This window comes from Staurois parvus, unplaced genomic scaffold, assembly GCF_062004578.1.
Source record: "Staurois parvus isolate SC_StPar_1 unplaced genomic scaffold, SC_StPar_1.0 ptg001912l, whole genome shotgun sequence".
NCBI lineage: Eukaryota > Metazoa > Chordata > Amphibia > Anura > Ranidae > Staurois > Staurois parvus.
In genome coordinates, this window is record NW_028319708.1 from 29,667 (window position 1) to 173,845 (window position 144,179).

General features: G+C 42.6%; 3 protein-coding genes across 12 annotated transcripts in view; 2 read left to right on the forward strand and 1 right to left on the reverse strand.

Moving 5' to 3' along the window:
- Positions 1-22,510: 22,510 nt before the first annotated feature.
- On the forward strand, positions 22,511-79,911 carry UNC45A (unc-45 myosin chaperone A). Its single transcript, XM_089664396.1, has 20 exons — positions 22,511-22,889; positions 29,861-30,019; positions 32,153-32,189; positions 32,618-32,793; positions 36,959-37,051; positions 38,544-38,711; positions 38,876-39,044; positions 39,125-39,295; positions 43,550-43,721; positions 51,734-52,034; positions 52,141-52,235; positions 52,529-52,670; positions 54,620-54,760; positions 54,881-55,008; positions 57,735-57,801; positions 58,978-59,091; positions 63,686-63,801; positions 63,919-64,036; positions 66,867-67,022; positions 72,638-79,911. The coding sequence occupies exons 1-20, from the start codon at positions 22,866-22,868 to the stop codon at positions 72,902-72,904; spliced, it is 2,814 nt and encodes a 937-aa protein (XP_089520522.1). The 5' UTR covers positions 22,511-22,865; the 3' UTR covers positions 72,905-79,911.
- A 12,243-nt stretch (positions 79,912-92,154) lies between these two features.
- On the forward strand, positions 92,155-124,203 carry RCCD1 (RCC1 domain containing 1). Of its 3 annotated transcripts, XM_089664407.1 has the most exons (9): positions 92,155-92,398; positions 95,771-95,989; positions 97,998-98,151; positions 100,191-100,312; positions 102,512-102,583; positions 102,660-102,824; positions 105,189-105,218; positions 110,880-110,936; positions 112,106-112,266. In XM_089664407.1, the coding sequence occupies exons 1-8, from the start codon at positions 92,236-92,238 to the stop codon at positions 110,933-110,935; spliced, it is 981 nt and encodes a 326-aa protein (XP_089520533.1). In that variant the 5' UTR covers positions 92,155-92,235; the 3' UTR covers position 110,936; positions 112,106-112,266. The 3 variants fall into 3 exon arrangements, with proteins under 3 accessions (XP_089520533.1, XP_089520534.1, XP_089520532.1); XM_089664408.1 differs by lacking the exons at positions 110,880-110,936; positions 112,106-112,266 and adding an exon at positions 123,931-124,203; XM_089664406.1 differs by lacking the exon at positions 110,880-110,936.
- PRC1 (protein regulator of cytokinesis 1) overlaps positions 117,985-144,179 on the reverse strand; it is a 53,316-nt gene continuing 27,121 nt past the window's right edge. Inside the window, exons 4-15 of one of the 8 annotated variants that reach the window (XM_089664404.1) lie at positions 143,929-144,159; positions 140,663-140,833; positions 140,335-140,484; positions 137,493-137,640; positions 137,276-137,412; positions 136,999-137,094; positions 134,830-134,976; positions 134,518-134,631; positions 130,438-130,545; positions 128,462-128,570; positions 124,046-124,086; positions 117,985-121,169 (exon numbers count right to left, since the gene is read on the reverse strand). In XM_089664404.1, coding sequence (XP_089520530.1) covers positions 124,067-124,086; positions 128,462-128,570; positions 130,438-130,545; positions 134,518-134,631; positions 134,830-134,976; positions 136,999-137,094; positions 137,276-137,412; positions 137,493-137,640; positions 140,335-140,484; positions 140,663-140,833; positions 143,929-144,159 — 1,431 coding nt within the window. In that variant the 3' untranslated portion in view covers positions 117,985-121,169; positions 124,046-124,066. Of the gene's footprint in view, positions 121,170-123,598; positions 124,087-128,384; positions 128,571-130,437; positions 130,546-134,517; positions 134,632-134,829; positions 134,977-136,998; positions 137,095-137,275; positions 137,413-137,492; positions 137,641-140,334; positions 140,485-140,662; positions 140,834-143,928; positions 144,160-144,179 lie in introns of those variants that run through there. The other 7 variants (XM_089664398.1, XM_089664403.1, XM_089664400.1 and 4 more) reach the window with 7 other exon arrangements.

Consider the following 144,179-nt stretch of genomic DNA (forward strand, 5'->3'; position numbering starts at 1 on the left):
ACTGGGGATATCAGTGACGGTCAGTTCCCCCCAGTGTCAGAATGCCCGCCGCAGTCCCGCTATAAGTCGTTGACCGGATATAAATGGAGAAACAGAAAAAGGGCGCACAGACCTAGTGCATTATCGTTTAAAATAATTTATTAAAGAAACAAAAATAGGTATCATACTCACAATGGACATAATAACACAGGCATGTCAAACTGAACAAGACGTATGATCCAAACAACATCTGAGTCCATATGATGGAACCCTGGATGACCAATTGGCTAACGCGTTTCGAGGACACAACCTCTTCCTCAGAGCCAACCAAGCCAAGAGGTTGGCTCTGAGGAAGAGGTTGTGTCCTCGAAACGCGTTAGCGAGTTGGTCATCCAGGGTTCCATCATATGGACTCAGATGTTGTTTGGATCATACGTCTTGTTCAGTTTGACATGCCTGTGTTATTATGTCCATTGTGAGTATGATACCTATTTTTGTTTCTTTAATAAATTATTTTAAACGATAATGCACTAGGTCGGTGCGCCCTTTTTCTGTTTCTCCATTTGTATCCAGTGTATTCGGACCACCCTGGTCTGTAGAGGGCAGCAAGCAGTGCATATTCCAGAAAATTCCAGAACATTCCTATTGGGTCTACTGAGTCCTTTTGTCAGGGATCCCCTCGATCCCCGCCGCGTTGGTCCCGGCGCATGTGCAGTATGCCGCCCGGCGCAGGGACTCGAGCACTGGTTCCGGGCCGGCCGCGGCGTTCGAGTTCGCGCATGCGCAGTAGAAGCCGTGGCCGCCCGCTGGGCACCAATGGCAGCGCAGGGCGGGATATTTAAACGACCCTGAGCTGTCATTCAGTGCCTTCTGGTCTTTCCTGCATCCTGAATCCTGTGAACCTGTACCCTGTAAGTTATTGACCCGGATTGTACCTGACCTTGCTGTTTCTCCTATTCTGACCCTTGCTTTGCCTGACCTCTCTCCTGAATACCCCCTATTGGATTTGACCTGCTGTTGCTGACCTGGCGTGTGACCCGACCATTCTATGCCCGCTGCCTTGTACCTTGCCGCCCTCTCTGTTACCGACCCGGCCCGTCTGACCTTGCTCATCCATCCATCCATCCCGTGCAGCGGGGTCTTCTGACCTCCTCACATCAGACTCTTCCCCGTGGGAGCCCCTTGCGCATACTGCTACCACTGACGGGCGCACCCAGTAGCCACGACCTGGTCTCAGGAAGCTCCAAGTCCATCCCCACCATCAGGGGCTCTGGTGAACAAGCACCCTGGGACTTAGACTCCGTGCGCTGGGGACGCCTATTCAGTGGAGTGCTAGTAGTACCGCCGGGCGGTCCCTTACAGTACCAGAAGGCCATGACTGAGTCTAGAGGAGGTCCATCTCCGCTGGAGGAGATCTGCAGGCACCTGTCCAATTTGACTCAGACCGTATCGGCCCTGCAGGATAGATGTCAGCGGATTGAAACTCAATTCCAGGCCTGCACTATATCCGCTCCCGCCCCACAGGCCGCGGTCACCACATCTCCAGCTGTAGCAGCCCCTGTGCTGGTGTCTGGGGCATCCGCACCACTCCCGGCGGCCGACCCCCGAGTACCCTTACCGGAACGTTTTCACGGGGACCGCACACGTTTTAGATCATTCCGCGAGTCCTGCCTCCTCTATTTTGAGCTACAACCCCGAACCTTCGTGACTGAATCCGTGAAGGTGGGGTTCGTCATCTCCCTCCTGCAGAGTGAACCCCAAGACTGGGCCCATCGATTACGGGGAAAAAACGACCCTCACCTCAGTTCGGTTGACAGTTTTTTTGATGCTATGGCCATCCTGTATGATGACCCACAGCGGGCAGCTTCTGCTGAAGCTACTCTGTACACGCTCCGGCAAGGCCGCCGAGCGGCGGAGGAGTACGCAGCTGATTTTAGGCGATGGATGGGGGATACTCGCTGGAACGAGTTCGCACTCCTGCATCAGTTCCGTATTGGCCTATCAGATGGCCTGAAAGACGAGCTCGCCCGGGTGGAGGTACCTGAGACTTTAGAGGACTTAATAGCACTGACCATCAAAATTGACCGTAGACTGCGGGAACGCAGGTTTGAGAGGTCCGGCCAGGGTCATGGAAATCCCTGGGGATCATTTCAGGGTCCCAGTCAAACACCTAGGCCAGTCGTCCAAAACCGGCCACCTGGAGACAACCCCGAACCCATGCAGCTCGGCCTGGCACGGCCTAAACTATCCCCAGAGGAACATCTGCGCAGACGATCCCAGAACCTGTGCCTCTATTGTGGCGAAGCTGGTCATATGGCGCGTTCCTGCCCGCAGAAACTGAGTAAGTGCACCTCTTCTTCCTTATCCATTGGCAATGTTGGTCCATCCCAATACTTAGTGGTACCCCTTTCCTTTCAGCTTCCAGAAAGGACCGTGGAAGTATCGGCCATAATTGACTCTGGGGCATGCAGCTGCTTCGTGGATATTAATTTTGCTCACCAGCAGGGTATTCCCCTTCAATTGAAACAGAAGGGGTTCAATATTTATTTGGCCGACGGTTCCCGAATAAAATCGGGAGTAGTGAACCAGGAAACCCCCTCCATCACCACTGTTATTGCCGGCCAGCACCAGGAATTCCTCCGCCTGGATGCTATAGCTTCACCCCTCTTCCCAGTCATTCTGGGGCTCCCATGGTTACGGGCCCATAACCCCCAGATTGACTGGGCGACCGGAGTAATCACGTTCCCTTCCCCATACTGTCGGATATACTGCCGCACTTCGGGCCCGGGGGCCCCCCAAATCCTCCTGTGCTCTGAGGGGGAAGCGGAACTAAAACAAGTAATCCCCGCGGTCTACCATGGGTTTTTAGACGTGTTCAGCAAACGGAAAGCTGATACTCTACCCCCCCACCGCCCTTATGACTGCCCCATTGACCTGTTACCCGGCTCAGAAATTCCTTTTGGGCGAATCTTCCCCCTTTCAGAGCCCGAATTGGGGGCCCTAAAGGAATATATCGAGGACAGCCTCCAGAAGGGGTTCATCCGTCACTCCACCTCACCGGCAGGGGCGGGAATCTTCTTTGTTGAAAAGAAGGACAAAACCTTAAGGCCATGTATCGATTACAGGGAATTGAACAGGGTCACGATAAAAAACCGTTCCCCACTACCATTAGTACCTGAGCTGTTCCAAAGCTTAAAGTCAGCAGTGGTTTTTACCAAGCTGGATCTGAGGGGGGCGTACAACTTGATTCGCATAAGGGAGGGGGACGAGTGGAAGACGGCCTTCCGCACCCGCTTCGGTCATTTTGAATATCTGGTCATGCCGTTCGGGTTGTGCAATGCTCCGGCCACTTTTCAACACTTTGTAAACAATATTTTTAGGGACTTTCTGGACGTCTTCGTGATCGTTTATTTAGACGACATTCTGATTTTCTCCCCGTCTTTGGGGGAACACAGAATACATGTAGCAAAAGTATTGGGGCGGTTGCGGCAGCATGGGTTGTACGCCAAGGCAGAAAAATGTTGTTTTGAACAATCCAGCATTGCCTTCTTGGGCCTGATTATCTCCACCGCGGGGGTCGCGATGGATCCCCAGAAGGTCGCTGCAATACTGGATTGGCCTGAACCCACAGATAGGAAAGGCGTCCAACGATTCATCGGCTTTGCAAATTTTTCCCGGAAGTTCATCAAGAACTTCTCGGGTCTGGTCTCCCCCATTACTCAGCTAACCAAGCTGGGAACCCGATTCAGATGGACACCAGAAGCGCAGGGAGCTTTCGAAGTCTTAAAGAAGCTGTTCACTTCGGCACCCATTTTGGGTCACCCAGACGCCGCTCTGCCCTATATCGTGGAGGTAGATGCATCGGAGAATGCGGTAGGCTCCATCCTCTCCCAACGAAAAGGCACCAAGGAACTGCTCCACCCTGTAGCGTTCTTCTCACGGAAGCTGACCCCAGCGGAGAAGAACTATGATATCGGTGATCGAGAGCTACTAGCGATCAAAACGGCGTTAGAGGAATGGAGGTACCTGCTGGAAGGTGCGGTGCACCCCATCTTAATATTTACTGACCACAAGAACCTAGAGTATCTGAGAACCGCCAAGCGTCTACGCCCGCGACAGGCGAGATGGGCACTATTCTTTTCGAGATTCAACTTCCATATTACGTACCGGCCGGGATCAAAGAACACTAAGCCGGATGCGTTATCACGGATGTACGAAGACGCCAAGGAGACCCCAGTACCTGACACCATCCTGTCCTCGGGTAACTTCTTGGTCCTTCAGTCGGATCTTCGTTCCAGGCTAATGGAGGCATCCACAAACTTCTCTACCCCAGGCGGAGGGCCGCTCCGGAACAAGGGGGGACTCCTATGGAGGGATGACCGAATTGTGGTGCCGGAAGAAACCCGAACCCTGGTCTTGGGGCATTGCCACGACCACCCAATGGCGGGGCACTTTGGCCCAGAAAAGACCCTGGAACTTCTCCGACGCTCATTCTGGTGGCCAGACATGGCTAAGGATTGTAAAGGCTATGTCAGGTCCTGTGTCACCTGCTAGAAGAACAAGCCAGCAAGAAACAAGGTTTGGGGTCTGCTGCGACCCTTACCTATTCCTGAACGGCCTTGGCAAAAGATCTCACTAGACTTTATAGTCGAGCTTCCGCCATCCCGAGACCACACGGCAATCCTGGTAGTCGTGGACCGCTTGTCCAAGATGGCCCACTTCATCCCGTTGAAGAAAACCCCCTCGGCGGCCGAGACCGCGCAAGTCTTCATTCGTGAGGTAGTCAGGTTGCATGGGGTCCCTGAAGACATTGTCTCGGACCGAGGGGTCCAGTTCACGTCCAGATTCTGGAGGGCACTGTGCAAAGCCCTGGACATCAAATTATCTCTCTCCTCTGCGTTCCACCCTCAAACTAACGGTCAAACCGAAAGGACCAATCAGACCTTGGAGCAATACTTAAGATGCTATACCTCGTTTACTCAAGATGACTGGCTGCCACTTCTTCCTTTAGCGGAATTTGCGTATAACAACGCCCGCCACTCAGCAACAGGGCAGTCCCCGTTCTTTGCCAACTATGGCTTTCACCCAGTCTTCCTCCCGGATTTGGTGTCGGAATGCCCAGTACCAGCAACACAAGATGTGGTAACGTTCTTCGCTGCGAACAATAAGAAGCTTCAAGTGGCCATCAGTCGGGCCCAGGAAGACTACAGGAAAGCATTCAACAGGAAACGGAGAGGAGATCTGGTATTGCGGCCTGGGGAGAAGGTTTGGCTGGCGACGTCCAATCTAAAGATGCTTTGCCCGTCAAAGAAATTGGGACCCAAATTTATAGGCCCCTTCTGCATTAAACGGATGGTTAACGAAGTAGCCTACGAACTCGCCCTCCCTGACACGCTCAAGATCCACCCGGTCTTTCATGTGTCCCTTCTGAAGCCTGTGGTCCCAGATGCCTTCCCTGACCGGGAATCTAGACCCCCGGAAGCGGTAACGGTCGAAGGAAAAGAAGAGTTCGAGGTTGAAACAATCCTGAAGTGTCGAAGGAGGGGAGGCCAGACCCAATTCCTTATCAAATGGAAGGGCTATGGTCCTGAGGACAATTCTTGGGAACCAGCCCATAATGTCCATGCACCCAGACTTGTCCGGAGGTTCTTTCGCGATCACCCGTGGTGGAGAGATCGGGTGGGCATCCGGAGGTTCCCCGTAGGGGGGGGGCAATGTCAGGGATCCCCTCGATCCCCGCCGCGTTGGTCCCGGCGCAGGCGCAGTATGCCGCCCGGCGCAGGGACTCGAGCACTGGTTCCGGGCCGGCCGCGGCGTTCGAGTTCGCGCATGCGCAGTAGAAGCCGCGGCCGCCCGCTGGGCACCAATGGCAGCGCAGGGCGGGATATTTAAACGACCCTGAGCTGTCATTCAGTGCCTTCTGGTCTTTCCTGCATCCTGAATCCTGTGAACCTGTACCCTGTAAGTTATTGACCCGGATTGTACCTGACCTTGCTGTTTCTCCTATTCTGACCCTTGCTTTGCCTGACCTCTCTCCTGAATACCCCCTATTGGATTTGACCTGCTGTTGCTGACCTGGCGTGTGACCCGACCATTCTATGCCCGCTGCCTTGTACCTTGCCGCTCTCTCTGTTACCGACCCGGCCCGTCTGACCTTGCTCATCCATCCATCCATCCCGTGCAGCGGGGTCTTCTGACCTCCTCACATCAGACTCTTCCCCGTGGGAGCCCCTTGCGCATACTGCTACCACTGACGGGCGCACCCAGTAGCCACGACCTGGTCTCAGGAAGCTCCAAGTCCATCCCCACCATCAGGGGCTCTGGTGAACAAGCACCCTGGGACTTAGACTCCGTGCGCTGGGGACGCCTATTCAGTGGAGTGCTAGTAGTACCGCCGGGCGGTCCCTTACACCTTTCCTAGTGCAGGAGTAAAGTGTTTATAAGTCGTTGACCGCAATTGGGTTTGGGGCTGACTTTCACGTAAACCAATTAATATACACATATTGGGATTTTTTTAGCACAGACATGTAGCAGAATATATTTTGGCCTAAATTTATGAGGAAATTCGATTTTTTTAAATTTTTTTGCTCGACATGTTTAATAGTAAAAAGTAAAAAATATTTTTTTTCTCAAAATTGACACTTTTTTTGTTTATAGCGCAAAAGATTAAAACCGCAGAGGTGATCAAATACCACCGAAAGAAAGCTCCATTTGTGGGGAAAAAAGGACATAAATTTCATTTGGGTGCAGTGTTGCATGACTGCACAATTGTCAGTTAAAGTAACGCAGCGCCATATCACAAAATGGCCTGGTCTAAAACACACACATTCGTTATTTGTAACCTGATTTTTGCTGGCGGCATTTTAGAAAGGTACAAAATACCATTTAGGCCTCATGCACACAGGACATTTTTACAGCTGCTCCTAGGGATGTCTGACATTTTTTTTTCTTTTTTTTCTGCCTCTAAACTCCCCTGCATGTTATCCTATATGTCTGTGCACACATAAGATATCAGCAACGTTTTGTGGCAGGAGAGTTTAGTGGCAGAAAAAAATCCCCACTGCCAGGGCGTCCTGGAGCAGCGGCATTTTAGCTGGAAAATGCTTGACATGCTTAAACACGTCAAAATATTTAGACCTTGAGAGTTCATTTATTTCAATGACCAGAATAAATTATTTATTCTGGCCAACTAAATTAATTAACGCCCAAACACTGGACGCAGATAAACGCAGGTAAACACCTGTAAACGTTGTACACACTTTTGCAAGATTCAAGCTTTTTTTTTTTGTGCCAAAATGCTTCTGGCTTCTAGGGGAGTGTGCATGAGGCCTTGACCCTTGTGCCTTAGACTCCATTCACACTTAGGTGTTTCAAATCGCAGGCGGAATCTCCGCGATTGTGCCCGCGATTAGAAAACGCGCTGTAAAAATGTGAAAAAACATTTGCGTGTTCAGATGCCATTCATTTCAATGGCACCTGAAATGGTATGGCACGTTCTCCATGCGTTAAATCGTGCAAACACAATGATGGGACACACAATGCCCAAAAACGGTCCTGGAACCTCTTTTGGGCATCATGCATAACCGTGATTTTGTTTGCGCGAACGTGGCAAAAACACCTCTCGTTTTCAGATGCCATTGAAATTAGTAGCATTTGAACATGCGAATGCTCATTTTCACATTTTCTCGGCATGTTTTCAAATCACGGGCAGAATTGCCGCAATTCCGCCCGCGATTTGAAACACCTACGTTTGAATGGAGAAGAACTTTACACTGGCCAGGATGGGAAAAGTGTACAATGTATCAGTGTGAAAATGTTCTCCTCTGAGCTCAGGAATGAAAATAAATTGTAACATTTCATTAGAGGGAGATGGTTTTGTGAAAGAAAGAACACTAGAATGTTTTCATAGTTTCACAATATTGCTGTGTGCCTTCTGGTACAGTGTTAGCCCCAGTTCACACCAATGTGATTTGTCATGTGATTTGCACTCTATTTGTGCCTATGGAACTGTTCAAATTGGGACTCCAACTTAAACTGATTTTGGCAATTTCATGTGCAACTTGCATTGACATTTGTACATGAAGTCACACAGATGTCAGCAAGCTGCACATGAAATCGCACTGACCGGCAGCTTTGAAATGATGCTACTTCAGCTGAAGTAGCACCATTTCAAAGCTGCATTCATTGTGAACCAGGGCTTAAGGCCGGTTCACACTGATGCAGGAAACCGCATGTGATATGGACATGAATCACACTGCATTCCTGTTCAAATCACATGCGATTCTTTCACAGTGCGATTTGTGCCTTTCATTTTGTACGCACCCATGGGAAAGGTGCAGGATCCTTTATTTTCCACACTGGAATCGAACTGCATGGATGTTCACACCCATGCGATCCGATTCAGCAAATCACACTGCATTTTGTGAACCATTTTTGGTGTGTCGTTAACTTTGTTAACGACGTTGACACCCGCAGCAATTCACATAGAGTGCGATTGTGATGCAATGCAGGAAAAACACAGTAATTGCTGCGAATCCTGCACTGCATCAGTGTGAACCGGCGCTACCCTGCAAAAAATTTTAAAAAATTGCAAAAAAAAAAACAGCAAAATGTAAGCACTTAAATATTGCAAAATAAATATTTAACGTATTTGTAAATAACGCATGTTTTTTAGTGAATTGACTACTTTTGAGATAAATACTGCACAAGTTATTTTAACTTAAAAATTAATCCGGTATTTATCTCTTAGTGAATTGACCCCCAATGTTCTGTTTACCTACCAAAAGTGTATTAAAACTTCCATCCAACCTTCAAGTTATAAAAAAGTGTATAAATCAATACATGGACTCACAGCTCTGTCTACTTACATTTCTGTGGCAAAGCAAATCCTGGCAAAGCCATGGTGGTCTTCCACCCCCACCATCACCCAGGTGAAGCGTAAGATGTCATGGATCTTGATCCACAAGAAAATGCCTGCAATTCTAACGGATGCAGTACATAAATGTATCGGATTTTGGACCTCATGGATAGGAATCCATGGGGTCACCTAAAGACTTTGATCAATCCCTATTTACCTTTTGAAGTAGATCATCCCTACGCCTGGCCCTTACGGTCCTCCCTGCTGGCAAGATTCACTCCCTGACCCCCTCCCTACTCCTTACCCCTACCAATGCCTGCCCAACCTACACTTTGCTTTTTTCTCTTCTTTTCCTATCATGACTATCCTTTTAAAAAATGCTTTCTATAGAATACGCCTCTGGACATATATAGGGTGCTATCCCAGGAAAAATGGAAAGAAGCAGCTATTTTCTCTCTGGAAACCCAAAGCAATACAACTGGATATAAGGAATTAAACAGTGCTTACTAACACCTTGGTAATATACTCTCCTCAATGTGTCAAACCTATATCAAATGATAAAAGAAAAGTGCTAAAGTGCAAAAACAAAGTGCTAAATACAAACAAATAGTTAAAAAGTGTCATATGCATCAAAAGACTCACATATTCTAATTAATATTCAAAATCACAGTGCACCCCCCATCGTAAAACATATCACATTAATATATAATAATTTGAGCAAAAAATATATAATAATTTGAGCAAAAAAAAATATATATATATAAATATATATATACACACACACACATATATATATATATATATATATATATATATCTTAATTATATATAAACAGTTTGTGATGAAAACTCCATCAATTCATATATTTGATTCTTGTGTGTTCTAAAGTGTTCACCACCACACCGTGCTAATCCACCACCAGATGTATTACGTAGATTCACCAGAGCTCCAGGCAGGTAAAATCCTAAACCGGCTACAGCGCATTGGCTCTGGGAGCAACGATCTGCAGAGATGTCAGTATAATTCCTATGACCCTTTGGCTGAGCGTTCCTCATTCATATACATGAAACCATATGGAAGGAAAGAAAGAGGTAACTCCATAGCGTGAAATCATTTTAAAACGCTGTATTCCATTAAAAACCATGCATCACACTCACATTTCTAAGTGTCGTTGCCGACACTAGTATAACCAGCATAAGCAAAGAATGGGCAGTCTCCGGTCACTCCGATTACAGAAAGCGCACCTGTAGTACATGATGATGTCACCTCCAAAAGCCCCATCCTACGTGTTTCGTCATCCGTTGTCCTCCAGGGGTGGAAGGACGTGCATCACCAACCACGCTTAATGACTATCCCTTTGACCTGTTTCTCATTACACTGCCAACTAGAACCCCCCTCAATATGGCCCCTGTTCTGTGGTTATGCACTAAGTAACCCATCGCCGAGGCAATAAGAGTTGACCAAGGTTTTACATTCCACCACATTACCATTCCCTTACACAGGCTCCTCTTTCTTGACTACTAAAGAAAGCCTTTGTTTGTAAAACTCATCCACTGCTAGGTAAAGCTACGTACTTATTTTCTTCCACTACTTACACAATTGAGTTGTATAGAGTATAGGGAAGTTTACGGTTGCATGCAGGGGCGGACTGACCATTTGGAAACTCGGGCACTGCCCGAGGGCCCGGCGTCAGTAGGGGGCCCCATGAGATGCCCCTGGTACCTTTTTCATCGGCTTTTTGGAGTTTGGCCAAAGACACAGGGGCCCCGTGATCCCCTATTGCCGGGGGCCCCATGAGTTGTCAGTCCGCCTCTGGTTACATGTCTTCAATTCTTGGCAATGTATGATTGTTAATAACATACTTGCATTGAATATTATTTTAGTGTCACTTTACAGTGTTACTAAACCCGCAACAGTAAAATCAGTCTGTATATGGCAGTAAAGCATGCTTGTTATACTCACTGAGGAACCTAAGGTGTTAATCCTCCACATTGTGTAAAAAGCTTGTTTGATCCTGTCTTCTCTTCTTCTTCTTCTACTGTCCCCAATCCATCTGCTGATAGAATATAGCCTTGGGGGCAAGCTGCACATGCTCAGTCTGCTAGAGAGTTTTTTTTTTTTCTTGGGAGAGTGCATATGATCAGGACAGAACCAATCAGCACTGTCCAGACAGAGGGTTAGTGGTCCTGCAGCCTCATAGGACAATCAGGGAAGTATGAAACCTCCTCCTACAAGCTTTAACCAGTGCTCAGCCAGACACTGATAGAAGTCACAAGACTGCTCTAACTGCTGATGAGAAAAGGTATTTAGTAGTTTATATTTACTAAAATAATTGCATTTACATGTTCTGTATACTGTGGGAGACCAAATATAGTGAATGCAGGGTTCTGGGTTTAGTAACACTTTAATTGATTGTTATGTCCCAGGAGTACAAGAAAAGGTCATATTACTGACCTATCACTCCCACTACAGCTGGCTCTGGTGCTCTCTTCCTCTCCCTATAGCTCCAGTCTCTGGGAGTTCTCTCGGTGTCATCACATTCAAAGAAGGGCTATTAACCCTGTGTTGTACGTGGAAGAAGCAGGAGTGCGACCACGGCTGGGAGCACCTTAAAGTTAAAGCTGCAAGACATTGGTTGCACTGCTCAAGGAAATCTGCTGGAGCGCTGACCAAGACAAGTATTGCCCCTAGAATACAATAACAAGCATGTCATCCTTGTATGAGGAGTGGGGAGACCCAATGCAAAAGTATTTTCTTTGTTGTGCCTGTTAGGCTTTAAACCATTCCATGGCAGCATCTGCTCTCTACAAAATGTATTTCACCTCTCGCACTGTTGAGTGTTTTCAGACTGTCGGAGCAGCAAAATTCATTCTAAAATCTTCATGGAGTGTGTTCTTGTTCCTAACAGATTTGCTGAAAGATAAATAGCTGCATTTGATCTGCAGGAAAAAGCAATGAACAGTGGAATTTATCAGGGATACTGGAAGTAGAGCATTGATCTGCACAATAGGATTCTGCAAAACTCTGATGGCTTGAAAAACACCTTTACACATATATATAACTTTTACTTCTTATTAAAAAACACAGAATCCATGATTAAAGTATTGATCCAGCAGCAAGGTCCCATATATTATTACAGATCAAACATCATAAATGTAACCAATTGTTAGAGTTCATTAGGCTGGGTCTGAAGCACATCATTCCTGCAGTCTCTGTATGGCAATCTATGAGACTTTGTAAAGCCATTTACAATTGTGACCATGCTAACTGATCTACTGCATAGCTGTGTTGTCAAAGTGTATCTAATCCCAAATACATTGCAGCTTCCCAGTGTATTCATTGTATCTACAGAGGAAGCCACGGTTGTCACCCTAGGATAGCCTTCCTCAACCACTTTTCAATGGAACCCTAGGGCAGGGTTTTTCAACCGGTCATGCTGTTCGGCTTCCCCTGGGGTGCGAGGAGCCCGGGCCTCATTTTGCCCTAGATCTACATCATGAGTTGTCATGATCGGGCTGACCAGAGGTCCAAAGATGTCGTAGGGAGGTATGCACAATGTCAGGGCTGTGGATAAAGGGGTACCACCAGTCCTTCTGTACAGAGCCCAGGCCAGCAGGGGGGCCCAGGCAGTTGGCTGAATCAGATGTGGGCAGGGAGGGTGATTGCCACGACCGGGGTCAGGGGATTACTGGAACAGATCTCCTGTTTGGCTTTTTCTGCAGCAACTGAAATCTGGCTTTCAGATGTTGCAGAGAGAGCCATACAGGGGATTGGTTCCAGTAATTGCCCCCCTGCTGCACCCATAACCCTCCCTGTGCATCATACATTTCCCCTTGCTGCCCAGGTCCCCATGTGTGCCCTCACAGTGCTGCTGGCTTCCCTCCTTTCCAACTGCAGCTGCACATGGTTTCTAACAGCAGCCCTGCATTTCCCCCTGCTGCCCAGGTCCCCATGTGTGCCCCACAGTGCTGCTGGCTTCCCTCTTCTCCTTTCCAACTGCAGCTGCAAGCACACAATAGGATCCTACAGGATAGAGAGTGGGGGAAGAGTCTGGTAAATATGTCACATTTACTAGTCCCTTCCTTTCCTGAATGAACACAATGAGCGATCAATACCAATCACTTACTTTGTTCATTCATAATTGAAGCATAGAAATAGTCTTTTTTTTTGGGGGGGCTGCTCAGGTTGGCTGTACGGGGCCCCGTGGTTTCTAACAGCAGCCTTGCACACCGTCATTCATTGTTATGGTTTTAGCAGCCGGATCACCCACTCCATGGCAACTCATGGCACTGATCCAGGAAAGGTGGTATGCAGGGCTGCCCCCAGCATTTAGGAGAGGACGGGAGTCTGGCTCCCCCATATCCACTTGCCACCGTCATCTTCACTGCTGGAGCCAACAGGTAGAGCTCTGATATGAAGAGGGGATTGTGTGATTGAAGGGATCTGTGATTGCGGCTCATGGATTTGGGGGGCTTTGTGATGGGGGGCTCTGATGTGATAAGGGATTCTGACGAATAGGAGGACTCTCATGTTATTTGGGCACTCCGACTTGATGGGGGGGGGGGGCTCTGATGTGATAGGGGGAATCCAGTGTGAAGGGGGAACTCTGATGTGATGGGGAAACGTTTGTTGTGACAAGGAGATCTCTGGTGTGAAGGGGATTTGATGTGAAGGCAATTTCACCAAGGCAGTTGTGTACATCTTACCAGGCTTAGGACAGCTGAAGAAATGCTGCCCAGGGGTTCCTCCAGAGAATTGCTAGGGGTTCCTTGAGCAATGAGCAATTTTAGATATGTAACCACTGAAAGCAATTATCTTTTTAGGGAACATTCTTCACACTGAGCACCAATAAAACAATAAAAGGGTGACATTCACTGGTAAAACATGACAGATTTCTACATCCATGCTATACAGCATGAATGGGTGAATCCCCCAGCTGTGCTATTGTATTGTGATAGCCGGGACTGGCAGATGTCAGAATACCCAAAAATCAGCTGCATCTGATTGGATGCATCCACTTCTGCCCACAATTTTCCTTAGATTTTTGATCTGCATGATGTTGGGTGGGAGGGACCAACAAGACCACCCACAAAGTGAATTCCTGATGAATTTGTTGAAATTCTCAGTGTATGGCCAGCTTAAGAAGCATTCTTACCATTGAGCTGTAGATATAGTCATTATTGGCAGGGGTTCCCTGAGACCTCAAAGTTCCTTGTCTGTATAGGAGGGCCGTGCCGAAAATAATGCAAAAGTGAGTATAACCTTTTTGTTAATGTAATGCTACCCCCAAAGGATAATTAATTAATAATACAGTGCAGCGCTAAATAAACCAACCTCATAACATAAATACTATATAAATACAATGCAACAATGTGCTCCAATAAAAGTGATTATTTATATATTTGTTTGAGGGGTTTATTTATAGAACATATTACACATATTGATTGTTATATAAGGCATAGGTTCTGAAAAGCCATCAGCACCTCAGGTCACACTGGATTTGAACACTTTTATTGGAGTACATTGTTGCACTGTATATACAATTGCAAGAAAAAGTATGTGAACCCCTTGGGATTACGTGGAGTTTTGCATGAATTGGGCATAAAATGTGCTCTGAACGTCATCTAAGTCACAACAATAGAAGAACACAGTCTGCTGAACATAATACTACACAAACATTAGATGTTGCCATGGTTTAATTGCACATAACATGTAAACATTCACAGTGCAGGGAGGAAAAAGTATGTGAACCTTTGGACTTAATAACTGGTTGACCCTCTTTTGGCAGCAATAACCTCAACCAAACGTTTCCTGTAGTTGCAGATCAGACCTGCACAATGATCTGGAGTCATTTTGGACCACTCCTCTTCACAAAACTGTTTCAGTGTAGCAATATTCTTGGGATGTCTGGTGTGAATCGCTCTCTTAAGGTCATGCCACAGCATTTCAATCGGGTTGAGGTCAGGACTCTGACTGGGCCACTCCAGAAGGCGTATTCTGTGCTGTTGCAGCCATTGTTTTGTTGAATTACTTGTATGCTTTGGGTCATTGTCCTGTTGCATCACCCATCCTCTGCAGAGCTTCAGTTGGCGGACAGATGGTCGTATGTTTTCCTGCAAAATGTCTTGATAAACTCTGGAATTCATTTTCCCATCAATGACAACAATCCATCCAGGCACTGAGGCAGCAAAGCAGCCCCAAACCATGATGCTCCCTCCGCCATGTTTTACAGTGGGGATGAGGTTTTGATGTTGGTGTGCTGTGCCTTTTTTTCTCCACACATAGTGTTGTGTGTTCTTCCCAAACCACTCAATCTTGGTTTCATCTGTCCACAGTATATTTTGCCAGTAGTGCTGTGGAACATCCAGGTGCTCTTTTGCAAACTTCAAACGTGCTGCAATATTCTTTTTGGACAGCAATGGCTTCCTCCGTGGTGTCCTCCCATGTACTCCATTCTTGTTTAATGTTTTCCTTATTGTAGATATGTCAACAAAAATGTTAGCATGTGCCAGAGATTTCTGTAGGTCTTTAGCTGACACTCTGGGATTCTTCTTACCTCATGCAGCATTCTGCGCTGTGCTCTTGCAGTCATTTTTACAGGACGACCACACCTAGGGAGAGTAGCAACAGTGCTAAACTTTCTCCATTTGTAGACAGTCTGTCTTACCGTGGACACATGAACATCAAGGCTTTTGGAGATACTTTTGTAACCCTTTCCAGCTTCATGCAAGTCAACAATTCTTGATCGTAGGTCTTCTGAGAGCTCTTTTCTGCGAGGCATGGTTCACATCAGACAGTGCTTCTTGAAACCAGTAAACCCAAAACAGGTGTGTGTTTTTTAAGGGCAGGACAGCTGTCAGCAACACATCCGATATCATCACATTGATTGGAGTCAAGGTTGGCTCACTCCTGGCTCCAATTAACTCTGGGAGAAGTCATTAAGCTAGGGCCTCACATACTTTTTCCTCCCTGCACTGTGAATGTTTACATGTTATGTGCAATTAAACCATGGCAACATCTAATGTTTGTGTAGTATTATGTTCAGCAGACTGTGTTCTTCGATTGTTATGACTTAGATGACGTTCAGAGCACATTGTATGCCCAGTTCATGCAAAACTCCACGTAATCCCAAGGGGTTCACATACTTTTTCTTGCAACTGTATATAGTATTTATGTTATGAGGTTGGTTTATTTAGCGCTGCACTATATTATTAATTAGTTATTTCACTGATTGAGGTTCAGTTTTGAGTGTGAGCCGCTTTTATAATATATATATCTTAGCTATACTCCATATAAGCGCAGGAGGATTTTATATATATATTTTTATTGTGCTTAGTCCTACCCCCAAAGGAGCCGCTTATTATTTGGGTTCTCTGTTCTGTGCCTCGACTCCAAGAACAACCTCAGCCCCTCTGACACCTGGTTGAATGAAAGTTACTGCAAGCACTTATAGAAACACAAGTATGGATGCCTGTAACTTGACTGTGAATTAGTATCAGGAAATAGACTCAAGACCGTTTAGTGGTAGGTTAACTATTGGTCCAGGTAGAATAAATGGTGGTTTGAGCAGAAATGAACACATAGATGGAAGGTTCAGACACAGTCCGCTAGGCAGTGTAATCACTATGCTTAGGTAGCGTAGAAGAGAGTTCTGTACCACTGGACTGGAATTAACTCATGAATCAGATAAGTCAGCAATAAACAGTTCATGGAAACAATAACTGCAATGTAAATAGTAATAATACTATAACTATATCTAGAGTGCACTCTAGGAGAATGGCTAAGATATGGTGGAAGGTCCTCTGAGATGCATCTCTTAGCATAACCAATAGGTGAAGGTCTCTGTGTAGCAGCTGCAAAAGGTCCTAAGTCTTCAGCCAACTATCGTTGGGGCCCAGTGGTACTGTTGGTACACAGGAGAATAGTCATGGTCAAGCCTGCAGGCAGAAACAAGTTTACTAGATGGCTGAATGGTCTGTTCCTAAGGCCCCTTTCACACGGGCGTTCCATTTTTTTTCATCAGTTCAGTCACGTATTTTCCATGAAAAAATGGATCAGTTCTCATCAGTTTACATCCGTTTTCATCAGTTTACATCTGTTTTTCATCCATTTTTACCAGTTTACATCCTTTCATCAGTTTTTCATCCATTTACATCCATTTTTCATCCGTTTACATCCATTTATGTCTGTTTACATCCGTTTTGTCCGTTTACATATGTTTTTCATCTGTTCCATTTTTTTTAACGGAAGAAAAATAGGTTTTTCTTCTGTTCAAAAAAAAACAGATGTTAACAGATGCGGACATTAACGGATGTAAACAAATGATTATCTGTTTACATCCGCTAGTCTATACAAATACATGGATGCCTGTTTTTTCATCCTTAAATGGACAAATGAAAAAAGGACATACGGAAAGGGGCCTAAATAGAAATCCTGTAGAAGAAGAAGAGATCCTGTAGTAGAAGAAGAAGAAGAAGAAAAGATCCTGTAGAAGAAGAAGAAATCCTGTAGAAGAGGAAGAGGAAGAAGAGATCCTGTAGAAGAAGAAGAAGAAGAAGAGATCCTGTAGAAGAAGAAGAAGAAGAGATCCTGTAGAAGAAGAAGAAGAAGAGATCCTGTAGAAGAGGAGTTACTCTACCAATCTGTGATATCTGAATGACCTATGCAAGTTAAAAAAACATTCTGCCCACTTTTGAATTACTTTTAGTACAGACCTCATGTTAAACTTTAGTTGAGGGGTTTATGTATTCAAGGTTTGCTCTATCTTAAACCTTGTACCCGACTCCTGAGTATATATTGTATACTGCCCAATGTGTTCCATGTTCTGGACCACCACATTCCATTCTATGCTTTGGTACAGACACCCCTCACTTATATGCAGCCACCAAATCAACCTTCTTATATGCAGCCACCTGGACCTCTGTGCCACAGCCCCAACTTCTGTATGCAGCCACCTGGACCACTGTGCCACAGCCCCAACTTCTGTATGCAACCTCCTGGACCACTGTGCCACAGCCCCAACTTCTGTATGCAGCAACCTGGACCACTGTTCCACAGCCCCAACTTCTGAAGACGACTATAATATGTCATGCTGCTAGCAATGGGCATGGGTGACAGGGAAGAAAGGATAACACAGGTGCAGAAAGAAAGACTGCATGTTAAAATGTACTCTCTGCAGCATGATTCCAACATGTCACAAGCCTACCGTTTTGTAGGAGGGGGCCATCGGGAGTGGAATACTGTCCGACTCCCAGGGGCCACCTAGCATCAGATTGCCCAGGTACTGGATCATGGAAGAACAGTGCTCAAGATTGTAGGACTCTCCGACAGGATCCAGGAAACGTAGCCGTTATGCCATACCCAATATGCTGTGTTTGCATGCTCTCAGCCACAATACATAAGCTGCGCTGTACATTGCATATCCTGGACAGCCAAACTCTATACACTGCACTATACATTGCATACCTTGGACAGCCAGTGTATGTTGCGCTGAACATTGCAATTCCTGGACAGCCACACTCTATATGCTGTGCTCTATGCTGCATACCCTGGACAGCCACACTCTATATGCCGTGCTGTATGTTGCATACCCTGGACAGCCACACTCTATATGCCGTGCTGTATGTTGCATACCCTGGACAGCCACACTCTATATGCCGTGCTCTATGTTGCATAACCTGGACAGCCACACTCTATATCCATGCTCTATGTTGCATAGCCTGGATGGCCACACTCTATATGCCGTGCTGTATGTTGCATACCCTGGACAGCCACACTCTATATGCCGTGGTCTATGTTGCATACCCTGGACAGCCACACTCTATATCCGTGGTCTATGTTGCATAGCCTGGACGGCCACACTCTATATGCCGTGCTGTATGTTGCATACCCTGGAAAGCCACACTCTATATGCCGTGCTCTATGCTGCACACGCTGGACAGCCACACTCTATATACCATGCTGTATGCTGCATACCCTGGACAGCCACACTCTATATGCCGTGCTCTATGCTGCATACGCTGGACAGCCACACTCTATATGCCGTGCTCTATGCTGCATACGCTGGACAGCCACACTCTATATGCCGTGCTCTATGTTGCATACCCCGGACAGCCACACTCTATATGCCGTGCTCTATGCTGCATACGCTGGACAGCCACACTCTATATGCCGTGCGCTATGCTGCATACCCTGGATGGCCACACTCTAAATGCCGTGCTCTATGTTGCATACCCTGGACAGCCACACTCTATATGCTGTGCTCTATGCTGTATACCCTGGACAGCCACACTCTATATGCTGTGCTCTATGCTGTATACCCTGGACGGCCACACTCTATATGCTGTGCTCTATGCTGTATACCCTGGACAGCCACACTCTATATGCTGTGCTCTATGCTGTATACCCTGGACAGCCACACTCTATATGCTGTGCTCTATGCTGTATACCCTGGACGGCCACACTCTATATGCTGTGCTCTATGCTGTATACCCTGGACAGCCACACTCTATATGCTGTGCTCTATGCTGCATACCGTGGACAGCCACACTCTATATGCTGTGTTCTATGCTGTATACCGTGGACAGCCACACTCTATATCAGCCTTTCTCAACCTTTTTAACATGGAGGAACCCTTGAAATAACTGTTTGGGTTCAGTGAACTCTTACTAATAAATATTTAATTTACAGCTCACAGTACATTAGTGTGATGATCAGTGTGAAGAATGTTTCTTACATTTGCTGACATTGGGAAGAATTCCCCCCTCTGTACAGATAACTAACAATATCATTGGTGCCAGTGGTTGCTCATCTGAGAGGCAGGAATTTGTTATTGATCAAGGAACATTTTGCAAACTCTGGAGGAACCCTAGTTGAGAAACCCAACCCTATACATTCTGCTGTATGTTGCATACCTTTGACAGCCCACTCTATATGTTGTGCTGTATGTTGCATACCCTGGACAGCCCACTCTATATGTTGTTCTGTATGTTGCATACCCTGGACAACCCGTGTTCTATGCTGTGCTGTACATTGAATACCCTGGACAGCCCACTCTATATGCTATGCTGTATGTTGCATACCCTGGACAACCTGCTTTCTATGCTGTGCTGTATGTTGTATACCCTGGACAGCCCACTCTATATGCTATGCTGTATGTTGCAAACCCTGGACAGCCCGCTTTCTATGCTGTGCTGTACATTGCATACCCTGGATGGCCACACTAGCTGTAACTCCCCTTGTGGTGGTATTAGACTTGATTTATTTTAGATCAACTTCATTCAAACTCAGCTGAAAGACAGGGGCAATAAAACGTAAATCACTCTGCAAGACTGAGATACATTGTTCATGTATACATTTGTATTGTGATCGGCCAGATTATGAGATTACATAGTGGAAGCAGAGACATAATTGATCATTTATGATCTTCCCTGTGTGTGGCATATATCGATGGAATAGTTTGTTGATAAAATATTGATTATTGCTATTGGAAGAGGTCTATTAGAAAAAAATGATCTGTTATCAGAACCACTATTAGGAAGATTCACACACCTTTATCACCAAAAGTGAAAAAAAGACCTTCATTTGTAGTGTGAACCAGGACAAGAAAAGGGGGGAAATTGTCCAATGGTGACATGAGTTCTGGGGATTCCTTCACTTTAGAGGGATTTCCTCTCACTTCCTGGTTTGGCTATGGGACAGGAAGTGATGGGAAATCACTCCAATGGGACACACATCTGCAAGGGAATCTGCTACGTGTGTGGGGATATGCTGCAGGTCTCTAATACCTGGCAGAGATCGGCAGCACATCTACGCATGTTTACAGATGGCGGTGTGTGAGAGGCAAATGTTGGCCTTGTGTACATGGACAGTGAGAGGATGAAAACAGGCTTGGTGTTTCCCCCACCCGAGGAGCCACACACAGCTTGCCATACAAGTGACTGTGCACGGCTGTACTCATGTAAGCACCAATGCTCCCGGGCGTTTACCCACGCATGTGCGTATGCTGCAAAATGTCAGCATGCCGAAAATACATCATATACGCAACTGCAGATAGACAACGAAGCATCACACTAAGGCTCCATGTACACTGCAGCTGATAAATTCACGTTTAGGATCTGTTCAGCATTTTTTTCAGCAGCCCCTGAACTCTCCCTAATGTTTTCCTATGTGTCCATGTACACATCTTCGTTTACAGTTTTTTACAGGCATATGAGTTTACAATCATTTTTTTGAACGCAGAAAACTTGTGTTCAGCAGTCAATTTTAACAGCATTTCAAATGCAAAACGCTTCTAAACACGGCAAATCACGTTTATAAGCATTTGATTTGAAGATGTTTTTTAACTCTTCCAGTTCCCGATGCAGTCCAGAACCTTTTTTCATCATGAAAAATGCATGCAAAGAGTTTTCAAGGTACTCAAATGGACAAAACACTGAACACAGGATGCTCCTACCAAGCTTGTCACACATTGTAATGACCAATTCACACCTCAAACCTCTCCCACACTTGGACACAAAAGATATGTTAATGACCATTCACACCTAAATTCCTCATGAAGACCCCCTGCTAGGTGACCTTAATGACTCCCTCCACCAGACACCTTCCCACCCTTAGAAACAAAAGAAATGTTAATGAACAACTCACAGCTAAGCTAATCTCAACACATACTGCTGTCTCTGCTTCTACTCTCTGTATTTCTCTGAAACAGTCTGAAAGAGTTAATAAATTACCACTTTTCAGTGCATTCTGGGCATTTGGGAGGTTCTCCTGTGCTTATCATTAAAAAATGTTTCTAAACGCAAACGCACATAAACACGTTATGCAAACACGGATAAACAGATATTTTTTAACTTACATTTTCCAGTAGTCAGTTTCCATTGTTCAGAAGTGTCCTGTGTACATGGGGCCTTACAACAGTACAGCTGAACACAGCCATTCATTTTTGTAGCATGCCTCATGCGGCACCTGCAGCTCCCCAGGTACAGGAAATCGCATTCTGTCCATGTGCACGTGGACTCGCTGTGCGTTTTTATCAGCTAGGTTTGGGTGAGGTTCCTGTTTAGGGGGCTCATTCACATATGTGTATTTTATGCACAGAACGCAGGTGCCCATTGGTGGAACTAGCAGAAGATTCAGTGTAAAATATGCACCTGAAATACTCGTGTTGAGACGTGTTTCCATGCGACGACATCTAATATCTGCAGATATGTACTGTCCAGGATGCAGCAGCGTATTATTACTTTATACACCGCTAGGCGCAGCGCACATTTTTGCTGTCAGGCACAGCTGTGTGTATGGCCCTATTGATTCCGTTTAGATGTGTACAAAACTATATGCGTCTACAAGCGTGTTTCACATGGGCGCACTACAGCATACACCCGTGTGAAGGCTGTATTCACCCGCCTGGCGGTCTGTGCATCCTCCATGCAGGTAGTCCCATACATGTTGATTGGGACGCAGCGGATGCACGGACACGGTTGCTCCTCCTAGTTTGACACCCATGCGGACATGGGTGCATGGTCCCAAATGCAGACGGTGTGCATATGGGGTTGTGCAGATGCAAGAGTGTCAAATGGGTGTCCATGCATCCGCTGCATCCCAATCAACATGCATGGGACTGTCTGCATGGGGGATGAACAAGCCCTCACACAGGCATATGCTGTAGTATGGCGCCCATGTGAATGAGGCCATAATAGAATATTCAGTGGCTGGCTGGCTGCCTTGTGTGTGAAATCTGACTGGAATCGTCATTTGTGTGGCTTACATCGATCTAATCTGCGATTACTGTGCTACAAAAGTCATTGCACTTAAGTGCCATCGTCCTGTCAATGTTCAGGATTGCTGAGCCCTCTCTGCATCACACAGCTGACACACACTGCCATATTAGGTATAGGCTGAGCCTTCTCTGCATCATCAGTGGGCGGAGCCAGCCGAGGAATGCCGCGAGCACAGCCGGCTACACTGCACTGCAAGGCGGAGGCGGCAGCTGGGAAACTCCGCGGCTTGGTTTGAGGCCTTCCTCGTGGAAATGGGAGACACCGGCGCCGAGAAGGTCAGCATTAAACCGTGGTTGGGTTATGGGGATGGGTATTGTGTTGTGTCAGGAGGGCCTGAGTATGATATGTTTTATCCTGTGCTGTTTCAATGGAGGTGTAGGACATGCTGAAGCCAGGAGGCCTGAATGAATGAAATGGGGTCACGTGTCCCCATATCTGGGGTAACACAGAGCTCCTTTCTGAAGGACGAAGCGTGACAACAGTCTGTGCCCAGACACAAAACCTATCTTGGATAGAGGTGGGGAGGTAGAACTGTTTTTATTGCAGTCTGTGTCCCCATTGGTTGAAATTCTCACTTCCTGTCCCAGTTACTGTAGGGCACAGGTGTCAAACTGGCGGCCCTCCAGTTGTTGCCAAACTACAAGTCCCATGAGACATTGCAAGATTGACAGTTACAAGAATGACTCCCAAAGACATGATGGGACTTGTAGTTTCGCAACAGCTGGAGGGCCACCAGTTTGACACCCTTGCTGTAGGGGGACAGCAGAACAGGAAGTGAAGGTACATCTCCCCATTGGACAATCAATGATCACACATATGCATTGCTGGGTAGCTGATGTCTATATGCTGAGAGCGAGCTCACTGCATTCTTCCAGCACAAAGGTGGTTCAAAGACTGGTAGTTGGTAGGTCTCTGATCATGTGATCACATGATTGCTGATCCTTTCCTGACCCCTGGGCGTTGAGTTGTTTAAAGGGTGCCAGGGTGCGCTGTAAGGGATTACATTGTATGTAAACTCTGACAGTTTGTTTACACCTGTGTCACTTTGTGAAGAGTGATCCGCAGTAGTTTCCTTTTTACAGTGGTGCAGGCATGGCTGATGGGTGTTCTGGAAGTGATATCGCTGAATGCCCTTTTTTCAGCCACTTGGTATGTTTTGAATGTGGAAAACTGTGCCTGCCACAACCATCAAGCCGAGTGTTTGGCTCGCCATGTGGGGAAGTCCTATTCACTTGTATGGTCATGTTTTGGTGGTGATGTAATGGCAACTTTGGGAAATTTGTCAAATTCAGGTACCCGCTCCCCCTCCCTCCCTCCCTCCCTCCCTCCCCAAAGGTCCACAGTCTCTGGTCATCCCCTGCACTGTCCGCAGTCTCTGGTCATCCCCTGCACTGTGTCCGCAGTCTCTGGTCATCCCCTGCACTGTGTCCGCAGTCTCTGGTCATCCCCTGCACTGTGTCCGCAGTCTCTGGTCATCCCCTGCACTGTGTCCGCAGTCTCTGGTCATCCCCTGCACTGTGTCCGCAGTCTCTGGTCATCCCCTGCACTGTGTCCGCAGTCTCTGGTCATCCCCTGCACTGTGTCCGCAGTCTCTGGTCATCCCCTGCACTGTGTCCGCAGTCTCTGGTCATCCCCTGCACTGTGTCCGCAGTCTCTGGTCATCCCCTGCACTGTGTCCGCAGTCTCTGGTCATCCCCTGCACTGTGTCTGCAGTCAATTGGTTCAGAATATATTTTTTTTCTTGTTTTTCACCTCTAAAACCTAGGTGCGTCTTATGGTCAGGTGCGTCTTATGGAGCGAAAAATACGGTAGTTAAAATACCCCATTATTATCACTGTCCCAACCCTTTCGATCTGTGCAAGGAGCTGAGTCTCCACCTCCTCATTAACACTGGGAGGCCTATCACAAACTCCAATGATTACCTTTGTAGTACGCACCCCCATGTGCAGTTCCACCCATAATGCTTCAGCCTCATCACACTCTCCATCAACTAGGTCCTCTTTCACACTCTCTCTGAGATCACTTCTCACATAGAGACTGAAACCACCACCTTCCCTTTTTATCCTGTCTCTCCGAAAGAGAACCTAGCCAGGAATATTAATGGCCCAGTCATGTGAAGAATGAAGCCAAGATTCAGCAATACCAATTAAATCATAGTTCTGTTCATGCACCAAAGCTTCCAACTTGTCTATTTTGCTTGGCGGATTTCTGGCATTGGTGAACAAACACTTTAATTCATTGATACCTTTTGCACACGTATTCTGCATATTTTTTATTTTTGTACAAATGGTACCAATTCCAATAGTTGTTTGTAACATGGGAACCTTCGTATCTGCCATAGCCCTCCCCCCCCCCCATCTTTCCCCATTCTATCCTTCCATCCACCAATAAGGACTGACCCCTGTCTGATCTGTCTGCCCCATTATAATTTAATTCCCCCCCCCCCCCCGCTATCCTAGTTTATACAATTAACTTTTAATATTCAAAGCAACCTCCCCCATCCACTCATGTTTCAATGCTTTAGTTTGCTGATAATCACTTTAAAAAAATGTCCCCTCACATTTCTAGCCGTGGCCACCTTGGGTATGGGCCGATGATTCATATAGCATTCACTTCCTTGAATCCATCTTCCCTTAGCTTAGGCATGCAGGGAAGAGGGTGTGCCTAGCTGGGAAGCTCCTCCTCCCCTCCAACAGTTGAAAGAAATAAAAAAATGCCCATGCAGACTCATGGGATGTATGACATCATTAGGCCAGTAACCATGAAATGACTGGAGAAATGTAAAAGAAAAAAAAGGTTTAAAACCAGTAAATATAATATACCTTCCTATCTACTGTATTTATTAAGGCTAGCAGCACATGGATTAGAAATAGTTAATGGTGATTGAGAGAGTGAAGTTCCCTCTAAGCTTCCCTTCCTCTACTTCCTTATTTCTGGCCTAGGTGTGAATGAGGTCCCTGGTACTGCTTGCAGACTCCTGAAAAGTGATACGTAATATAACCCAAAAGTCTTCAGGTAACCGCAAGAGCACTGGGGGTGCATGTGTTGAATTGGCTGCACTCTAGCCAGGGAATCCCTTTGCTTACATATTATCATGGTATCGGCAATGTGTACAAGTAGAGCGCCGGGTGTGCACGCAAAAAAGGCAACATGGAGGAAGCGGCTAGAAACAAAGGAAGACGACCTTAAGGCTCATTCACACAGGCGGGTGAGGGAGCCGGTAAAAGCAGGTGGTTGACCCATTTTATGGCCCCACCCCCTGTCCCCAATCCTTGCCCATCTAAACAAGGAAATGCAGCCTCTCAGGTCTGTACACCTGCAGATATTGGACAGCATGTTGTATTCAGTGAACAGTGCTGCTGCCAACATGACCTATTCCAGTGAATTGGGATCTGCGAGTGCAGTGGGTTAGCATTTTCAGGTACCGTTGACGAAGAGTCAAAATATTGCCTTCTCACCTCCTGTCAAATACCCTCTGAAAAGCGATCCGCTGAAAATGTTGATCTGCCCATGTAAAGGAGCCCTCAGCGACAGGTTTGGATCGGTCTGCAGACAAAAAAAAAGTTTTTCCAGTCTGAAGAAAGAAGCAGCAGGAAGAATGTTTTTGGTACCCAAATTAAAAAAAAAAAAAGAAAAAATATTTGTAATAGTGTTGCACCGAAATGAAAATTCTGGTGTTGAAACCAATACCGAAAATTCAGAATGCACGTGGCCGAAAACCGAAATGTCTGCGTATGTAGGGGTGGGGAGGCTCAATTTTTTTTGTATTTTTTTAACTTTAATGTGTATATTTATTTAATTTTTTACTTATGATTTTATTGCTATCACATAGGGGACCAATAGTCCCCATTCTGATAGTATATGAGTGACAGGTTCTCTTTGTAGGGGGGAGGGGGTGGGGGGGCATTCTGTGCATGGAGGGGGCAGGAGATGAGCAGTGTACGCAGCGAGGGAGCAGTGTACGCAGCGAGGGAGCAGGGTCTACAGGGAGGAAGCAGGGTCTACAGGGAGGGAGCAGGGTATATGTCACGATCATGGCGTCAGACCCCAGACCTTCTCACCAAACTCGTGACCGAAGGACTGGCCAATCAGAAATCGTGATGTGACGTGCGTAACAATGCCACACCCAGCTGCACCCTGCACAGCGATTTTCCAGCTAATGGACTATAATCTGTGCCTGCAGCCTGAATGCACTTGTAACTGGGTCAGGTTAATGACGCAATTAACCATTCACTGTCACCACGTCCTTTTTTGTACAGTGAAAGAGGGAACTCGGCTTCAGCTATGACACTATAATGGTCGATATAATCGCCTGTATTAAACGGTCATAATACAGGTCTATTATACAGAGGGTTAAACAAACAGTAGCGTCTCTTTAAAGGCAGGGATTCGTAAATTGCAATTAAAAGCTATAGAAACAGTTCAACACTTTCAGAAAGGAAGATTTATTACTAAAAGGTCAAACAGGGTGCAATAAAAATATTTACAGAAAAAATATGTAACTAAGATATATATATATATATATACACACACACAAAGAACCATAGCACAGCAAAGAGATATCAGAGAGAAAGGGAAGAGTTAAAGTACTTGCCCAAAGTCCTGGGTCAGCAGATCCAAGTTGCAGAGCAGAAGTGGGATTTGATCTCCATATGTTACGATGGAAAGATAGATGTCTTCAACTTACTTCTTTAGGACTGCTAGCCTGTTTTTTTAAAGTCCCCCAGCAGGGGGGTGGCTCTGAGTAACTGACCAATACTCTGTTTAGGGAGGGATTGGCAGGTGGAACCCAAAATTAGAACCAGCATCTTTCATAATTCATATTCTGGCCTATAACTTCCCACCTGCACAAGCGACAATCTCTCCATGGGTATTTTATTATGCAGATAAGTCTAAGGATCATGTAGATATGAATTATGAAATTGTACGTTACACGGTGTACGAGTTCTATGTTTTGGCTCCCCTGATGATCTGAGGTGGATGAGTAACCCATCAAAATGTTCGTCTGCGCATTGGCCATCTGGCGAGGTGCCCGGTTTTTATGTAAGTCTTCCATATTTCAAGATATGAAACATAGGTGAAAAACTGATTTTACCAGAAGTTATCTGATCCTGCCACCTACGCTGAGCTAGGTTATATGAGGTTACAATTCTTTCAATTCCTGGGAGAGCTGCCTTATCTCCTTACAAGGTGTGAAATGTTACAGCTTCTGGGACAGTGAGTCTCCAATTCTCTTAGGACAGCTGAGTTATCCTGGCCTAGGTGAGAGAGGCTACACTTCCACAGACTGCTAGGCACCAAACTAGGTGCCTTGGCCTGTCAGTGACCATAACCAGCCACATCTGTCACTGTGCCTCTCAGGAAGGGAGGGGGAAGGAATGAGGGGAGAAAATGGATACCCTTAGCAAGATGGAGTCTGAAACCAAAATGGTTGAACCGCGTCCATCTCGGATGCACGCGTTTGCGACAGTATACACTCGGGGTCCCTCACTGGCTGCCCTTACGTCAATGCCAGTTTTTAAAAGTAATTACATGCTTTTTTTTTTTCCCTTCACTATAGCTTCAAGAATGAGCTGTCATTCTCCCCTCTGCTAAAGGAAGCTAAGGGGCGGGGTCACTGGGTAATGTCACTGGGTGACCCCGCCCCTTAGCGGTGAAGAGAATGACAGCTCCTTCTCGGAGCTATAGTGAAGGGAAAAAAGCTGGTAATTGCATTTAAAAACAATGTCGGTTTTTAAATGTAATTACTGGCTTTTTTTTTTCCCTTCACTATAGCTCCAAGAATGAGCTGTCATTCTCTCCTCCACTAAGGGGTGGGGTCACCCAGTGACATTACCCAGTGACCCCGCCCCTTAGTTTCCTTTAGTGGAGGAGAGAATGACAGCTCATTCTTGGAGCTATAGCAAAGGAAAAAAAAAAGCCAGTAATTACATTTAAAAACCAACATTGTTTTTAAATGCAATTACCATCTTTTTTTTCTTCACTATAGCTCCGAGGAGCTGTCATTCTCTCCACTGCTAAGGGAAACCAAGAGGCGGGGTCACCCAGTGACATTACACAGTGACCCCGTCCCTTGGTTTCTTTTAGCAGAGGGGAGAATGACAACTTATTCTTGAAGCTATAGTGAAGGGAAAAGAAAAAATAAAAGCATGTAATTACATTTAAAAACCAGCAGTGACATGTAGCCGTAGCTCACTGTATACACTGCTCCTCTCCTGCCTTTCTCCACTGCCCCCCCCCCCCCCCCCATATGCAGTACACATAGCCCCCTATTGGCAGCTGTATTGCCCTCATTGTAGAAATATCCTGTGATCACCTTCTCCTCCTAATCCCTTTTACTGGATCAGAAAGTAAGAGGAAATCTCCCAAAAGGTTACAGACTGCAATAAAAACCTGCCAGAGGTAGTATCCCCATGGGAAACCTCGTTTCAGTTTACGAATTTATCACAATACGAAAAGTCTCGCAGAACGAATTAGATTTGTAAACCGAGGTACGCCTGTACTTGGTTTCGCAAACCTGGAACAAGTATACAAATTGGGACAGTCAGAAGCCTTTATTGTCATGCTTGTGGCTGAAATGATAAATGCCATGGTTTTAGTACGACAGACAGACAACTACAGTAGCAAGAGCAGAGATCAGCAATGATTGCCTGTATGTTTAATGCATGACAGTTGCCATTACAGATTTTACCTGCAAGAAAAGCTACAGTGTTTTTACTAGAGCATTTATCACATCCACACACCTTTTACTATGTATTTCAGCAGTAAGCTCCATGGTTAAGAGAGGAACTCATCTATTTGGATGTGACAGAACTGCCGTTCTCAACTGCTCTTGAAAACTGGACTGATGCCTTGCTGACAGCTGCCTTCTGACAGCTGCCGTCTGACTTCACTTTCAGAGTCTGAGTGTTCTGAATGTATTTTATATGGCCAACGGTGTCTCAAGTTTGGTGATTTTTATGTGGAGGATGATTCTCCTGTTCACCTTTTTCAGCAATAATTTGAATTATTTAAATAAACCTGTCACTTACCTGGGCTACTCAAACTAATGAGGTTTTTTCTTTATGCAATTAGCCCCAGTGTGAAGATAATTAAAGCAGAGCATGCTCTTCCACATTACAGTATTCTGTCTATACATCATGTGAGGTTTAGTACCTTGGCCAGCACGATGTGTATTACTGCACATCACAATTTTGTTTTAATGCCGTAAAATACATAACATGTTTATTTTTTTTTCCTTTTGCAGATGAATTCAGAAAATCTAAGAGAGGATGGTAACAAGCACTTTAAATCTGGGGACTATGAAGCAGCAATATTGTGCTATACAAAAGCAATCAAAATATCTACCGACACGCAGGATAAAGCAGTAGTACACCGGAACCGAGCTGCCTGCTACCTGAAATTGGTGAGAAATCGGGGGATTTTTATTACATCCTTTTATTCATATACTTTTTCTCCATACATTTTTTTTTTTTTTTTTTTTTACCTGTTTATGCCAAACTTGCACATTTATGCGGTGACACAGAAGTGGGTCTTCTTCCAAGGTGTTACATATATGCGCTTAGAGTTTATGCTGGAAGCATACTCTATAAGGATTTATCATTTCTTTTTATTTGGGCACTGTATTCACCACCATCAACAGTAACAATGTCTGTTAATCAGCAGAGAAGAGGGGCAGGGTTGGTGTGACACTGCTGCAAAAAGAGTGGCTCTCCACCTCCACACTCAATTGCAGTGCCTTTCAATCAGCAGAGAGGAGGGACAGGGCTGGTGTTACGCTCCTGCAGTAGGTGAAGCCCTTCACCTGCCTCCACAGAGACAATGCTGAGCAAGAGGAGGTCACTGTGGGCAGAGGGCCTGGCTAAAAACTGACTACAGGGGATATAGGTATGCTGTGTAGAGGTACTCAGTGATCCTAGGGATGCAAACTGACCACACTAGCTTTTATGTGCTTCCATGCTTGGTGTGGTCAGATCAAAACAGGGGCCGAAGGGAACTGGTAGGAACACCGGGTTTTAGCCGCAACATACAAAATATAAATGTTACAGGCTACATTTACTAAGAGTATTTAAGTAACCAAACATATATGTCCGTACCTAATTTTTGGGGTAACTTTAATTTGAACCTGTGCTTTGGCCTTGCAGATCAGTTGACTATTATTATTCACCTCCCCTTTGCTCCCCTCTGCACCACTTAGCCATCGAAGAGAAATACCCACCACCTCCAGTGTGGAGACAATGCTGCTGCCTAGTGATTTGCTGCTCAGGCACCCAGTTGCTCCCAGGGAGAGATCCCTTATCTCTGTGTAAACTCTAAGGGCTATGTTCACACTTGACCTATTTCTAACTCTTGCCAAACGCCCCTATAGCATTTGACAGGCGTTTGGGAAGTGTTTGTAAAGCTCCTCAAACGCTCCCCAAATGTCCTCTGTGCGTTTCTATGAAGGAGGTTTAATGGTATTAACGCTCAGCAACTGCCTTGCAAATGCCTGCCAGGCGTTTGAGGAGCATCACGATAGACTTGAATGGGAGGCTTCAACTCCTCCTGACTCCATATGAGGCGTCAGTTTTGCTGCGACACAGCTAACGCTTCAGTGTGAAAGCACTGCGTGCTGTCATGTGTTGATTTTTCATAGGCATTTGAGAAGCATTAAAAACACTTCCCAAACGCCTGTCTGACGCCTGCTGACAAAGCTAATGTAAGCGTAGCCGAAGTCATAACTTTGCACTTACTTGGGGCTTCCTGTTTTCCCTTTTGGTGGCTGAATAGAACAGTGAGAAAGCAAAAGGAAGGTGAGTATGTGTAGTTGGGAAAGTTGGCAGTTAAATATCAGCTTGTGGATTATGCCATACGTGGAAAGCACAAAAAATATATTTAATTTTACTTCATCACAAACACACATACCTAGGTATTCCTGTCTCTTCATTTTGTATTCTGCCTCTTTAGTCTACACCCCAAGCCATTGGATCAAAACATCCTTTCAGGGGCTAATTGGTAAACCTTCCTGTTGAATTTGCAGTACTGATTGTCACCCATTAGATATGTGAATCCATCGTGAGTTACAATGTGATGTCCTAAAGTATGTTTTAGCAGGCTCCCTGTCTCAGCCGTTCCTTAGAGTAGCCACCTCCCTTGCTATAGTACCATTGTCAAAGCTGAACTATAGAAAGTCCACCTAAGGCTGACCATATGCTAATAGATTTTTTCAGCCAGCAGGCTCAACCAGTATAACAGATTCCTCCATGCGCACTATACATCACAGATGGACGATTCACCCTGTTGGACTACTTTATTGCAGCTGGAGCGACTGTCAGAATAACCGAACAGCGGTTTCATCTGTTTGAATGCAGCCACTGTTTGGCTGATAATTTTTTTAAGGTATATAGTCGAAGGATGTCAGGCAGGAGGGGGATCACAGGGCCACCCACGGTGCAAATTGTCAGTTGATTTATCAGGAATCAGACAAAATTCACACAGTGAATGGGCAGTTTGAGATGAAAAAAAGTTATTTATTTAAAATGTTGTTATCTTTTTGCAGGAAAACTACACAAAAGCAGAAGAGGATGCATCAAAAGGTAAGTGGGTTTCTGCTCACTTAATCTGAATTATCGGTGAAAGCTTGTGATCAATATATGTGAGGTGTGAGTTGGAGCATACCTTTAAGTCTCTAGTATGGGATGGCCAGTGCCAGATTACCATTACAAGATCCCGTGAGCAACCAAACTTTGGTGGCCTGCTAGGAAGAATTAAACAGAACTTTTTACAGCCAAAAACTGCCTCTTTGTCTCTATTGTCTATGGGCACAGATTTACAGTTCCTACTCATAAATCTGGCCCTGGACATGGCCGCTAAATATGCTGTTTTTTTGTTTCCTTTCTATTCTTCTATTATTTTTATTGTGATAAATGTGTCCAGATTTTTCATTACCTGTCATAGGTGCTCCTGTGCTGTAGAAACAGATCACATAGAGAGATAACATTCTTTTATGACTGTTTTTTCTCAGCTATAGAGGTGGATGGCGGTGATGTGAAAGCTCTGTTCAGGCGTAGTCAGGCTTTGGAGAAACTGGGACGAATAGACCAGGCGATACTTGATCTTCGCAGGTGTTTGACGTTGGAACCTAAAAATAAAGTGTTTCAGGAGGCTGTAAGAAATCTGGGAGTCCGGGCACAAGAAAAGGTATGTTCATTCATTCAGTGTATGTGAAATCTGTGTAAACAAGAACTTAAAGTACAGGTATGCAGCAAACCATTAACCAAGGTTAAAGCGGAGTTCCAACCGTTTTTGTGTTTATTAAAAGTCAGCAGCTACAAAAACATAGCTGCTGACTTTTAATAAACACACTTACCTGTCCCAGGGTCCAGCGATGTACTTGTCCGCGCAGTCCCTTCTCTCCTTTTGTCTTGGTTGCTGTGGGTTATGGCTTTACAAGATTAGCTCTTAAAGCAGTCCTAAACTCAAAATAGTGTAGATTTGCTGTCTTGTAAGAAACATCTAGAAATTTTAATTGTGATCTCAAGTAGTACACTGAAAAATGTTACCTTTTTGTTTTGCGTTCTTCCTGAAAATAGCAATGTACATCCTGATATACTGTATGACTGGGCCTAGACACTACGGGGTTTAATTACTAAAGCTGGAGAGTGCAAAATCAGACTCCCTTCTGCATAGAAACCAATCAGCTTCCAGGTTTCATTGCCAAAGCTTCATTGAGCAAGCTGAGGTTAGAAGCTGATTGGTTTCTATGCAGAAGGGAGTCTGATTTTGGACTCTCCAGCTTTAGTAAAGAAACCCCTACATGTCTGCAGCGTCAGATCATCTATTGCACTGCAGCCTGTGATTCTTAGGCTGATCATACACGTGTAGATTTTCGGACGAGAATATCCGTTTCAAGAATCATAGTTTGATTTTCTAATCGTTTTTGGGGTCAAATCGATGTTTGTTTTCAACAGCCGTGAAGGAAAAATTTGAAGGGGAAGGAAGGAAAACTTTTCTTGATCAAATGAATTTTCAGGCAGTGTATGTGGTTATCGTTCACAAATTACATTAATTTTAAAATCGAATGTCAAAAGCAAAAGACATTTTGGAACGACATTCGTCCATTTATCTGTAATGACTTTTGGGACTGTTTATTAAAAAATGTATATTATCCCAAATTTGGGAATCCCAGCTGACTGTTAGGGGTTAACATTCTAGCGTAAATTTCAAGTGACCTTCCAAAAAGTTATCACACAATGAGTGGAAGAAACTGGTCTAAGAGACAATGAGATTCAAACACCACTATTTGGATGTCTGCAGGTGAGCATATACCTGGACCCAAAGTGACAGGTGAGCATATACCTGGACCCAAAGTGACAGCTGAGCATATACCTGGACCCAAAGTGACAATGGGGAGAGGAAATCCTCATTGTCTTATCTCTCACAAAACCTTGGGAAGTGTGTGATTACCAAACAAACTTCTTGAGATGTCACAATAGCTATTGAATACTAAGGTTTAACTTCAGTCCAGTCTGTTTACCCTAATTACCCAACAATGGATGAGGTCCTCCATTACATTTCTTTGAACTGTGCATTCAGCACAAGGTGAAAGCTGGGTCATTGAAAATATAAAAGTTTGGTATATACCAACGGAGACATTATCAAAAAGCATATTACCAACACCTTTTTATCAAGGGAAATCTATTCGATAAGGTTGGGTATTGCATCCCACTCAACTGAAATTTGAAGTGATGAAAAATAGAAGATGATTTATAAATTGGGTAATGTCTATATTTCCAAAAGAAATCAGCCGTTCCAATACATTTTATGTATCAGAAATATGAGAAACCAAATGTATCCACATCTTTCTATGGTCCTTATCCAAGAGTTAGTAGTGAAATCAAATATACTTGAATAGGACATATATTTGGTACATTAAGACATATTGTTTCTATCAAAGGATGAATCATCATTAAGACCACCAATTCATCTCTAATACCTGACTGTCCCCAGTGGATAAGTCAGGAACATCTCTAGGTACGCAAATTGTTCAACCGTCCAGTCAACAAGTCTGTTGGGCGGTCCATCGGACAAAGGACTGAATTACTCCACAACTCTTCTAAAATCTACAATCCATCACCTTCCAAGCTTCCAATCTTCTGATCTGCTAAAACTTCTGCAACAGCTTCTAAGACTGCTATAACTTCTAAACTATCTCTTATCTACCCTGTTGCTACTATATACTGCACTATACCTCACTTGCCACCTGCGGCCATTTTGTTGAGAACTTCCAGCTGCCATTTTGAAGGAAAAGATTTCCACCAGAGACGCTGAGGCTCAGTTGCCCAAAAAAGACTTCTTTTTCCAACTGCATCCCAATGGGGAGGCCTCAAAATCAAGATTCTGGGAGTGGTGAGACTGTGCTAGAATATTGTAACTTTCTTTGACATTTCAAATTTTCTAAAGACTGATAACATCTTATTGTGTGGTTATGAATGTATTAAGGTCCTCTGAATTATCATTCCCATAACTGTTTGAATATTGTATTGAGGTTATATATTACATACTAACTAATTTGTAGTGTTGTGTGGTGCAAATCAGAGATACTTTCTTATTTCTCTATGGCCATGAGAAATAATATCTGAAGCACTATAAAGTTGTGACTAACCTCTCAATTTCATATCTCCTTTAAATTGAAATCACATATTGTTGATAATATAGAAATTAGCATATTATATTTTTGATTGTGTGTACAAGTATATTCATCACCAGTATTTTGCGTTTGTATTAATATATATATAAATTTTGTACATAAATAAATTTATTTATCGAAAAGGCAAATTTTGTGTATATGGTACGAAATCATATTAGTGAAAGAACTCAAGGTAAATTATTAAGTGGTGATCAAATTATTAAGGTGTCCAAATTATTGGTTCATTAAATATTTGCCGTATTTTAACGGCTGGAGGGACTGCAATATTTTGTTTAAGGGAGAGGACACCGCCCTACGTATTTAGAATAAATTATTACATAAACCACCACACATTGAACGTGCAAAGAATTTTTGTGCGACTTTTCTTACAAGTATTCCCGGCCGAAAATCTACACGTATATGGCCAGCTTTAGTCTCATAAGATTAGAAATAAGCTTTGGCGATGCCATTATGTCTTGGCCATTGCTCTATGGGCTTGGTGGAAAGGAAGCTGTACCCGAGAACCTGCAGCGCATGCCACTGCCTATTTTTTCTTCATTCAGTTTGTGGATTTGTCCTTTTTGCACCTATTTAGTTATTACTTGAATATTCTCACATCAGTCATCAGATCACTTTTCATTGGGGGGGGAAGGGTTCAGCTCTGCCATGAGGAAGCAAAGCCTGCTCCCCTTTCAAGATGCCAGCCTCCTTACAAAGAGATATTCTAGAAGGCATGGTAAGTCAGTAATAGGGAAAAGATCAGCTGCAGGGGGTCTACCCGCAAAATTCTTTACCTTCCACCTCTGCTTGCCTTTTTTGGGCACACCTTGTGAAAAATACACATAAAATGGTAAAAAGAACGAACAAATATAGAAAAGATTATAAGGTGATTTTTTTTTTTTTTTTTTTTTTGTGTAAAAAAAAAAAAAAAAAAAAAAAAGCATTCTTTCCAAATCAGCCAATGTGATTGTCTGGATTTTTTTTCTCATTTTGTCTCTCATAGTTGAGGTCTACCTATGATGCCAATTACAGGCCTCTCTCATCTTCTTAAGTGGGAGAACTTGCACAATTGGTGGCTGACTAAATACTTTTTTGCCCCACTGTACATATATCAATTTTAATGTAATTTAACTGGCACATCACATTTCGTTCTAATATTGAAGTGATTTAAAGTGATATTAAAAGCTCTTGTTATTTGTTTTTTTAATAACAAACATGTTATACTTACCTGCTCTGTGAAATGGTTTTGCACATAGCAGCTCCAACCCTCCTCTTCTTGTGCCCCCACCAGCTCTCCTGGCCCCTCGCGCTTGCCGAGTGCCCCCAGAGCAAGCTACTTCTCAAGCGGCCTCTGTGTGTCCGTAACACACACAGAGTGTGGTTCAACCCTGCACCCTCCGTTTCCTCCTCACTGGCTGTGATTGACAGCAACTGGAGAGACCCAAGAGAGCCACTGCTTTCATGCACATCGCTGGATCGAGATGGGGCTCAGGTAAGTATAAGGGGGGGGGGGGGAATGCTGCAAACAGGCTTTTTCACCTTAATGTATAGAATACATGAAGGTAAAAAACCTTCAGCCTTTACAACCACATTAACCATTCTTTGTTGGTTTAAGTAATACATGGCTTGGTGATTTTTATTCCTGCACTTCATATAACAGTATTTTTCCTCGGACAGGTGCAGCTCATGTCCTCCACAGATTCCCGAGTGGACCAAATGTTTCGCATCTTGCTTGACCCTGATGAGAAAGATGTTGAAAAGCAACAGAAGGTACTTGCTAATTGGCACAGACGTGTGTTGCTGGGCTAAAGTCAAAGTTGCTAAATATCAGACTCCTCGCTGAGCTGCTGGATTTTACTTCATCAATTTATAATGCTCTGATCCTCTTGGGCCCAAAGCAATTTTTGAGACAAAATCCTTAAATCGGACAGGATCACAGGCATGAATAGCTCTCATATGACCCAAGCCTATAGCAGCTTTGGAACTTTCGACTTTTTTTTGTGTCCTTAGAACCTTACTGTTATTGCTCAGTACAGAAAGAATTGCACTAGAATAATGACATCTACAGGGTAACTTTTTTTTTTTTTTCCCCTAGTTCTGTCAGTCCAGTAGCTTCTTACTGCTTTTATAGGACACATTCAAAACTGTATTAACTACATTGTCTCCTGTACCTTCCCACCCTTTCCGCAAGCCTGTTAGAATGTTTATGATGACACAACCAATGTAACAGTGGGATTATTGGAAGAGGGATGCCTGTTTGAGGAACAGAGCAAGCGAAATCTAGCATGGCTTCAAAATCATAGATTTTAAAGGAACTCTTGCTGCAGGAAATAGGGTGTCAGTGCTGACAAGTGAAGTAAGATCTTTTGCTCTTTTATGTACTTGTCAGATCTATATTTTTGGTATAATTGACTCAGGAGGTATTGGATCAGCATGACAGTCAACTAGCATTTTTATAGAAAATAAAATTGGCTATGGCACTTGACAGCACTGCATTTTGTAGAACGTTTTCTGATCTCCAATACTAAAATATTATACAATATCCACATGTTGGGTTACACTTTAAATTCATTTCAGTTTGCACTTTGGTTGGATAAAAATATATAAATGGTCTGACAGTTTAGACCAGGGGTGGGCAAACTTTTTGACTTGAGGGCCGCAATGGGTTCATATATTGGACCCGAGGGCCGGACCAAGAGTAGATGAATGATGTGTTTGTGTCATCCATCGTAAGTATCGTAATATTCCCCCATAGTAAGCATAGTAATTCATCCCCCATAGTAATTAATCCCCCCTATAGTAATTCATCCCCCCTATAGTAATTCTTTCCCCATATTAATTCATCCCCCATATTAATTCATCCCTCATATAGTATTTCATCCCCCACAGTACTATTCCCCCCCAAGTAGTAAGCCAAGTCCCCGCTGTGTCAATTCACTTACCTTTGCTCCGCGCATTCCTCTCGCCGTGTTCCCGCGCCGTTCCGGTCTTCAGGGCGAACTGTGAGAGGAGCCTAGCTCCCCTCCCCTGACGTTCGTCACGCTGCCCGCCTACACACATCCTGACAGCCACATCCGCGGGCCGGTTTAAAAGGTCCGCTGGGCCGTATACGGCCCGCGGGCCGTAGTTTGCCCATTGCTGGTTTAGACAGACTGGAGTATTGTAGGAGCCATAAAGGTTGCCATAGACTTACAATGAGAAAAAAGAGATCTACTAAAAACACCAAGTTAAATTTGAATACTTCATCTACTTTTGTTTGCAGGCAGCACAGAATTTGGTGGTGTTGGCTCGAGAAGATGCTGGAGCAGAGAAGATTTTCCAGAGTGATGGGGTCTGTCTCCTCGTAAGACTATTGGACACTAAGAAAGCAGACATGATGTTGGCTGCTCTGAGGACCTTGGTTGGTCTCTGCGCTGGTCATCAGCCTCGAGTAAGTTTACACTCCCATTGGGGTTATTTTTTCAGTTCTTTGATACTAATATAAGTTAAACAGCACTGTAAGTTTAAAAATTGCCATGGTTTGATGGGGATGAAGCTCTAGAGATAAAATTGAAAATCGCCATCTGTTATACATTTGTTCATGTATTTCTGTAGACAGTGGCTATCCTTACTGCAGTGGGCATGGAGAAGTTTTGTGCAGTGATGGCAGTGGATGATGAGTCCATCTCTCTTGCTGCATGCACTGTCCTGAATAACATGTTCGATACACTGAAAGAAGATATGAAAAAGGATATCCGAGCAAAGGAAGGAGCAATCATTCTAGGTAAACTCTGTGCAGTGCAACAATACAAATAAAGAGGTAATCTTATACAAATTTTACATCTGTGATTTTTGTCTTTGAAGATCCTTCTAAGGAGCTGAAGTCAATGATTCATTACTTACTTGAGATGCTAACTCAGTCAAGTGTGTCTTCACATGGCAGAGAGAATTCTCTTAATCTTCTCATAAAAGTTGTACCACGAAAGTCATTGCGTGATGCCAACAATGGGATGACCTTGTGGGTCATTGATCAAGGTAAGCGAATGACTGGCCTATAGAAGGTCCATTATTTAAGTGCTACTAAACCCAGTGTTACTAGACCCTGTATTCACTACATTTGGTCTCCCACAGTACACAGAACATGAAAATGCAATTGTTTCAGTAAATACAAACTGCTTAATACCTTTTGTCATCAGCAGTGTATAGCAGTCTTGTGACTTCTATCAGTGTCTGGCCAAACACTGGTTAGAGCTTGTAGGAGGAGTTTTCATTCTCCTCTGACTGTCCTATGAAGCTGCATGATCTCTGACCCTCTGTTTAGACAGTGCTGATTTAATCTTGTGTCGATCACATGCACCCTCCCACAAAAAACGAAACCTTCTCTAGCAATACACACCACGCTGAGCATGTGCAGAGTGCCTCCTAGGTCTCTGTACTATCAGCAGATGGATTTGGGACAGTAGAAGAAGGGGAGGATCAGAGAAGACAGGATCAAACAGCCTTTTTAAACAATGCACAGGATTAACCCTTTAGGTTCCACAGTGAGTATAACAAGCATTCTTACTGCATATACAGACTGATTTGACTCTTGTGGATTTAGTAACAATTTTAAGTGCATCTCTTTCTTTTTTTCATGACACTCATAATTCTTATAGCTAACACCATCGACAAATGCTTTCATCCTTTCCTTTGTTGCATTTATTCATTTCATAGTTATATGGTACCTGGATCATATGTGTTTACAATAGTGCAAGATATAGCCTTTGTTACAGCACACACATATTCTCAGTGGCAGCTTTTTGTAAATAGTTTATTACCTTTTATTATTACAGTTTTTCTTTTACTTTTTGGGAAGAATTCTTAAATAATATTTGATGATGATGATTAGTGCATTGACATTAAACACCATGAGGAATGGAGATCACCGAATAAACTTTTATGTTTTAGATATCTTTTAGTTCTCAAAATGTTCGTTTTTTCCTGAAGAAACACTTGTGAGATTTGTGGACCTTGTGCACATTCTCAGTTAACGTGATTGCCGAGTGTGATATCTCTAAAGAGAGACTGGATAGAGCCCATAGAAGAGGATACATCTGATCTATGAAATGTTTCTTTTTGAGAATAACGTTTGGTTACAGCTACCAGCCTAATGAGCTGGGCAATTTTCCAAAGTGCTTAAAGTGTTACTAAAGACAAAACGTTTTGTTTTTTTTTTTTTTCATTTTTAAGTAGAGTGAGGTTAGGCTAGAAACTGTCAGTTTTGTTGTTTTTTTTTTTTTTTGCCATCTGTGTCCCTTTGGAAGATTTCCCTTCACTTCTTGCCCCATAGCCAAAACAGGAATGAGAGGAAATCCCTCCAAAGTGAGGGAATCCCAGTGTGTCACCAGAACTAGTGTCCCCAATCAAAGATTTCCCCTCTATTAAGCTGACCATAAACTGTGTGCACAATTATTAGGAAAGTGAGTATTTTGACCAAATCATCATTTTGATGCATATTGTCCAACTCCAAGCTGTATAAAGTTGAATGCTTATTAGATTTAAGCACATCAGGTGATGTGTATTTGTGTAATGAGGTAGGCTGTGGCCTAAAGAGATCACCACCCTATATCAGTGTGTGCATAATTATTAGGCAGCTTCTTTTCCTCAGGCAAAATGGGCCAAAAAAAAAGATTTAACTGACTCCGAAAAGTCAAAAATTGTAAAAAGTCTTTCAGAGGGATGCAGCACTCTTGCAATTGCAACCATAAGATATTGGGGCGTGATCACAGAACCATGAAACGTTTTGTTGCAAATGGTCAACAAGGTCCCAAGAAACCTGTTGAGAAAACGCAAATTAACTGCCAAAGATTTGAGAAGACTCAAACCTGAAGCTACCAGGAACCCATTATCCTCCAGTGCTGTCATATTCCAGAACTGCAGCCTACCTGAAGTTTCCAGAAGTTCAAGGCGTTTAGTGCTCAGAGACATGACTAAGTTAAGGAAGGCTGAAACCCGACCACCACTGAACAAGACATATAAGTTGAAACATCAATACTAGATCAAGAAATATCTGAAGACAGATTTTTCAAAGGTTTTATGGATTGATGAGATAAGAGTGACTCTTGATGGACCAGATGGATGGGCCCCGTGTCTCTGTCAGTAACAGGCACAGAGCTCCACTTTGATGCCAGCGAGGTGGAGGTGGGGTAATTGTATGGGTTGGAATTATTAAAGATGAGCTAGTTGGACCTTTTGGGTTGAAGATGGATTCAAAATCAACTCCCAAACTTACTGCCAGTTTTTTAGAAGACATTTTCTTCAAGCAGTGAATAAAGGAAAAAGTCTGCATCTTTCATGAACACCATTATATTTATGCAGGACAATGCTACATCACATGCGTCAAAGTATTCCACTGCTTGGCTAGCCAGTAAAGGCCTTACAGATGAAAGAAAAATGACATACCCCCCTTCCTCATCTTACCTAAACCCTGTTGAAAACCTGTGAGCCCTCCTTAAACAGGAGATATATGGTAAAGGAAAAAGTACACCTCTCTGAACAGTGTCTGGGAGGCTGTGGTTGCTGCTGCACAAAAAGTTGTTCTTCAACAGATCAAGAAACTAACAGACTCCATGAATAGAAGGCTTATGACTGTTATTGAAAAGAAGGGTGGCTATATTGGTCACTGTTTTTCTTTTTTTTTTTTTTTTTTTTGTGTCTTTTTTTGTCTTTTTTTTTTTTTTTTTTTTTTTTTTCCAGAAAGGTTTATTTATAAATTTTGAGTTGCTTGTTTAATATTTTCACTTTAACAGATGAAAACAAACAAGTGAGCTGGAATAATTTTTAGTTTTTGATTTAGTTGCATAATAATTCTGCACACTAATAGTTGCCCAATACTTGTGCACACACAGATATTCTCCTAAGAAAGCCAAAGCCTCAGTTTTACTTAAATATTCAGGTTTGAGGTTTATTAACATTTTGGATTGACTGAAAGCACTGTAGTTGTTCAATCATGAAAGAAATCCTCAAAAATACAACTTGCCTAATAATTGTGCACACAGTGTAGATGGATCGAAATTTGGCCAGTTCAGCAGAAACCAGATGAATTTCGATCCATTTATGGACAGGCTGATTGTATTGAAATCGATCAGTACAACCAGCCTGGATTTTTTGGTACATTGTATTCTGCTGGTGGGGATGGCTGCCCATGCTCCCCACTGGCAGAACACAATAGCGTTGTGAAGGGGATTCCACCATTAACACTGACTGTGTTGATGGGGGAATCGAACAACTTTCTTTCTTTTAACCCGTAGTTGAAGGAAAGAAAATTGTATAATGTCTGGCCTGCCTTGGTGCCATAGTGCCACACCCAAATGCCTATACCATTCGCCTAATCCCTTTCCATTCTATCCAAAGCTAAAAAAAAAAAGGTTTGCCTTTTAGTTGCACTAAAATGTAAACGTGTGCTTTTCCCATATGGGACATACTGATAACTATCTCTGCTCCCTGGCTGCTCCTTCTAGCTACTGGGTGTGAAGAAAATACTTGGACCTTCCAGGTGTGGAGGAACATGTGGCTCACTCTGTTACAATTACTATGCAACAACCCCGTCATATGGGGACAGTCCATAGCCCTGTGTAAGATGGTAAAGTAAACCTGTTGCTTTGCTGTGCTAGGGTAAAGCACAGATTCACTTTAGGTGAACATTGTCTACTTCATTGGTCATTATGAAACGGATAATGTTTTGTCCAGATTTGTCTCTGAACGTGATTTGGTATGATAGAAAAGACTAAAAACCCAGGGGATGGAGATGAGAGATGGTGCTGGCATTCAAGAAGCAGCGTTAGCAGGTGTAGATGAATCTTATAGCTGCCACAGTATAGGTGTGTGATTCATTTAGCCCACAAAGCCTCCTGAATTATGAGCAGCCTAATTATATGCAGCACTAAGACATCATAAAGGTCAGTGTGATGCTACAAAACATACTAATGATTTGTTAAAGTTTCCTGAAGGGTATTTAAAGAAAAAAAAAAGTGAGCTGTATGTGAACTAACACTGCAACGTACATAGGGCTGGCATAACGGGCAAAAAGAACTAGAATATCTGTGCTACATGAGATTGCCATGGATTGGATGCAACCTAGGGGACTAGTGCTGCTTTTCCTGAATTAGATTTGAAAGATTTACGGCTAAAACAATGCTTTATAATTTAAGTGTGCTAACTTTGATGTAGCAAGTTAATACCCCTTTGTTGCATTGCTGCTGGATATATTCCATCTACGTTTTCTTTTTTTTTTTTTTTTTTTTTTTTTAGGTTTGAAGAAAATCCTTGAAATAGGAGGCTCCCTAGTGGAGATCCCAGGCAGCCTGCCAGTTACAGAGACCACCAAGATGAGCGCCTCTGTGCTTCTAAATAAGCTCTTTGATGATCTCAAGTGTGACGCAGAACGAGAGAATTTCTACAAGCTTTGTGAAGATTATGTTCGGTAAGAAGACTTTAAAGGGGACCTTTCATCTTTCAACAATGAAGATCTGTTTAGAAGCAGATCTAAAACTGGGTATAATGTGTTTTTTTTTCTCCTATTATTTATCTGTTGCACTATCCCTAAAGCAAGCAGTAACCCAGTCTTGTGACATACGAATTAGTTGTGGGTATAAAACTTGCATCTGTTTGTGAGTGTTTTACTAATTCAGTGGGTGTGGATGGTGTTTCCCTTTTCTGTAAATTAAAGCAGAATTCTAGTCAAAAACACAAATTTTAACATGTTGCAGGTTACCAATTGTTAAATATGGTGGCTGCATTATTTCTCTCTTTTTAGGTTTTTCCCCTTTTATTTTCATTTGTGATCTGGCAATTAACACAATCCTTTCCTAGGGTGTCTCCATTCTACTGGAGCAGAAACAGAGAGACCTCTGGACAGCAGCAATGGGGAGAAGGTGGTGTTGGGTGTACTAGCAAAATTGGCTTGAAATTAAAGCTGGACTCCAGCTAACACTGGACTGCAGTTAAAGTTTTTTGTTTTTGTTTTTTTCTTTTTAAGAAGGCTGTTGTCCTTGCCTTAGGACTCTTGGCACCAAAATCAGATACAAACAAATGATAACACAAAACAGTCCATAAAACCTTTATCCTCTGCTTTATGAAATCCTAACCCCAAAAGGTCCTTAAAGTTAGACTGTGGAGTAGTGTAATGTACACCATTAGGTGTCTGCATGCCTTTTTGATTTTTTTACAGGGCACTTCAACAGCCTCAAGCCTTGGGGTGTTCTATTTGCAACTACAGCCTGCATGGTTTCCCTGTATCCTTACCTTTCCCAGCGCCCATGCCTCCTGTTGGCTAGCAATATGATGGATGGTCTCACTGGGCATTGGGAAAGGGCCATGCACTTTGCTTTCTGATGCACCTGTTTGCAAAGACAAGTTTGGACTCAGAATTAAATCTACAGCTAGGAAACCTTTTAATATCCTATAGTAATACTAATTTTGGGTAACTTTAACGTCCCTGACATTAACTGGATCTCTCAAACAGCGTTTACAAGTAGTAGCAGAAAGTAAAGCACTGAATGGGGTGTCTGTTAAAATGTTAGTAGGAAGCTCAGTTCACAGAGGTCATATTCTAGACCTAGTACTGACAGACGGGGATTGACTGATCTTGAGGCTGGAGAAAACATGGGTTCTAATAAGGTGTACTAGCTAGGACTTGAGTGGTTCAGTGGATATGCAGCTGGCTGGCTAAAGGATAGATACCAGAGTGTGGTTGTAAATGGGGTTCACTCGGATCAGAGACCAGTCACTAGTAGAGTGCCCCAAGACTATGTACTAGGTTCTGTACTATTTAATCTTTTTGTAAGTGATAGAACTAAAGGTTTGGTGGTAAGGTATTTTGTTTTACTGATGACACAAAGATGTGCAATATGGTTGCTATTCCTGGAGATTTCTGTAACATGAAACATGATTTGCCATTACTTGAAGATTAGTTAAAGCAGCTGAAACTGCAGTTCAGTGTTTCTGAATGCAAAATAATCTAGTCTTATCCAGGGAAAAATAATCTCTTGATGTTGTACTGCATTGAAGGTAGAGTGATGGACAGAACTACAGATGAAAAATATTTGGGGGTACTTAATGCTGATGATTGTAAAATGCGCAAACCGTGTGTGAATGCAGTGGGAAAAGCAAATCGAATTCTAGGTTCCATCAGTGGATGGAGGAAAGAGGTTCCGGTGCCCCTATATAGATCTTTAGTTAATCCCCATTTAGAATACTCTGTCCTGTTCTGGAGACCTCACTTAGAAAAAGATCATAAGATTAGAATGAGTTCAGAGACGGGCAACAAAAATGGTGAAAGGTCTGAGGAATAAAACATCTCATGAGAGACTTCAGGAACTTAACTACTTGCTCTCCAGAGGATTTACCCCCCTTCTTCACCAGGACATTTTTAGCGTTCTGGCGCAGCGGTACTTTAACTGACAGTTGCGCGGTCATGCAATGCTGCACCCAAATTAAATTTACATCCTTTTTTTCCCACGAATAGAGCTTTATTTGATCGCCTGTGCGGTTTTTATTTTTTTGCGCTATAAAAATAAAAAGACTGACAATTTTGAGGAAAAAAACAAACAATATTTTTGACTTTTTGCTATTAAACATGCCCAGTAAAAAAATTTTAAAAATCAAATTTCGTCAGTTTAGGCCAAAATGTATTCTGCTACATGTCTTTGCTACAAAAAATCCCAATACTTGTAAATTAATTGGTTTATGTGAAAGTTATAGCGTTTACAAATGGCAGTGTATATGCTGGGCTTTTATTTTTAATTTTACTAGTAATGGTGGCGATCCACGACTTATTGCAGGACTGCGGCGGGCATTCTGACACGTGGGGAACGGACTTTGTGTAATATGACATCCCCAGTGACACCAATACAGTGATCGGTGCTAATAAAAAAGCACGAACACTGTACTAATGGCACTGGGCAGGAAGGGGTTAACATGTGGGGCAATCAAAGGGTTAGCTGTGTGTGTCTGTGCTTCGCTGTAAGCGCACTGCTTTGTATGGCTGTGCTATGCAAAGCCATGCATAGCAGTGTGCAGGAGCTGACAGGGGAGAGAACTGTACTGTTTACTTACAGTCCTCTCCCGCCTTCGGTAATGCTCCTCGATCACCGGGTGCCGGCGAGTAATCACCGGCCTGGACCCAGTGATTGACAGCCGAGGTCGCGAATAGCCGGAAATGCAAAATTGCATATACGGTATATATATGTGATTTTTGCGCATCCGTGTCGCCCTGTAGCAGTATTACTGCTGTAGGGCGGACGGGAAGCAGTTAAAAGAAGTGCAGGAAAAAAAAGAAAAACAAACATACACACTCACCTAGATGGCTACAGCATCGATCTGATGCTGCAGCTGTCTCTAAGTTCTAGACCCAGACCTGAGCAATCAGAAACCGCTGACCTTTCATTTCTCAGGTCTGCTTTGAGCACAGAGTGGTGACTGTCCGTTATCGTTCTGTGCTCTGCCCCTCCAGTACTCCCTGCAGTGCTGGGCTATGGAGGGGGCAGGTGAGACTGGCTCAGTGGTTCACTGAGAGGCTGAGCCATCTGTCAGTCAGGCATCTGGATGCATAGCCTGGACTGGCTCTGTGAGGTCAGCTGACAGCGGGGTTTAACCCGTTGTTTGTTGAATCTGGGTCACAGGAGTACAGAACTAAGTGCACTCTTGTGACACAGGAGAAGTATGACCAACAGAGCTTTGACCATACTTCTGCTTTTTAAAATGGAGGAAAGAAGGGAATTTTTAAATACATTAGGGGGTGAATAAGGTTCAGGAGGGCTGTATTTTCAGTATGGCTAAGATCAAAAACATGGGGACATGACTTCAGACTAGCAGGAAAGTTCAAACCTTATCATAGAAAGTATTGCTTTACTGTGAAAGAGTAGTTAATGCTTGGAATACAGAGAGATAATGCAGTCAATAGTAAGTGGATTTAAAGTGTGTGTGTGTTTGTTCAAATAAATTAAAGGTACACTTTGAAAACACATCAGATCTCAATGGCGAAAAAATAATGCTGGATATCTATACTGATATGGACGGGGTAATGTGTTAGGAATGTAAGGATGTCCCATCGTTTGATGGAAATGAAAATTATCAACCTACAGAGGACTGAATTCAAAGACATCCCGAAACTCAAAGTGAAAAAGATTCTACAGCAGGCTAGTCCATTTTGCTGAAATTTAATTGCAGCAACTCAAAATGGTACTCATTAGTTTGTATGGCCCCCATGTACTTGTATGCATGTCTGACAACATCAGGGCATGCTCCTAATGAGGCAAAGGATGGTGTCCTGGGGTATTTCCTCCCAGATCTGGACCATCACTGAGCTCCTGGACAGTCTGAGGTGCAACATGGTGGCGTCGGATAGACCAAAACATGATATCCCAGAGGTGTTCTATTGTAGTTAGGTCAGGGAAACAAGGGGGCCATGCAATGGTATCAATTCCTTCATCCTCCAGGAACTGCCTGCATACTCTCGCCACATGAGGCTGGGCATTGTCGTGCACCAGGAGGAAACCAGGACCCAATGCACCGGCGTAGGATCTGACAATGGGTCCAAGGATTTCATCCCGATACCTAATGGCAGTCAGGGTACCATTGTCTAGCCTGTAGAGGTCTGTGCGTCCCTCCATGGATATGCCTCTCCAGACCATCACTGACCCACCACCAAAACAGTCTTGCTGAATGATGTTACAGCAGCATAACGTTCTCCACGGCTTCTCTAGACACTTTCACGTCTGTCACATGTGCTCAGGATGAACCTGCTTTCATCTGTGAAAAGCACAGGGCGCCAGTGGCGTACCTGCCAATTCTGGTGTTCAATGGCAAATGCCAATCGACCTCTATGGTTCTGGGCGTGAGCACAGGGCCCACTAGAGGATGTTGTGCCCTCAGGCCACTCTCATGAAGTTTGTTTCTGATTGTTTGGTCAGAGACATTAACACCAGTGGCCTGCTGGAAGTCATTCTGTAGGGATCTGGCAGTGCTCATCCTGTTCCTCCTTGCACAAAGGAGCAGATACCGGTCCTGCTGATGGGTTAAGGATCTTCTACGGCCCTGTCCAGCTCTCCTAGAGTAACTGCCTGTCTCCTGGAATCTCCTTCATGCTCGTGCTGGGACACATAGCAAACCTTCAGGCACATCTTGATGTGCCATCCTGGAGGATTTTGACTGCCTGTGCAACCTCTGTAGGGTCCAGGTATCGCCTCATGCTACCAGTAGTGACTCTGACCCTAGCCAAATGCAAAACGAGTGAAAAACGTTACGGAAAAGAGTAGGGAAAAAATGTCAGTGGCCTCCACCTGTAAAATCATTCCTGTTTTGGGAGTCGTCTCATTGTTGCCCATCTAGTGCACCTGTTAATTTCATTAAAACCAAAGCAGCTGAAACTGATTTACAACCCCCTCTGCTACTTAAAGTGGAGCTCCACCCAAAAGGGGAAGTTCTGCTTTAAGTCTTTGTCCCCCTCTCCCCATTAAGGATTGGCACCTTTGGGGAAGGGGTACCCGAATTTGACAGGTACCTGCTCCCACTTCCGCTAAGGCGATCGGAAGCGGGGAATTCCCCCCCCCCTTCCATAAATGAGTACACCCCTTTTGAAAAGTAAGATTTGAATCAATATCTCCATGAACTCAAGAACAATTTCCAAAATTTTGACAAAATTGAGTTTTATAGAACATTTGTTTAACTCATTACATGAAAGTAAGATTAATAATATAACTTGGATTACAGAATCTTCAGATTTACTCAAATTAGTTGATGCAAAAATGAATACACCCCACAACAAAAACTACTACATCTAGTATTTTTGTGTGACCTCCGTGATTTGTAATGAAAGCACTAAGTTTTCTAGGCATGGAATGAACAAGTTGGCGACATATTGCAACATCAATCTTTTTCCATTCTTTAAGAACGACCTCTTTTAGAGTATGGATGCTGGATGGAGTGTGATGCTCAACTTGTCTCTTCAGAATTCCCCTTAGGAGTTCGATTGGGTTCAGATCAGGAGACATACTTGGCCACTGAATCACTTTCACCCTGTTCTTCTTCAGAAATGCAACTGTGGCCTTAGATGTGTGATTTGGATCATGGGCGGTGGTAGCATCTTCTCTTTCAATACAGAGCAGTACATGTGTGAATTCATGATACCATCAATGAAATGCAGCTCCCCAACACCAGCAGCACTCGTGCAGCCCCACATAAGGACACTGCCACCACCATGTTTCACTTTAGGCACCATGCATTTTTCTTTGTACTCCTCCCTTTTACTACGCCATACAGTTTTGAAGCCATCAGTTCCAAAAACATTTCAGAGTACAGAATCCCAGTAGTCTTCTTCTTTTTCAGCATGAGCCATGGAAAATTCTAGGCGGGCTTTTTGAAAATTGGGCTTTAGGAGAGGCTCCCTTGCCTTTGCGCTTCCTTCATGGACGACACCCATGCATGCCTTTCCTCTGCAGTGTATGCTGTATTGTGTCATGGATAACAAGCACCCCAGTTTGGCTTTCTACTGCTTTAGCCACCCGAAGTGAACTTGCATGGCGGTTTTCTTCAACCCTTCTCATCAGAAGACGCTCCTGTCGAGGTGTTAACGTCCGGGGATGGCCTGGACATCTCTGTGAGATGGTTGCAGTTCCATCTTTGTTACATGTTTGTATCACTTTTGCTACAGTATTCTGACAAGTGAAGTTTTGTTGATCTTCTTGTAGCCTTCACCTTTCTTGTGTAAAGAAATGATTTTCTTTATCAGGCCTTTTGACATTTCTCTTCCATGTGGTGCCATTGCTGACAGCATGAAATGGGAGGGGTTTTCTTTGTTAAGTAACGTCCTTTTATAATCTATTGTCTGCTGGACACCTGTTTAATAAATTAAACTCACATTGAGTTGAATTCTAGTTAATTAGAATGTTGTTGTCTAAAATTTAGCTTTGCTCCTAAGACTTTAATTGTATGGTGTATTCATTTTTGCAACATGAATTTGTCAGGAATAATACTTTTTTTGTGTGCAAATGAACAAATCTTGTTCGTAATCAATGGCCCACATTTGTGGGAGTATTTTGTAGCCTAGTGTCCCATAGAAAATGTTGACTCTGAAACGAAAGTAAGGGTTTTCCTGACAAATCTGTTGGGGTGTACTCATGTATGCTGAGAACTGTGTATGTGTGTGTGTGTATGTATGTATGTATGTATGTATGTATGTATGTATGTGTGTATATATACACATACACAGATAGATGGATATCACACACATTGGCAATATTGCCAGTCATTGGATTCAGTTGTTCCAATCACCTACATGGCCACAGGTGTATACAATCAAGCACCTAGGCATGCAGACTGCTGCTACAAACATTTTGTAAACGAATGGGTGGCTCTCAGGAGCTCAGTGGATTCAAGCGTGGTACTGTGATAGGTTGCCATCTCTGCAGGAAGTCCATCCGTGAATTGTCCTTTCTATTAAATATTCCGCGGTCATCTGTTAGCGGTATTATAATAAAGTGGAAGCAACTGGGAACAACAGCAACTCTGCCACGAAGTGGTAGGCCACGTAAAATGACAGAGCGGGGTCAGTGCATGCTGAAGCGCACAGTGCGCAGAAGTCACCAACTGTCTGCAGAGTCAGTACCTAAACACCTTCAAACTTCGTGTGGCCTTCAGATTAGCACAACAACAGTGTGTAGAGAGCTTCATGGAATGGGTTTCCATGGCCGAGCAGCTGCATCCAAGCCTTACATCTCCAACTGCAATGCAAAGCATCGGATGCAGTGGTGTAAAGCATGCCGCCACTGGACTCTAGAGCAATGGAGACGTGCTCTCTTGAGTGATGAATCACCTTCTCTGTCTGGCAATCTGACGGACGTATCTGGATTTGGCAGTTGTCAGAAGAACGTTACTTGCCTGACTGCATTGTGCCAAGTGTAAAGTCAGCATACCAAGACATTTTGGCCAATTTCATGCTCCCAACTTTGTGGGAACAGTTTGGGGATGGCCCCTTCCTATTCCAACATGACTGCGCACCAGTACACAAAGCAAGGTCCATAAAGACATGGATGAGCGAGTTTGGGGTGGTGGAACTTGACTGGCCTGTACAGAGTCCTGACCTCAACCTGATAGAACACCTTTGGGATGAATTAGAGCGGAGACTGTGAGCCAGGCCTTCTCGTCCGACATCAGTGCCTGACCTCACAAATGTGCTTCTGGAAGAATGGTCAAACCTTCCCATAGACACCCTCCTAAACCTTGTGGACGGCCTTCCCAGAAGAGTTGAAGCTGTTATAGCTGTAAAGGGCGGGCCAACACAATATTGAACCCTACGGACTAAGACTGGGATGCCATTAAAGTTTATGTGCGTGTATATATATGTATGTATAAACATACACACAGTATATATTATCATATCATTTTTTTTCCTTCTTGTTTGCAGCTTTGTTTACTTTCTTAATTTCTCATTTGCAGGAGTTGGTTTGAAGGTCACGGTATGGATGGGAAACTGCGTGCTATACAAACTGTCTCCTGCTTGTTGCAGGGCCCATCTGAGGCTGGGAATCGGACTCTTGAACTAACAGGCATAATGGAGAGTATCATAGCTCTGTGCGCTTCGGAGCGGGAGATTGATCAGCAGGTGGCGGTGGAGGCGTTGATCCATGCAGCTGGGAAAGCTAAGCGAGCCACCTTCATCACTGCTAATGGGGTGACCTTGCTCAAAGACATATACAAGAAAAATGAAAATGATGCCATCCGTATAAGAGCCTTGGTGGTATGCTGCTGTCCTATGTGTAATTGTATTACAGATACATTTAATAATCTCTTTCTTCTTATTTCTTCGATGTCTAGTCATCAAATCTCTGTCTATAATTGTGCAGGGTTTGTGTAAGCTGGGATCAGCAGGTGGTACAGACTTCAGCATGAAACAGTTTGCAGAAGGATCTACACTCAAGCTAGCTAAACAATGTCGCAAGTAAGTTCTTCAACGTGTCCAGTGGAATATGAATACCTTGACCTGAGATATGTATCATAAAGTTAAATGTTACATTGGGGTTTATTTACTAAAGCTGGAGAGTCCAAAATCAGACTCCCTTCTGCATAGAAACCAATCAGCTTCCAGGTTTCATTGCCAAAGCTTCATTGAACAAGCTGAGATTAGAAGCTGATTGGTTTCTATGCAGAAGGGAGTCTGATTTTGGACTCTCCAGCTTTAGTAAATAAACCCCATTATGTCACGTCAGAGACCATCTGCTTTTTGCTTTGTAGGTGGTTGTGCAATGAGAGTATTCAGGCAAGCACTCGTCGCTGGGCTGTGGAAGGCTTGGCCTATCTAACATTTGATGCTGATGTTAAAGAGGAATTTGTAGAAGATAAAGACGCGTTACAGGCAATGTTCAATTTAGCAAAGGTACAATATTTCAATAACGTTCAATAGGTACTTTGTAATTCTGGCAGTTGTAGTTCTACAGCAAGTACAAGGGGATAGTGTACATACAGTGGAACTGAAGGCCAATGGGTATAAAAGCAATGGGAGTGCCAGCGCTTATGAAATGCGCAGATATCGAAGTTCCAAATAGAGCTGTGTCACTTTAGTGATCCTGTGGCTGGGGGCAACAAACCAGTGGAACCATCTCTAAAGAGAGAACACACACACGCTCCCATGGCATTGCTCTTTCATTGGCTCAGCCAACAAGGTGTTGCATGCCAGCGAGGGAGAATCAATAGAACAAAATTTCAGCAGCATTTTGGCTAGTGAGGGAGCGATGCTGCGGGGGGCAGATGATTCTGCTGCTGGAGAGTGGCAGCCAGTGTGTATGACTGTCTATATACTGTGAAGTACTGGACTTATCTCGAGAGAACAATGGAATTTTCTTGGTAAACAAACGTCAAAATGATCAATTTATCCCACAGTAGAAGGCTGGCCAGAGATGATTTGTTTTGTTTCGCTCAGCCAGAGACCTGATTGAAAAAAATGAATGGAAAGGTCCCCTCATTCTCTCCTAGCTTTCAGGAACAGGCGGCTGTCCACCGTGGCAGAGTCCCTTTCCCTGCCTTTTTGCTAATTCCCTTGTTCCTTTCTAGTTTGCTCTTTGGGTTCTATTTTTCATCTTCCCCCTCTCTCATGGGGGCCACCTTTTCCTCACTGCAAATCCCTGACCACCAGGCCCCTTTTATATGATAAATGATTGCCAGCTAGTATATCGGAATTGTTTATCTACCTTTATTGTATACGACCTTTGGTTGACCCCACTAGGACATGGCTGCAAGTTACCCTGTATCCCATGTTTGACTCTCTCTATTGATCAGGTCATCCCCTTGTTCTATATACCTTTTTTGAGTTGAATATTTACTATTGTTTCTGGATAATTTTAACAACCCCTATGTGGCTGTGTTTTGTTTTTCATTTGGCTGTAACACATTCCAGCTGGTACTGTATTTGCCTATCTAGGTTTGTGCCATGCTGTTTTTCTTCAATAAATTCTTTGGTAAAAGATAAAAACAAACACATTTTCCCATCCACACAAGCTAGGTGGATGGAGGAATCCTTCCCACTGTGCTATTGTATTCTGAAATGGGGATTCCTCTGCTGTCAGTATACACTGATCAGTTCTGTAATGGCCATGGATAGATCAAATGTGGCTAGTTCAGCAAGGACCAGTGAAATTTAGACCTATCTATGACCAGCGTAAGACTGGCAGTGTCAGTACAGTTCAAAGAGTGCCCCTGGACTTTTACCTGTCTTGCCAGTTAACTGTAACTGGTCTGTCTGATCAAAGATCCTCTCGTGCCCTAAAAGTGTTTCATTTAATACTTTAAATTTCAAGCCACCAGAGTGCAAGGTAGGTCAGGTGGTCCAATGGCTACTTGTATGGCCAGCATTAGACTAGCCATGAGCATGAAATGGCAGCTGAAATACAGTAGCTGACTATGGAAAGCTCTTTCAATAAACACACACAGTTGTTTTCGATGATTGTGCTTGTTTATGCAGTCAGCAGACACCTCTTGTGCCAGGGGAAACGATAGTGTTCATCTGTGAAAACCCATTACAGGCAAGTCATTCCCTCTTCCCAGCCAAGCCAAGCATTCCCATCTAGATTACTGCACACATATTAAAATGAAAGGTGGAACACATTAATAGGAAGCTAGATAACAGTACAGAGAGGACACAAAGAATACTCTTTGGTGGACTGCTTCATGCTACTGTTTATTGTATTTATATTTATGTTTCTTATATGAAAACATGCAGTCATATATATGTTTGATATGTCCCGCAATGTTTAAGAATGCTAGTTGCTGTTTGAATAGTAATAATAGTGACTTTGTTTATAAACAAGTTGCTACTTTTATTCTTTCTAGTCACAAGACAAGACTGTCCTCTTTGCAGTTGCATCCACCCTAGTAAACTGTACAAACAGCTATGATCGTGAAGAAATCGACCCACAGATGTTAGAACTGGCAAAGTATGCCAAGCAGCATGTTCCTGAAGAGCACCCAAAGGTGAGAGGTCATCTGGTCGTTATTGAAGATACTGCAATTGCATATTGTGACAGTGACTTTGCATTTTTTTTTTCTGTGCATTCAGTCATATTTATGGTTCTATGGTGTCATTGCCTGTAGGATAAGAAAGAATTTGTTGAGTCACGTGTGCAGAAGCTACTGACGGCAGGAGTGGTATCTGCTTTGGGATGCATGGTGAAAAATGAGAGTCCAGCACTAACCGATTCCTCAAGAGAACTGATATCAAGGTAATTCTACCCCTTTCTTTTACAAGGTTTTTAGTAAAAATTTCTTTTTTAAATCCGATTTTATTTTCAAAGTTTTTTTGTCACTTTATAACACAGAAACAATGGAACACGCAGGTAGGCAGGTACAAAAAAAAAAAAAAAGGAAAAAAAATTTTGCAGCAAGACATAGGAAATATCAGGAGTGATTAAGGGTATCAGATACATAGCTCATCAGCAGGGGTGGGAATTGTAAATGTCTAGCAAATAGCACCAGGATGATTACTATATAAAATTGCAAGTAGGGCACATCTACCAAGTTACTCAGCTAGACCTGATGGCATAAAACGTACACCTAGCATTACAAAGGAGATGTGTATGTGTTTTTCAAACATTATAATTTTATTCATGTCAGATATGCAGTTTAGTGGGTGGGGTGGCAGATAGCCATTCAGAGGCTATTTACTTCCGTGCAATGAAGAGAGACCTTATAATCGCTATAGACAAGTTGGGATCATGCACATTAGGCTCAACATACCCCAGAATACAAAGTTCAGGTGTCAGGGTGATACCATACAGATCATTCAGTGTGGAGATTACTCCCTGCCAGTATCGCGTAAGCTTGGGCACTTCCAGAGTAGATGTAGTAAAGAACTGTGTGGATGTGCATGTCTGGCACAGGGTTTTTCCATACGGCCAATGTTGTATAGGAACTCTGATGTGCAGTAGACCAGGTGACAGATAAAGAGCTGGGTCACTCTGTGTCCCAGAGAGAGCGAGACCAGTTGACCATTTTACAGAACTTCTTCCCAGAGATCATCCGAGAGACCATCCAGATCTTCCTAACACCTATGCTTGCAAGAGGGCAGAAATTTAGAAATATTCCACGTGGAAAGATGAACAGACACATGGCAGCGTGATGTCAGCACATGGGCTACACCCAACACATTTAGTGTGCATGTACGTCCTCAGTACGGATCATTTTAAAGTGGTTGTAAACCTCTGATGTGGATAATGAACAAAGCATATCCCTTTATAGTGTGTACTTGTCACAGTTAAGAGCACTAGGTGTCATTTGTGTCTGCTGCCTCTTTCCTCTGTTATCTGCAGGAGTCACTTCAGACAAGTTTTTTCTGACACTAAGGATTAAAAAGGTGACAAATATATAACATTGCACCAGGGGCGGACTGACAACTCATGGGGCCCCAGGGCAATAGGGGATCATGGGGCCTCTGTGTCCTTGCCCAAACTCAAAAAAGCCTATGAAAAAGGTACCAGGGGCATCTCATGGGGCCCCCTACTGACCCCGGACCCTCGGGCAGTGCCCGAGTTTCCAAATGGTCAGTCCGCCCCTGCATTGCACCTACCTTAGAGGCTCCAAATTTCTGCATCCCAAAAACACACACAAGTACAAAAAACATTTGCTGCTGGGATTTTATGGAGATCAAGACGCAAACTATATGTATAAAATATAAAAATCAGTTCCTTTATTACAAACAAACAGTTAAAACAGAAATAATATTTGTAATATCTATATCTTGTTCTGGCACATTTTGAGTGTATGTAATCACATATTTCTTTATGCTAATGTATAAACAATTGTAACTCAACACCGAAGAATAGAAAATATCATAATCTTAACATGTCCCGTGAAACTTGGCTCACTTAATCAGAAGCTTGAAATTAGAAGGTAATGGGGTGGGGGGGAGGTTGATAAGTAACCAAAATAATGATTCATAAAGAAAACTCTATAAATCCCAACATCAAAAAGACCCATAACTATCAAAAAGACCCACAACTGCCGTGTCTATCCTAGGGGCTGTGGAAGCAGGGGAGCTGGCCTGTCCACAAACCTAGAGAAGCAAATATGGAACTAAGAAGGCTGGAACTGGGGCACAGGCTTGAGTGACTCCTATAAGTGAACAAATTATTATTATTATACAGTATTTATGAAGCGCCAACAGTTCGCTCAGCGCTGTACATTACAAAGGGGGACAGAACATGTGACAGAACAATAACAATACAATGTGATACACGAGGGGTTCGAGGGCAAATACAAATACACATAAGCTCCTCTAAGTTACTTAAGTAAAGAGCTGGTGAGACTACAGAATTAAAAAGAGTGAAATGATAGAGAAACGGGACGGAATAAAAGGTGACAGGGGAGGGACCTCCAATACACAGCCTTTGATTGACAGCCTCAGCTCTGCTCTTGTGTACTGTGTGAAGGGTGTGTCTCTCCCTGAGCTCTGCAGAGTGCAACTTCAGCTTTCCACCCCCTACATTTCAGAATTGAGAGATCCTGTGTAAATTCTGGGCTTTGAATGGATGCACAGGAAAGATGGTGGCAGATAAGCAGGTATAACTCATGTAGGCAGATTTTATTTAATCTCTGTGTATCACTTGAGTCCAGTCATTTCACTGGGTATATGTAAGGGTTCATACCACTTTTAGTTTTCATACTTGTGTGCATCCTATGATGCTTTTAATTTTTTCATCAGTGTGTGTGTGTTTGGGTTTACTTTTTTTTCTTCGTATAACTTTGTTATCACAAGGGGGCTAACAAGCCTCCCCCCCATGTGATTGCCGTGGCAGGTGACCAGTCCATTTTCTAGAGACATCAGGAGTCTATTAGGCCTTGTTTTAATCAACTGAATGCCAGGACGTTTATATACATACCGTGTTTATCACCTTTTTTTCATCTATATATTGACATTTCCAAAAGTTTCCAATTTTGTTCTTTTCTCTAGAGTCTTTTTGGCTTTGGTTGAAAAACCCGAAGAACGGGGAAACGTTGTAGCTCAAGGAGGAGGAAAGGTAATGAGTTTTCTGTTTTTAGATTGCAATAAAGCTTTGGTTAATTATGTTTGGTAACTTTTCTCATTCAAACTGAAGTAGAGCTATGAATGCTTACATCTTCTGCATCAGTCTGAGGCATAAAGTGATTGAAAAGTTGAATATTTTTTTTTTTAAATAACAAACATGCTTGGCATGTGAGAAGTAAAAATAAATATATAAATAACAAACATGTTATACTTATCTGGTCTGTGCAGTGGAACTGCACAAATCGGCCCCAATCCTCATCTTCTTGTGTCCCTCTCCTGGCTATTTCTCTGATCAGTGTGCCACCATAGGAAGCTGATAGGTTTGAGCCCACAGATATGCCCCATAACAAAGTCGTGCTGTCTGCATCCATAGACACAGTCAGTGCGGCTTGGCCCAGCCCCCTGCTCTCTCCTTACAAGATTTGACTGGCAGCAGCAGGAGCTGCCAGCTTCCGCTGCTTCAGCAAAGCCAGTGAGAGTGGGGAGAGTCGCTACAGACAGATTCAGTGCTGAATCAAATGGGAACTCCGGTAACTATAAGGGGGGGGGGGGGGGTAAGGGTGCAATATTACTACCTAAACATTTTTTACTTTTAATGCAGAGAAAGTGTTAAGGTAATAATTGTTTAGGCTTTGGAACCACTTTAAGGACCTTGATGCAATTGAGTATTAAACTGTAGGCTGCAGATGGCGGCATAGACTGGTACTGCCAGGATGTAAGATGATAGTAGAGGGATGATCGGGCTCAATACACTTGTGAAAGGTGCAGATAACTGTCATGCATTTACTGATAAATGGCTCTGTGTCCCTTGGAGGACATCACCTGTGTATAATGCAATGTATTTGGCACAAGGGTTTTATAGGTTGTACTGCACCAGACACAGCATGGTAAAATGTCTTTTAATTGTTTCAGCAGAATGCATTGTATATGGTATATCTGGCATCCTCTTGTTTTTCTCCGGTTGCTGGTCTTCAGCCGTCTTAATTGGCAGGCACGCGATGACGTCACTTCTGCACATACATGGGAGTCATTCATTCTGGTGTACTGGTTTCAGGCTGCAAATGTAAACTGAGTTGTGCATGCCTGCCTGTTCGTAAAATGTTTTTCTTTTTAACGCTTTAATAACTACATAATGAGCGCATTCATGTACATGTCTCTTTTGCTATAGGCTTTAATACCATTGGCATTAGAAGGAACTGAGGGGGGGAAAACCAAAGCAGCACAAGCACTAGCGAAGATAACGATTACATCAAACCCTGAAATTGCCTTTCCGGGTGAAAGGGTAAGATCCTAGAATCTGGAAGACTAATTACTGTATGGATTCATTAACACAAATGAGTATAGACATTTTTACACAGCTTTTTGTGCACAATGTATTTGGTTTTCTGTTTACAAGGAATAACATTTGCCCAGAATTTTAGATTTAAAAGTTCACCTTTTTAAAAAAAATAATAAATGCACATTTTTTTTGCAGGTAAAAAAAATATGCATTCACTATTTTTTGTTTTAGGAGCCTGGAAAGCATTGCACCAATGATCAGCAACTTTGCAGGTGCCATGCAGGTCTCCTGCAGACTTTCAGTGTAATCTGTCTGCTCGTATCTTGTGCGGGCAGGCAGTTTTACAATAACAGGAAGAATCCATGTACGCTCAACAGCACTGTGGTAGTTCGTTCAGAACTACAAGCTGTCTGGACTTGTAGTTTCCCATCTACAGAACTCTGTTTAAAATTATTACAGCTAGCCATGGGAGAAGATCCCCTGCTAGATGTCACAACGGAGGATTGGGGGGTGCGGGGGGCCGGTCCCACAGTAATATGTTATATGTTACACCCTGAATATGTAAGGTTACGAGAGATGAACGTATCCTTTAACAGATTTTTGAACATTACATTTTTTGTGTATGATGGTATTGTTGCTTTGTCTGGTATTAATCACTGATAAATATAATTGCTGTCTATGTAATTGTAACAACACAAAAGGATTTCCAAATATTAGTTTTCTTTAGAAAGCAGCCACAGCCTGAGCAGACAGTTTCTATGTGGAAGCAATGGTCTTTTTAGACAGAAGTCAAAGCTAGAGCTGTCCAGTCATCTGGGAGCATGCGCTTTGCTGATTGGAGAGCTCTAGCTCTGACAGGGAAGGCATGTCGGATCTCTGTAGAGAAACCACTGCTTCTACACACAGTGCAAGGATCCTTCTCTGCAGTCTTTTCTACAGTAAACGAACTTAAATGAACTTCAACAAAAGACTTTGCATGTCTTTTTGTTTAGATGCACTTGGAATGTATTTGGCTGCTTTAAATGAAAAGTTCTTTTGGACGTTAATTTAAAGTGTATCTCTGGAGAAATTAAAAACAAACATGCAGCTCATGTCTGCAGTATATGCACATTCCCACATATGTTATTCCTTTAAAAAAAATTGCTGTAAGTGAAGAAAAATACCTGTTTGATCCCAACAGAAATCTAGTGATTGGAATACTTTGTTTGCTGTATGGAAATCTTGAAAAGTGCTCTAAGCCCTTTTTGACTACAGAACTCTGCTGTGTTCTTGATAGATGGTCTAATTTCATATGATCCATTCTTCTCCATGGTCAAGTCACAACTACCCTCCAGTGTTGGGGTTGGTGACATAACACTCACACACAATTTTTGCAGAGCTTTCCCTTCCCTCATAACAGTATGAATATAAAAATAATTTGAAGGAAGCGCCTCTTTTAAAAGTCAGTCCACTGAAAAATGGTATTTCAAAACTGTACTGGGAAATCTGGAGGTTACCATTGCTGGCTTCCTTCTGTAAATGCTGTACGGCTGCATGCATGGCTGTGGACGGTGTGCCATCCATTGAGAAAGCAGTACCCTTTATAGTGACATTATCGCAGCTCAGCCATTCAAATGGCTAGAGTCCGCAAACCTGGAAGGAAGGCTGATTGAAGATAGAAACCCTGTCACTGGAGGGCTTCATTTTAGGGTAAGTCTGTAATAATGTGCTAGTATGTGATGTATACCAGCACATTATGACATTATCCTGCAGGGGCCCAAGGTTTTTGTTTTTTTTTGTTTGTTTGCTATCTCTTTAATTTGCAAGCAATCATTCAGCAATCTCGACCTAACACTTCCCCAGTACAGATTGTCTTTACAGCCCCAGGCATGTGCATCTATCATGGCTACTGGATGGGCTGTACGGACTCACCTACTCAGCTGAGTATACATTATGCAGAGACAGGTGCATGGACCTGGATTGTCAAACTCTTCTGTTCGGGTGAGAATGTACAGCCAGTGTGCACCCATTCACTGTCTATGGGCAGCCTGCATGCAAAGGTAGTAAAAAAGTAAACAAACAGCTCTTTCGATGCATGAGGCTAAGCACCTGTGTGAATGAGCACTTCATGAGGGAGTTGTGTTCATTCAATACAATGTCTCCACTTTATAGAAGCTTAGTTACAATTACATCAGCCAAATTAAGTTGGTATTACACTCAAAACCAAAAATGTAATATGTTGCAGTTTACCAATAACATGTGGCGGCTGCATTAGTTTTATTTTTTAGGCTTTTTTCCCCTCTGTTTTGACCTGATGAACTGGCCAGTAACACACCTGTATTATATTGCTTCCACTCTGGATAAGCAACAGACACCTTTGGACCGCAGAATTGTCAGTCTGGGGGAAGGGTAGATGTACTAGAAGATTTAGGCTCGGCTCAGACTAGCCGACTCCAAAGTAGAACAATTTTCAGTTCAGCTTTGGAGTCCAACTTTGTTACGACTTTGAAGTGACTTTGACACAACTTTTATACTCCCTGACACTGAAGCCATATCAAAGTCGGATCAAAGTAGTGCAAGAACCTTCTCTGAAGTCACAGCAACTTCAGTAGGGTCAATTAGAATGTCTGTCATAGATACCTGGCGTTGCACATGTCCTGTGACTTTGGGTCTCACAAGTCGCATTCTAAGGAGTGAGAATCAAGCCATACACACACTAACAAATTGAAGCCATACTCCAGCTAATCCTTTTTAAATAGTTACAGCAAACAGTTTTTCCTTTGTTATAGAGGTTTTAAATAAATAAAAGCGGACTATTGTAAGCACTCATGTCAGTGGTAAATGGTTTGTCTCAATCTTCTAACTGCTGCATCTGCAGGACAGCTTGTCTAAAAAAAACAAAAACTTATACAGCCACCACATCTAAAAATTGGTAAGCTGCAATATAATAAATGTTTGAAATAAAATATAAATGGTGCAGCGCTACTAATATACAGCCAGCACTAAAAATACATGCAAATAAATAAGTCCAAACTGCATGGGTGAATGACCCCCTAAGTAGATATATAACATAAAATGACAAATATCAATCACTGATGTCAAGGTGCCAAAGTGCCACGCACTTAATAGGTGACTAAAGGGTGATGAATCAGTCGACTTTAAGCACACAGGTGAGAAAACTCTTCTTACACGTGGATGTGTCATGCGTGCCAAACAAATCCCAAAATGGTCTGAGTGCCCCCTCACCTCCTTGCAATGACCTCAAGGGCCAACCAGCGTTTTCTACTAGTATTCAGACAATCTCCTGCAGATCCCCTCAATATAACCGGAATGACAGTAGCTTTATCCAGACCTCTTCCTGCACTCCACCGCTCCGGCAACACCTCTAGGGTCCACTCAGAGACACAAGGGAAACAAGCTCCATAGTGCAATATTGTCAATTTTATTTAAATGAAAATTAAAATACCCACTCACATGTTAGCAGGTAACAGCAAACATCTTCAGTTGTCCTCATAACGTGGCTTCATGGAGTCCCAATATGGCGCGGGCGCCGGAAATGACGTCACCGCGTCCCGGAAATGACGATGGACGTACCAACGCGTTACGTCACGAATATCACGTGACTTCATCAGGGACCCTGATCAGGGTCCCAGGGTCCCTGATGAAGTCACGTGATATTCGTGACGTAACGCGTTGGTACGTCCATCGTCATTTCCGGGACGCGGTGATGTCATTTCCGGCGCCCGCGCCATATTGGGACTCCATGAAGCCACATGTTATGAGGACAACTGAGGATGTTTGCTGTTACCTGCTAACATGTGAGTGGGTATTTTAATTTTCATTTAAATAAAATTGACAATATTGCACTATGGAGCTTGTTTCCCTTGTGTCTCTGAGTGGACCCTAGAGGTGTTGCCGGAGCGGTGGAGTGCAGGAAGAGGTCTGGATAAAGCTACTGTCATTCCGGTTATATTGAGGGGATCTGCAGGAGATTGTCTGAATACTAGTAGAAAACGCTGGTTGGCCCTTGAGGTCATTGCAAGGAAGTGAGGGGGCACTCAGACCATTTTGGGATTTGTTTGGCACGCATGACACATCCACGTGTAAGAAGAGTTTTCTCACCTGTGTGCTTAAAGTGGACTGATTCATCACCCTTTAGTCACCTATTAAGTGCGTGGCACTTTGGCACCTTGACATCAGTGATTGATATTTGTCATTTTATGTTATATATCTACTTAGGGGGTCATTCACCCATGCAGTTTGGACTTATTTATTTGCATGTATTTTTAGTGCTGGCTGTATATTAGTAGCGCTGCACCATTTATATTTTATTTTGGATTAAGGTATTTATTGGTACTTAGTAGGTGCTAGCAGCTTTGTTAGGACCATCTAAGCGCAGGGGCTTTTCTCACTATAATAAATGTTTGATTTGGGTTTAATACTGTTTTAAAAAGAAACAAACTGAATCTAAAAGGAGTGAAGGCATGATGCCTAAAAGGTTGCATATTATTAAACTGAAAGTTTTTTTTGTTTGTATAGAATGGAACAGGTTCTCCAGTGACCAACCAAGCATTGAACCACCTGTAATTTGCAATGTTCTATTTCTCTGCCCTCACAGATATATGAGGTTGTCCGGCCATTGGTCAGCCTTCTTCACCTGAACAGAACTGGCCTGCAGAACTTTGAGGCCCTAATGGCATTAACAAACCTAGCAGGAATCAGTGAAAGGTTGAGGTGAGTCAATTTATCAAACCTCAGTTTGGTTCTAATATTAGATTGTCAAATGGCAGATGAAGCAATACATTTATAGATACGGCACATTTCCTAAACACCCTATATTGTGCTCTGCAGAGGTAAAATCATAAAGGAGAAGGCAGTGCCCATGATTGAAGGTTATATGTTTGAAGAGCATGAACTGATACGAGCAGCTGCAACTGAATGTATGTGCAACATGGCCATGAGCGAAGAGGTGAGGCTGAAATCACTTTCTGCTGAGCAATGAGACAAAGAAAGAACACAATTGTAATCTCTACTAATTATCCTGCAAATGATTAGTATTCGTTTTTTTGTTTCTCGCTGCCAACTGTAAATTTTCAACCTAATCATTATGGAAGGCTTGTTTTTAAAGCTATACACATTTATTTGGCAGCCTAATGTTTATTCAGTATTTGGTTTATTACAGGGTGGATTTGATTTAAATCAAACTGATTTAAATCACGATTTAAATCACTAGTCAGGCTTGATTTAAATCCTAGTTTTCTACATAAAGACTAATTCTTGCTGGTATAACTTTAATATACAAGTAGATGAAGATTTTTAGAATAACAACTTTTCATATTAGTTTTTTTATCCCCAGTTTAATAGGTTAATCATTCATATTTGGACAACTTTTCTGTTGTACTTAGGAAGGAGAAAAATAATCATTCCCTTAATAATAACAATTTAAATAGATTTATTCAACTGAAACAATAACATTCCAGCATATGTGATTTGCTTAAACATCCATGTTTGTTAACTAATTCGGCTAAACAAAATATATATATTTTAAGAAACTTAGACTGTCAGCCCCTCCCTCCTCGCACTGTCAGCCCCTCCCTCCTCGCACTGTCAGCCCCTTCCTCCTCACACTTAGTTTCACTTTCTTCTTGTGCAGATCTATTCCACTCCAAACAATCAGAAAAATATTGTTTCTATTCTATTCACTGAACTTCTTGAAACTTAGCACTGAAGGGGTTGATTCTGTATTCATAGGTTTGTAGAAGTTAGGATGAAGGTCTTTTTCTTAACTCTGTTCATGTTATAACATTTTTGCTGTGAAGAAGAGGCATGTGATCTCCGCTGAGTCAAATTCAGTTTTGAGAACTGCAAAAGTAAACCAAACATCTGTGATAATATCTTGTAGGCAGAGAAACTGCCCAATAATCTTACAAAAACCTCTGGAAGAGCATGACATTGTGAATGGATTCATGGAATTTATTTATCAATAAAATAAACATATACAGCCTTATTCTACATAATTAAAAAACTAATCTTTATTTCATGATGGAATAACCTTTGGATGGTAATATATTTTCCTCAAAAAGCATTTTATTTAAAAAAAAATCCGATTTAAATCAAAAAAATCTGATTTTTTTCTTTTTTAATTTTTAAAAAAAAATCATTGATTTTTATCCACCCTGGTTTATTATGTATATATCTACATCTATCTCATATGAGATACTACAGAGGTGTGTTCACACAGCATGTTCACACCTAATGTCTTCATTCTGTTTCACTACCTCAAAATACACAAGTCACAAATTCTGCTAAAATTGCGTATGGGGTATAGTAGAAGTTTAACTGAGAATATTAGCAGCCTTAAATGAGAATTCCAGCTTAAACTTAACTAGCCTTAAAGTCCCCATCCTAACATCTATGCTGACTAACCTGTTTAAAAAAAAAAAAGCATATAATTACAGCCTGCAGTGGCTGCCATGGAGAGGAGAGAACACTCGACAACGGCTCATAAAGCCTGGAGCAGTGACATCACCCATAGGCTCCTATGGCCCATCTGTTGTCTGCGCTGTCTCCTCTCCCCTGCAACCACCGCTGGCTGACACAGGGGAGCTGGATCATGTGACCAGACCGGAGTGGGCTGTAAATAGGTAAGTATATACATCTTTGTTTTTTCTTTTCTTTTTCTTTTTACACAGGTTAGTGAGCGTGTTAGGAGGGGTGAGGGGACATATTCAAGGCTAGTTAGGTTTAAGCTGGAATTGTTTTATGCCCTCTCTATCCCCATACACAATTTTAGCACTTTGTAAAATACATAATTTGTGACTTGTGTATTGATGTAGTGAAACAGAATGAAGGCATTCAATGTTAACATATGGACACACCCTTGTAGCATCTCATGTGAGATATAGAGATATACATACTGGATACATTTGAGAACATGCTTTTTTCTCATTTTGAAATAAACCAGCCTCAATGTTCATACTGAATAAATATTAGGCTAGCAACTAAATGCACAGAGTATAGCTGTAAAATGATCCATAATGATCCAGTTGACAAATTACAGCTGACAGAGACAAAAAATGAATACTGTTCATTTCCAGGAGAAAAACATGTTCTCATATAGCATATGGCTATGAACTGGATGCCATGTTTCCTTTAGTACTGGTTACTTATTGTTAAGGATTATTTGTGAATTTTAAAAGAGAAGTGTGAGAATGAAACAAAACAAACACATACTGTATAATCGCCTAGATGGCTGCAGCATGGATTCGAGCTACAGCTGTTCCCTAGTACACCGAGAACTGAGCAATCAAAGACTGCTTTACGCTCAGTTCTCAGGTTTGCTCTGAGAACAGAGCGGTGACTGTCAGTCTCCACTCTGTGCTCTTCCCCTCCAGCACTTACTGAAGAGCCGGACTGTGAAGGGGCAGGAGCAGCTGGCTTAGACTTTAAGCTGCGCACTGAAAGGCTGAGCAAGCTGCTAGTCAGGCATTTGGGTGGATCTTGACATTATTGTTGGGATCCCTGCAGAGTCTGGACTTGCTCTGTGACATCAGCTGACAGTGAGCTTTAGCCCGCTGTTGACTGAGTCTGGGTCACAGAAGTGCAGTTCTAAGTGTACTCCTGTGACTCAAAGGAGAAGTAGGGCCAAAGCAGCTTTAATTTTTCAGTCACAGCTGATGGGGCTTGCTGTGGGGGACTGTTAGCAGTCAGTTTTTGAGTTTGGAGAAGACAGACATACCATGTACTGATGAGATTGTTATTCGACCAGGCCTGGAGTAAGGTTGCTTTTCTTACTGTAGGTGCAAGACCTGTTCATGGCAGAGGAAACCGATCGCCTGAAACTAATTGTTTTATACAGTGGAGAGGATGACCCACGTCTACGTCGCGGAGCTGCTGGGACTGTTGCCATGCTGACCTCCTTACAGCCCAAGATTTGTCAAAAGATTCCACAAGTGGTAAGAGATTCTATTGCATTTCTATTTTAGAAAAGCGAACTGCTGTGTTTGTATTTTAACAAATTATTGCAGGTTCTAATACTAACACGGTGCAGAGTTCGGAGATATCACAACAAAATGATTTTCATGCAGAAAGTAAATCTACAATTTAAATCTAATGGTGTTTTGTTAATAATCTTGTTTAAAGTGACAGTATCACAGATATCAACAGCAACACTCTTCTGTGGAGCCACATTAATGGATACTATTGTCACTGTAGGAGCATTTTTTTTATAGAATGGCTGTGATGCAGTTAATAGGAAGAGCTAATCTTGGTTAGTCACTACTTTTGCAGGTCCATAAGATTTTGTTGTACAATTGTGCTTTTCTCATATGCTTGAACCAAAGTAGTTACAGTGCTGTGAAAAAGTATTTGCCCCCCCCCCCATTTTTTATTTTCTTTCATATTTGTCACACTTATTGTAATTAAACTCAAAACTGTAAAATCAGTCTGTATATGCAGTAAAGCATGCTTGTTGTACTCACTGTGAAACCTAAGGGGTTAATCCTTTGCATTGTGTAAAAAATCCGTTTGTTCCTGATTGCTCTGTTCTTCCCCTGGTTTAAGTGACCACCTCTTATCTCCTGATAAGACAGACTGAAAAGTAGACCTTTTGCACATGCTCAGTTTGATGTATATTGCTAGAGAGGTTTTTTTTTTTTTTGTTTTTTTATTTATTGGAAGAGTGCATGTGATCAGTACAGGGCCAATCAGCAGTGTTCAGAAAGAGGTCAGGGGTTTTGCATCCTCCTAGAGCAGAAAGAAAACTCCTACAAGTTAGTGTTCGGCTGGACACTGATAGAATTCACAACTGTAACTGCTGATGAGAAAAGGTATTTAGCAGTTTATATTTACTAAAATAATTGCATTTCCATGTGTGTACTGTGGGAGACAAGATAGCGTGAATGTATGGTCCTGGGTTTAGCAACACTTTAATTGACTTTAAATGTTCATCAACCAACAAATTTTAATATTACACAAAGATAAGCCAAGTAAATACAAAATGCAGTTTTAAGATGACAATTTCATTTGTTAAGGGTAAAAAGCTGCCCAAACCTGCCTGGCTGTATGTGAAAAAGTAATTGCACCCTAAACCTAATAACTGGTTGTGCCATCTTTGGTGGTGGCAAGTGTCTGTGATAACTGGGAATGAGTCTCTTACATTGCTATGGAGGAATTTTGGCCCACTCTTCTTTGCAGAATTGTTTTAATTCAGCCACATCGGAGGGTTTTTGAGCATGAACAGCTTGTTTTAAGGTCATGCCAAAGCATCTCAATCAGATTTAAGTCCGGACTTTGACTAGTCCATTCCAATACCTTAATTTTTTTTTGTCTTTCAGAGGTTGACTTGCTGGTGTGTTTCAGATAATTGTCCTGCTACATAACCCAATTGTATTTGAGCTTGAGGTCATGAGTTGATGGCCGGACATTCTCCTTTAGGGTTTTCTGGTAGAGCACAGAATTCGTGTTTCCATTTATTATGGGATCCAGGTCCTGAAGCTGCAAAGCAGTCCCAGATCATCACACTACTACCACCATGTTTGACTGTTGGTATGATGTTCTTTTTATGGAATGCTGTGTTAGTTTTATGCCAGATGTAACGGGACGCACACCTTCCAAAAAGTACAATTTTTGTCTTATCAGTCCACAGAATATTTTCCCAAAAGTCTTGGGATAATCAAGATGTGTTTTGGCAAATGTGAGACAAGCCTTTGTGTTCTTTTTGGTCAGTAGTGGGTTTCCCCTTGAAACTCTCCCATGGATGCCATTTTTGCTCTGTCTATTTCTTATTGTTGAATCATGAACACTGACCTTAACCACTTGGCAGCCGCACTATAGCTGAATGACGGCTACAGCGCGGTTGTCCAGTTCTGGGAGGAGATCATATGACATCCTCCCAGAACGCACCCTCCGGCGTGCCCCCAGTGGCACACCCAGTGATCTCTGCGATCGCTGTGTCTTATGGGCACAACTGATCACGTGATGTGGTAAAAGGCCAATCACAGCGACCTTTTACCACGTGATCAGCTGTGTCCAATGACTCAGCAGATCACCGGGTAAATCAGCTGCACTTTCCTCACGCTGTCACAGCATGAGGAAAGTACTGCCAATATCCAGCAATTGTCAGAGAACAGATCGGCAATGCCCACCAGTGCCACCTTCCAGTGCCAACCATCAGTGCCACCCACCTGTTCCCACCAATGCCGCCCAGCAGTGCCACCAGTCAGTACCACCCATCAGTGCCCATCATTGCTGCATATCAGTGCAGCATCACCAGTGCCCATCTGTGCTGTCTATCAGTGCAGCCTCATCAACGCACATCACTGAAGGAGAAAAATGACCTGTTTTGCAACATTTTATAATAGAAACAAAATCTTTTGCTATTTGTTTTTTTTTATAGTGCAAACAATAAAACACCCAGTGGTGATTAAATACCACCAAAAGAAGGCTCTATTTGTGTGAAAAAAATGATAAACATTTTATATTGGTACAATATTGCATGACCGCGCAATTGTCATTCAAAGTGTGACAGTGCTGAAAGCCAGGAAGGGGGTATAAGTGCCCCGTAGGCAAGTGGTTAACTGAGGCAAGTGAGGCCTGCAGTTCTTTAGATGATCTGCGTTCTTTTATGACCTCCTAGATGAGTCTTGGAGTAATTTTGGTAGGCCGGCCATTCCTGGGAAGGTTCACCACTGTTCCAAGTTTTCTCCATTTGTGGATAATTGCTCTCATCGTGGCTCGCTGGAGTCCCAATGCCTTAGAAATGGTTTTTTAACCCTTTCTAGACTGATACATGTCAATTACTTTGTTTTTCATCTGTTCTTGAATTTCTGTAAATTGCGGCATGATGTGTTGCTTTTCAAGCTATTTTAGTGTGCTGCGCTTTGTCAGACAGCTTCTATTTAAGTGATTTCTTGATTCATCAGTAAATAGTAATCAGGCCTGGGTCTGACAAGTGAAATTAACTCTGCTTTCAAAAAAAATTTAGTTAATCACCGTTCATTCATAATTTAGCAAGGGGGGGGGTGTACAATTATTTTTTCACATCAGGCTAGACAGGTTTGGACAGCTTTTTTTCCATTAATAAAAGAAATCATCATTTAAACTGCATTTGGTATTTACTCGGGTTAGCCTGAAATGAAGACACACATTTTTTGTTTTATCCAGCTGTATTTACTCAGTGCAACTTATAACATTCAAATGAAAGATATATGTTGGTGTTATACCTTTCACTTGGATGTTATAAGTTGCACTAAGTAAATACAGCTGGATTAAACAAAAACTGTGTCTGTCTTCATTTCAGGCTGCAAAGCAAAAAAAAAAAAAGTGATTATTTTAAAGGGAGTGATTATTTTCTATACCCACTGTGTATGTATAATTGAGAGATCCTCTACTTTTGAATGTTGCCTATTGTGCATGCATTGCAGTTTGCATCGTTTATTACTATAAGGCAGGGGTTAAAATTTCGAGTCCAGACCTACTAGCCGGTCACAAAACTTACTCTCCACCAGTTGCCCCACCCAACCTTGCCCAAGTCCGCCCCAAACCCCACCCCTTCCCCAAACCCCACCCCCGCCCCCTAAAGCTTATGAAATTACATTTTTCTTTAGAATAAAGAGTCCAAAATATAAACCTGTACACAGTAATGTATATCCCAGCTCCCCTGTACTCCATTATAATGATATGACATGTATACAGTAATGTATATCCCCCTCCCCTGTACTCCATTATAGTGATATGACATGTATACAGTAATGTATATCCCCCCTCCCCTGTACTCCATTATAGTGATATGACGTGTATACAGTAATGTATATCCCCCCTCCCCTGTACTCCATTATAGTGATAGGACGTGTATACAGTAATGTATATCCCCCCTCCCCTGTACTCCATTATAATGATATGACATGTATACAGTAATGTATATCCCCCTCCCCTGTACTCCATTATAGTGATATGACGTGTATACAGTAATGTATATCCCCCTCCCCTGTACTCCATTATAGTGATATGACGTGTATACAGTAATGTATATCCCCCCTCCCCTGTACTCCATTATAGTGATAGGACGTGTATACAGTAATGTATATCCCCCCTCCCCTGTACTCCATTATAGTGATATGACATGTATACAGTAATGTATATCCCAGCTCCCCTGTACTCCATTATAGTGATATGACGTGTACACAGTAATGTATATCCCAGCTCCCCTGTACTCCATTATAGTGATATGACGTGTATACAGTAATGTATATCCCCCTCCCCTGTACTCCATTATAGTGATATGACATGAATACAGTAATGTATATCCCCCCTCCCCTGTACTCCATTATAGTGATGACATGTATACAGTAATGTATATCCCCCTCCCCTGTACTCCATTATAGTGATATGACGTGTATACAGTAATGTATATCCCCCTCCCCTGTACTCCATTATAGTGATATGACGTGTACACAGTAATGTATATCCCAGCTCCCCTGTACTCCATTATAGTGATATGACGTGTACACAGTAATGTATATCCCAGCTCCCCTGTACTCCATTATAGTGATATGACGTGTATACAGTAATGTATATCCCCCTCCCCTGTACTCCATTATAGTGATATGACATGAATACAGTAATGTATATCCCCCCTCCCCTGTACTCCATTATAGTGATGACATGTATACAGTAATGTATATCCCCCTCCCCTGTACTCCATTATAGTGATATGACGTGTATACAGTAATGTATATCCCCCTCCCCTGTACTCCATTATAGTGATATGACATGTATGCAGTAATGTATATCCCCCCTCCCCTGTACTCCATTATAGTGATATGACATGTATACAGTAATGTATATCCCCCCTCCCCTGTACTCCATTATAGTGATAGGATATGTACACAGTAATGTATATCCCAACTACCCTGTACTCCATTATAGTGATAGGATATGTACACAGTAATGTATATCCCAGCTCCCCTGTACTCCATTATAGTGATATGACATGTATACAGTAATGTATATCCCCCTCCCCTGTACTCCATTATAGTGATAGGACATGTTGTATACAGTACTTACTGTCCCCCCCAAGTCCCCCGCGGCAGTGGAGAGGGTGTCTCCTCTCAGCGGAGGAGAGCGGACCTCTCCTGCACAGTCCCATCGGCGGCGGTGCCGCAGAAGCTGAAAACCGGAAGTTGTAAACCGGAACTCGGCTTCACAATGAGGCTTGCAGCGCAGGTGCAGTCGCTCCATGCTTCATCTGTGCTTGCTGCTCGCCGCTCGCCACAGAGGAATTTCTCCTCGCATTTGGCGAGTGGCTTTTTTATGCCCTGCTATAAGGTATGAAAAATCAACAGTGAGACACGGAATACAGCAGAGAAAAATACATTTAGCTTGGACCACCTTATCTGCTCTGTAAGACTGTAAAACATAACATATATATGTAAAGGCTCAGAAAAAAATTAATGAATATCATCAGCTATTACATTTTTTTTATTGTAATGTTTGTTGCCGTCCTCTTTAAATGATGATATATGACCTATATTTACAATATTTTATTATATCATAATCTATATCTCTGCAGACTGTTCACTGGATGGAAATTTTGCAGTCTCTGCTTCTCAGTGAGAACATAGAACTGCAGCATCGAGGCGCTGTCATTGTCCTGAACATGATGACTGCAGACAAGGAGCTGGCACAAAAGCTGATGGAAAGTGAGACATTTGAGATCCTGACTGTCCTTGCAAAGAATGAAGAAGATGAAAAGAAAAGAGCAGTAGCAGAAGTCGCACAAAAGAGTCTGACCAAAGCTGTAGAGTATGGATTAATTAAGCCCCACATGTCTGAATGAGGATTGGGGACTGTTTTCTACATTCCATGTACGATACTCAAATTGGCAGATTCACAAGACTGGAGAAAAACTGCCTGTAAAGAGCTTTTGGACCAAAACAGTCCCAGCAGAATGTAGATTAAATACTGTTAGATGATAAAGACTGACAGAATATCCAGTTATTAATTGTCTGCACTATAGCAACCCCAGCTGTGTCACTTGAGTACCTAGCACCTGGGGGTAGCCAACCCATTAGCTCGTACTTTTCCACACTAGACTTAAAGCTTAACTAAACTGTATCTGAGAACCAAAAACTGAAAATGCTATTTTAATTATTTTTTTATATTCATAGCAAACTCACATATCCATCCATGTCTCCATGTGAGAAATCACTTTGAACCCCCCCCCCCCAGCATTTATAGCCACGTCCATCTTGAGTAAGGCCAGATGATTCATGTAGCATATGCTTACTGGAGTCCTCCTACCCTTAGCTCAGGCATGCAGACAGGAGGGTGTGTTTATCTGAGAAAGACCCTTCTACCCTCCTCCAGATGAAAGAGGGGGAAAAATGCCCATGAAGACTCCTGGGATGTATGACATGAAATGGAAAAAAAAGTTTAAAACAAGTAAATATAATATACCTTCCTATTTACTAATGCCAGCAGTAAAAGGATTAAAAATAGTTCATGTTGATCGAGAGAGTTCAGTTCGGCTTTAACAGCAGCAAGTAAAAAAGCTTTTGTTTGTGCATGGGTATATTCCAATCATTCCTAATTTGAAGTGTGATTTTTTTTTTTTTTTTTTCAGTAAGAACAGTAAATCATTCCGAAGTCATATTTATTGTTTCTATGTAAGGTTGTTGAGTGTGCAATAACTGCTGAGGTTTTGTTGTAAAAAGATAGTTTTATCACAATTTAATTAGTCATTAACTGCGTCATAGCAATATACAGGTGAATGGATGTTTGGATGGCTGAAATTCCTTAACATGATCTTCTAAAGTCTTTTTTCAATATTTGTACCATTTGATATTCCCCCAGATTCCTCTTTTGAACTGATGCTGAGATGTGCATCCATATATTTTAAAAGCAGCAATTTCTGGCTCATAAGGGATGCTTGTGCTGCTGAAGGCACAGAGTGATTCATCAAAGTGTCTGTAATAACAGGCTTTGTTATGAATCAAATATATAAATAACTTGTATGTACTTCAGAAAAAAATGACTGTGCTTTTTGGTTTGCAGGAAAGGGCCCAGACTGTGCAAATATGTCATTTCAGATATTAAGCCCTTACAGTGAATAGGAGGGGAGGAGATCCAGTTTAACCACACATCAGGAAAAGTTCTATCTAGAGAACATTTGTTTTCTACAATTATCCATCAGACAACTATGTGGACCTGCCAGGACTGTGGACTCGTGAGCATAAGACATTGGTGAGGAGAGTGGGGTAACTTCAAGAATAATTGATTTTCTTTCTTGTTCATTGAGGGGGAGGAAGCCTTCATCACCAGGTCATACTGCCAACTACAGGAGGATTGGCAGCTTGCCTGGCTTTTTTTTTTCTGCTACTGTACTACAAGAATTGACGACTCCATGAGTAGGCCCGTCAGGTCAAGCTCTGGGAGGGACCTAATTTACATAGGTCGCTAAGGGCCTTTAAATTCTCAGTTTTCTGTGGGTTACCACTACAGAAGGGGTTAATGGTGTGGGACTGAGTGCTGATGTCATTCATGGGGTGGCGTGTCACGTGCCATATAGCATTGAGGAAACATCTCCTGTTGCTGCTTGCAAACAACCACATGGAACTCCAACCTTCTGCCTGTACCTGCTGTCTGCCTACAGTGACCTTAGTCACCTACAGCCATTTGACCCTCATCTGGTACCAGCTGTTTGAGTTTCATGAATACTTGAGGCCTTGCCTTGTACCCTGATCCTAAGCTGCCTTACTTCTAAGCAGTTGCAACATGTTCTAGACACAAGGGGACAGTCCTTCTGTAACAGGTGCCACCAGCGCACGCTAACAGTTGTAGGGTCTGTTTGCAGTGTGCCTACTGAGGGTGCTGATGCCTGCAGCTTCAAAGTTTGCTTTCTGTTCCCTCTGTTCTTTACCTTTATCAGCTGAGGTTTACATTATAAGACTTTATACAAGATTTTATGGCCCCTAGTACCCAGGCAGAGGCCTTCTCATTGCATCTGCTGTTCAACTCTCTATGGAAATTGGAAATGCTGGGACAAGCTGTTTGTTCCCTCAAAAGCTTATTAGCCTTGTACCCATTGTTCTCCCCCAGTGTCGCACCTTAACAGGGGGATCCCTATGCCAGTTGAGGATGCTTCTGCTGTAAAGAACCAAACCCTTATGTAGTTGGAAGACATTGTTCTCACTGGTGGGTCCAGCTCATCTCCCATCTTGGGTATGATTTTGCCAGACCATGGCTGACTAATAAATATCCTTTAACCACTTCCATACCGGGCACTTTTACCCCCTTCCAGCCCAGGCCATTTTTCAGTTTTCAGCGCTCTCACACTTTGAATGACAATTGCGCGGTCATACAACATTGTACCCAAACTAAAATTTTATCATTTTCTTCACACAACTAGAGCTTTCTTTTGGTGGTATTTAATCACCGCCGGGGTTTTTATTTTATGCTAAGATAACAAAAAAAGACCACGTTTGAAAAAAAACACGTTTTTCTTTGTTTCTGTTATAAAAGTTTGCAAATAAATAATTGTTCTTCATGAATATAGGCCAAGATGTATTCTGCTACATGTATTTGGTGAAAATAACCCAAATTAGAATGTATTTTTTAGTTTGTAGGAAAGTTATAGAGTTCACAAACTATGGTATAGATCTGAATATTGATCAATCCTGAAGTACTGACGGCCAATCTAATTTCTTGAGGTCCAAGAATGTCAGAACAGTACAGATATCCCCCAAATGACCCCTTTTTGCAAAGTAGACAGTCCGACGTATTTCATAAGAGGCATGGCAAGTTTTTTGAAGTTGTATTTTTTTCGAAAATGAAAAAATTAAAAAAATTATTTTCACAATTTTATTTTTTTTTTTACATACTGTCACCAGTGCAGTACAGCGTCATCATATAACTGGCATTGCGGTGATCAGGGACACTGACTGGTGACAGTATGAAAAAAAATATATATATATAATTTTTTTTGTTATTTTTAATTTTTTATTAAATTTGTTTTCTTTTTTTTAAGATTTTTTTTTCCATATTTCACTATGACCAAAGTAGTACAAGGTTACCATAGTAACATTGTACTACTTTGGGGAAGTGATCAGTATTATTTTTTTTTTTTTACAACATGCTTACAGCAAAGAATTACTTTGCTATAAGCAAGCATTTACCTGAATGACATCGATTCATTCAGGGTTTTTTTTTTTTTTGTGCTTAGCTGTGATTTGGCCACGGCTAATCACATGACACAGCTGGGCTGTGATTGGCCCAGCTTGTGCATGTGATTGCTGTGACCATTCATAGCTAGACACTAGTATACAATGGATGGCATGAATGAAGCCATCCATTGTATACAACTGTCATGTGACCTGCTGTGATTGGTCACAGCAAGTGACATGGTACCGGCAACGGGGCCAGTACTCAGATCTGTCATCGGCCCTGTCCGAGGTACACGGCCGGTGACAGATCGCGCAGCTCTGCAGGCGCGCAAACTGCGCATGCCTAGGAGGACGCCCTATGGCGTCCACCCGGAGCGCTGAAGGATATTGCCAGCCGCCAAACGGCCATTGGCCGGGCGGCTAATGGTTAAAAGGAACCTTACCACTACTGCATTTGATCCTCACCTATAGAATGCATGTAGCAAATGGCTGTAGCTTTAAACTTCAGTTGTGGCAGCTTACCCGACTTACCTGCTGCGTGGGTCTCTTGTCAGTACACATGCATAGGACATTTGGACTATCTGGACTGCATGGCTTTCAAGGAACAACATCTCTTTGGTTCTACTCTTGATATAATCGAGTACGCTACTGGTGACGAGACCACCCATATTTACCCATCTTCTCCAGTGGAAGAAGCTTAAGAAACAGGCTGCAAAGTCTTCTCCCTTTTCTGCTAAGAAAAGATCAATTAGTTTCTCCTCCCCTACACCCTCCTTACCAAGACCTGCAAGGTTTGTCCCAATCTACCCACAAGGTCTTTGACTCAAAGTCCGCCAAATCCTCAGACAAAACTTGTATGACGGTATTGCCCCCACTTTCAAGAGTAGAGGTTTTTTTTTTATTTTTGTGTTTGCTTGGACAGGTTGCATCCCAGATGTTTGCAGGAGGGGGTATCCCAGGGCTACGAATTGGCATTTTGTTCCCTACCCCCTTCTTGGTTTCTCACCTCTAACCTACTTGTGTCTCCAAAGATGAACAGATCTCCACTGAGTCCTCTAGAGCAGGGGTTTCCAAACTATGGCTCTCCGGCTCTTGAAGTACTACAAAGTCCCATTATGCCTCTGTCTCTGGGAGTCTTGCCTGTGGCTGTCAGAGTTTTGAAAGGCCTCATGGGGCTTGCAGTTCCTCAACACCTGGAGGGCCATAGTTTGGAGACTCCTGCTCTAGGGTATTCTTGACCAAGGTTTCATTGCCTCAGTTCCTAGGGCAGAACAGTTTCAAGAATTCTACTCCAATATTTTTACCTGGCTCTGACTGTCTTCATACACATATTGACATTCTGCATAGAATCCACCAGATCTGTCATGGCCTATCTTTATCAAGGAGGTTTTCTGGCTTCTGTGGACATCAAGGATGCATACCTGCATGTCCCCATCTTCCTAGTGTGTCGACACGTCCTACATTTTGCTGGGGGCCCTTACACTACCAGTTTGTGAGTTGCCCCTTGGCCTAACATCTGTACCTCAGGTGCTTACCAAGATAGTGGCCTCAGTAGTAGCCTTGCTCTGCTTTTACAGCATCCCTATTGAGGGATACTTGGACAACCTTCTGTTGAGGGAACATCTGTCAAACAAAGTGGCTCAGACTGTCTAGAGATTACAGTGGTTCAGATGGATCCTGAACCTTCAGAAATCGGTGCTGAAACCCAGTTTGTAATTTCTGGGTCTAATGGGAAACTTCAGATATCTTGCCTCTGACTCAAGCTCTCCTGTCCAGAATTCATCCGGCTCTCCTTTTTTACATGAGAATCTTGGACCTGATGGTAGCCTCCTTCCAGGCAGCCCCCTTTGCCCAGTTTTAATCCAGAACTCTAAAATGCAAAATTTTTTCATTGTGGGATAATTCAGTCCAATCTTGGCTTCTTCCCACAACCTCCTATTATTGAACTTGGAAGGCATACTTCACTTGGTGTGAGTCTACAAAAACCACAAAATATACCGGAATTCATGGTTCACCACTCCACCCTTACTGCAGGATCTTAATTTAGTCTAAGATCTGTTCTTGATATCATCTGAAAATGGCTGTGTGCACCAACAGACCTCCAAAAGCATAATAGGAGGACATAATAATAGTGCCTGTTGAAGGGTAGATAATTAAAATGATGCAACAAAATGTTATAAAAAGCTATTAATATCTGTAGTAATGTAAATATTCAAATTTGCAATACACAATTCTTTTCATCCAAAGCATTACATTGTCTGAGAGTGTATACATCAAATTATGATTATTGCATTAGGAGATCATCAATGTAATATAATAATGCACTTTTATGTACTGGTAATTGTATATACTCCTAAAGAGTAAAATGCTGATGATTTATTTAATCTTTTTCTTAACACGTCCAATATAATTTCCACATTTTATGTGCCTTAAAGTAGGTGTCAAGCAGTGGAACTGTACTGACAATCTGCTGAGCAGTAACTTTAGCTGAGAATGAAGACATTGCTGCCAGTGAAGACATTTTGCTATGCCAGCATATCTGTCATTTATGTTTTTGGAAGATGTGCGTAGATTCTGGATGATGGGTCACTTGTTATGTAATGATCAAGGAGCTCATAGATATATTGTTTTCAGTCATACAGATATACATGTTTTTTCCTTGTGTAATAAAATGGGACAACCCACCACATTATGGTGAGGAGAGACTATGTATAAACATAAAGCTATCAGGTGTTAGACCAGGGGTGTCAAACCGGCGGCCCTCCAGCTGTTGCTGGTGTCAAGCTGGCGGCCCTCCAGCTGTTGCTGGTGTCAAGCTGGCGGCCCTCCAGCTGTTGCTGGTGTCAAGCTGGCGGCCCTCCAGCTGTTGCTGGTGTCAAGCTGGCGGCCCTCCAGCTGCTGCTGGTGTCAAGCTGGCGGCCCTCCAGCTGCTGCTGGTGTCAAGCTGGCGGCCCTCCAGCTGCTGCTGGTGTCAAGCTGGCGGCCCTCCAGCTGCTGCTGGTGTCAAGCTGGCGGCCCTCCAGCTGCTGCTGGTGTCAAGCTGGCGGCCCTCCAGCTATTGCTGGTGCCAAACTACAAGACCCAACATGCCTCTGCTTGTAACCCAATCTTGCAATGCCTCATGGGACTTGTAGTTTGGCAACAGCTGAAGGGCTGCCAGTTTGACACCTGTGTGTTAGACTGATGACACATGGCTTTTTTGCCAGTGATCCTGCTTCTGGCTAATTGTCCCAATGGCCAGTGTCAGGATCTCAAAGGCTCTCTGTTTGCAAACTGCTGCTTCAGAGCGATTCAATAAGGACACGTGGGCAGCTTCTAAGTGATCCCCGGACTGGTGATTTTGTAGCTCATGTGTTATCATCCTATATGTCGCCCAAAGTTATAGCTGCAGCTTTTTATTTCCTACTGACCATCCAGATGTCTGAACCTGCTGAGATGACTAGTGTCCTATAAGGTGTGCTGTATTTGGGTATTTTTACTCTTCTTTTGTATTGTTTCTTTATAAATGGTACATTCCTTTGTTTTTGTTTTTTTAGCACAATTCACATTTCAACATACTGCTCAATGTCATTCCATTGCTTTCACATCTTTCTTTTTATGACAAGACTAGCACTATTCAATGAAAATCATTTATCAGCCTTTTGAAAAATAAAAGAATAAAGGAACAGAACATTTATACAAATGCTGTGTTGAACAAAATGATTTGATTACATTCCTGTTGACACCATTGCTAATATTTTCATGCGGTATTCTGTAAGCACATTACAATGCCTTGCTTCTCATTTTCAATGGCATCTCAGCAAGGTTACACTGAACAAAGACACACACCTGCTTCTCCGCACACTGCAACACATGCAATAAAGAACACGCGTTACCTTGTGGTGTGCTGGGAAAAAAATTAACCAGTTTTTTTATTTATTTTTTATTTAACTCATTGAAGGCATATTGAGAACGCACCACAACACACATTAATACGCCTTAAACTGTATGTAAACACATAACATATAAAGGGGCCTTAAAGCTACAAAAAGATGTGGTTTCTGAATGCTGATACAGAATTATGGAAAAACAGATACATCTATAATCGGCTATGAGATTTTAAATCCGTTTAAGGTATTAAAGCATGAAGTACACAAAGAAAAGGGCCTCTGCTATATTCACCTGAAAACAGTTCTATACATTTTGGCTTTCAATGCAGCACTGCATAACCTATGACTTGTTTTGGATAACGTTAAAAAGCATTAACCACTTCCTGTCCGGACACTTTCCCCCCCTTCCTGTCCAGGCCAATTTTCAGCTTTCAGTGCTATCACACTTTGAATGACAATTGCGCGGTCATGCAACACTGTACCCAAATGAATTTTTTCCCTTTTTTTTTAGACAGATAAAGCTTTATTTTTGTGGTATTTATTCACCGCTGGGATTTTTTATTTTTTTTTGCTATGTAAATGAAAAAGTCCAAAAATTTTGAAAATAAGTGTTTTTTTATAAAATTTGCAAATAAATTATATTTCATCATAAATCTTGGCCACAATTTATTCCGTTATCTTTTTAGTAAAAAAAAAAAAAATCCAAATTGGTTTATAACCAAAAATTATAATTTTTAAACTTTTTTTTTACAATTTTATTTTTTTATATTATTTTTTATTTTTTTATTTTTTTACATACTGTCACCCTAGCAGTACAGTGTCACCATGGTGACACTGTACTAGTGGGGGGCGATGAAGATTTTTTTTTTTTTTTTTTTTTTACACTGATTGCTTTTACACCCATATAAGATGTAAAAGCAATCATTTCTCTTTCTCTCTGGCTGCATTCTTGCACTCATTGAGAAGTACTGAGTGAGCTGTGATTGGTCACAGCTTGTCACATGGTACAAGCTGATACTCAGATCTGTCATCGGCCGTGTCCGAGGTACACGGCCGGTGACAGATCGCGCCGTGTACGCTGATGACATTTGCTGCCCGCCATTCGGCCATAGGGCAGGCGGCAAATGGTTAAACAATCAGAGGTAGCTTTGTGTTCATTCATAAAATACAAGGCTTCCTGTGAATGGCTGAGCAGAACTCCGCCTAACTAATTTTTTCTGGGAGCAGAACGTGAAGTCCATGTCCTGCTGCCAGAACACAACACTGTATATGTATGTAGCTACTATTTACAGTTCACTAAAACATGGAATTGACTATTTTGCCATCCAAACAAGCTCATAGGCCCTTAGATCTCATTAACATGACATTTATGCAGCAACTGTGGCATGAATCCAGCACATTCCTGAGGATGAATTCACAGATGTCAACGTGTCATTACCTTGTACAGGTTGAGTAGCTGCAACTATCTGCATTCACCTGTGCATCCAGCCACAGAAACACTGGATTCATGTTGCAGCTGGTACATAAGTGCTGGGTGAATGAGGCCTTACTTGGGTGTGTCTTGTGCTAGCAGGCTTTTAAAGGACAAGGTTGTGTTGAGGCCATATACTTCCTTTCTGCCTAATGTGGTTTTGGTGTTGCATTTGAATCAAGACTTGTGTTTCCTACCTTTTTTCTGGCTCCAAAAACTAAGAAGATGGGCTCCACTGCATGGAAGTGGTTAGCATTGTGTAAGTCTACGTCCTATCCACAGCCTTACTTCATCAATCTGTATCCCTGAAGGCTCCCAGAAGGGGCAGGTTAACTCTCGATCCACAATGGCTCCATGGATTAGGCAAATCATTATTCAGGTGTACAACCCTTGAAGGCCCACTCTACCAGAAGTATAGGTGCTTTGTGTGCTTCTCAAAATCAGTTCTGTTTCCCAGGTCTGTAAAGTGGCCACCCAATCTTCTGCTCAGATATTCTCAAAGTTTTACCATCTGGACTTTCAGGCGTCAGATGACTCTGGCCTCCATTGGAAAGTCTTAAAAGTAACAAACAGAAATTCCTTGCTCACTTACCAGCCAGCCTGCAACAAACTGAATTACCCTGTCTAACCGTTCCCATTAAAACAAGGGGTTTATTCTGCACACATTTGCAAATATGGATAGATTGCCTCTAGGGGGTCAGGAAGGAATTTTTTTCCCCTGCAGGATCTTGCTTTGCTGGGGTTTTTTTTTGCCTTCCTTTAGATCAACTGTGGGTATAGGACTATAACTTTTTTTTTTTTTTTTAATGGTTGAAATGGATGGACTTTTGTTTTTTTTCAGCCAGACTAACTATGTAACTATAAGCTGCACATCACGGCCCCCCAGTATATCTGCAGTTCTAAATCTATACATTTTGAGAGCCTCTGAAGTTGGAGCACATGTATAATAATGGACAGATTGAAGGCAGGTATGCCTGGAGGGAGGTCGGATGATGAAGCGCGTAGGGCGGGGCCTTGGAGGTGACATCACCATGTATGGGTGAGCTGCCTTTGTCAAATTATGACCACAGCAAACCTATTACCAACATTGTTTTATCTGATCTATGCTAGTGTCAGCTGTGACACTTCTCAATGTGAGTGTATGTGAAGTTTTTAACTTAATAAAATGCCTGGATGGTTTTACGCTTTGTAGATTCCTCTTCCTTTCCTTTATGGTCCCATTTGACTGCATGAAGATCCAAATTAAGGAGTTGCAATAGTCAGATGATTGCTCCCAGAGCCAAAGTGTTTCAGCTGGTTATAATTTACCAGCATGGAGCTCTGGTGAGTGTATTTAATTCGTTTGGTGGTGGAATTCACAAGGTTTTGGGTTATACAACACAGAAGGTTTAATAAGAATTTCGGAGGAGAATATATAAGTTTATTTTTCACAATATATATTTATGGACATTTTCTTTGGACATTTATTTTTGAATATTGATTCATTTATTTACAGAGTCATGGAGTCACTGTTTTTGTATAGTTTATAATTTTATGTAATTATAATTTCTTTATTTGCACCAATATTGATTACATTTTCTTTGGTTGCACTAAGAGGTATATTATTAGTGAGGAGCGCTGTCTTAATTGACCAATTATCCTATTTAGCAGCTTGATTTCAAGATCAGATAGCTGCTCTTCCCCATTTTTGGCTATAATCATTTAATTCTTATTCTTTTGTATTTTTTTTTTCTTTTCTATCCAGCGCCGCTATCCACATTTTTTAAGTAAAACCGAATTACCCTGTCTAACAGTTCACATGGACATTGCCAAGGAAACAAGGGGTTTAGTTTGCACACATTTTCAAATATATGCGTAAGCTGCAGAGGCCACCCCAGTATATCTGCAGCCCTAAATCTATACATTTTGAGAGCCTACAAAGTTGTATATTATGTATAATAATGGACAGATTGAGGGCAAATATGCCTGGAGGGCATTGAAAGGTCTTACAGGCGATCCTCTAAGGACCTTGTCAGTTGTACTTACCTTGTTATATGAAGAAGATTGTTACTGTTAGGCCTGTTAGCTTTTGTTTGTTGTCTGCCCGGCATTGCTGTTTGACGTTCCAAATGTATAAGAAATAAAGCAGAACTAAAGCTAAAATCTTAAAATTTGTGAACAGGCAGGATCTTTATTGCAGAAGAGGCATGCAGTATCTCCTCTGTAATAAAAAAAACACTTACCTGCCTATTCGCAATCCTCTGCAGAATGTACAGGGAGGTGCACATGGGCAGCTCAGTTTGCATTCTGAAACACTGCAAATGTGACGTCATCTTGTGCTTCAGTTGTCATTTTCGCTGGTTGCTTTGGCCGAGGAAGATGCTAGTGGAGTGCAATCTATGCTCCATTAGCTGAAAATAGAAGGCAGGTGAGACATCAGAAATCTAAAATGGAGTTTGTCATTACAAAATAGTATCGCAGCAGGGACTGTTGGTCCCTTATGTGCAAAATATATAAACTTTAGTAAAAAAAAAAGTCAAACCTGAACGCCACCCAATACATACATACACAAAAACGAGCAACAAACACACATTGGGGGCACCTATGTACACAAATGTCGATTGTGCTACACATTACATATCGTGTTTCCTGGAGTGAATGCAATAATTCTAGGCCCATTATTCACTGTTAACTCTAAACAGATGATCTGTAGGGGCTTTTAAAATGTCGCTTATTCTAAATTTAGGGTACCAAAGTTTGTTACATAGTTATTCAGGTTGATAAAAGACACAAATCCCATCACTTTTTCACATCCTGTACCTTTCCCTCGTGGCCTATGATCCAGGAGAGTCATGAGGCACCCTCTGAATTCTTCCATTATGTTCAGCTCCGCCATCAAATAACCTCTGTTAGATGTACCGTATTTTTCGCTCCATAAGATGCACTTTTTTTCCCCCAAAAAAAGGGGGGAAAATGTCGGTGCGTCTTTTATGGAGCGGCCGGTCCGGTATTTCCACCGTTGCCGTGTCAGAATACCAGGCTGGCCGCTCAGCTCTGCAGCGGGACCTTATGGAGATGACTGCTGACCTTTCGGGAGGTGGGGAGCGGGTACCTGAATTTGACAGGTACCCTCTCTTACTTCCGCGGAGTTGTTCTTTGACCTTACCTGTTCCTCTATCCAGCGGCGCTCTGTCTTCCCGGCTTCTGTAGTGTGGGCGCTGGGCATGACAGCTGAGTGCCAAGTGCGCATGCGCAAGAAGTGGTGCTCATTGTGAATGGTAAGGCGGTACCTGGGACACATGACAGATCCCAGAAGCCGCCGGACCAATCACAAAGCGCAAGTGCTTCTCACTCATGCGCACTGGGTACCCGGCTGTCATGCTGAGCGCCGACATGAGGTCCGTATATGGTGGTCCTGCCCTCGCCTTGTGGAATTTTGGTTGAGGATCTTGGGGCTCTTGTTCATTTTGTTTCATACACCCTTTGCTAAACTTGCTCTTCTGGACTGCCGATCCCAGATCTATTTTCATACCAACAGAAACTGGCAACCTACCTATTTATAGCTGCAAAACGTACAACAACCAGGGCCTAGAAAAAGCCCTCTGTTTTGTTTGTGGAGGTGTAGAACATTCTGACCACCCTAATGGTTCGCGATACGGTGACAAGCATCCTACATGATTCCCACTCTTGTTTCCTCAAAGTGTGGATCTTCTGGTGGTCTTATACTCTTCCAACTAAGCATCCAACCAGTTTGGGTAATCCTTGTTACCGATACCTGTTCCTGATCCTGTGGGAACCATACCTGCCACGTTCCCCATCCCCTTTCTTTCCAACCTTTCCCCTCCTTTTTTTCTTTTTTGTATCTAGTCTGGAACCTTCTGCCTCTCCTTTCTGCTCCTGGGTCCCAGGACTCAAGCACCCAGTACCAACCTCCGGCACACATTGGGGGAGACATACTAAAGCTGCAGAGTGCAAAATCTGGTACAGCTGTGCATGGGAGCCAATCAGCTTCTAACATCAGCTTGTTTTTAAGCTTTGATAAAAAAAATCTGAAAGTTGATGATAAAAATGATAAAAATGTCATATGGGTACAATGTTGCATGACTACGCAATTGTCATTCAAAGTGCAACAGCGCTGAAAGCTGAAAATTGGCCTGGGCAGGAAGGGGGTATAAGTGCCCGGTAGGCAAGTGGTTAATACTTATTTGAAGCTGTTGTGCTACATATACTTACATTTCTGTATTCACTATGTGCCTTTCTGCATGGGAGTTTTGCTGATTTTGCTTCTATACTATTCTCAATAAAAATTATTATAACAGAAAAAATGTATCTAGTTCCAGGAAACAGAAGAAATCGAACAAGTACATGTAATTTAAGTCTTGGCATGTTGGGTATCTATTTATTTGGCGCAGTCTCATCTTTTATACTTTACCAAAAATTGGGTAATATTTTACGTTTGTGTGTCCTAAAATCAACTGAAAGGTGTTTTTTTGTTTTTTTTTTTTTTTTTTAACTAAAACTTTTCACTTGATAAACCGTTGCTCTAATATCATGTGATGTAAAAAATCTACCAGTTTATTCTGTAGGGTGTCTGCTTTCATAAAATATATAATGTTTTGGGGGGTTTAAAGGTACCTTCAGGCCTAAAATTATTAAAGTGTTAAAGTGACACTAAACTGGTTTCAAAACAAAACGTTCTGTTCAGGTATGTATTCTTAGGTCACGAGAGTACCTTCTAATGTTCTCACCCTCCTCCTAATTTCTTTTCTTTTTCCTGCTGTGATCTAACTTCCTGTTAGAGGATGACTACATTCATTCTCCCTGGTCCCAATGTATGTAGGAACCTAACCACCCTCCCTTGCTCGCTCCAACATGGACAATGAACTATGGACCATGAAATTTGTAGTGTGCATAGAGCAGTGCACACTACCCACAACCAACGTACTACACATTAACTAGTTTCCGCCCATCTTATAGACAAATGATGGCCAGGCAGGACCTCCCTTGGCCAAGCACAGCCGATTACAGATCAATGTACAGGCCCGCTGCCAATAACATGTGATCACTGGGACCTATTACAGCAGATCAAATGAAAAGTGTACACAATGGATGGCTTTCATTCTTGCCATGCATTGTGTCTAGTATGTAAAAAAAAAATAATAGTAAAAAAAAGAAAAAAATTAATAAAAACAGAAAAAAAAAGTACAAAAATGTAAAAAATTATTACTTTTTTTTTTTACATAATGTCAGCAGTCAGTGTCCCTGATCACTGCTACACCATTTATATGATGACGCTGTACTGGTGACAGTATGTAAAAAAAAAATAAATTAAAAAAAAACTATTTTCTTCAGTTTCCTTCATTGTGACAAAAAAATACTTAAAAAATCTTGCCATATCTCCTACTAAATACCTCAAACTTTCTACTTTCCAAAAAAGAAGTTTTTTGGGAGTATTTGTACTGTCCTGGAGTTTTCGGGCCTCAAGAAATGAGATAGGCTGTCAGGACATCGGGACTGATCAATTTTCAGATATATCCCATAGTTTGTGGATAAAAAATAAACACTGATTTGAGTTCTTTTTACCAAAGAAATGTAGCAGAATACATTTTGGCCTAAATGTATGAAAAAATAATTTTTATTTGCAAAATGTTAGAACAAAAATAAAGAACTCGTTTTGTTAAAAAAATTATTGCTCTTTTTTCATTTATTTAGCAAAAGATAAACAACCCAATGGTGATTAAATACCTCGAAAAAAAAGCTCTGTTTGTGTGAACAAAATCATACATTTTACATGACCGCGCAATTGTCATTCAGAGTGTGACGGCGCTGAAGGCTGAAAATTGGCCTGGGCAGGAAGGGGGTAAAAGTGCCCGGTATTGAAGTGGTTAAATGGACTATTTTTGCACAAATGTAGAGTCATTTTAAAGTATTAGTTCACCTTTACAGAAAAAATACAGAATTTTTTTTTTTGAAGGAAAACGTGATATAGCATATGGAAAAGGAAATAAAGTTGTTGACATGGTATATCGTAGTGTAAATGTATTTAGGCAGAATATCGGAAATTAATCCAGCATCTCACCTAAATACAGACAAGATGTACTACAATAGCCATAGGTCTGATATGAAGTCAAAATATGAAGTCAGCAATGTCACCTCAGGGGGGTGTGGGGAAAGGAATGGAACAAGGACATGTGGAGGGGTCAGAGAAAGGAGTCAAGCAGAGGAGGGCATTGGCACTAAAGGAAGGAATGCACGATGGACATCAAGGAGAAAGGGCTTAGACACACCACCATAACCTCCAGTTGCAGAAGAAATGGACGAGCTAGACTCTGCCTGTTGGGATGTCCACGGCTGCCGAACCTGGAACACTTCCAGGGACAACCACGATTTATACACGTCAGCTTGTAGAAGGGCAGAGCAGTATTAGCGGATTCCCAGGTTGACATGTCTGGGGGAAGCATTAGACACCATTTACAAAGAATCTCTTTCTTGGTGTAAAACAAAAGATAACAAATCAATAGTTTACTATGGCGGGGGTTGCTGGGCGTCATCGGGATTCCCCAGCCAGTTCTGGGGATTTAGGTATCGACAGCCAAAGCCTAAGATTAATAAGATCAAAAACTTCAGACTAAAAACCTTGAACCCTAGGACATTCCCAAAAAATATGGCAATAAGAACCTAGATGTATCTGACATTGAGGGCAATGAGAGTCTCTGGATACTTTTTATGTAGTCTCATAGGAGGTATATATGCGATGCAGGAATTTGGTCTGATCAATTTATCTCTAGAGGAGACCACCAGTTTAGGTCTCTGCTCAAGACAGTTCCCCCTCTTCCCTGTCCAGGGAAGGAATGTCCCCCTTCTAAAGGTCCCACAAACGTTCATGTTTAGGAGAGTCAGTGATGAGCAAGGTCCTATAGAGAGTGGATAGTGCAGGTCCTATAGAGAGTGGATAGTGAAGGTCCTATAGAGAGTGGATAGTGCAGGTCCTATAGAGAGTGGATAGTGAAGGTCCTATAGAGAGTGGATAGTGCAGGTCCTATAGAGAGTGGATAGTGAAGGTCCTATAGAGAGTGGATAGTGCAGGTCCTATAGAGAGTGGATAGTGAAGGTCCTATAGAGAGTGGATAGTGCAGGTCCTATAGAGAGTGGATAGTGAAGGTCCTATAGAGAGTGGATAGTGCAGGTCCTATAGAGAGTGGATAGTGCAGGTCCTATAGAGAGTTGATAGTGGCTTATCAAGAGTTCCTCCACAGGATCCATGTGAAGGAGAGGCTGGGTAGGGAATTGAGCTCTGGCAGTATGGCACAATTGGACATAACGGAAAAACATCCATACTTGTAAATGAAACGACTGAGAGCTGAAAGGTTAGCAATCTACCCGCAGGCATAATATCATTCAGGGTTTCTACACCATATCGTACCTGAACCAATCTTTTAAAGTAGAATTCACTCCCTCAATCAGCATTGACTATTTGGAATCCCTGTGCTGCTGGCATTAACCGCTAACGCTGCGACTCCTGGCCCTTTAACCTCTTCACGCCAGCCGCACACAAATATGTAGCCTCCCGGGTGTCTGGGCCTAGACGCCGAGCAGCCGCACATTTGCATGTAATTAAAAAAGGACATATGTGCCGAGAGCGCGTGCACTGTGTGCTCCCAGCACACATGTCTGGTGCTCACGGAAAGGTCCCGATCTCCTCTTTCGATCGGGAACATGACCCTAAACCCCGCCCCGCCTCCCGACTTCTGGAACCTTAAAGGGCCGGGAGGCGCCGTGTGAAGGGGTTAAGAGGTTTCTGATGCTGGGAGGTGGGGGCGGGGTTTATGATCATGTGACCGCCGCATTTGGCTGTCGCAGTGGTCACATGATCAGAAAGCTCTCATGTAGCGATTGGGAGCTTTCTGTTAGGTGTCGGTGACTGTGCCGGGAGCACACAGGTTTATTTACATTTGGGTACGCAAATATGCAGCCTCTTGGCAACAAGACCCACCTGCCGAGAGGCCCCATATTTGTGTACTCTCAGCACATAGGGGTTAATAAATAGAAGGTGTATCATATTTACTTGTTTTAAACACTTTTTTTACATTCCTTTAGTTACTTCCTGGTTTCTATGCCTAGGCAGATGATGTCATACATCCCAGGAGTGTTTGGGAGGGGAGGAGGGGTTTTCTCAGCTAAGCGCACCCTCCTGTCTGTCTGCCTGAGCTAAGGGCAGATGGATTCCAGGAAGCAAATGCTACATGAATGATCTGCTCTTACCCAAGATGGCGACAACCAGAAATGCTTGTGGGATGATTTTCCTACTGATTTCTTGGCAAAATAAAGTATGGAGACATGAATGGATGGGGGAGTTTGCGTTGAAATTTAAAAATGTATTAAATAGAGCTCTCAGTTTGTTGTACTCACTCCACTTTAACCGTGTCAGCGCCACCCTATAGCAGAAATACTGCTACAGGGCAGCACGGGTGCGCAAAATCATGTATATATGTGATTTTGCAGTTCCGGGTAAGGGGTGTGCACGAGTCCTACCCGCGCCGCCATTCATGACCTCAGCTGTCAATCACCGGGTCCTGGCACCCAGCGATCTCCAAGGGTTTCTGACAGTGGAGAGATCTGTATGTAAACAATACAGATCTCTCCCCTGTCAGCTCCTGCACACTGCTTTGTATGGCTCTGCATAACAGTGTGCTTACAGTGAAGCACACACACAGCACACAGTTAACCCTTTGATCGCCCCACATGTTAACCCCTTCCTGTCCAGTGCCATTAGTACAGTGTCACTTTTTATTATAAATGGTGAATGCTTGTGAGCTATTATGAAATGAGGTGTTCAATATGTGACTTTAGATGTCCTTATTTCTCACGTGAGGTTCGCTGGCACTTGCACTGACTCATATGCTAGTGTATATATAATATTTTCAAAATAGATAGTGCCGCGCTCCCATGTACCAATATGTATATCTTATACTTTCAAAGTGCTAATGAATAGCTTTCAAGATACTGCATGTATCAAACAATTATTACTAGTGACTCAAAACATCATTGTGAATATTAATCTTCATGCAAGTGACATTAATAACTGATAATCCTAAGGTGATAGTGCCTATTAAAGTACAGTGATATACAAATCAGAAATACTCCTCTATTCTACTGTGATCCTTATATTTATATTGTGCAAACACATATATATTATGTGCACGTGCTTATGATATATTCAATAAAAAAAAAAAAAAAAAAAAAAAAAAAAAAAAAAAGTCTTTCAAAATAAATGTGCAGGTGGATTCTTTGTTCCCTCTCGCCGAGTGCTTAATGGTCTCCCTATGTGCTCACCTCTATATTTGCCTGAATAAATCCAGGCAAATACACTTTTTATCCTTCCAGGATAGATGGGATGGAATGATGCTCTTGAATTATCTCAGAAGGTGGATGTGGATTTATATTTGTTCTCCTGTAGCTGCTCATGAGTGGGTATACTGACCATCTCTCTGAGGATCTCCCAATTCCCCTCCTGGGGCTGTTTCCTTTTCCAGTCCTCCTTATATCAGCTCAAAGGGTGTTGTTCAATTGAGAAAGGAAGACAAACAGACCATAGTGTCTTATCCTTGTGCAAAAAGGGGGTTTATTGCTGCCAGTTGCACAGTAGTATACAATTGTAGTCCAGCATAAATGTGCTCTGCCTCTGTTCCTGCAGTGCTGTCTACCTGTGTCTGTATTCAGATCACCGAGCCTCTCCAGTGCAATGTCGTGACGTCAGAGCCCCTCCCCTACGCGTATCGTCACAGGGTCACGTGACTTCATCAGGGGGAATGATTAGATCATTCTAATCATTCCCCCTGATGAAGTCACGTGACCCTGTGACGATACGCGTAGGGGAGGGGCTCTGACGTCACGACATTGCACTGGAGAGGCTCGGTGATCTGAATACAGACACAGGTAGACAGCACTGCAGGAACAGAGGCAGAGCACTTTTTATTAGCACTGATCACTGTATTGGTGTCACTGGGGAGTTCAGTGACACCAAGTCAGTGCCCCCCAGTGTCAGAATGTCCGCCTAAGTCCCGCTATAAGTCGCTGATTGCCGCCATTACTAGTAAAAAAAAATAAATTCCAGTATCTATACCACCATTTGTAAATGCTATAACTTTCATGTAAACCAATTAATTTACACATATTGGGATTTTTTTTTAGCAAACACATGTCGCAGAATACATTTTGGCCTAAATTTATGACGAAATTTGATTTTTACATTTTTTTACTGGACATGTTTAATAGCAAAAAGTCAAAATATTGTTTTTCTTTCAAAATGGTGATTTTTTTGCTAATGCAAAAAATAAAAAACACGCAGACAATTAAATACCATCGAAAGAAAGCTCAATTTGTGGGAAAACAAGACGTAAATATAATTTGGGTGCAGCATTGTATGACCGGGCAATTGTCAGCGCCGTATCGCAAACAATGACCTGGTCAGGAAGGGGGGTAAATCCTCAGGAGGGCAAGTGGTTAAGATCCTCTAACCCCAGTAAGGTCACCAGTGTCCTGTGGCTGCAGTCTTCTCTATACTCGGTAGGGGGAGCACTTGCATTGCAGGTTCTTTTCACGCATGCGCAAAAACATAAACAGGGTAGTGTAGCTGCTCAGAGAACTAGTACGGTGCTCGCTCCCGGCGGTGTGATCGCTGCGCTCCATGGTATGGTTCGGCTTCGGGTTCAGAGGATTCGGGCAACTAGAACAGGGGGAGGGGCAGACTTTACTCCTCCCCGAACCGGTTCAGATTAGAGGCTTAGATCCGGATCAGAAGAAGATCCTCAGAGCGGCGCCCTCCTGGAGTTACTCGGCTTTTGTGACAGGTGCGACACCTACTGGTCAGATGTGGTATCGTCCTGATATACTGTTACCTGGCACTGGCTGCCTGGCTGGTTGGATGGATGGATGGATGGATGGGTTGGGGTTCTGGTTTTGTGCAGCAAACATAAGCCATGGTGCAGTACTTAAATATAAATCACCCTGTCCACAATGTACAGCTGTATGCAGATCCCCCTCTGTCCATGCCTCCTGTGAACATGTGTTGATGGACAAACAGGCACTGTGCTTATTCCAGGTCAGTGACCAATAGTGGCGCAAGGCCAGGCGATGAGCATTTTCAGAAAGAGGGCAGCTACAGCAGTTTCCATCCATCTCTCAGTATGGATTTCATTGTACATTCTGTTCCTTTGTGCTGTCAGAGTTATTGGATGTGTGCTGCAGATGGATGTGCGCTGCAGATGGATGTGTGCTGCAGATGCAGCTCTCTTTAAGGATAATTCCACCTTTTGCAAAAAATAAATAAAAAAATTATATATATATAAGAAAATGCACTCATGCGGCTAAAACCGAAAATCTGCATTTTACTTTTTTTGTTTTTGCATTGGAGACTGCAAAGCATTGCAACCATAATCAGTGGATAGCGGGTGCAATGCTCTGACTCCTGAAGACTATTCCTCTAGCTCAGGTCCATACCGTGTGTATACCTTCATTTATGGAGCTGGAGGAAGTATCGGATGACTATGAGTCCAGTGAGGTCACAGCCCTTGTGCCCCCCATTGAGAACTATGAGTCCCTCCACCATGGTGGCAGATGGGACTTGTAGTTTTTTGTTTTTTTTTATTCACAGATATCTAAATGAATGACACTGCTGTGCACATCTGCACCAAATTCTACATTTGACAGGAGATGGCAGGGAGAAGAACTCTGCAATACTTCTAGTGGAAGGGGGAGGGGTGACTATGTATCACACCACTAAATATACATAAAACAACACATGGTCAGAAATATGTGCTTTAGCTTTTAATGCAAAAATAATGTGTTGTAAATGATTACCTTTGCTTTATCTGACAATGTGGGAAGAGACCGTTCCTGTTGATCCTGAACACCAGTGAGGAGCGATGATTACACTGTTTGTGATGGTACCCTTATAGTTGGTGTCTGTGGATCACCCAGGGTTCCTATGTAGCCTGCTGTTTTTGAAAGGAGTCATGTACAGTGAGGTCCATAAATATTTGCACACAAGCACAGTTTTAGTTTTTTTCAGGTATTTACCAAAACATATTCAAGCTATAGTTCTATAATGGATATGAGCTGAAAGTGCACACTCAGGTTTAATTTGAGAGTATGTACATCCACATTGGAAGTAGGGTTTAGGAATTAAAGCTCTTAAGAGTAGCCATCCCCCCTTTTTCAAGGGACCAAAAGTAATTGGGCAGTTGAATCAAAAGCTGTTTCATGGCCAGGTGTGGGCTACTCCATCGTTATTTCTTCAATTAAGCAAGTAAAAGGTCTGGAGTTGATTTTAAGTGTGGTATTTGCATTTGGAAGCGTTCAAAGGAGAAGTCCATGCACTTGAAACAGGCCATTGTAAGGCTTCTAAAACTAAACAATTCCATCAGAGAGATAGCAGCAACATTAGGAGTGGCCAAATCAACAGTTTGGTACATTCTGAAGAAAGAAGAATGCACTGGTGAGCTCAGCAACATAAAAAGGCATGGATATCCACAGAAGACAATAGTGGTGGATGATCGCAGGATCCTCTCTATGGTAAAGAAAAACCCATTCACAACATCCAGACAAGTGAAGGACACTCTCCAGGAGTTGGGCGTATCATTGTCAAAGTCTACAATCAAGAGAAGACTTCACGAGAGCAAATACAGAGGGTTCACCACAAGGTGCAAACCATTTATAAGCCTGAAGAATAGAAAAGCCAGATTAGACTTTGCCAAAAAAACATCTAAAAAAGCCAGACCAGTTCTGGAAAAGCATTCTTTGGACGGATGAAACTAAGATTAATCTGTACCAGAATGATGGGAAGAAAAAAGTGTGGAGAGGTCTTGGAACAGCTCATGATCCAAAGCACACAACGTCATCTGTAAAACATGGTGGAGGCAGTGTGATGGCATGGGCATGCACGGCTTCCAGTGGCACTGGGTCATGGGTTTTTATTGATGAAGTGACAGAAGCAGCCGGATGAATTCTGCAGTGTTTATAGATATACAAATATGTACTAGTGCTGGTGCAAATCATAGCCAAATCATAGTCAAAAGTAAAAATCAAGATAAATCACAAATCTGTAAAATGATAATATAATAAAATAAAATAAATAGTGACAGTTTGTGGCAGGTGATAGGTACAGGAGTTGATAGTGACTTCACGTTCCAGTGGCGAGGTGATAAATAGTAAAAATACGCACTCACCAGATGCGTATCTTTCAATATGCATATAATCAATATAACCAGAGGTCCCCCTCATGGGATGGGATGGATGAGCTGGGCCGTCTTAATGGACTCTCCTCCCTTTTGGTATTGGGCAGCCAAACGGTCGTCTCCCTTAGTATAAATCACCGGGTGTCACCGTGGAAGCCTCTTAGGTAAATGGCCCGGATAACTCACACTGGAACTGGTGTCCTCCTCTACACTGGTGGACTGGTGTCAGCAAATGGAAATGGCTCCTGTGCCATGAGGTGTGGGCTCTAGGAATGAACGTTGGCTCACGGAGGAGTCAACAAAAAGTAGCCCATGGTGTAGTATTTTTTAAAAGAATTTATTATTCCACGTGGTTTGGAAACATTCAATAAAATAAGAGTATACAAACAAAGTACACTGACCGTATAAAGTGAAAGGTGGCCACGGGACCTATGTTAGGAGCGGTGCTGGACGTCACGGCGTTATGGCCCCTTTGACGCGTTTCGTGCAATTGCACTTCCTCAGAAAGGGATACCCATTACGCCTGTGCCGTGTGTCATTCCTATTTATATACTGTGTCACTGGAAATGATCCAGAGACGCCAGTGCATGCGCAGTGCGTTCGCGCCGTCTTCCAGCGCTCCGTGCATGCGCAATACGTACGCCACCATGCTATTCCTGGGAATGCGATTTTTGCATTGGAGACAATGGGATACGATTTTGCATTAAAGCCAATGGGATGCAATTTTGCATGTCTTCAGGACCATCTCATACCTAGTTTGTGTTGTATTCCCATTACAAAGACAGTTGGTCTCTATGGTGCCCCTGGGGGGGGTCCATGCTAACAGCTGCTGCTTCCTGGATCCAGAGATCAGCGTTGATGAATATTTTGTTAAAAATGGGAATTTTGTTTTCAATTATCAGACCATTTTGTGTGTCAGATCAATAATCTGTGGGAATGGTCTTGCTGTGATTTGCTGCTCCTGTAAAGTCTGGTTTTATTTTGCAGAAGATGGCGGTTTACTTCTCTCCGGATTTGTTGGTGGATCTCCCCAGCGGTACCTCCATTTCTGTGGTCTGGATTGTCAGGATGTCCTGCTATCAGAGAAGTACATGATTGTTCTAATGAAGGACAGGGTGGAGTGCTGGAACACTGGCTCCCTACATCCCGATGGAACACTGCCAGAGCCCATGTGGAAAATGGCGGTGTCTGCTGGAAATAAATCTGGTAAAGGCAATTGTTTCCTAGTCATTGATGTACCCATACACTTTGGTTACCTGACATTCAAAGCATAGGTGACAATGTTTTCACCAAGTGCCTTTTCCTGTCCATTGTCAATGCAGATGTAAGTGTGATGGCATGACTCACATTGTGTGTATGTGTCTAGAACAATCGATGATAATAAAGAGATATTGACACTTTTCTGGAGATATGGCCCCTTTAACAAGGCCTGCACCTCATTCATGAAAGCTGTACGCCAATTTTGTTATCAGTAGTGTCATGGCCACCAGAATAATCTAGTTCTTACTACCGTAGCTTTTAGAATCTATTACTATGTCTGCAACAGATTCTAAAAAGAATTACTGTCATTTCTCAGGCAAACAAACTGGCTGTAATTAAGACCAACTCACATGGCATACAGACAGACTCGGTGCTCAGAATTGGGCATTTGTGCTGGGAAACTGTCAAAATGTAACCGCTGCCACCACACAGCTCAGGGTTACTAGGATGCTGGCGGCAACCAGCTTCCTAGCAACAGATGACTCATCCCCAGCTCTATTCAGCTGCTAGCTGGGAAATTCTTAAGCTGACATCTGAAATTAAACAAAGGGGTGGGGATGCTGGCTAACATCATTGTCCAAATACAGTAATAGAATGTTGGTGCAGGTGACAGATTAACCCCTAGACGCCGAGCGCACGCAATTATGTGGCCTCTTGGCATCTGGGCCTTGACGCCGAGAGGCCACATATTTGCGTGCCATTAGAAAATACATATGTGCTGAGTGCGCGCGCCCTGCATGCTCCCAGCACATATGTCCATGACTCACAGAAAGGTCCCTATCTACCCTCCGATCGGGGCGTTTTCCGATCATGTGACGGCGAATCACGGCAGTCACATGACCCTAAAACCCCACCCGCCTCCCAGCATTTGAAACTCTTAAAGGACCGGGAGGCGCCAGCGCAAAGGGGTTAATGAATGTGCATGGAGAGGTGCAACAATGAGGCTGGAGTGTCCATCTTGGTGATATTATTGCCCAGATATGGCCATTGCCATATTTTGCCAATGTTGTCAGCCAGCTTGTCCGGCTGATGTTCAGCTGTCCGCTGAGGAATTCCCTGGCTGGCAGCTGATTGGGGATGGTGAAGAGTCATTAATTGCTAGGAGCTGTTGGTTGCACTGCCATCAGTATCCTACCTAGCAAGGTCTGAACATGCACTATGGTGGTATGGACTCTCCAGTCTCGTCACACCCTCCATGCAGATCCATGTTCATGTTAGGTCCATGAATCTGTTGCGTTCCCTGACATTTGCCGTGCAGAGAAGCGACAGAATCCTAGAGTGTTTCCACACTCCTTTATGACTACCCCAGAAGATATTTTTCAGCTTGGATTGTTAGCTGAAGCTGAGTTACATCAGTGCCCAGACACTAATGTGTACCTGTTGGCCATACAAGTAATGATCTGATCGAGCAACTCTACCCAGAATCGGATAATACGATCAGATCTATGGACTGTCAAAAAGACACATACTCTGTTCACGATCGATTTCGAGCAAAACCAGTTAGTTTCAATGAAATGATTCTAATCAGTCTGGACAGAAAAATCTGAACACAGGAAAGTAGATATTTTTATATGATGGTTAAACATGGTGCATCAAATGATCCATTCTATATTCTGATTCTAATTCCGATTGGACAGTAGATCTGTCAACCATATGATTTGATATAAAATCGTTCAGTGTATGGCCACCATCAGAATGGCAGCTACTATCATGCTTTATCTCTGATGTGTTGGGATTGGTTCTCTTTTATTGTGCAGATTTTTACTGTAGCAATTTATACATGTTCAGGGCATAGCACTGAAAAGAAGAAATTCTATACATGGCAGTGGATATTTATCCTGCTCCCAGGCAAGAGTATGATGGGGTTTTTATTTAAGTACATAGTTTTTTAATAATATTTCAATTTGTAATGTGCACTGTATAAATAAATGTTTATTTTCTGTATTATTTGTAGTCTTCCCCTTGGTGGGCAATGGATATGTATTACTTGAGCCTCCATTCTTCAGGGAGCTCCCGCTCACAGTGCAGGCTCAGAGGATTGCACTAGGGAATGAACACGTTGTACTGCTGACCTCGGATGGAAGAATAATGACCTGGGGAGCCGGCAGGTAGGATATTGTCCAGCTTCGGGCAAACCTCAGTATTGTGCACCATCACACATGGAGAGTCATGGAGACACATGGAGAGTAGAATAGAAGGGCTGCTGTCTAAGCATTCTTTTGAACATTAGAATTGAAGGTGATAGACCCAAACCCCCAGAGCTGTATTCAGCTGTTTCCTGATGCTTCCTCCAGTCTGTTTCATTCATACCTCACTGTACTAGATACAAATTTCCACAAGCGTTCCATGTGCTGTCCTATACTGCCCTTCATCTGTCTTTTCTCACTCACGTGTAAATCTGATTCATGAAGTACACCGGGACTGAGTTTCCAATGAAGATCATTTTAATACTTTTGTATTCACTTCAAATTCCCTATCACATTTGTAGGAAGATCATGCTCACCGCCAGGACTTCTCCTAAGCTTCTCCCATCCTATGGAACTCCCTACCTCTATCTGTCTATCTCCTACTCTGTTCATCTTTTAAGTGATCCCTGAAAACTCATCTCTTCAGGGAAGTCTAGCATGCCTCCAACTAATAACTATACCTCCACCTTCTCCATCAGCTCATCCCACACAGTTATTACCTTTTGTATCACTTGGCCCTCCCTTTTAGATTGGATGCTCTCATGGGCCCCCTGAACCCTCTTGTCTTGAAGTGCATTGTAATTGGTCTGTTCCAATTTATTATGGAAAGTGCCACACAAACTGTTGGCTCTATGTAAAACCTGTGTAGTAGTAATAATAGGAAACAATTTGTTTTTTAACCAGTTCCTGCCTGGCCTATTGTAATATAACAGCCGGCAGGGACTCATGACGTCCCCCTGGAATGTGCATTGCACGTGGCTGTGGGGCAAACAGCCAATGATTGATCACTGTACCGGCCCACTGCTTGTACCATGTGATCGCTGTGACCTTGAACAATGAATGGCTTCCTTTCATGCTATTCATTACTTACAATTGTGTTGCTAGCTGTAACTGGTCACAGTAATCACATGGTACAGATAGGGCCAATCACAGCACATCTGTACCATGTTATTAGCATTGGCCAATCACAGCTAATCACAACAATACATACTGAATTAATCAGTTTAATTCAGTAAAAATTGTTGTTTATTTACTAGTGAAATTCAATGATATAAGCAATCATAATGTATTAAAAAAAATCCTGATCACTTGCCCAGAGTAGTGCAGTATTACTATGGTAACACTATAGTGCTCTGGTCACAGAGGTAAAAATAAAAAAAGTAATAAAAAAGAAAAACATATTTTTTTACATACTGTCACGAGTCAGTGTCCCTGATCGCCGTCACAGCAGTTATATGATGAAGATGTACTGCACTGGTGACAGTATGTAAAAACCAAAAAAGAAGAGGAAAACATTTTTAATTTAATTTTCCAAAAGATAATGACAAAAATCTTCCCATGCCTTTTACTATATACCTCAGACTGTCTACTTTCCAAAAAGGGGTCATTTGGAGGATATCTGTACTGTCCTGACATTTTTGGGCCTCAAGAAACAGGCCGTCCCTACATCAGGATTGATCGATTTTCAGATATTTACCATAGTTTGTGGATTCTATACCTTTCTTATCGACTAAATAATAAACACTGATATGGGTTATTTTCACCAAAAAAAATGTAGCAGAATACATTTTTTGCCTAAATTTATGAAGAAAGATTATTTATTTTCAAAATGCTATAAGAGAAAAGGAGAAAAATGCATTTTTTTTCACAAATTTTTGGGTATTTTTTTGTTTATTTAGCAAGAAATAAAAAACCTAGTGGCGACTGAATATCACTGAAAGAAAGATCTATTTGTGTGAAAAAATGCTACAAATGTCATATGGGTACTGTGTTGCATGACCGTGCAAAAGCTGAAAATTGGCCTGGACAGGAAGGGGGTAAAAGTGCCTGTTATTGAAGCCGCTAATTCACCTGAATTTAATTGAATTACAATGTCATCACAGAGTGAAATTAATTCATTGGTAAACCAGCGTCATTGAGAAGAGATGAACATGTTTGATCTGTTCCTTGTTATTTCTTAGACATGGGCAGCTGGGACATGGAGATGTAGAAGATGTCTGGGAACCTCGCATAGTGGAAGCTTTACATGGGGTACCAATGAAAGAAGTGGCAGCTGGAGGTTGGCATTCAGCCAGTATCAGTGGTAGGTACTATGAGATATTAAAGTGTTCCTAAACCCAGGACCCTGCATTCACTATATCTGGTCTCCCCAGGACCCTGCATTCACTATATCTGGTCTCCCCGGACCCTGCACTCACTATATCTGGTCTCCCCAGACCCTGCATTCACTATATCTGATCTCCCCGGACCCTGCATTCACTATATCTGATCTCCCCGGACCCTGCATTCACTATATCTGGTCTCCCCGGACCCTGCACTCACTATATCTGATCTCCCCGGACCCTACATTCACTATATATGATCTCCCCGGACCCTACATTCACTATATCTGATCTCCCCGGACCCTACATTCACTATATCTGGTCTCCCCGGACCCTGCACTCACTATATCTGATCTCCCCGGACCCTACATTCACTATATCTGGTCTCCCCGGACCCTGCATTCACTATATCTGATCTCCCCGGACCCTGCATTCACTATGTCTGGTCTCCCCGGACCCTGCATTCACTATATCTGGTCTCCCCGGACCTTGCATTCACTATATCTGATCTCCCCAGACCCTACATTCACTATCTCTGGTCTCCCCGGACCCTGCATTCACTATATCTGATCTCCCCAGACCCTGCATTCACTATATCTGGTCTCCCAGGACCCTGCAGTCACTATATCTGGTCTCCCCAGGACCCTGCATTCACTATATCTGGTCTCCCCAGGACCCTGCATTCACTATATCTGGTCTCCCAGGACCCTGCAGTCACTATATCTGGTCTCCCCGGATCCTGCATTCACTATATTTGGTCTCCCAGGACCCTGCAGTCACTATATCTGGTCTCCCAGGACCCTGCATTCACTATATCTGGTCTCCCAGGACCCTGCATTCACTATATCTGGTCTCCCAGGACCCTGCATTCACTATATCTGGTCTCCCCGGATCCTGCATTCACTATATTTGGTCTCCCAGGACCCTGCAGTCACTATATCTGGTCTCCCAGGACCCTGCATTCACTATATCTGGTCTCCCACAGTACACACTACATGGAAGTGCAATTATTTTAGTAAATATAAACTGTGAAATTCATTTTCTCATCAGCAGTATATGGCAGTCTTGTGACTTCTATCATTGTCCAGCACTGGTTAAAGCTTGTAGGAGGAGTTTTCATTCTCCTCTGACTATGAAACTGCATAACCCCTGACGTTCTGTCTGGACAGTGCTGATTGGCCCTGTGATGATCACATGAACCCCCCCCTCCCCAAAAAAACCCCCCCCAAAAAACTCTCTAGCATTACGAACCAAACTGAGCATGGGCAGAGTGCCTCCTAGGGCTCTGTACTACCAGCAGATGGATTAGGGACAATCGGAAAAAGGGGGATCAGAGAAGACAGGATCAAACAGCCTTTTTACACAAGGTGGATGGATTAACCCCTTAGGTTCCAGGGTGAGTATAACAACATGTTCTGGGTTTAGTAACACTTAAAGTGTTAGTTCACCTTTTAGAGAAATGTAAATCTGAATTTACACCATATACCCTCCCCACCCTTTTAAGTCCCCACTGTACTTACCTTCAGGGTTGGTGAGCTGTCAGTGCCCATGCAAGCGGTCTAGCGGTCCAGGGATTTGAAATATCTGCTCTTCTCTCTCTCTTCTGTGCAGTGCTTCCAGGACAGATTAGAGCAATGCCCTGTGACAGCACTGACCAATCAGAATTGCTTTGGTCCATCCTGGAAGCAAAATCCCTCCGCTTCTGTCCACTAGATTGCCTGTGTGGGCACCGACAGCTCAGCATCCCTGGAGGCAAGTACAGCAGAGACTGAAAGGGGTGGGGGGGAGGGGGTGTACAGTGTTAGATTAGCTTTACATTTGTTCTCTAAGCCCCTAATCACACCGGGTGCGACTTGTCATGTGACTTGACAGATGAAAGTCTCACCCTATTTGCGACTATGGATCCGTTCAAATCATTGTGACTTGAAAAAGGTTCCTGCACTATATTTGTACGATTTCATGTGCGACTTTCATTGACATCTGTATGAAGTCGCACAGCTGTCGGCAAGCTGCACATGAAGTCGCACTGATTGGTGGCTTTGAAATCGCATTGAAGTAGCGTGACCTCAAAGCTGGACTCAGTGTGGGCTGAAGGTGAACTAACACTCACTCAAAGGCACTCAAACCAATTATTAATCTGACATTCTGAGTAACTGCACTTACGTGTTTCTTCCATGTAGAAGGTGGAGACATTTATTGCTGGGGATGGAATGAATCTGGTCAGCTTGGACTTCCATCAAAGACACAAGAAAGTAAGTTGATTTGCTGCGTTTATCCTCCACGTCTTGTTATATCGCATTATAGATACAATACTTTATTCCTGCTCAGGAATGACCCTGCAGGATGCAAGTGCAAAGGAGGAGGATGATGATGATGATGATGAAGACAGTGGTTATATTGCAGTCCAGTCCTTCCCAGCTTTGATTGACCTCCCCCAGGAATCAGAAGCTTCAAAGATAAGCTGTGGGTCACGTCACACGGCTGCAGTAACATGTGAGTACTTGCAGTATTTTCTGGTGTACTTCTCTCATAGGCACAGCTCATGAATATGATTTTTGTTACATTTTTAGACTACAGGCTTAAAAAAAAAACAAAAAACAAAGGACTAAATGTAATAGAATTGGATTTATTGTATCAACAAACACAATATCACCCAAATCCACTTTACCTGTTGCCACCTGCACAAGACATATGTACAGCAGCACAAGCGTGAACTTTATCACCCACATGCCACACATATGTGTCAATGGGCAGCTGATGTTTCTATGCTGAGAGCGCTTTCACTAGGCTGTCAAAGGTAGCTGTCTGGCCCGCCTCCTGATTAAGTGACCACTGTGACAGCCAATAACAGTGGTTTCATGATCACCGATCCTTCCTGTCCCCCACCCGTACATTAAAGTGTTACTAAACCCACAACAGTAAAATCAGTCTGTATATGCAGTAAAGCATGCTTGTTATACTCCCTGTGGAACCTAAGGGATTAATCCTCTGCATTGTGTAAAAATGCTGTTTGATCCTGTCTTCTCTGATCCTCCCCTTCTTCCAGTGTCCCCGTATTGTGTGGAGTCACTCTGTGCATGCTCAGTTTGGTGTGTATTGCTAGAGAGTTTTTTTTTCTCTTGGGAGAAGGCATGTGAGCAACACAGGGCCAATCAGCACTGTCCACACAGAAGTCAGGGGTTTTGCATCCTCCTAGAGCAGAAAGAAAACTCCTACTACAAGCTTTAACCAGTTCTCAGCTGAACACTGATAGAGGTCACAAGACTGCTCTAACTGCTGATGAGAAAAGGTATTTAGCAGTTTATATTTACTAAAATAATTGCACTTCCATGTTGTGTGTACTGTGGGAGAGCAGATATAGTGAATGCAGGGTCCTGGGAGACCAGATATAGTGAATGCAGGGTCCGGAGAGACCAGATATAGTGATTGCAGGGTCCTGGGAGACCAGATATAGTGACTGCAGGGTCCGGGGAGACCAGATATAGTGAATGCAGGCTCCTGGGAGACCGGATATAGTGAATGCAGGGTCCGGGGAGACCAGATATAGTGAATGCAGGGTCCGGGGAGACCAGATATAGTGACTGCAGGGTCCGGGGAGACCAGATATAGTGACTGCAGGGTCCGGGGAGACCAGATATAGGGAATGCAGGGTTCGGGGTTTAGTAACACTTTACAGGAATGCTGGGGCAGAGCAGGAAGGGGTTAAGGCCTATTTCCAGGGAAAGTAACAACTCTCCCATACAGGGGGGCTGCCTTGTGCTGCAAGGGCTAAATGTCTAGGTCCAGGGAACCATAAAAAGACAGGTTTTTGTTTTTTTACCTGATCACCTCCCCAGCAGTTGGCGCTTTCCTCCATTCCTCTATGCTGCAGCGGTGAATTGTTCCTCAGTGCCCTCACGTCCAGTTCAGGGCTTTGCATTGGAATTGATGATGTCAGAGAACTGTGATCCCTGAAGCATAGGGGACAAGCAGTTGCAGGGACTGGTCTAGCAACACAGAGGGAGCCTGCAGGAAAGGAGGATCGGGTAAGTAAAAGTGCTTTTTCTGGTCCCCTAGACCCAAAGTAGTATGTAACCCTTGCACTGTTAAAATTCTCCACTTCAAGGGAATATTTTTATTTTACCCAGAGTTCAGCTCTAATAGAAGTGTTGACATGACAAATCATTGGGGTTGATTTACAAAAGTGAAGGTAAGAAAACCACACCAAAAATAGAATGGTTGCCTATAGCAACCAAGCAAGGCTGCTGTTAGGTTACTATGGTGTGTGAGTATAACCTGCGCAGATGACTGATCAATTAGCTTGGCTGCTGCTAGCAAAATCACAAATGTGTACTGGTGAACAAATGTGTGAGTGCAAACATAAAAATTGCTGCCCTGCCTCTCCCAAAAACTACTTTAAATAATTAATGAAATACATGAATGAAGTCCCTACTACACAAAGGGTCCCCACAAATGTGCATGTGCTATAATGCCCTGTGGGCTGGCAATTGTATCCCTCCTCCCCAGTGACTAAATCCCAAATAAACCAATAAGTAAATATTAGGTGCTTAAACGACAATAGTGCTACAAATAGCACATATACAATGCCATGAAACTGTGTATACAGTGAAATTGTATAAAACATATATATAAAGTACCAATAATTGTACAAACATATAAAAGTAAAAAAAAAAAACCCCAAAGAAACCCCCATTCGCATCCGGTGTGAATATTAAGTGATACAGTAGTACACTCCTGATGACGTCATACGACGAAACATGTAGGGCGGGACTTGATAGCGCTACACTTGTCCTCTGTCCATTTTCAGGTTACTGTGGAAGGTGTAGTTCATTAATTTGTATTCACTGTCATTTGCAGGTTCCGGTGAGTTGTACACTTGGGGTTGGGGTAAGTACCGATTATTCCTCCAATATTTCTCCAATAGCAAAAAAAAATACCTGTTCATCAGACAACAATGAAAATGTAGAATATAGAGGAAAACAATGCCTTGTTTTATTATCTGGTGATCCTGCCAGTAGATCCCTTAGTCTTCAATGCCTATAACAGACCAGCACAATATCCAGCAAAAGTGGAAGTTACAGGGTTGGGACAAACCATTGGACACCAACAAGGGGTGCTTCTTACAATCAGCATTTATTTATTTATTATGTTTTAAGGTCCAACAAATGTTTCTCAGTTTCCAAAGTACAAGGTATTTCTGTAGAAGATGATTAATCTACACATCGTTCACAATTTGTTTACAGAGCGTCATCATTTCAAATACACATTAACATTAAACACAAGCACAGTACTTATGGCGTCACAGAAAAAGATGAACCTGTGTGCTTAACTTCTATCGTGAGCCATAGACATGAAATATAATGGAAATAATGGAAAGGGGAAAGTAGATTACAGTAGTTGTAAAAGCTCATTCTATGCATGAAGGTAAGAGACCTTCTGTGTACAGCCCCCAATACTTACCTGAGCCCCATCGAGATCCAGCAATGTGTACAACAACCTTGGTTGTCCCGGGTCTCTGCCCCCTTCATTGGCTGAGACAGCAAGCAGGAGCCATTGGCTCCCACTGCTGTCAATCACAGTCAGCCAGCCAATGAGAAGAGGGGGGGCAATCCATCGCTCTATGCGTGAATGGACACATGGTGCAGCAGCTTGGGAACAACCTGCTCGGGTGACCCCATAACAAACCGCTTGCTATGGGGGCACCCTGCAGAAAGGAGGAGCCAGGAGCACCGGCAGGAGGCCTCAGAAGAGGAGGATCTGGGCTGCTCTGTGCAACACCACTACACACAGCAGGTAAGTATAGATATGTTTGTTATTTAAAAAAAAAAATGAACATTGAGTATCGCTTTAAATGGCAAGTATTGGTTCTGGGTCTTTTTTTCACTCCCCCAAAGGCACACTCAAGGGCCAGATAGAATGGAAGATAATAACATAAACAATGAAGGTCACAGAAAATAAAAAAAAAATGGGGGTGAGGGAGGAAGGGGAAAAGGGGAGGTGGAAGAAAGTCACTCAATGGAAATAGGAACTAAACCAGGGTCATGGCCATCTTCCCCACACGCCCCACCACCCCAGCAACTTCATAACAGTAAGGAAATTGGGTCAAAGGTAGGTGACATGTTATTCATATGTGTTAACCCTTTCTCTGCTACCGATGCAACATTTACGTGGGTGGCAGCACCAGCATGTAAATCTCTATATATGAACGACAATGTCAACCTAACCCAGGGTGTCTGCTATTTAGATCTTTACTTTAAGTAATCTTCAGGCCAAAACTTGGTGCAGCGTTGCATGACCGCACAATTATCAGTTAAAGTAATGCATTGCCATATGGCAAAAAATGGCCTGGTCAGGAAGAGGGGGGGGAGGGGTGTAAATCCTCAGGAGGGCAAGTGGTTAAGCTTTGGCAATAAATCCTGGAAGCTGATTGGTTTCTATGCAGAGCTGCACAAGATTCCGCACTCTCCAGTTTTAGTAAATGAACCCCTCAGTGTGCACGACGCCTTAATGCTGGTGACAGACTGCATCCTATATGTCTTTCCTTTAATTGGCCCATACTTCCACTGTGCAGAGCAGAGATCTATGTGGATCCTTAAAGGAGAACAAAGACAATGCATGCAGATTATTATTATGCATATTTTCTTGTGGTTTATATCATGAGTGGAGTTCTCTAAACTGTAGTGCAATCATGTTTTCCCTCCTGTGTCCTAAGCTTGTTAGATATAACATAGGAGTAGCTCATGGCGTGTGTCAGTGTTATCAGTGTGACTCCAAGGCACTGTTATCAAAAGTAAATCATGGGCCATGAAATTTCCATGAAGAGAAAGTGAAATTTCTTTCCGTGTTTTCTCCTCTGTTCATACTGATTGCAGTGCCACTGTAAATCCAGATATTTCTTAAGACCACTGATATTATAATCTGATTGTAAATGACATTGTCTCCAGCTGACATTTTTATGTTAAAGTGGAATATATATATATATGCACACACACACACACACACACACACACTGCTCAAAAAAATTAATAGGCATATAGTATCGTCAATGAAAGTCCTGGGATATTGATCTGGTCAGGTTAGTAGCAGAGGGGGTTGTTAATCAGTTTCAGCTGCTTTGGTGTTAATAAAATTAACAACGGGTGAACTAGATGGGCAACAATGAGATGACCCAGAAAACAGGAATGGTTTTACAGGTGGAGGCCACTGACATTTTTGAGGTGATACCTGGACCCTACAGAGGTTGCACAGGCTGTTCAACTCCTCCAGGATGGCACATCAATGCGTGCCATTGCCAGACGGTTTGCTGTGTCTCCCAGCACAGTCTCAAGAGCATGGAGGAGATTCCACAAGACAGGCAGTTACTGTAGGAGAGCTGGACAGGGCCGTAGAAGGTCCTTAACCCATCAGCAGGACCAGTATCTGCTCCTTTGTGCAAGGAATAACAGGATGAGCACTGCCAGAGCCCTACAAAATGACCTCCAGCAGGCCACTGGTGTGAATGTCTCTGACCAAACAGTTAGAAACAGACTTCATGAGAGTGGCCTGAGGGCCCAACATCCGCTAGTGGGCCCTGTGCTCACTGCCTGGCACCATAGAGCTTGATTGGCATTTGCCATTGAACACCAGAATTGGCAGGGCCGCCACTGGAGCCCTGTGCTTTTCACAGATGAGAGCAGGTTCAACCTGAGCAGTGGGTCCTGGGTTCCTCCTGTTGCACAACGATGCCAAGCCTCATGTGGCGAGAGTATACAGGCAGTTCCTGGAGAATGAAGGAATTGATACCACTGAATGGCCCCCACGCTCGCCTGACCTAAATCCAATAGAACACGTCTGGGATATTATTATTATTATACAGTATTTATAAAGCGCCAATAGTTCGCTCAGCGCTGTACATTACAAAGGGGGACAGAACGTGTGACAAAACAATACCAATACAATGCAAAACATGAGGGGATTGAGGGCCCTGCTCCTTGGAGCTTACAATCTAGGAGGGAGGGGATGGTGGCACAGGAGGAGATAGCTGTGGGGGATGGGGTGGTAGGAAGAGTGGAGGAGGGTCGGCAAGTTAGCAGGGGCTGGGGTAGGCTTCCCTGAAGAGGTGGGTTTTCAGGGTGCGCCGAGAGGAGAATAGGTGATAATCTGATGGGTTGGGGCAGGGAGTTCCAGAGGATGGGTGACACCCTGGAGAAGTCCTGGAGGCGGGCATGGGAGGAGGAGACCAGGGAACTAGAGAGAAGGAGGTCTTGTGAGGAGCGGAGTGTGCGTGCTGGGCGGTACTTGGATATTAGGTCAGTGATGTAGTTCGGGGCAGTATGGTGGACAGCTTTGTACATCAGCGTTAGGATTTTGAATTTGATCCGTTGCGCAATCGGAAGCCAGTGGAGGGATTGGCAGAGGGGGGTGGCAGAGATGGAGCGGTTGGAAAGTTGAATGAGTCTGGCAGCCGTATTCAGGATCGACTGAAGCGGGGATATCATGTTTCGGTCCATCCGACGCTGCCAGGTTGCACCTCAGACTGTCCAGGAGCTCAGTGATGCCCTGGTCCAGATCTGGGAGGAAATACCCCCGGACACCATCCGTCATCTCATTAGGAGCATGCCCCGACGTTGTCAGGTATGCATACAAGCACATGGGGGCCATACAAACTACTGAGGACCATTCTGAGTTGCTGCAATGAAATTTCAGCAAAATGGACTCGCCTGCTGCATCATTTTTGCACTTTTCCTACCACATTACCCAGTCCATATCAGTATAGATGTCCAGCATGATATTTTTCCCCATTGAGATCTGATGTGTTTTCAAAGCATTTATTTAATTTTATTTGAGGTGTGTGTTAAAAAAAAGTGTGTAAACTCTTTGAAAAACTCTCATATATTTATTTTTGTCTTGGAATACCGCACCATCCCACATGGAAGAAAAATATATTTTAAATATATTTTTAAAATATTCTTCCCACATATATTGACATATATTTGAAATACTACACTTTTGGCCATATTCTATATATATATATATATATATATATATATATATATATATATATGCTGTAAAAAATACTTTTTTATATGTTAAAAAAAATCTGAAGAATATATTTAAAAAAAAAAAATATTTTGTCATATATAAAAATAAAGTGTGTGTGTGTGTAAATATATATATTTTTTTAATATATTGAATATGGCCAAAATTGTAGTATTTCAAATATATGTCAATATATTTGGGAAGAATATTTTTAAAATATATTCAAAATATATTTTTCTTCCATGTGGGATACGCATAGGTTATGTGTAACGGTGTGTATTTTATTACTTTCTGCTAAAAATATTCCCCTCAGAATAGCCCGATTCCTTTCCCAGAAAAAGAGATATAATTTTCAAATATAAGAGCTGTGAAAGTGTGGAATAAACTTCCTTGAGAACTAGTACTAGCCACCTCAGTAGATTGCTTTAGAAAAAGATCTGGATTATTTCCTAAATGCACAAAATATAACTGGATGCTAATATTTATAGGTATTAGTACCAGGGGTTCCTCCTGGGGGATCAGGAAGGAATTTTCCCCCCACTGCAGCAAATTGGATCATGCTTTATTGGGGATGTTTTGCCTCCCTCTGGATCTACTGTGAATATAGGATTGTCTATATGGAGGTTTTCCACTCAATCACAACACTCCCACTATTTATCATGTTCTGTGAATAGGCAGGGAAGACCCAACTTCTCCATTTACGGAACATGCATTGGGGGATTATAGTGATACGAGTTCTGTGAATGGTGGAGGGAGTAGAAGGGGGCAGGCAAGTGGCACAACTTTTCCCAGTAGCAGTGGCTGCAGTTAATTCTCACAGCACCATTATGCAGCCATTGAGGACAATATCTAGCGGCTGTGAAGGGGACACAGAGGGGAGATTTTTAGCAGAAGCAGACACCTAAAGGTTTACACATTATGTATGGTGCTGTATACAAAACAAATATTTTTCAAATTTCTACTTTAATACCAAGATCAAAATTTCTGAAATTCTTTTCTTCTGTACCAGACAGTTAAAAAGATTGTGTGCGTTGTTTCTAAATGCTTAGTGCAGATTTTGCTGTCCTGGCAATGATTTAATTTATAGAATACAATAAGCCAGAGGAAGGAAGAAAGCCTTAGGAAGCCATTTACTCCAACAGGGAAAACAAAAAAAATCCTTCCCTAAGGCTTTGATCATGCCTATGCAGGTGCGATGCAGCAGGTTTTTGTGCGATTTTGTGTATCACATTTTGAGAAGCCCATTCATTTAAGCAACATAATAATTCTATGCCATTCAGTATAAGGTGAATTCAGAGGAAGGCAAATAAACCCTTAGAAAGCATGGTCCAATTTGCTCCAACGGGAAAAAAATCCTTCCCTATCCCCTAAGGCTTTGCTCAGGCCTATGCAGGTGCATTTTGTTTCTATGTGATTTTTTGCATTGCATTTAGGGCGAGGTGCTGCCGTACACGCAAAAAAAGCACAAAAGAAGTGCGTATCTCTTGAGAATTGTGCTGCATCATAACCATGCATTTTCGTGCGTTGCAGGAACAAATACAGTTTTGCATCATTCCTGCAACACACTGGTGTTAACAAAACAATAATGTAAGTTATACTAAAGCACTTACTATGAAAATGCCTTTCTGTATTCAGAGGTTAGCGTGGAGTTCCAGCTGCAAAAACTGTAGCTGCTGACTTTTAAAATACTGTCCCTCGGTCCAGCTGTGTCCTCACCATGGCTGGTTTCACCGGCCGTCTTCTCTTCCTGGTGCCGACATCTTTAGTGTGGGCAGCTGGGTGTGACAGCTTGCGGCTTCACAGATGGGTGCCCATTGCAAGTGCACTAGAAGCGCTGTGCTTTGTGAATGGCCCTGTAGTCTTCTGGGACCTGTCACCTGTCCCAGAAGACTCTGAGGAGGGAGGACAACTTCCACTTCTGATCGCCCAGGCAATCGCAGCGGAAGTGGGAGCGGGTACCTGTCACACTCGGGTACCCGCCCCCCCCCCCAGCAAAGGTGCCAATCCTTAATAGGGAGCGGGGGACAAAGCATTAAAGCGGAATGTCCCCTTTTGGGTGGAACTCCACTTTAAACCTCTTTTCCTCCAGATGCAAAGATGGTGCTTAGATGCTTCACTCTTTATTAAAAGAAAGTGTACCTGAAAGAGAAAAATAATAAATGCACATATTTTGTAGGAAAAAAAAAAAGTGCATTTATTATTTTTTTTCCACAGGAGTCTGCAAAGCATCGTAAAGGTGATCAGTGGATTGTGAGTGCAATGTCAGGCTCCTGCAGACATCTTCTAGCTTTCTGCCCATACTTCTCCATGGGCTTTCTGTTTAAAAGCTGGAACAGTATCAATGGACTACAAGGGCCCTGATCAGCACCCTCATAGTCCAGTGAGAATTACAAGTCTATCTGCCGCATTGGCACATGAGACTTCTAGTTTCTTCATTCCCGGATCATTGTGAATGAATGAAGTAGCTGTGTGGACAGAGCCCCACACAGCTGGGCCAATTTTAAAAGTGACAGTGACTGCAGGAGAAAGGAACCCCTGCCCTCTGTCATGGAGCAGGGGGGGGTCTTGGAAAATGTTACACCCTAAATACGAATGTAATATACTCCAAAGGTGAACTTAGCATTTCCCTATATTTTGGCAGGATGGCAGAGTTGTGTAAACACAAATAAAATCAGGCAGTCGGGAATTTTAATGCAGAACATTGCTTGCTTTAAAACGCTGTGTGTAACTATTTTCTTTTTTTTTTTAATTTGCAGGAAGATATGGCCAACTTGGCCATGGAGATATAAAGAGCTTGGATCATCCAACACGTGTGAATTTTTTTTCTCAAACAAAGTTATCTGTTGTAGATGTGAACTGTAGACATTGGAATACTTTTGTGTTGTGCCAGGATGCTAAATAAAAAGTCAAAGTCTTAGCTTGTCACAGTGAAGGATTATTTGGGTGCGGCTGGAAACCTCAAGACTAATCTTCACAATACACTGTGGTGCGATGTCATTCATTTTAAATGGCAATAAAAAAGCACTACATGTGTATTGTGGTTTGCTCCATTGGGAAAATTAGTGCAGGTGTATTTTTTTTTTTGGTCTGCTGCATAGGCAGCCCATTGAAAGCAGGCTGGTCTGAATAATGCTTTATTGTTTATCTATTGTAAGTAGTATTAATTCATGTAACAATAAAATGCCCATATTAACTCCTTCCCGCCCTGCCTAATAGTTATTAACTCCTTCCCGCCCTGCCTCATAGTTATTAACTACTTCCCACCCGGCCTGTAGTCAAATGACGGCCAGGCAAACCTCTCGTCTCTCTGGGAGGGCGTCATATGACATCGTCCCAGGGTTGTGCCAGCTATCAAATTTGAAATCGTTGCAGCTAATTCATTCCAAGAGATCTGTGAATGAATGAACGAAGTCCCACTACAGCAGACTTGTAGTTTCATAATAGAATTCAAGTGTATTGATCACTGCCCATGTAGTCCATTGACACTTCCTCCAGCTCTGTCTAACTAAAAGTCCATACAGAGGTATAGGCAGGGAGCTGGAGGAAGAGTCTGCAGCAGCTCAGCATTGCACCCACAATCCACTAATCTCAGGTGACATGCTTTGTAGGCTCCTGTAAAATAAATGCCCTCTTTTCTGTAGCAAAAAGATGTAATTGTCCATGTACCCAAGTAGAGCTGCATTTACATAGATTAGATACTGACCTGTAGGGTCTGTGCGATTTCAAGGGAGCACATGAAGGGAGAGCTCTTATGAAATACCACTAAGACGCCTCTGTTCTTTCTTCCATGGTCACCGGGAACACCTGGGCAGGGGCATATTCACCATAAGGCATTTGTCTAGAGCGGAATTTTTTTGGGGGGGTGGTGGTGGGAGGGAGTGGCGGAAGAAGAGACATGCGTGGCATAAGAACCGGGTGGGATCCATGAGAGGCTGTGGTCTGCTTGACTGTGTATGCAGAGCCCGACTCTTGTTCCTGGGGATGTCCAGAGCTTTGAAGGTGATTCTCTCGCCCGGGGGGGTGTTAGGGTAGCATTGGCCCAATAACGTGCTCGAGTAGTCAGACATAGTAATTAAAGGCACACTTACATTTCCAGGGAGTTCAAACCCTGTACATTATGGGACACTACGACAAATTTGGAGGTAGCCATCATGGTGGGTAAAGAAGCTAAAGGACACAATAGAGGTCCAGCCTGGCTCGAATATGGTAGACTCGGGTGTTGTGATGTCCAGGAAAATCAAGAAAGAGGGAAAAAAAAAAAAAGGAAGATTGGGAGGGAGAATACCAAAAGGGCAAATTAGGCTCAATCGCAGGGATGTCAAAGAAGAAATTGCCTAAGCAATAAACGGTGGTGATCATATGCACTGCCATAAGTGGTGGGTGCCAGGGCCAGCCGGGTGCACATTGCAGTATATAACCTTAAAACATGCTAGATAAAAGTATCAAAACTATTGCCTGACCTTGAGGATAAGAGGGAAGGGGAAAAAAGAAAGGGGAAAAAAAAAAAAAATGGGGAGGGGATGGGGGAAAGAAGCATGTGATATCAAAACACACTTATGCGCGGACTCGTGAGCAGATACCGATAGCACCAGTAGAGAGAAGTGGGAGGTCACTGTCCATCCAAGTGGGGGCAAAAGGCAAAATCGTTAATGGGGTCTAGCACCCATGATTTAGAGGAACCTAGTGTTTAAAGTCGTAGGTTGGTTGAGTAGTAAGGTCTTACGGCACCGCACCTATGGATTGGCGTAAATAGAAGATTGTAAACCATTAGGGAGTCCCCAAGGGTGGCAGCGAGTTCCCAGAGGTAAATAAAAACACAATAACATGTATATTGAGTAATGAGAACCCAAGACCATAGTCAAGAACATGCACAGAAATTAGTATGTTCAAATCTATGGGTGCGTCCTGGAGCACCCTAGTGGGAGGTGCAGGAGGTACAAAAATAGTTGACCAGCTCAAAAAAAATAAGAGGGCAGAAAAAAAAGATGGTAGGATGGTGGAGATTCTTCATTGGGGACTTCAGGTCTAGAAGTTGATCTAGTTTGCCTAGGTGCAGGACATAGTCTTCGAGGAAGAGGTTCCCAAAGAGGAGTAAGGCGAGATTTGGAAAAGAAGATTGAGAGGCCTGTGAGCCAGTAGAAGTTGGGAGCATGAGCTGCAGCTTGGTAAGGACTTCCTGAGCATCTTCCAGCATGGTGAAAACATAAGGATGGCCTTGAAAGGAGAAGGTTAGTTTGAATGGAAAGTTCCAGTGATATCTAATGCGGTGGTTTTGTAAAGGTTGGACAAAGGGTTTCAATTCCTTGTGTCTCAAGAGTGTTTGTAGAACCAGATCAGAAAATATTCGGTATTTGTGAGATTGAAAAGTCAGCTCCCTCTTAGACCAGGCTGCTTGCATGACAGCCTCCTTGGTTTTGTAAAAAGCAGCTTTGACTATGATGTTGCGGGGGGACCTTCAGGCTTTTTCAGGCCCAGGGCCTTGCGGATTCTGTCTGTCCAGTCTTTAAATTGGAGTTCCTGGAATTAAGTTCTCTGTGAATTCAGGGAGACCCCTGATCCTGAAATTACCTCTCCTGCTGCAGTTCTCAAATTCCTCAAATTTCTTGAGGGTGGAAGCAAGATCCAATTTGATAATGACAATATCTTGTTCGTGGTTATCAATCACCTGGATAGCATCCATTTTGTGTTCAAGATCATCAATACGGAATCCTGTCACTTATTTCGCTAGTGATCTTAGTAGTGAGTTGTTCCGGTGCAGTATTCAATTCCTGCTGAAGGAGAAGTTTAAACTTTTTAAGAAGAGCTGAATCTCAAACTGTTGCCGCGGTGCAATCAGCAATTTGCACTGCAGAAAGACTGTCATCGGAGGTGTCATCTAGTTGGGCTACAAGCTCTTGGGACAAGTTTGGATGTTCAGGTGAAGGTTGCGGAGAGGCCATTTTAAATGGAGGCCTTTTAGCAGGAGTAGCTGAGGTCTTAGAGGAGCTCACCGTTGATTTGGCTGGAGTAGTAGAGTTCTCCATGGTTCCAGGGGTACCAGGAGGAGCAGTAGTGGTCGTTAAGAATAACTGTGAGGAATGTCAAGGCCCGCAATACACTGCCAGAGGCAGCGAGATTATATGATATTAGGAGAAGCGCTGAATATTAGTCTAAAGCCGGAGTCCAGTAAAGCGGAGGCAGGGCCTTGGTTTAACTAGGTGGACAGGGCACTGTGGTTCCCCAGCGTACAGGGAGTTCCACCCTCCAGGGCTCACAGAAAGCAGACAGGGACCAAGGTTTAAGAGTAGACAGGAACAGGCTCAGGTTGTAACGGGAGAGCAGGGGGCCACAGGTGGAAGGATTAAGCAGGACACCGTCAGCCTGTGGAGTGGAGGTACTGCAATGGTGTAGGAGGCCTGAATCAGGGCAGTGGGCTGCAGCGGTATCCATGCCACTTTGGAGGTGTTAGCGGTTCCCTCCTTGGGGGTACAGTCCGCCCACCAGCTGCGGCGGTCTCTTACTAGGCCTGTGTGGCTGCAGGGGCCCAACAGACCAGGAGCTGGCATGGAGGAGCGGCACAGGAAGTGGAGGCCCGGTTTCACCACGACAGACTGGCAGCTGGTGGAGTCCAGCTGTGGGGTGGGCAAGAAGCAGAGGTAGGCTGAGCGGATGTGCAGATTTGCAATGTGGCTGCTGGCCTGGGGTACTCACTCAGACCACGAGGTGGTGGCTGCCATTTTCCCGTTCGTAGAGCGGTACCTCTGGTACAGGGGTCAGAGACCTGGTGATCCTCACCAGAGGCTCCAAGCAGGTCTGGGATTTCAGAAGAGTAAAGGATGGGGTGCAGGGTGTCACTGAAAGGTGTGTGGGTGAAGTACACCCGGGCGGTGAGGAGCCGATCTAATGTGCAACCATCTTCAGCGGTTGCTAAACAGCACCCCAGTAGACTTATCCAGATGTGGGTGGATAGCGGTGAACACACATCTCACATTGGACACCCAATCTGGTCTGCCTGTCAGATTCTCAGGGGGGACACAATCAGAAGCTCCATGTTAGTCAACTGGCAGAGCATTTCCATTTCTTTATCTAGCCGGGTCCCTTTCTGTCTGTCTTTTTGGGACCTAAACCTGACAGATCGGATGGAAATGGCCATAAGTCCACTTATATCCAGCCACCCATAAAACCAATATGTGACTGGAAAGCAGGTTTTAAATCCTGCAAAAAAAAACAACAAAAAAACAACATTGAACAGACAGATATCACAAAAGTGACATCCATGGAGTACTGTGATACCATGCTATCTGTATATAGAGTGCCGTCCTTTTACTGCAGCAGATCGCAAAGGCAGTGCATTTTGAACACGGTTCAGGAAACACAGAACACACCTTTCCCACACCAGGTTCTTGTGTGAACTGGCCTTTTAACTTTTTCAGGCGCTGACCAATCAGAATGGCATAGGGGGCTGGGTACTGCCTTGGGGGACATGTACCAAAAACATTGTTTGGCAGGTAGCAGCAATTTTAATGTTTTAAGGCAGAGCTTGACAAATCCCAGGCACCAGGTCGCCATGGTGACTAGAAATTGCATCCTGGCGCCTGGGCTTTTGTCAGCCCATTCACTGTCGGCACCAGGCATGTGATTCTGCATTTCTGGGTAGGGGGTGCATTCGCACACCCCAGATGTTAACCCCTTCCTACCCAGTGTCATTAGTACATTGACAGTGCATTTTATTAGCACTGATCACTGTGTTAATGTCACTGGTGATGTCCGTATCAGTTAGGTGTCAGAATGCCTGCCGTACCATCACAGTCCCGCTATAAGTAGCTGATACTAGTACTGGTATTTAAACAAAAAAATAAAAGTATATACACAAGGTATATCGTCATTTGCAGACACAATCATTTTCATGCAAATTAATTAATATACAAATGTTCTGATTTTTTTTTTTCTTTAACCAAAGACATGCAGCAGAATACCTTTTGGCCTAAATTTATGAATAAAATGTTATTAGGTATGTTCTCTAGAAAAAAAAAAAAAAAAGAAAATATTGTTTACAAAGTGTGTTTTTTTTTTTCTATTATAACGCAAAAATAAAAACCCCAGTTGTACAAATACAACCAAAAGAAAGCTCTATTTGTGTGAAAAAAATTATATAAAAATTTTATTTGTGCACAGTGATGCAAGACTGCACAGTTGTCAGTTAAAGGAGCACAGTGCCATATAGCAAAAAATGGCCTGGTCATGAAGGGGGTAAAATCTTCCTTGAGGTCAAGTGGTTAACATACTGAGCCGCAGTACAGAGCCAGGACCAGACGACCCTACAAATAGCTGTGAGGTAACAGATACATTTTTCAGAATGTACAGCTGTGGATCTCATTTACCATTTTCCCCTTCTTGTGAGTCTCACAAAGAAGCTTTGCCATTCAGATGGCAACCCAGCAAACCTAGAATTGATTGAATGTAAGAATACTATAAAACCTAGTGGCATGAAAACTGGTAAGAAATATAAAATGGCTAAGGGTTTCCTTTGTAGTTAATATGTGATTTGTAACTTCACATAATTTAAACAAACCAAAATTTTGTGCAGAAAAACAAAAGCTACAAAAAAAAAAACAAAGCAAAACTAAAAACGCAAAAAACACACAAGGCACAGACATTTTGAGTATATAGATTAATTTACTATACAAGAACTGTACAAAAACTAAAGCAATACATCAGGTGTATTTTCACAAAGTTGTTTTATCTTCACAAATGACGCTGTGGGTTGGGTCTTCACAGACATAAAGTACCTTTCTACATAAACAAGCAATAGAGTTGTTTTTTTGTAACCCATAGTGGTATTTGGATTAGTAGTTAGTAGAGTATTCTTTCTAATTGTTGGAGAACATTTTCTAACACATGTATATCAGATTTCAGAGTCTTGGGCTCTGTTACCAAAAACTAAGGGTGATCAACGAAAACAAAGCTGATGAAACAAACCTTATTGTTTCACAACAAAGGGTAAACCTAATATTCCATAGTGAAACATGTACTCCCATTTTAATATTGTATACTGTAGTGATTTCTACCTCTGATAAGGAGACTATGTCCCTCAATTCACAGGTACTCTCTAGTTTGATCATGTAAATAAAAGAACGACATTGTTCCCTCAGGATGATATCTGTGGATAGGTTTCCTTGGGAATCCACTATAGGGAGGGACGGGCGGACTGACCAATTAGGCACTAGGGCGCTGCCCGAGGGCCTGGGGTCAGTAGGGGGCCCCATGAGTTGCCCCTGGTACCTTTCATAGGCTTTAATGGGTGTGGTTTGAGTGTGGGCGAGGATACAGGGGCCCCATGATTTCCTATTGCCCAGGGATCCCATGAGTTGTCAGTCCACCCCTGGTGAGGAACATGTCCCCATTTCATAGGTAATGTAGTTTACTCATGTGAATAGAGGGATGTCATCATTCCTTCAGGAAGATATGTGGGCAGGTTCTGGGGAACCCACAGTACTAAAGAACCATGTCCCCATTTCAGATGCTCTCTAGTTTGGTTACAGGAGTCACATCATTCCTTTAGGATGAGGTCTGTGGGCAGGTCCTGAGCAACCCACTCTACCAAGGAACAATGTTCCCATTTCACAGGTACACTCTAGTTTTGATATGTAGATAAAAGGGGTGACATCATTCTTCCAGGAAGCCGTCTGTGGGCAGGTTCTGGGGAACCCACAGTACTAAAGAACCACATACCAGTTTCACAGGTACTCTCTAGTTTAGTTACATGGCTATAGGAGTGACATTGTTCCTTCAGAAAGAGGTCTCTGGACAGGTCCTGAGCAACCCCTTCTACCAAGGAATGATGTTACCATGTCACAGGTACCATGGAGTGTGATTGTGTAGTTACTAGAATGACATCATTCTTCCAAAAGGACATCTGGGGGCAGGTTCTGGGGAACCCACAATACTAAAGAACCACATACCAGTTTCACAGGTGCGCTCTAGTTTAGTTACATATCTATAGGAGTGACATTGTTCCTTCAGAAATTATGTCTGTGGACACGTCCTGTAGAGTTAGGACCACAGAATATCTGGGTGCCGTGACGTGGCTCTGTGGCTTACGTATGTATTTGCAAATGTGTGCCAACTAAACCCGTTTTTAAAACGCATGTTGTTAGGTTAATTTGGTTGTTGGCGAACTGGCTGGCAAATTGAACTGGCTTTCTTATCCCCCTTTTTGATAATCAATACCTATCCATGCTCCTTGCTAATAGAGCCATTTTTAGATTGGGGCTGCTGACCAATGTTTTTGGTTAGCTGGCTGGCAAGTTGACCTGGGTAGCCCTATTTATATTTCTCAAGGAATGATGTTACCATTTCACAGGTACCATCGAGTTTGATTGTGTAGTTACTAGAATGACATCATTCTTCAAGAACATCTGTGGGTAGGTTCTGGGGAGCCCACTGTACTTTTAAATGGAGTGTAGTTGTGCTGCTAACTCCCCTCAAAAAACAACAGCCTCCTACATCCATAAATATCTCATGGATACGTTTACAGTAAACCAGAAATATACATTTGTCTTGCTTTAATGTCCTTAAGAAGCTGTCAGCACTTTCAGTTCCCAGATTTTAATCCTAAATGTTTTTTTTTTTTTTTTTGAAGGCGAGAGTTCCTTCCGGAACAATCAACCATATTCTTCCTTCACTACTTGGCAAGGCTGGCCATAGATGGTTAAAATCTCTTGCTGAACCAGCCGAGATTCAAATCATGTGTGGGCACCAAGTTGATAGATCAACTTGGGTACAACCAGCCTGTCGGATTCACTTGCAATTATCACTAGCTGCTGCTATAGCCATTAGCAATAATCACTGTCTTCTCCCAGCGGGGACGGCTTCCCCAGCCTGAAGACGACAATGGCTCAGCAGGAGGGATGCCCCTGTCAACACTGTCTGTGGTCGCAGGAAATAAATTTGCACCGTCTAAGACCTGCGTTTTTAACCTGGAACAGGCATGTTCACATCAGCTGTTCCAACACTGGCTCCATGCTTAGTCTGTGAAATAAGGTTGACAGCTCCAGGGTTTGTACTTTCAAAAACAAGCCAGCAAGGGCAGTTCCTGTATTTTTATGCTCCCATGTAATAAGACATAGGGGAACACTTATTTCTCTGAACGAAGTGAATAAAAGGAAAGGTAACTTCATTAGTGTTGCATATGTTTGTGGTCAAGTTACCCAACAGTATACCTTAAAAAATTAAAAAAAAAGATAAAAAATTAACAGTGAAGGTTAAAAGAGCGCTTACAAGTAAAACTTATGCCTAAGAACCCTTTCAACACCAACTACATCACAGCCATCACTGGAAAATAAAACCATTTGTGGAAATAGCTGTAGTGACATTTACATGTGCAAAAGGTGTTCATGATTAATTCTAAACTAAGAACCGTATATATACAAATAAAATATTAAACCTTGCAGTGAGAACTGGAGCCTCCATATCCAAGTATTATAGCACTCTTAATATACAGTACAGCTGGAATAAATGCATACTACCATTTGGCAGCCTTCAAGAAAAGTGTATAATGAATAGTTTATCTTGAGGCCAAGGTTTATGAAGAAGCTAAGAGATGAAAGTACAGTGCAAAATTAGCATGGGCTTCGGTGCGCATTTTCCGTATGCTTAGAGTCCTCGAAGGCACCTTCTTCGGTAAAGAACCCCAAACTATATACACTGCAGCCACAGCAAGTGGCAGGCGACGCAAAATGTACATCTGTATTCATGTCAGTCTGGACACTAAATATTGGATATTGTAGAGTTCAAGATTCTGGGGTTGGTGTCAGCTCTTGTAGCTTTTGAAAGTTCTCGCTGTAAAAGAAAAAAGGAAAATTCTTCAACCAGAGAAAAACACAAAAAGAAGAAAACTGAAAAAGAAACATGCAAATTAACATCTTTGAAAAGTTAAAGAATTTTAAACAACAAACTGTGCCAGACTTGAGTCTAAAATCAGAGTGCCATTAACTTTGCACTTCTAAGTTGCAGTATGGTCATTCATGTGACAGAATTGTATTACCGGACAATTATGCTCAGTTCAACTATTTGTATGCTTTTCAAAAATGTTCAATGCAATAAGTGTTAAAAAAATATAGTATGTAATAAAAGAGTGATAAGAGAGAAGCGAGTTTGGTCAGTTGCTGTATAGGAAGCAGAGAACCCAAAGCGAAGCTCCCTTTAGGAACATTTCCACAAAGACAATGGCTATACATTGAGGGAGTGTGAACAGTAATGGTCAGCGTCAGCAACAGAGGCAAAGCTTATTAGATACATTGAACAGCTGAGGGCTGCTAACGATGCAGCACTGGAGGCGGTTGGTTAGTAAACACACGACGGGATCTAAAAGGTAAACAAATAGAAGCTTCAAATAACCACTGTACAGATAGCGGTTCACCACTGTGATGTAGTTACAGAATTCTCGTTTAAAGGGTAACTCCACTTCCTAGGGAAAAATGGCAAATACAAAATATAGCAAACACAATTGCTGCACGTCATATTCTGTACAATGCAATATGGCAACCTGGAGGCCTTCTGTACACAGATGGTGTACAGATCTTCCCCAGAAATGCAATTTCCTGCTTGTGTGATTGACTCACTGATTTTCCCAGAAGTCTTCACTAAGATACAAGTCACATTTTAGGCATACTCTACAAAAAAAAAACAAAAAAAACTGGGTCCCCTGCAGGTCTAAGCCATAATGTGCTAGTATGCACCACATATGAGCACATTATAACACGCTTACCTGCACACGGGGCCCTCCAGTGAAGCGCTGTCACGGCTCCCCGATGCTTCCACCTTCTCCCAGTCTTCCTTACAGGTTTGCGGGCTCTGGCCATCTGAATGGCCGGGGCCGAGATAACATCACTCACTTGCATGTGCGCGGGAGCTCTGGCTGTGGCACAACACTCCGCATTCAACCACATACAGTGTGCCCTGCATGCAGAGCATCATTGTGCATGTGTGGGTGACATCATCTGCTGTTGCCAATGTGAACATCTCCCAAACAGTGCATATTTAGGAGATTTTCATTGTATATACAGGTAAGCCTGATAGTAAACTTACCTGTAGGTACAAGTTAAACTAGGGGCTTTGCTACAACTTTAATCACCTCTAAAGGGATGCAGACTCTGCAACTTTCCTCATTAGAACAGAATGTGCATCAGCTGATCAATAATTAAAAAGTCACTCTGTTTACCAAAAAAGTTACCTTCTAGGCATGCCTTGAATGATAACAGAGTCACTAGTGTGCTTATGTCAGCGTTTAACCAAACTGTCATCATACCTGATGAAGAGGTCTTGCGAGACTCTGAAACGTTGCCTTGCTGTAACTATGTGATCGGTCATTAAAACTTTTGGACCCATATTGGTGATCCTTTGTGTGCTGGTAACTTTTTCCCTTGCTAATTAAATGTAAGTGAAGCTTTGATTCCTAGACCACACTTTAGAAGTGTCAATTATTTGACAATAACAATGTTTGTTTGCAGGACAGCGGGTCTGAGAACTAACACCACACAAAGCTGTGTATTCCTAGTTCTATGCAGTAGAATTAAAGTGATACCCAATGTTCCTTTTTTTTTTTTTTCTATAATGCCAAATATGTTATACTTACAGTTCCTCCTCTTCTCGGGTCCCCTGCTGGCACTCCTGGTCCCTCCCTCCTTGAGCTCCCCCAGGACAACCTTCTTGCTCTGGGGCACTTGTGTGTGCTTGCTTCTGAGCTGCCTCTGTGTGTCTGAGACACAAAGAGCACAGCTCATCCCTGTCCCCTCCTCTTTGGCTGTGACTGATAGCAGGGGGAGCCAATGGCTTCCACTGCTGTGTCTTAGCCAATGAGAAAAGAGAGACCCAGGGGAGCAACTTCTGTAAACATCACTGCATTGAGATCGGGCAAGCATTGGGGTGGCTGAGGGAGATCTGCACACAGAGGGTTTTTTTACCTTCATGCATAGAACTCCAGTGAAAACAAAACAAAGCATAGCTTATAATCCTTACTAGGTTTTTATTTTGCTATCTCTCCTGCTAGGGTGATGTATTTAAATCTTCCATAAATTACACTTTGTTTTGTTACACATAAGAGATTCTTCCTAGACTATGAATTATGATAAAATCATGTAGAAGATCTGATGTTAGATGTAATTGGGCACATATAAAGGTTAGATCACAAAAACGTACCATAGAGTTAGCTTAAGGTTTACCCTAAATATTAGTAACAAGCTGCAAGAGAAAAAACGGATTTATAGATAAATATTTGCATGGTAAGTAGTTATTAGAATGGCACTGGACATATTTGTTATGAAAGAGAGAAAATGAACAGACAACGCAAGCCGGTTGTTAAAAAAGCAACACACAGTCAGGTTCCAGTATCCTATACAAATCTGTCATTACAGGTTCCAGCAGTGATATTATTAGGGTGGATGCTATGGGATAGAAAGTGGCAGTCATGTGAATGGGCTTTCCTTGAACACATGGGTGATATACTGGTGTGAGATTTTGTTATTCCTGCTGTCCTATTCACTGGCTTTTTATATTTCAAAAGAAGAAATCTAATATCCCACTGTCCCAATTCTTTTCGTAGTGTTGCACTAACCCCAGGAAACCATGTAGAATGTGTCAAGCTTGGAAAAAGAGAAGAGATCACCTAAGATGAATCCCATAGGCATGCAGAAAACATCTGTGTACTGGATACAGACCTGGAGGATATGGCTGTAGAATCAATGTGTGTGGAATCCCTCTATAAATACAGAATATCAGTGAAAACATTTAGATCAAATTCGCCAATATGAATTTGAGTAAACCAAAATGTGTATTCTGTGTGATCTGGAATTTTAATAACAAAACCCTAAACTGCCTTTAGCCTCTTAACTTGGAACATACAGGGGAGTAGACTGTATACCACCATAATCCCTCTTTCAGAAAAGGGATGAAGGTAACACAAACTGGACATGCTCAGTACAGAAGCAAACCTGAAGAAAGTAGCTGAACTCCCATAAACTTTTCCAGTCACCATTAAGGATTTCTATAGAAACTATTGTGCCACACAACAGAAATATGCTTACCTTGCATTGCTGCTGCTTATACAGGCCATAGACGGGTCGAACATCGGCCGATTTTTCAAACGATAAACGAAAAATCAGTCGTTCGTTAAGCCGAGGTTACCACCACCGATTAAAAAAATCGGCTGACTAAATCATAAAGTTCACCCCATATAACAACCAAACTTCTGTCCCTTGCAGGTCATGCACAGATTTTTTATCTTTAAAACGATTGGCCGATTTGGCCATCATTGCCGCAAAAATCGTCCGTTTTCCGTGAATTTTCCAACATGCCCGATAATCTACAATTCCAAAATACCCGAAAACCGGCCGACCAATTAACCCACTAACAGTGCGAAAATCGGCCGATTTTTCGTTCAGCCGAAAAATCGGACGATTTTCGAACCGTCTATGGCCGGCATTAGTGTCTCCCTGGCCATTGCAGATAATCCACACTTTGGGTGTGCAAACTACCTGCTCTCTTACTGCACCTTGTGGTTCTCTTGCCAGCTCCTGTAGTGACAAATGAGCCAGCGGGAGGAACTTTAGCATGTGGCAGGGTAGCAGGTATTTGACCCACATGACCAGTGTCATACCTGTAGTGGCTTGGGAGAAGCAGGGCTGAGGATTTTGAACATGTTGGCAGTATTGTAACAAAGGCTAACCGATCCAAGGGAAAAAAAACAAACAAAAACTGGGGACACGTGCAGCTCGAAGAGCTGCCTGATAGACCCAACGCCTGAAGCTGGCATCAGATGAGGCCAAAACATCGACCTGGTAGAACTTCTAAAACTGAAGACCAGGCCTTGCACATGGGAAAGGTTGCATGATGTCACAAGAACAAGCAGCACTCAGATATGGTAGAGCCGTGAATGAAAAGGGTGGAACCAGATCCTTAAGACCAAAAGTTTAAAATGATGGTCAGACTAGGCCACCTAGAGATGTGAAATGAGAAGCCAGTGTACCCTTATAGGGACCATCCGGGATAAAGGAAATCTGAAGTAGTGGATGAGGGATAAACTCACAGCCATTTTAGTTCTGCATGTATTTAGGAATGACTGTAAGTTCGTAAGCAAAATCAAAAAGGGACTTCAAGAAAAGTAAGTTGAAATCAAAAACAACTTCCATGGCTTCCACAATCACGATCAGACCTGCATGGGGAGTTCTGGGGAGCAGTCAGCTGTAAAGACCCAATTCACAAAGTGGTTCTGATTAGGAAACTCAAGAGAACCAGAGAAAGGGTCATTTAAATCAAACAATCATATTATGTATGGGTATCAGAAGAAAACAAGTATGCTGATAGAATTAAATTGGAAAAGTCAGTGCACACTATAAAAATATAATAATCTAGCAACATTTCGTACATACTAATCAGTGATATTAATTGCAAATCAGCCTCCATATACCTTATGTTCACATTTTGATCAACAGATATATGATTACACTAGGCCAGGGGTAGGCAACCTGTGGCTCTCCAGCTGTTGCAGGACTACAAGTTCCATCATGCCTCTGCAAGTCATAGCTGTAACCGTCAGTTTTGTAATGTTGCAATGCCTCATGGGAAATGCAGTTCCACAACAGCTAGAGAGCCGCAGGTTGCCTACCCCTGCACTAGGCGAATTCATCAAACCAAATCTGTGGTATGGGGCATAAAAATAAAAAGGTAGCTTCGCCTCTTCCACGGACATTGCAAATCCTAGGAGGTCTTTAGTTCCGTGGTGACCTGGGACAGAAGGGTAGGAAAGGGTCTGGCAGACAGTGATGCCAAGCAAAAAGGCACATCAGCAGCAAAAGATCAGGGAAGCAGGAATCCTCAGCTAGTCCTGGAACTAAACCATGGGTAGATGTGAGGGCTACTAGCAGGCAGAGCAGTAACGGAGCGTGCTAACCAGGAGAACTACTGGACATGACAAACATTAAAAGCCCAATGCAAAGAGTGTCAGCTGAGGGGAGCAGCTTCTCTTGCCTCAAATCTTGGGTAAGAAAACGTATGGCAGACTTCAGGAAGGTGGGAAACCTATGCAGAGAGAGCTAGGGATCAAAGATGGGAAACTGGCCCTTAGATGCATTACCAATGGCACTAGCAGAAACTGGCAGCAGAACCAGAAGCACTGCTAAATGTGCAGTAAAACCTACCACTTTGATGGAAAAATCAGGTCAAGTGTTCAGGTGTAGATCTAGAGCTTGACCAACAACTGGAAGACCACAGAAGTAGAGCTGGTGCAGTTGTTGGGAATGGAACTGGCACAAGGAGAAAGTCAGAAGAAGGTAGTAGTAAGGTACTAGAAGGAGGCACTCTTTGCAAATCTTCAGATCTGGGATTCTGATGTGATGATGAGCACAGGAGCCATGGAAGCAAATACCATCCGCAGAGCGTGCAGGAATGTCATTTTCACAAGATACATTTTATTCTGACTTCAAGATCATGGAAGAATAAATATTTAGCCTTCCTTCTTCTGACTGCCAAATGATGGAACAACAAAATAATGTAGACCAGTAGACCTAGAGAGGTCACATAAGGCTGATCTTCCAGTTCTTGGAGGTGAAGCATTTTATTTTTATTTTTTTTCGCCTGACCTCCTAGACTAGAGGGAGGATTTATGACATCATCCTGCACTGGCCAGACAAGATGGCCCAAGACCAGCAATCAGAAAAAGTCACAGAAAGATGCTGGCGAGGGACATTAAAAACTGTTGAAGTTGAAGTACTGAGACTTTAGTTTACACATAAAGACCCAAGAAGGTTAATTCTTCAGGGATAAACATTGTAGAGCACATTTGCAGATACAGTACAGCCCATGCATCCTAGTGCCAAGACTGAAGGGGATGGCAGACATTACATATTGCTGGGTGTTAAGTTAAAAACCTGCAAAATCAAAGAGGCAGGCCTTCTTAATTATAACGCAAGTTATGACCAAATGTCTAAAGTAACATTGAAATACAAGTGTTCAAATTGATCCCTATGTCTCTGTGTAGATCCCTTGGATCCTAGGCCCAGGTTGTATAGAAGTTCTCAGTTTCTCACCGAGTTCAGAATAAGGCTGGCCATGAATGAGTCATTTTCTTTCACTTAAAGGAAAGAAAATGGCTTGATTTCTCCATATACACACTATGTGAATGGGGGAATCTCTCTTGCGTGTGCTTACAATTAGTGTTTTGCCACATCCTGGTTTCTTGAGGCACTGGTGACATAGCTTTGGCCTCTCATCTGCATCCTGGAAAGTGCCTTTCAGGGAGATCTCAGTTAAAAACCTCAAAATTTCACAAGATCGCTGTGGAAAGAGGTGTTTTTTCCCCAACTCAATAGTGCTGTATCACATGTTCCAGGAGGCAGACCCAGAGTTTCAGGGAGTAAAGGGAGATGGATTCATCTTCCCTTAGTAAAAATGGCCACTGAGAAAAATAGGGAGGAAAAAGAAAAATAAGGTATGCAAAGAATAAAAAGCCTAAGTACATATCTGCCTGTAGATTGACATCTCTAAATATTTATAAAGGTGCCTTTGTTGTAATTTTTAAGATAAGGGAGAAATTCCTCTTTAGAATGGTTGAATCACAAAGCCTCTTAACTGCCCACTGGGGCACTGGCCTTAAAAAAAAAAAAAAAAAAAAATACTGGGGACAAGGCTTTGTAAGCAGGTGGGGTTTAAACTATGAAAAAAAAGGGGAGCATAGGATCCAAGGTGCTCCACTTGTTTGTAGCGGTTACATTAGGGATTTCCTAACCCAGGTCTGGTTCACTTTAGATTAGTTTGGTCATCTATGCAGTCCACAGAAGGTGTGCAATTACAGGGCTGGGTACATGAATTGTATTGGATAAAAAGGTTTTAATAGTGTGAACAATATATCTGCTATTTATTCAAAGTTCCTAACGTTTCCCTTCAAAGCAAATGAGCAATCATCACAAACTCCTTAGATACAAACTCTCCGGTTTCACGGTATATCCCCCTCTTACTGACTGTGTGCTCGGGTTTGTGGTTTTCTAAGAAAATGTGAATTACCGCAAACTCAGAATAGGTGCTGGCAACAGAGTTAACGCTGTGGTTACGCTGGGCAGGAATTGTGAGGTGGCACCCACCGCTTAGAGCGGTTCCATTTAAAGTGGACATGTTTTCCTTGTTCTTCTCGAACTTCCTTGGCTGTGGCGTTTTGAACACTCTGGTTGGGGTTCGGGTAGGTAGTCCAGGCTGAGGAATCAAAAATATTTGTATGGAATCAGAAAACACAAAAATTTTACTTTTTGTAAACAGAAATGCAACAGTGAATCTTATAGAAGAATGGCAGCATTTAAGACTAAGCATTAGTTAGGGCATACTGTTTCCTCTACCCAACCTCTCGTTCCGCTTCCTCCACCCAACCTCTCGTTCCGCTTCCTCCACCCAACCTCTCGTTCCGCTTCCTCCACCCAACCTCTCGTTCCGCTTCCTCCACCCAACTTCTCGTTCCGCTTCCTCCACCCAACCTCTCGTTCCGCTTCCTCCACCCAACCTCTCGTTCCGCTTCCTCCACCCAACCTCTCGTTCCGCTTCCTCCACCCAACCTCTCGTTCCGCTTCCTCCACCCAACCTCTCGTTCCGCTTCCTCTACCCAACCTCTCGTTCCGCTTCCTCTACCCAATCTCTCGTTCGGTTTCCTCTACCCAATCTCTCGTTCGGTTTCCTCTACCCATGCTCTAATGTAATTTTAACTTCGTGATGTGAAGCATGGTGCAATTCCTGCTGTATCTTTACTGCTGTCTGTGGCCCAATCACACATTATTCTAAATCAGCTGAATACATTACAAGTGCATAAAAAAAACAAAAAAGGTGGGTATAGTCTAACAGTCACTTTCTTTAGAAAGCAGCTACAGTCTAAAACAAAAAAAAAGAACCCTGTAACCTGCCAGCAGCTGCAGAGGATGACTCTTGCGCTCTGTGTAAATGGTCTCTCTGTAGAGATCCAAAACACCCCCTACTGCATCAGACCTATAACTCTTCAAAACACTTCTCATCCATGTTAGTTGGAGAGCTCTAGCTCTGACAGTAGGGGGGGGGGGTCAAGTCTCTGCAGAGAGACTACAAAGAGGAAGAGTTATTTTTCTATAGCATACTGGTAGGGGACAGTTTTAATTTTTTTTTTTTTTTTTAACTGTGGCTGCTTTGTAAAGGGAATGAGCTGTAACACCTTTTGTTTTGAAGCTCCTGTATATTTAGTTGATCTAAATTGGGATTTAAATACTGGCAGCATGTTCTATAGCCCAAAAAGGTAAGTCTCACAACTACCGTTCAATAGACCAATGCCAGAATCCCATTGGCCAGTAGAAGCATGCACACCTGATTGCTAAAGCTGGGAATTGCAGGCCATGCCCAAATTGGATAGCCTCCTGTATAGTTTGTAGATGCAATGCACTGACTACCCATCCGCACAGTAACAATTAGAAGATCATCAACAGGTCACTGAACTGGCAGGATTGTTTGTTTGGACACAATGATGTGCCCAAAAGGTTTTAAATTGTCCTTAACAGAGGCATAATAGGTAGCATGTCTTGATACTGCATAACTAGACTTTTAACTTGCAACAGATTAATATGTAATCAAACTTTAGCAAAACCAAACTAAAACCAAAGTCCATGTTTTATTATTCCCCCACTGCCCCAATATGTAACCTCCTGATAAAACTTTGCTGTATTCGATCACCAATTCAAGATCAGACCCAGGCATTAGAACGGAGCTACAGCTGGGAAGGGGTCACTAAAGCACTTACAATCATTAATAGTTGTATCTAAAACACACTTCCCGCCTGCTGACAATCACCATATAAACCTCTAACATCCACAATCTAAGCCAGGAAAACTTGCAAGTAGGTATGTGAAAACCTTTCAGAAAACTATGTTCGGATGGTGAGAGAGGTAAAGATTTACAAAAATGTATTATAACAATAAGCATTATATATATTATAAATAAAAGCTGTTGATGTGAAATCAGATAATTACAAAAAAACACAGGTAAATATAAGATTTTACAGTATACATAGTTTTATAATCAAGAATAGGTTTTCACGTTGCCTTTAACTGACCTTTCCACCGCTAGGAGGTGGACGTGACACAGGAGAATGGCATAGTGTCCCACTGAATGCAGAACGCAGGGTGCTATTGGTGGTATTGGAAACATACGTGCCATTAAGCTGAAGGAAAAGCAAGCAACAAAAGTTAGTATTAGGAACAGGAAGAGAAACAAAAAGCACATGCATGACCTAGTTACTTTCATGCTGGGGCAGACTGAAGTAGTATTTATAAGACGAAAATCCCAGATGAGCCACAAAAATAAATAAAATGGGATTTTGTAAAAAGCAGTGCATCACATTAAAAGGAAAAAAAAGAAAAAAGCAGATTTTGGATAAAAGGCATGCATGGAGTTACTGTAAAATATATCATGCAGGTTACACATCTATCTTCTGAATAAAACATGACAGAAATGCACTAGGAACGTCATTATAGTACTGGGAGCGATACTAGTTTTGCAGTTATTTAGGCTTCATGCAATTCAAGAAGCAATAACTTACAACCCTCAATTACAACAGGGTTCAATTTAGGAACCACAAAAAAAAATTCTGTGGTGCAGTAAAACAGAAAATTTTGAACTGAAATGAACAAACAGATAAACCCTTAAAAAAAAAAAAAAAAAAAAGAAGAAAGATCGATCATGCTCTAAATATCTGAACCTCCTTATAAAATCAGCATCAACAGAATTTATTTCTTTAAGCCAAATGCAAGAATTGTCTGTGCTTGTTAGAAGCCTTAAATGATGCCTATACTGAGAGGATTATGTAGGCTGCCACTGAAAACACAAGCGGTCTGGCTTTCTCTAAATTAAAGCAGTAGTAATTTAAAAGGAAAAAAAAAAAAAAAAAAGCACAAGAAACATTGGGCCCTGCAGGATAATGTCATAGTGTGTTAGCATGAAGTACTAGCACCTTGTGACAGACTTGCCTTAAAACTAAGCCCTCCAGCAGCACGCTGTCGCCATTAACGGGGCTGCTAACTTCTCCCAGACTTCCTTCTAGATTTGCAGCTCCGGCCGTTTGAATGGCTGAGCTGCTATGACATCACTCCTGCTCATGCGCCCGGCAGCCACGGCTGCAGCACAGAGCTCTGAATGGATAGCATCGTCCATCCAGAGCGCAGTACACATGCGCCAGTGACATTGCCTACTGCTACTAAAGTAAATATCTCGTAAATAGTAAATGTTTATGATACATTTACTGTTCCCACAAGTAAGCTGTGTAGGTATAAATAAAAAGGCACTACAGCACAAGGAAGCAGATCAATAATGTGAGAACTGCAAATCTACCAAATTGTTCCAGAAGAGTATTAAAGCCATCGGATCAGCATGACAATAATGAACTGGTATTTTCAGAAATATTTTAGTAGTTCTTCTTTGTGAGACGCTGCCCTAGTGTAATCTGTTGAAAGGTTTGTCTTCCGTGTTCAGCTACATTCAGTTTAAAAAGTGCCAGGTAGGGAGGTAACGTGTTCTGGAAAATCTACCTGAACAACATGATTCCAGATTTTTTTTTCAATTTTCTTAAACAGTCTTACATAGTTACATACACTATATTGCCAAAAGTATTGGGATGCCTGCTTTACACACACATGAACTTTAACCACTTGCCTACTGGGCACTTATACCCCCTTCTTTACCAGGCCAATTTTCAGCTTTCAATGCTGTCGCACTTTGATTGACAATTGTGCGGTCATGCAAGATTGTACCCATATGAAATTGTTATTTTTTTTTCTCACAAATAGAGCTTTCTTTTGTTGGTATTTAATTGCCGCTGGGTGTTTTACTTTTTGCGCTATAAACAAAAAAAATTGCAAAAAATAAATAAAAAAACCCCAAAAGTTTGTTTCTATTATAAAATGTTTCAAACAGGTAATTTTTCTCCTTCACTGATGTGCGTTGATGAGGCAGCACTGATGGGCACTCATAGGCGGCACTGATAGGCAGCACCCTGATGATCAGTGCCGATCCCTGCTCTGACAACTGCCGGTTCTCGGCAGTACTTTCCTCACGCTCTGACAGCATGAGGAAAGTGCAGCCGAGAACCGGCAATTGCATTTCCCTGTGATCAGCGTGTCATTTGACAAGGCTGATCACGTGGTAAAAGGCTGCTGTGATTAGCCTTTTACCACATCACGTGATCAGCTGTGTCCATAGGACACAGTGATCACGGAGATCGCCGGGGGCGCGCAGGAGAGCGCGTTCTGGGAGGACATCATATGACGCCCACCCAGAACTGGCCGGCCGCAGTGTAGCTGTCATTCGGCTATCTGTGGTCAGCAACTGGTTAATGGCATCCCAGTCTTAGTCCATAGGGTTCAATATGGAGTTGGCCCCGCCCTTTGCAGCTATAACAGCTTCAACTCTTCTGGGAAGGCCGTCCACAAGGTTTAGGAGTGTGTCTATGGGAATGTTTGACCATTCTTCCAGAAGCACATTTGTGAGGTCAGGCACTGATGTCGGACGAGAAGGCCTGGCTCACAGTCTCTGCTCTAATTCATCCTAAAGGTGTTCTATCGGATTGAGGTCAGGACTCTGTACAGGCCAGTCAAGTTCCTCCACCCCAAACTGGCTCCTCCATGTCTCTATGGACCTTGCTTTGTGCAGTCATGTTGGAACAGGAAGGGGCCATCCCCAAACTGTTCCCACAAAGTTGGGAGCATGAAATTGTCCAAAATGTCTTGGTATGCCGACGCCTTAAGAGTTGGCTTCTCTGGAACTAAGGGGCCAAGCCCAACACCTGAAAAACAACCCCACACCATAATCCCTTCTGCACCAAACTCCACACTTGGCACGATGCAGTCAGGCAAGTACCATTCTCCTGACAACCATCAAACCCAGACACGTCCATCGGATTGCCAGGAAAAGCGTGATTGGTCACTCCAGAGAACACATCTACCCTGCTCTACAGTCCAGTGGCGGCGTGCTTTATACCACTGCATCAGACACTTTGCATTGCACTTGGAGATGTAAGGCTTGGATGCAGCAGCTTGGCCATGGAAACCCATTCCATGAAGCTCTCTAGGCACTGTTGTGCTAATCTGAAGGCCACACCAAGTTTGGAGGTCTTTAGCTATTGACTTTGCAGACAGTTGGTGACTTCTGCGCACTGTGCACTTCAGCATGTCCTGACCCCACTGTGTCATTTTACGTGGCCTACCACTTCGTGGCTGAGTTGCGGTTCTTCCCAGTTTCTTTCACTTTGTTATAATACCACTATAACAGTTGAGCGTGGAATATTTAGTAACAAGAAAATGTCACGGATGGACTTATTGTACAGGTGGCAACCTATCACGGTACCATGCCTGAATTCACTGAGCTCCTGAGAGCGACCCATTCTTTTACAAAGGTTTGTAGAAGCAGTCTGCATGCCTAGGTACTTGTTTTTATACACCTGTGGTCATGGAGGTGATTGGAGCACCTGAATCCAATGATTTGGAGGGGTGTCCCAATACTTTTGTCAATATAGTGTAGTTAGTCTGGCTGAAAAAAGACCAAAGTCCATCCAGTTAAAAAGGAAAAAAAAAAAAACACAAAAAACAAACAAACCAACAAAAAAAAGTTATAATCCTATACTCACAGTTGATTCAGAGGAAGGTAAAAAAAACCCCAGCAAAGCATGATACAATTTGCTCCTGCAGGGGAAAAAAATTCCTTCCTGAACCCCCGAGAGGCAATCAGATATTCCCTGGATCAACTTTACCTATAAATGTTAGTATCCAGTTATATTCTGTGTATCTAGGAAAGAATCCAGGCCTTTTTTAAAGCAATCCACTGAGCTGGCCAGAACCAACTCTTGAGGGAGTCTATTCCACATCTCTCACTGTGAATTAATAAATTAATAGATTAAATCTCTTTTTCTCTATGGGGTCTCTTTCTTAAAAAGAAGCACTCAAGAACAGTTTGGACTTTGTTCTGGGTATACAGTACTTATAAACTACCTACAACATAGAACAGATATACAGTACAGTAGTAGCATCAAGGGCACAAGCAGATGAAATAAACAGTTCAACGGAAGCCATTTGGTTGCATGATTATACAGTATGTTATTAAAAAGGAAGAGCATAAAAATATCCCAACTATAATTAGAGCTCACCTTGCGCACTTTATTAGGAGTAGTAGTATTGCCAAGCACTCTTCGTTTATTAGGTGTTCTTGGAGCGCTTCCATAAAACATCTCCTCCTCTAACTGACGAGACTTTTTCATTAACTGCATTTAAAGATTGGAGAGAAAAAACAAAAATTGTTATCTTAAGTTGTACATGACCTCAATACGATCAAATCAAAACACATTTTGATGTTCTTATATTAAATGTACAAGGATAACAGTGCAGGGACATTATCTTTTGCCAGAAGGAAAAACAAATGGCAGGTGATAAATTAAAAAAAAAAAAGAAAAATCTCTTACCCTCTCTTGTTTTTCCTTTTCTTTCTCTACCTGAAGCTGATTCCATTGCTCTGCTACATAGTCCATGAATTTCTTGCCATTCACAAAGAACTCCTGTTGCTGTTCCTCTTCCCATGATTCGATACGAAATTTTAGTTCTTCCTCCAACTGTAATCAAGAGAATAAATCAGCTTAGTTATTAAAAAAATAGCATTTAGAAAAGGACCTGTAGGAGACATATGGCAGTGCTCCGAGTCAGGAAGCACAGGAAAGTAATCACCCTGCTGACAGAGGAAAATTGGAGCAGCATCTGCTAGTGTTCCAGAAACTGTAAGATCAATGGATGGATGCCGCTCAGACCAATCCCAGGAGTTCAGTGTATGTGAGATGGCCTCAGCCGCCGCTCTGGCCCTCTGAAGCCATCTCACTAACTGGCGATCTGTCTGAGCGGCATCCATCCATTGATCTTACACCATTCTGAAAACTGCAACATTGTTTACAGCAAAAACTGTCATTTTCTTTTCTTTTTTAGGATACCCCCCTATGCGTTTTAATACACATCAGCACATTACACAGATTAGGCAGTATTTTATATGGTAACAATGTTTTTGCAAGTTTTGAGGTGCATTGTCCGTTCCCCACATCAACACACCTTGGAACCTATGGTTGACAATGGTAGCACATAAAAGCGAATAATTGCTGATAATGCACCAAAAACATGAAAATGAGCATTGAAAGGTGTGAATCCAGCTTAAATTAAAGCTTGAGTTGTGGGAGCCACCCTACTGGCTTGGTTTTACAAAACTACATGGTTCAAGGCCATCATACTAATCTTGGATTTATTATGTAGAAAGTCACTGACCAGCACGTTTCATTTAAGGTGATCTGACCCTGACCTAAAATGTTTCAAAGGCAATAATAACAACGCTGTCTCCTTGACGTGCCTGTCAATTTCTGTGACCAGCTGTCTTGGCTCTCTTATCAGCAATTACACAAACCAAGTTGCAATCAACAATGTGATGTAGCAGGGGACGACTTTTCTCAATATACAGTGGGGAAAGAAATTTGATCCCCTGCAGATTTTGTAAGTTTGCCCACTTACCAAGAAATGAAGGGTCTATAATTTTTATCATAGGTGTATTTTAAATGATAAAGACAGAATATCAACCAAAAATCCAGAAAAAACACATGATACAAATGTTATAAATTGAGTTGCAGTTCAGTGAGTAAAATAAGTATTTGATTCCCCTCCCAACCAAACGATAATTCTGGCTCCCACAGACTGGCTACACAGATTAGTCCTGTCAATTTAAGAAGGTGCTCCTATGCTTTGAGGCTGTTTCTCTGCTTAAAAAGGTACAGGCCGACTTTGCCGCATTGAGGGGCCAATGGACGGGGCCACATAATAAAATCTTGGATGAGAACCTTCTTCCCTCAGCTAGAACACTGAAGATGGGTCGTGGATGGGTCTTTCAGCAAGACAATGACACAAAACATACCACCAAGACAACAAAGGAGTGGCTCAAGAAGATGCACATTAAGGTCATGGAGTGGTCTAGCCAGTCTCCAGACCTTAATCCTATAGAAAACTTACGGAGGGAGCTGAAACTTCGAGTTGCCAAGTGACAGCCAAGAAACCTTAAGGATTTACAGAAGATCTTTAAAGAAGAGTGGACCAAAATCTTTCCTGAGATGTGTGCAAACCTGGTAACCAACTACAAGAAACATCTTACCTCTGTGCTTGCCAACAAGGGTTTCTCCACCAAATAGTAAGTCATGTTTTGCTTGGAGGTCAAATACCTATTTTACTCGCTGAACTGTAACTCCATTTATAACATTTGTATCATGTGTTTTTTTCTGGATTTTTGGTTGATATTCTGTCTCAATCATTTAAAATACCCCCATGATAAAACATTATAGACCCTTCATTTCTTTGTAAGTGGGCAAACTTACAAAATATGCAGGAGATCAAATTATTATTTTCCCCACTGTAGCATCAGTACAGTTTTTATACACATAAAGTTGAGGAAGCATTGTACACTATAATTTACCATGTAACATTTTCCATAAAAGACCTCCTTTAGTAAATACTCAATATTTTAAAGATGACATCCTCGCTGAAGCATAGCATTCATAATGTAACACAGAATTAGCTAAACACAATATAAGAGGCTTCTATAGAGATCATACCTTTGGAAGCATCTTCTGCAATTTTGCTCGCTGCTTTTCTTCTTTTAAAAGATTCCCTCCACGGTTATTGAACCTGTTGGGGTCTGTTGCTTTTTTCTAAAGAAGGCAGGAAGGCAGAGATAACAACGTGCAATGTTAGGATCTGTAAAAATACATTACTGATCCACATACGTTTTCATGAACTAAAAAGGAACACCATCATAGCTATAAAAAGTTACTTCTCCATGAGCTCAGTAGATTGTATTTGCCCTTTACAAAGTGCTCTTTATTTACTTACATCAAGCTCCAAGAAAAGATGCCAGTTCTCTTCCCACTTATTCACTCCTTCAAACATCTCTTTATGCACTTCATAATATTCCTTAATGCGGATGATTTCAGCATCATGCAGACTGAGCAGGTTTTCACTGTAGTCCTCTGATAAGTGATGAATAGTTAGCTTCGGTAGTATGATATACAATAATAACAGTCTACAGTATATCAGTAAAATTACTTACCATCGTAATAGGGAGCAAATTCTTGTCTTTGTTCATCACTATAAAAACATTTGTCCCAGTAGGATTTTAACTCTGTACGAATAACTTCAATTACATTTTTAATATTCTGCAACTTCAGTTCTTGCAAACGGTCCAATTCATCTTGTAACTTAAAAGAAATATGGAAAACTGTGGTTAAAACAGAATAATGTGGATTAGCCACACATAGGAGTTTATTTACTTACACTGGAGAGTGCAAAATCTGGTGCAGCTCTGTGAAGAAACCAATCAGCTTCCAGGTTTTTATTGCCAAAGCTTATTTGAACAAGCAGAAGTTAGAAGCCGATTGGCTACCATGCACAGCTGCACCAGATTTTGCACTGCTATTTTAGTAAATCAGCCCCATAGTATGGGCTACTATATGTAGCCTTGCTTTACTCTACTGCACACGTGTCATACACAAGGCCCAAGGGCCGAACTCGGCCCTCCAAGCCATTTCATGTGGAAGTCGCACCTCTCCCACAGCGGCAGCAAGCCCTTCACCTCTGCCCCACCTTGTCTCAGCAGTAGAGAGGACTATGAACCCCAGATTCTGAGTTTTTCCATGCAGCCACAGCACCCCCTTGTCTCTGCCTCCCCTGGTCTCAGAATTCAGCAGACTCCAGTTCTCCTCTAGACCCTGCACTGTTTCCCAGCTCCGCCCTCAGCTTCTTTCTGGCAGCAGCACAAGGTAAGGGTGGTGCACAGTGAAGTAAGGGAGGGTGGGGGACTCTTGACTTTTGATGGTAGGAGGCTCTTGACATCTGATGTAAGGAGGGGTAGGGTGCCCTGGACAACTAGTCTTACAGATGCGAAAATATATAAAAATATAGTGAGCGCTCTCAGTAATTAAGCAGCTGAACATACAAGGAAAAACGCATAAAAAGTCCCAAGAAATATATACAAAAATGCAGCGCTATTAATATATCATAGATAATAATGATGAAACACAGTCCAATGAAAGGTGCTCCTTGATTCCCAGTGCAAATGATAAGACTGCGCACTAACCAGAAAGCGTATAGGTAATACGCATGTGAATAAATATCCTGAAGGTTCCCCCTCTCCTTTCTGGTCTGGTCACGGGAATAGCTGGAAAGAATGGAGATCAAGCGCCCTCGTGTGGTGAAGGAGTGGTCCAGCAGGTCAGAGATAGATCAACCAAGATAAAGTTCCCCCTCTTAGGAGCTGACACAGGAATCACTCGGGGCTGTAAAGGTTGAAGAAGCTGTTGGGGCCTCTGGGCAGGAACTTTCTTTTTATCTGACCTCTGCAGTCTTTCTGTTGCACATTGACTGACCACCAAACTTCTTGCAGAAGTGCTGGAGGGAAGTTTGGTGGTCAGTCAATGTGCAACAGAAAGACTGCAGAGATCAGATAAAAAGAAAGTTCCTGCCCAGAGGCCCCAACAGCTTCTTCAACCTTTACAGCCCCGAGTGATTCCTGTGTCAGCTCCTAAGAGGGGGAACTTTATCTTGGTTGATCTATCTCTGACCTGCTGGACCACTCCTTCACCACACGAGGGCGCTTGATCTCCATTCTTTCCAGCTATTCCCGTGACCAGACCAGAAAGGAGAGGGGGAACCTTCAGGATATTTATTCACATGCGTATTACCTATACGCTTTCTGGTTAGTGCGCAGTCTTATCATTTGCACTGGGAATCAAGGAGCACCTTTCATTGGACTGTGTTTCATCATTATTATCTATGATATATTAATAGCGCTGCATTTTTGTATATATATATATATATATATATATATATATATAGTCTTACAGATGCGACTGGCCCTTTGAGGGCAACCATAATGCTGGTGTGGCCTGCGATGAAATGGGAGTTTGACACCTCTGCTCTACTGTATAGTCTATGAAATTCTCTTAACTTTAGGAGAGAAAGAGGAAGAGAAATGAGGCATCAGCACACAGAACATCCAGACAAGAACAGTCACTGTATGTGTACATACATTTGCACTGAGCAAACAAAAGTGCTGAAATTAAATCTATTCACAACCTACTTTAAAGCATTAGTTCACAAATTGTGCCTTAAAGTATATTATTTTTAAGTTGTGGATAGAGTACTGAGGAGTTAGAACCTTTTATGTTTACTATTGCTGTTGTGGCTGCACGTGGGAGATTCACTCCCTCTATTTCTCCTGATGATACCTGGAGAGACGTGGCAGCAAATCCATAATTTTACAGCTGTCACCAGAACAAGAGGCAAGAGATCAATCTTCCAATTGGGACAGCTTTTCCAGTGACAACTGTTTCTTTTTCCCTCACTTTAAAAGGCCCCTTTCACAAGAGGTGGACTCAGTTATGATCAGCAGTGATCTGTCTGCAGAGCAGGCGGGTGACAGGTCCGTGTCTGCTCAGTTTATACAAAGCGGATATGGACAGAGCTATACTGCTCTATGGACCAGAAGGTGTAAACAGACGCTGCCCATTTACATCTGACTGCCCTCTGATCCGCCTAGACAGAGGAGCACAATTCAACTTCTGTTTTTTTTCCAGCAGATCGGATTGTAGGTAGGCAGTTGTAAACTGACAAATCCATTTACACTCGCTGGTCCATAGGGGTGAATGGAGTGTTTGATTAGGTCTACCTGAAAAAAAAGACAGGTGGACCTAGAAGAACCCTTCGAGTGCAAGGGGCTTTAAATATATTCACTTACTTTTTGTTGTGTCTCTGAAAGTACGGGAAAATCTCCAAAAAAAGGAAAACAAATTGGCTATGAAAACACTAACTGATCAGAACAAACAATAGAAAAGGTAAAAGGTCAAATACTATAAAGTTCACGTTTACCCCAGGTCAAAAACAAAGAATCTTACTGCTTGAATAGTTTTCCCTTTAGAACCAGTCATATGCACAGCAAAAGCATTCCTCTCCTCTTCAGGAATTGCAAGCCTATCCCAGAGTTCGAGGATTTTGGACCGTAGCTCTTCACTCAGTGCTTTATTTTGTCCGATTCGTTCTTCTAGCTGTAATTTACACAAATGATTAGTAAATCAGAAAAAGGTGCATCATTTAGTTTTAGCCAATTCGTTAATAACTGCACAATCCCTGGATTAGTTGCCACAAATAGTCAATTACAAATCAAAAAGGCATTTGCTGTTGGCTGATCCAGTAAAAGCTTTGAAAAGCTAGGGAGCAGCTCACCTGAAATAGAAGCTGGTGCAAAGCTTCTAGATTTTCCTTTGACAGGCAGAAAGCTTCTTCCTCTACACACACCACATCCCTCTCAAAGCTTGTATCAGGTAGGCGATCTAGTTCCTCCATACACAGAATTATTTGTTTCTTTGTTTTAACAAACTCAGCTTCACGGCGCTCCTGTGGTGGCAGCAAAATAAACGTTTAATATACACCAGAGTAGATTAGAGTTCACATAAATGGGTTTTATGACTGTTTCGATCATTTGAATAATGATGTAAATGCTGCATCTTCCAGAGACACATGTTTTGAAGATTCTGCTCAGAATATTAGTTTGCAAGGTTTAAGCTATAGGAAAGCTGCAGGGCCTGATAACATTCCAGCGATTATTATAAAGAACTGTGCACTGCAATGAGCAGATGTCTTTGCTTTGATTTTTAACTCCACTCTTCAGCAGGAGGTTGTTACTTCGTGTCTAAATCAATAAATCCCCAATTTCTTGCTTAAATGATTATCGCCCTGTGGTACCTACTTCCATCGTTATGAAGTGCTTTGTGAAATTGGTTCTCTGGCTCATTAAAAAGTTGTGTTCCAGTGGACTTGAATAGTTACCATTTTGCTTACAGAGCAAATAGATCTACGGATGCTACTGCTTTAGTTAGCGGTGCACCGAAATGAAAATTCTGATGCCGAAATCAAAAATTCAGGATGCATTTGGCTGAAAACCGAAATGGACAGTTATAAAAAAAAAAAAATAAAAAATAAAAAAAAAAATTATTTTTTTTTAAATGCAATTTTTTTGAAAAAAACAAAACAAAACAAAAAACCTACAATATATACCCCAATTTTTTTGTAAAATATGAAAGATGGATGTTACACCGAGTAAATAGATACCCAACATGTCTTGCTTTAAAATTGCGTATGCTTGTGGAATGGCGTCAAACTACGGTACTTAAAAATCTCCATGGGTGACGATTTAAAAATTTCTACAGGTTACCAGTGTATTGCTCTGATGTTTGTGGAGATACCGCACATGTGTGGTTTGAACATCATTTACATATGTGGGAGTGGCCTACATATGCGTTCACCACTATGCACGAGCACGGGGGCACTTTTAACTTTTTTTTTTTTTTACACTGTCCCTTTAAAAAGAAAAAAAAAAAAAAAAAAGAAGTTTTAATCACTTTTATTCCTATCACTAGGAATGCATGCATCCCTTGTGATAGAAATAAGTAGTGACAGGTCCTCTTTATGGAGAGATATAAGGTCAATAAGACCCCACATCTCTCTTCTACAATGTAAAGCATTAGATCAAAAAAAGCATTGATCTAGTGCTTTAAAAAAAAAAATAATAAATACAAAAAAGAAGGGACATTGCTCCAGTCCTCCAAGGACATAGAGATGAGTGGAGGCTCTTTTTCCTTCAGCCCAGCTCCGGGATCGTTCAGTGGTTGCTCAGGTAAGGCTGAGAACCACTGAGCGGTGGCGGGTGGTGTTATTTTCGGCACCTGTATTGGTGCTTATTTTCATAACCCTAAAAACTAAAAATTCTTCCTGCGCCAATGAAAAAAACTACTACAGGATCTATCCTATTTTTTTTTTTTTTTTTTTTTTGATGGTGAGGATTCCTATAGAGTGGATACGAAAGAGGGTTTAGGATCCCATAAAAATTCCTAAAAGGCGTTTCATTCACCTAAATCTGGTGAGTGTATTTGATGTTGGTTTGCACGGGTGGAAGGTGGAAGTTTCTTTGCATTAGAAGAATTTTTGATCTTTTTGCACGAACTTTTTGTGATTCACGAACTTTTGTTGTCTATTATCATGATGGACTTTCACTATTAATATAATTTTTATTATATATTTTGCACTTTATATATTGATTTGATGTAGAGGTCTATGTTTGCGCTGTTTATTTATATTTATCTTATTTTCATAACCGCCAATGGCCGATAGGGGTGTTTTCGGCCACTGAAATTTCGCTGCATCCCTAGCTTTATGTTCTGTGTTGACCCGCTTAGAGGGTAGAAATAGCTATGTCCGAATTCTTTTTTATTGATTTCAGTTTATTGCGATTTTCCTATGAAACTTATTGATAAACTCAGATTGGGTTTATGTTTTTTGTAATTGGGTTTTGGATTTTCTCATGGATAGAACTCAGTTTGTAAAATTTGGTGAATATTGCTCATCAACACAGTCCCTTAGTGTAGGAATGTCCACAGAACGGTGTGTGTTAATCCCTACTTTGTTCACTCTGTATACTCGTGATTGTGTGTCTCCCGTTTTGAGACAAATTAAGAGATAACATTTGAGGACGACACCAGTGTTATCCAGTAAATATGGGAGAAATCAGCAGAAAATTGAGGGCTGGGTAGGTTGCTGTAAGGAGAATAATCTGGAGCTAAATGTGAAGAAGACTAAATTCACAACAGTTTTTAGGAGAAGAGGAATTGGGTATGCACAGTTTTTTTTTTGTTTTAATGGGGTGGAGGAACAGAGCGCTTTTGGGAACAGTGGGTCAGTGCATGTATACAATCTTGTGGGCAGGGTACACCGTCGGTTATACTTTTTGAAGAAGCGGAGCAGGGCCGCTTTCCGAGTGGGTCTGCCTATGCTTCTACAAGGCTGCCATGGAAATTGTGTTGACTTATCATACTGCTCTGTGGCAAGAGTTGTGCACATCCCAGCACAAAAAAGCCTTACAAAGGGTGATTAAAATGGCACACAAAACTATTAAAGGCGTAGCTCTACCCAGTATTGAGGAACTGGGGAAAACTTGTCAGCTTCGGAGAGCCTACAGTATTTGGGGGACAGTTCCCACCCAAAAGAATATTTTGTCTAAACTGTTACCTTCTGAGATTATTGCCTCTAATACTGCTAGGCTTCCACATATTTTTTTTTTGCCCACAGGCAGTACAGCTTTTGAATTCTGGAAAGGGTAACAGGATAACAGACAGCGGAGGGTGCATTGTTCTATTGTGTAAATATGGTTTGTGAGGCTACACTATTTTTTTTTATGTGTAACACTGGATGGAAGTACATGTGAATTTCATTTTATGATTTTTATTCCACAATACTACATTTCTTCCTTTGATTTACCCATTTTGGTGAAAATGTAAAGTGGAGCAGTTGACCAGAGTGAATTTTTTTTCCCCCCTAACATACATTATACAAGAATGCTGTGCACTGGTTACTATGACCGCTAGTCACATTTCAACCTTTTCTTGATTTACAGTTTGTAGACACAAGGACCATTAACATTTACATTTCACTGCTACCTTTTCAGCACAAAGTGCAGCCAAATGTCTCCTAAACTGGTCCAACTCATCCAGGCTCGGAACCTGACTGTCAATGAAGTATGGAGACATGCACAGAATGTCACACAACTCTTGATCACGCTGCTTTAACTGCTTCAGCTCCTGAATTCGTTCCTTTTTTTGCTTTAGCATAACTTCAACACGTGTCCTTATGTCCTTTTCAAGCTGTAGGATAGTGCTTTCTTCATCCTCCTGTAGAAAAGAGAATACCA

What these genes read in the sequence shown, in the direction of transcription:
- RCCD1 (XM_089664406.1), top strand. Translation starts at nt 92,236, where the DNA reads ATGGTATGGTTCGGCTTCGGGTTCAGAGGATTCGGGCAACTAGAACAG. An exon ending in GCATTCAGCCAGTATCAGTG is followed by an intron (nt 100,313 to 102,511) that starts GTAGGTACTATG and finishes TCTTCCATGTAG; the next exon opens with AAGGTGGAGACATTTATTGC. An exon ending in TCCATCAAAGACACAAGAAA is followed by an intron (nt 102,584 to 102,659) that starts GTAAGTTGATTT and finishes ATTCCTGCTCAG; the next exon opens with GAATGACCCTGCAGGATGCA.
- UNC45A (XM_089664396.1), top strand. Translation starts at nt 22,866, where the DNA reads ATGGGAGACACCGGCGCCGAGAAG. An exon ending in CTTTGTGAAGATTATGTTCG is followed by an intron (nt 43,722 to 51,733) that starts GTAAGAAGACTT and finishes TCTCATTTGCAG; the next exon opens with GAGTTGGTTTGAAGGTCACG. An exon ending in TAGCTCAAGGAGGAGGAAAG is followed by an intron (nt 57,802 to 58,977) that starts GTAATGAGTTTT and finishes CTTTTGCTATAG; the next exon opens with GCTTTAATACCATTGGCATT.